Source organism: Zootoca vivipara, chromosome 3, assembly GCF_965207765.1.
Source record: "Zootoca vivipara chromosome 3, rZooViv2.hap1.1, whole genome shotgun sequence".
NCBI classification, from domain to species: domain Eukaryota; kingdom Metazoa; phylum Chordata; class Lepidosauria; order Squamata; family Lacertidae; genus Zootoca; species Zootoca vivipara.
The window spans coordinates 49,440,625-49,584,803 of NC_142586.1; the positions used below are offsets into that span (position 1 = coordinate 49,440,625).

At 41.5% G+C, this 144,179-nt stretch overlaps 3 protein-coding genes across 3 annotated transcripts; 1 reads left to right on the forward strand and 2 right to left on the reverse strand.

Annotated features, from left to right (window-relative positions):
* Positions 1 to 13,777: 13,777 nt before the first annotated feature.
* Positions 13,778 to 21,013, forward strand: CCN6 (cellular communication network factor 6). The gene is made up of 5 exons (XM_088667260.1): positions 13,778 to 13,849; positions 16,533 to 16,818; positions 17,435 to 17,674; positions 19,473 to 19,666; positions 20,633 to 21,013. The coding sequence occupies exons 1-5, from the start codon at positions 13,799 to 13,801 to the stop codon at positions 20,912 to 20,914; spliced, it is 1,053 nt and encodes a 350-aa protein (XP_088523386.1). The 5' UTR covers positions 13,778 to 13,798; the 3' UTR covers positions 20,915 to 21,013.
* Positions 21,014 to 22,401: 1,388 nt separating this feature from the next.
* On the reverse strand, positions 22,402 to 35,807 carry TUBE1 (tubulin epsilon 1). The gene is made up of 12 exons (XM_035109110.3): positions 35,602 to 35,807; positions 35,415 to 35,488; positions 33,177 to 33,229; positions 32,204 to 32,258; positions 30,699 to 30,814; positions 29,334 to 29,455; positions 28,106 to 28,293; positions 26,321 to 26,496; positions 25,646 to 25,786; positions 25,242 to 25,382; positions 23,382 to 23,556; positions 22,402 to 22,953 (listed from the first exon to the last, which is right to left on the reverse strand). The coding sequence occupies exons 1-12, from the start codon at positions 35,624 to 35,626 to the stop codon at positions 22,795 to 22,797; spliced, it is 1,425 nt and encodes a 474-aa protein (XP_034965001.1). The 5' UTR covers positions 35,627 to 35,807; the 3' UTR covers positions 22,402 to 22,794.
* A 2,279-nt stretch (positions 35,808 to 38,086) lies between these two features.
* On the reverse strand, positions 38,087 to 112,049 carry LAMA4 (laminin subunit alpha 4). Its single transcript, XM_035109109.3, has 38 exons — positions 110,992 to 112,049; positions 92,050 to 92,151; positions 90,071 to 90,195; positions 87,396 to 87,476; positions 85,756 to 85,970; positions 82,500 to 82,595; positions 81,464 to 81,615; positions 79,163 to 79,273; positions 73,179 to 73,290; positions 71,911 to 72,078; positions 70,829 to 71,022; positions 69,709 to 69,825; positions 68,925 to 69,073; positions 67,611 to 67,752; positions 66,375 to 66,471; positions 65,170 to 65,283; positions 64,185 to 64,370; positions 62,345 to 62,484; positions 60,265 to 60,438; positions 59,554 to 59,696; positions 58,181 to 58,343; positions 57,839 to 57,966; positions 56,336 to 56,507; positions 55,570 to 55,701; positions 54,722 to 54,864; positions 53,252 to 53,390; positions 51,424 to 51,561; positions 49,902 to 50,035; positions 48,775 to 48,936; positions 46,948 to 47,101; positions 45,683 to 45,876; positions 45,280 to 45,469; positions 44,860 to 45,015; positions 44,235 to 44,394; positions 43,031 to 43,161; positions 41,631 to 41,724; positions 40,023 to 40,142; positions 38,087 to 39,435 (listed from the first exon to the last, which is right to left on the reverse strand). The coding sequence occupies exons 1-38, from the start codon at positions 111,190 to 111,192 to the stop codon at positions 39,290 to 39,292; spliced, it is 5,475 nt and encodes a 1,824-aa protein (XP_034965000.2). The 5' UTR covers positions 111,193 to 112,049; the 3' UTR covers positions 38,087 to 39,289.
* Between the last annotated feature and the right edge of the window lie 32,130 nt (positions 112,050 to 144,179).

Here is a 144,179-nt window from a genome sequence, read left to right on the forward strand (position 1 = left end):
TTAGATGGAACTTTTACCTGCTTTGGCATGGATCTGTGCACATCTTTATTTTTAAATATTTCGGTAGCCTTGCAAAATACCATACCTTGCTCTTTAAGGTAAGGACAAAGATGTTGCAAATATATAGAAATATCCCTATTTTCATTTTGAAGGGTATGCATTAGTATTGCCATGAAATTTAAAAGGACTGCCAAATGACATGAATAAATTCCACAAAATAAGCTAGAATGTTTATTAAATAATGTTTAGAAAGACCTACATTAGTCACGACTGATTCTAGGCACTGTCAGACATAGGGTAATCCTTAACTTCTGGCAATAAGAAATAAAGCAGCAATCTTGCCCAGTTAGGGTGAATTTAATCGGAGTGTAAAGCAGCCTTTACACAAGATTTAAGCCCTAGTGGCTAAAAATACTAAGCTGCATCACTATATATAACAGAATTATGGAAATATTTCATCTGCATGCATATTTAAGACTGTGTGAATACAGTATTTTTTTTTTACCACAATACACTATAATGTCCTGTATTCATCATTTCTCATAAAACTGTATTTCAATTAGCCCGTGTGGGTGAAGGAACTTGCATTCATTTCTTACTGATTCTCCCTTTTAAACAATGTAAACAATGTAAAAAATGTAGCCTACTATAGGGCAGCTTGCTGGCTCCCATGGATATCGTCAGCGTTCATCAGGAACTGCAGTAACAGTGTATTTGTTCTGCACCGTGGCTACTCATTAAAATAAAAATAAAAATCTGTTTTTCATGTTTTCCATTTCAAATATTCAATATGTCACAACCAATTTAAAATAAAAAGCGAAGCTTCTGCAATCCTATGCTATAATATGCAATTTTTAAAGACTGAAAGAAACACTCCTTTAAATGTCTTTTTTAGTCTTTAAATGTCTTCTGAAAACTTTTCTATGTAACTTTCCAAGCTAATGCAGGCACTTAAGAAAATAGTTATATATAATATTTTGTTGTCTCTCATTCTGAATCCTCCTTTTCCTGCCATATCACCCTAGAGCACCCGTCGTGTTGGGAGTTCCCCCAGTCTGGCTCCATGCAATTTGCTACAGTGGGAGAGGGGCATTCTATGGTTAGTTCTCTTAGATTAGGGAGGCAGGACCTTACAGGATTCCAACTTCCATCATGGCCAACAGTCAGGGATGATGGGAACTGTAGCCCAACAACATCTGGAGGGCTGCAGGTTCCCCACCCCTATATTAGATGTTATGTCATGAAGACCGAACACTTGAGTCTTGCTCGACAAAGTCCTGATGGGTGCAATGTAGCCAACATGATGCTCCCCTGATGCTTTGGACTGCAACTCCCACCAGACCCAGCCAACATGGACAAGAGTCAGGAATTATGGGAGTGGTAGTCTAAAACCTCTGATGGACACCATATTAACTAACACCCCCCCCCCCCGGTTTAATTTATGGCCTAGCTGTTAGGGTGCTCAGAAGGATCAATAGAGTAAGTGATCTTTGGGAGAATGATCATTGTGAACAGTTGTTCACTTGAGAAAGCAACCTAGCTTTCTAATATGTATGCCCTTGTGTTAGCTATCTTCTGCAATCTGGGCACCTTTTCACTGATGCAGGGTCGTTTTGCAAGGCTTAGGCTGGCCGCGTCTAAAGGCTTAAAGTATTCGGTAAAAAGACCTTCCTTGTTTCTTAAGATGCCAGCTAACATCCCCTGTGAGCTTTAGCATGAAAGAATGTAATGTAATGTAAGAGAGCTCTGATTGTTCTATGAAATATTTTCACTCTGGAGGAATGCAGAGCAGAGGAATCATGTGGCCATCTTGTAGCCCACCCCCGGGTTAGCCCGTGTAGGGAAGCACTTTTTCCACCTGCAGTTTCACTCTGTCACTTAACATGGCAGAAGACCAAATTGAATGACAAAGCCTATTTCACAGAGCAGAATCAAGTGATGCCACATAACAATAATGCAAAAAAGCCGTTCTCTTTAGCTGGAGATAGAGCAAGGAGGCACAGCTGACAAAACACATTGTCAACACCGCGGATAAGGAATCCCTGAGCAGGATGTGCCACATGAAGATGTGCAAAAACATCAGGAACCACAAAGCTTTAGAGGAAACAAAACAGGAAGCATGTCCCGAATAATCAGAGAGCAGGCCCTAGACAGGTTACCCTGCTGAGTCAGGAAAGAAAGGAGCGATCTGTTCAGGGTGGAACGTTAAATGTGAACATTATCATTGTGACAAAATCCTGCCAAAGATGGACCATGGGAAATTCATGCTGACACTCTCGCCTTTCCATGCTTCATCACCAAATAAGTGAGAGAAGAGAAGGCTGTGGGAGCAGAGTGTAACTGACATAGACAGGGATTTTCATACACCCTGTGAATACACCATGGCTCTTTCTGTTGCAAAGAGGAATAATCTGGGCCTGGGATCCTTTGGCTCAAGAACATCAAAGCCTTCTATGCACAGCCTCAGAGCTACGCTTTGAAATCACTTGCCTTTTAAGACTCATATCCAGCAGGGCTGGGGAACCTCATTTCCAGGGGCCAAATGCAGCGCTCCATCTGGCCCTTGGGACTATCTGGCCCAAGGTCACACATCCTTCTGAATCATAGCCCTCTCCTCAGGCCACACCCCTCATCAGCCCTACTTCCTACCCTCCCTGAGTAGTTTTGCTTAGCTAGAAATTAGATAATGCCTATTGTTTGCCTGGGTGGAAGTGGGAGAGGAGCATGTGCAGCTTACCGTACACAGGTTTGAGCTCTATTTGTTGCTCTGCCCACCAGTGGTATGTGGTCCCTCTCAAGATATTGTCACCAAACTTGGCACAAGGGTTTCTGAGGTTGGGTGGTGCTCTTTGTTTGGATGCCAGCTGCCATTTTTAATCAAAATGGCTGAATGAAATGTGACTTTGTGTCAGGAGTATGGGCAAGAGTCAGGCTCTGGGGCCTGTAGTGCTTTGCAGGACTGGGGCCTGCCTCAGCTTGTGCTGGAGAAGCAAGGAGTGGCCACTCACGTGAGGCCACTTGATAACTCATTGCACCTGGTGGCAAGAGCTGGGAGGGATAAAAGCTCAGCATTTCCCTTCAGCTCTTTGCCACAGCAATGCGATCCCTGCCTTGTTGCATCTGGCCTCCTGTTCCTTGATCCTTCACCTTGCTCCTCGACCTTTGGACCTTCGCCTTGCCGACGCCTTGCTCCTCGATCCTTGGACCTTCGTCGTGCTGACACCTTGCTCCTTGACTCCCAGACCTTCGCCTCTGCCTCCGCCTTGCTCCTTGACCCTCGGGCCCTCGCCTCCGTGCTGCCCTGCTTCCCAACCTTCGGTTCCTTGACCCTGCGACTGCCTGCTGCTGGACCCTCAGCCCTGCACCATCCGGACCCCGTTCCTGCTTCCACACCATCATCTTGCCCCTGGTCCTGACGTCCTCAGGCGGGCCTGCTACCTCCCGCCGACCAGACCGTGACACTTTGGAATGATTGCACTGGGGTTTTGTTTTGTTTTTTGTTTTGCATAGGTTCGGCTACTTCCCAATATATTTTCAACAAACATGAAAATAGGGTTTCTGAGGTGTAGGTGGCAGACTTTGTCACTGTTGGGATGCCAGCTGCTTCTTGGAATCAAGTTGACAAACCAAAACATGACCTTGTCATGGCTTCACCTGGTTTTTTGCATAGGTTCAGTTGCCTCTTGATATATTGTCACCAAACTTGGCATGAAAGTTCCTGAGAGGTGAGTGGTGGTCTTTGTCACCATTTGGATGCTGGGAGCCATTTTGAATCAAGATGGCAGACCAAAATATGAAATTGGCATGATGTTGCCATTTATTTATTTTTTGCATAGGATTAGCTGTCTCTCAATATATTGTTGCTAAACTTGGTACAAGAGTTCCTGAGGTGGCAGCAAAAGTATTCCTTGATATTTGGATGCCAGGCACAATTTTAAATTGAGATGGTGGGCCAGAAGGTCACTTTGGATTTACTTCACTTAATTTTTGGTGTGACAGGTTCAAATTCACAAATTGTACTATCCATTTAAAAATCACAATGTCTTTTGGTTTTTAAAAATACCTGGGCAGTGTGAGGCACTCCCCCGCTAGAACTAACATAAATTAAAATGGGCAAGCCACCAGTTCCTTATGTTCTCCTACATAGACAACCTCAAAAAATTGTCACAGGAGTTATTGCTCAGGAATTCAATTTTGTGATATATGGAAGCATATATTTAAAGGAAACCATTTCAGCTTGGACTACTGGAATGCGCTCTACATAGGGCTACCTTTGAAGGTGACCCGGAAACTACAATTAATCCACCCCCATCGTTCTGCCCGGACACTGAGGTCCAGCTCCGAGGGCATTCTGGCAGTTCCTTCCCTGCGAGAAGTGAGGTTACAGGGAAGCAGGCAGAGGGCCTTCTTGGTAGTGGCACCCACCCTGTGGAACACCCTCACATCAGATGTCAATGAAATAAACAACTACCTGACTTTTAGGAGACATCTGAAGCCAGTCCTGTTTATGGAAGTTTTCAATGTTTGATGTTTTCTTGGACTTTTAAATATTCTGTTGGGAGCCGCCCAGAGTGGCTGGGGAAACCCAGCCAGGTGTGTGCGGTATAAATAATTTATTATTACTATATTATTATTATTATTATTATTATTATTATTATTATTATTATTATTATATTTTATTTTATTTTATTATAGGAAGTTGCCTTGTACCAAATCAGATCTTTGGTCTAGCTAGCTCAGTGCTATGTACACTGACTGGCAGTGGCTCTCCAGGATTGCAGAAGGCTTTCCCAACCCTTCCACCTTCAGACATCAGGGAATGAACCTGGGACCTTCTTCATGAAAGCATTTGTTCTGCCACTGAGCTAAGGTCCTTCTCCATGTTTATCAAGGTGCTTTTATACACATGCAGTTGAGACACATATAAGATGATACAGCTGATGCACAAAGAATTGTGTGTCACTTGGCACTTCTATGACTAAATCAATTTTCTGTAGGCCAACTGTTCGAGCAGTTCCCTAGTGTTTAGCATACCAGAATGCAATCCAAGTTGGCTTAATCCATGCTGAACCAGAGACACCTTTTGAAAATGCTAGAGAAGAAAGGCTATTTTCTTGGACTGTGTTTTTTTCTGTACAGTAAAAAGAAGCATTTGAAATTATAGATGCAATAACCCAATATGCCATGGCTAGATTTTATTAGGTGGCTGAATCAATTTTTTTAAATTTGTAATTAACTTTTGTTCAGGTGTTTCATTTTCTATTACCGTTTTGAGATGATGAATGGCTTCTAGCTTATTTTAACATCTAGATTTTTATTTTATCATAATAGTGACCTCTAGTGTATAGCTTGCAGTGTGTATGCTATGCCATTCTAAAATGATGGAGAATTTTGTTTCATGCAGAAGCTGAAGGTTCTGAGTGCAGCTTAACTGTGCATTCTTAGTTTTTACAGGGATAAAGAAAACAAATTAAACCCCAGGCAAAACCCAGAACAAAGAACACCTAGCAAATCTCCATCCCACCCCCACCCCCCAAATCTGGATTTTACACATTTAGCACAGCAGAAATGTTAATGTATTTTCAAATGCCAACAATGTCTTGCTAGAAAGCATCTAGTATTAATGCTGTAATTCCCCCCCTCAACACTAGATTAGCTTCATCATTATTATTCTGCATATTCAAAATGGATAGGCATCATTACCCAAATTATTTGTCTTAAAAAGGGTCTTTCACTGTAGGGCAAACTAGAAAAGAACATTTAAATGGAAAGCAATTTTCTCTCTTTGCTGTGTTCTGAATTCCCTTAAGTGGTGTTGAAGTAAAAGCCTTCCTTACGCTCTACACTAATTTTCTTTTTTTCTCCTTTAATCCAACTGTGAAATCATAAAACTTCATGTTTATGCCAATGATTTGTCACCATGGAGACATCATTATGTCATGCATTTATTCACAGGATATGGCCTTCCTTGCTGCAAAACTCGGGGGAATAGATATGCTAGGAATAAGGCCTTTTTGAACCAGAAATGTCTATTGAAACATTTTGCTGTTAGCCCTTTTGGTTCTCAATTAATAACAGGATCTCTGATATGAACTCCAAGACCAACCATGATGCCTTTTAAATTACCCTGAATGTGATTTTGCATGTCAGCTATCTTTCACTTGAAACTCTCTTTTATAGATTTCCCATCCCACTTAATAATATATTATTATGGTTTTGGCAGTCACACTGCCAGCCTTTTGCATAATTTTGTTCTGACATTATGATGCAAATTTTATCCCAGCCCCAAAACAGCAGTTTAGTTGTGGCCAGAAAAGCTTTCAAACTGCTATTCAGCCAATTTACACCAAGATGTCTTTCAGAAGCAAAAGTGTTGTATGGCTTCATTTAAGAAAAGCCACAACACTGCAAAACCTTATAAATCTTTAAAATAAATAAATAAAATAAAATGATTTTATTGAGCATTTTCTCTTGTGTTTTCTTTAATATACAAAAGAGCAACAATATTGAAATTTTAGAAACCCTGCAACTGAGAGCATTGTTAACAGTTCAAAAATTGATGCAGAGAGACAAAAGGTAAGACAAAAACAGCTAATGGACTGGATGAGGTTAATAAAGACTCAATCCAGACAAGACAGCTGTACTGTTGGTAGGTGATTCATTTACTTGGATGAGTGGTACTCAACCCATTCTGTAAGGAGTTGCACCCATCCCTAAAGAATAAATATTGCCATGTGGGTTGCTTATTGATCCGACATTGTCATTAGAAGCTCAAGCAGCCTCTGTGACTGAAAATGTCTTTTGATAACCCAACTGTGACAATACTTGTATAGAGATGGCTGGCCACAATTACATGTGCCCTGCTAACCTGTGTCCATTGCCATTGGTCCAAAGTAGGGCTACATTCTTGCATTCCCTTCCACCCCTTATTACACTGTTTTTTGCAGTCATTTTATCCTTTTACTTTTTGCTCTGTCCATGACAAATATATAGCTCTTTGCAGAGCTCCTGTGGAAATCTGCTGGCCCTATATTATATTGGAAGCTATTCTATAACTTAAGAGAAAATAGTTCTAGTTACAGGTAGGTAGCCGTGTTGGTCTGAGTCGAAGCAAAATAATTTTTTTTTGCCACTGAAGGAATTTTTTTATTAAGAGAAAATGTGTTTGATTGCAGACTTTCTGATTTTTCACTCTCTATGCTCAAACTTTTTCTTTTGTTTATCTGCATTGGATTATTGTGTTTCCAAAATAAATGCAGTGTTATTACTGAGCCCCCCCCCCAAACAGGGTAACACTAATGTAAAATGACTTTCTTGTATATTATTCCTTTTCACTGGCCAATTCTTGCCTTGTTTATGCTGGATTTTTTAAAAAAAACCCTCTAGAGTCATAGCTTCCCCGCAATTTATATTATCCTCCCTTGCCTATATTTGTTTTTATTTAATAATCTTATTCATGCTGTTTATCATGTTGAATCTGAATTTTGAGGGGGGAAAGTAGGAAAAGGTGTTAAGTTTTTCTATATTTAAAGCAAGGGTACTCCCTTTGTAGGCCAGAACAAGAGGCTGTATTTTTATGAACACATACCCATTTGCCAGCTGGAAAATCCCAAGACCAGCAGGCACAGTATTCCAAGGAGCTCAGCACATTTGGGCTGATTCAAGTACGAGCGGAGGAATACTTGGAGCACAACAAAACACAGGTAAGAATCGGACTTGCTCTCAAAATGATGGTGGCGAAGAAATTGTAATTGTATTGTAGGGTGCCTCCGGGTTCCAGCTTGTCCCATGTGGTGATAGAGTTGGCTCAGTCAGTAGAGCATGAGCCTCTTGATTTCAGCGTCGTGGGTTCGAGCCCCACGTTGGGCCAAACCTCGTCGTCCCTTCCAACTCTATGATTCTTTGATACGAGAGAAAGTAATTCAGATTTCTAAATTCCAGATACGAAAGTTTAAAGTTGCATGATATTCCTTCAGTTGTCCAGATGGGGCCTATGTAATGCATCAAATGCTGCCATTCCTTCTCCTGTGAAGCAGATGAAAAGTGGCCCCATTTTTATAACTAGTAAGTCATATGATATTCCACGCAATGGTTTTCAGGTTATGCGCAGGTAAGTGCTATACTGACCTTCTCCTGGTGGAGCATCTTCCCACTTGGAAGATGGATGCCGGAAAACCAAAGTGGAGGCTTTTGGCTATTAAAACATGCATAGCTGTCAACCCTCCCGTTTTTCGCGGGAAACCCCCTTATTTCAATCCGTTTCCCCGCTGCTATCCTGGATTGTAGATATCCCGTAAATTTCCCGGGTTTCAAAGCAGTTCCTCTCCCTCCCTGCTGGCCAGGGAGGCTCCACTTGGCACCCCCCCCACGAGCGAGCAGCCAGCCACCATCCGGTAAAATGCCTCACTTGGCGGCTGGCTGCTCGCTCACTTGCCAAGTGCTGCCGGAAATTGCCTCTGCGCATGCCCGGGCATGCACAGAACCGATTTCTGGTGCCACTCTGCCCATGTCTAGTCACCGGAAATTGCTTCTGCGCATGTCCAGACATGCCCAGAAGCGATTTCCGGTGCCCCGGACATGGGCAGAGCCGGCACCGGAAGTCGCTTCTGTGTATGTCTGGATATGCGCAGAAGCGATTTCCGGTGCCGCGCCGCTGAGTGAGGCTGCTAATCCCTTATTTTCCGATCCGTAAATTGACAGCTATGGAAACATGTTGGTCAGAAAGAAGATGCAAGATGAAATCCTTGTTGAAAATCCCAGAGGAAATGACTGGAGGGAGACGAAAGGCAGCAGCAGGACCTCCTTCATTGGCATGGTTGGGAGGGGTCAACTGCTGTTTGGCTCCTCCCTTCCATGGACCACAGAGAGAAGCAGCAGCAAGGCCTCCAACACCGTCATCAGAGGAAGAAGCAAGGCAGCAAGACCTCCGCTCTACTGACCTTTCTGGGACCAGCTTCCATTTGCATCCTCCTTTCCGTTGGTAGTAGGAGAAAGCACAGATCAAAATTTTATGTGACATTTGTTTTGTAAGCCGTCTTGAGGACTTTTAAAGTCTAAAGGCCAGGCAAAAATACCCCTTACATCCCCAAATGCTTCCATAATCTCATTAGCCAATTCGGCTTGGGCAAGAGTTGCGGCACATTTGGGATTTTATCTCATAACTTCAACAGCTTTCTACATCCAGGGAATTTTTCAAAGGATAACCCACAGGCAGCAACCCTATGTCCAATATGAATGCTTAAGTTCCTCCCCCCCCCCCAATTTCAGCAGATGAAACTAACTAAGGGAATGCTTTTATGCTCAGCTTCCAGCTAGCATTTCCATGGAAACAGAACTTGGTTATCCATTCGCTCAGATGAGTTAAAAAATGAATAGCATTCCTATCATAGTAGTAAACGGATGTACATCTTTGGAAAACTGAAGCAAAAAGAGATTCAAGCCTATTTCTTTTTTGGAGACTTTCATAGAGCACACACCTCATATAAATAAGAGCTGTATTCAAGTCCTTGGCAGCATTTTGGTAAAAAAACGAAGGATGTGGATATTTGAAAAAAGTGTCTTTCTCTGTGTGTACATCACAATATAGCAATTGATGAGGTGCTAAAGCTCTGAGAGCTAGAATCTCCACTGCTTTATGCCATCAGCAGGTAGAGTTTGTAACTAGGGACAGCAAATATTGTTTTTGATAATTACAAGTTGTCTGATGTAGTCCTGATGATACTGTCCAATACCAGGCTACTTGTTTCAGTTATTGGAATTTGCTGCTCTTGTTAAGTGTGATGGGCACAGGCTGTGTACTACTAAATGTAATGATGATGATGATGATGATAATGATATTATTATTATTAATTTATTATTTATACGCCACCCATCTGGCTGGGTTTCTCCTGTAACTATTCTCCTGTTAAGGTTTTGTATTTTCATTGCTTTCTCACAGGAGCAAAGACAAAACTCTTGACACCTTCTAAAGAAAATAGTTATATGGTTTTAATATCTTTTTGTTGTGGCTGTTATAGTAGAAAGAGTTAAATTTCAATGGCTTCAGATGTTGCGTGTAGAGGTCTCCCAAGACACCCCAAATAAATCACACTTCACACAGAAATGTAAGTTTAAGGTTTTTGGCATAATTTTCGCCACAACTTTATTTAAATACAAAAATGTGAGTGGTTGCTTAGGCATTGGTTCCATCCATCTGACATCCGCCCACCTGCGGAAGTCAGTGTGAGGAAAACATTTTGGGGAGAGAATGGAGACGGGGGTCTGACCCTTCGCCTCTCCCCAAATGCTCCCAGGGGCTCTTGCGTGGCCCTAGCCCCTTGTCGGGGGTACGGACGAAAGCATGGCGAGCCCCTGGATTCCTTTAATAGAATTCCCCGCCCAGCAGCAGCATTGGAGGGGTAGGCACAGCCAATCCCAACCCCTCCACCAGCCAATTTTTTAACCAATGCCTAACTGCAACCTTACAAGTTGTGACGATTTGCTACGCAGTAGGCAAAAACCAAGTGGCACCAGCCAATCAGCCAAATGGGAAAATTCCTACCGGGCCCCTGCCCCAAAGCAGACGACCCCATGACAGGCATAGTAATGTCAAACACAAAAGCCTAATTAAAGGGAGTGTTAGCGGGTGATCCAATGCACTCAGCGAAAGAGAAGGCCCAATGCTGAGAGCAAAGGATATATAGCCTCTGGGCTGTCCATCAAAATTGCAACATATAAAACTCCCCAACAACTCAAAAGGCACCAGTCACAATTGTGGCCATCTAGATGATCCCGCCCATCAGCAGAGGGCTGGACCCCACCACAACACGTGCTCTCCATGAAGGAGAACCCACTATGTCATCAAGAAGGGACAGCTTTGTTTGGAGGTAGGTTGGTTGCAGTAATGCTCTTGAACAAATTAGACCTGTCTCAGCTCTCCTATGTTGTATCCATGCACTGTGTACACATGTACATTTATGCCGCTCCATCTATACATGAGCACTTTTAGTTTTATGCCTCTGAAGTCTATCTCATTGCTTCCTGTTCAGATTAGTGGGTGCTTCTTGCACTGTGTGTTTTCCTCACTGCTCAGTTAGTACTTCCTGACCCTCTGTGAGTTCACATGACATCTGTTTATCTACCTGTGCGCGCACCTTTAATTTTAAAATTGTTTGTGGCCCTGCTTTGCTTTGGCAATTTGCAGATTTGAGTAACTGAAAATTGGTCACATCACTTTAAGCTAAATAATCATTGCAAGGAAGATATCTCCCTCCCTCCCATTCATGCATACTCTATGCCTATGTGGCTCTTAATGCAGCTGTTTTGTGCTATAACAATTCTGCAAAATAAATAAATCTGTTTATATTTTTTCACAGCATTGTTTCCATTGGACTGATGGAATAAAATGGGAGTATGGCGTGTGGTGATAGACAGCACCCCCAACATTTCATCACACTCACACAATATATTTAAGAGCATCCACACGTGGCTAATGTATCTAGGGGATTGGTTCATAATTGTATCTAGGGGATTGGTTTATAATTGTGTGTTCTGTTTGAGTTGGTTTATATTGATGTAAGAAAAACAATAAAAATTACTTTTAAAAAAACACGTGGCTAATGTAATTTACATTGCAAATACAGTCATACCTCGGTTTAAGTATGCTTCGGTTTGAGTACTTTCAGTTTAAGTACTCCGCGGACCCGTCTGGAACAGATTAATCCACTTTCCATTGCTTTCAATGGGAAAGTTCACTTCAGGTTAAGTATGCTTCAGGTTAAGTACAGACGTCCGGAACCAATTGTGTACTTAAACCGAAGTACCACTGTACTTCCTTACTGGATTATCCCTGGATCAGGAAAATCCAAATTTAATGGAGGGAAAGTGCAGGCTGACAGGTAGGTGAGGATGATACTATGTGGGTGACACAGAGAGGCATAAAAAGGTAAAGGTCCACTGACCATTAGGTGCAGTTGTGACCGACTCTGGGGTTGCGGTGCTCATCTCGCGTTATTGGCCAAGGGAGCTGGCGTCCAGCTTCCAGGTTATGTGGCCAGCATGACAAAGCCGCTTCTGGTGAACCAGAGCAGCACACGGAAACGCCGTTTACCTTCTCGCTGTAGCGGTACCTATTTATCTACTTGCACTTTGACGTGCTTTCAAACTGCTAGGGTGGCAGGAGCTGGGACCGAGCAACGGGAGCTCACCCCGTCGCGGGGATTTGAACCGCTGACCTTCTGATCGGCAAGCCCTAGGCTCTGCGGTTTAACACACAGCGCCACAGCTTCAAATCCACATTAAACTCCCCTGGGATGAGCCCTTAATAATATTGCAGTGATGAGAATTTTGTGCCCCTAAACAGTCAGCTACCACTCTGTTGTCAACTGGAACGCCTCTATCTTGAGGCAGCCAGCTCCAGCTCATTTAGGGCATCTTAAATGTAGCAACCAGCAGCTTGCTTCAGCTAGAGAGCAATGAGCCAATGTAGCTGCTGCAGAGAACACTGGAAGCAGAAGCCTGCAGGGCACTTTATGGTTCAGTTCAGCTTTAAGCTCTTGGGAAAGAGATTAGCCTGAGGAAACTCTCAGCTATGATTTGAAGAGCAGAAATGACTCTCTGGGGTTACACTGAAAGGAGACAGGAGGGAGGAATTTATGAAAGTGCTTTGTTTTTTTCTGACATTTGTTGACAAACATTTTGCTGCACTGACACCTTTAAATATGGGTGTCTGAATCATCTTTCACAAGCCTTCCTCAAGCAGCTGCTTTCCTGAAGTCTGTAATTCACAGAGCTAAAATTAGCAAAGGGAGCTGTTTTAGGCCTTGTTCAGTCCAGTCACAGGGTGTGCTATTAGGGGTTCTTGATCACAACATTCCACAACTTATCAGTGCAAAAAACTATGGTTTGAGCTCCTCTTCACTCTCCTTCCAACCTCTATCACCCTGCCCTCTAAATTAATAACTTCCCATACATCCCCACACTTCCCAAAAGTTCCTCTTTGGTATTTTCATATCAGTGACAGCCATTTCAACCAAATGTTCCAATTCCATCTTGTTTTCTCCTGCTCCAGTGGCTTCAAGTTACAAGAAATGAGATTCCAGTTAAACTTCAGGAAGAATCGTCAGACAGTAAGAGCTGTTCGACAGACTCCCACAAGAGCTGGTGGATTCTCTTTCCTTGGAGATTTTAAAGCAAAGGTCGAATGGCCATCTGCCATGTATGATCTAGTTGAGATTCCTGTATTGCGGGGAGTTGGACTAGACTAGACAATGCACGGGGTCCCTTCAGCTGTACAATTCGATTATTCTGTGGTTTGTAGACAACCCTCATCCTACCAGTCTACTTGTTCCCTAGCTTTAATCCTGATCTCAAAGCTGCCATACCCAGTATGGACACCCCCACATCTCTTACATATTCAGACAGACACAACCTTACCCCTGAACAGTGCCTCACGATTTGCTAGATTGAAATGGGGGGGGGAGAAGAAGCAAGGGAACAATTTCATGCTTTGCATTAAAAAATAATGCTCTGAAATAAGGAAAAATATTTTAAAATATATTCCTAAACGTAATGAGCAGGCACAACTAGCCTAACTTGGAGAATAAGCCTCAGGAAAAAGAGTTATTTGAAAGATTCAGGATGAAGCTGGTTTTTTTTTTTGTGTGAGGGATTCCAAACATGAATATGTGTGTCTTTGTGAGTGTGCTGAGGGGAGAAGGTTTGCAGAGGAGAGACAGAGGAGACTTTGTGCATGGTGTTGGCTCTGACATAGCTCAGCCTGTTCGCTCTCTCTGTTTTTCATTTCTGCCTTCACAGGAACATGCAGTGGCTCCTCATCCCCACCATCCTTATAATCACTTATGCTCAACAGGTAAGTTTTCTAGAAAAAAATCCTCGTCAGAACAAAGGCTGAAACTTAAGCAAGTGAAATTAACTTAAGGGAATAAATTGTTTGTGCATAATATTGAATTGTTCCTACTTGTGGGTGATTCTTTTTTCTTTTTACATAACTTGCAGTTCTAACACAAGTCACTTGATTAGGTTATTATGAAATTATGCTTTGATAAAATTCTAAGAGCCTTTCTTTGGGAGTCTCTAGAAATTTTTATAAATTATTTTCTGCTACTACCTGTATGTTTAAAGCAAACATATTTCCCCTTTTTAGGTCCATGTTGTCTTTCATGGTACAATCTGCTTGAGTTACAAATAAATTTGTTTTTAGAAAACTGCTTTAATTTTATTAACTAAATCTAGTCATTTTTCATTGACCAATACAAATGACCAAAATTACATGGAAATGGGATTTGTAGAGTACACAAGCAGTTTCTTCCCCGTCCCCATTTTTGTATCTAGTTATTTTCCATAGTTTTATCTTTCTTCCTAGCCATAAAGTCTTTTAGGACTGATTATCTCCTTTCCACTTAGTTAAAAAAATAACATTGCAAGGTTACTATTGATTCCTATCGCAAAAAAATTGTTCAATAGTACCAGGCTTTGCTGCAAGAGATTGCTACATACCCGTGTTTCTCCGAAAATAAGACACCGTCTTATATTTATTTTTCCTCCAAAAAACACACTATGGCTTATTTTCAGGGGATGTCTTATTTTTTCCTCCTCCTCCTGCCACGGCCGGCATTGCCGCTGTGCCTATCACTATGTCTTATTTTGGGGGTATGGCTTATATTCCTTGAATGCTTAAAAATCCTGCTACGTCTTATTTTATGGCTACGTCTTATTTTTTGGAGAAACAGGGTAATTTTCAGTTCTGCACTCCACTGTTTTTACTTGGTGGGAAATGGTTAATTGGTCCTAAAAGGCTTTATGGATAGAAAGAGAAAACTGTGGAAATCAACTTGATACCGAAAAATGGGATTATTTTTTTTAAATACTTGCCTTGTATTTTGATACACTCGTGTTTTATAATGTTGATTATCATTCTGATATTTTGTATTAATTGCTTTTATGTTTATGTTAGCTGCTTTGGGATTCTCTTTGGAAGGAAAGGCAATTTATAAGTAATCAGTGAAATGAGGATAGCAGAACTGTTCAATATTAGCTGTACACTTTTTCCAGGATGGTTTGTTGTTGTTATTTAGTCGTTTAGTCGTGTCCGACTCTTCGTGACCCCCATGGACCATAGCACGCCAGGCACTCCTGTCTTCCATCGTCTCCCGCAGTTTGGTTTCCAGGATGGTTACCAGATAGTTTTAGAGTAGAGCAGAACTAGTTTTTCTAAAGATTACAGAAATTTGCACTTGGTAGAGTAGAGTGGGGAAAAATAATATTCCTATGTATGGATCATGTTCCCATAAAGATTCCTGCAGCTTGTTTTGTAGGAGTGCCAATCTGCTGAATATGCATGTACGCATGTGCTGTTTTTGAAAGAAATCCTTTGCTGGCAGACCTTCATTTTCTTTCCTCTCGTTGGATATTATTGAGGCTCTTCCAGCTATGTGCCCACTGCCCAGTTTTCAAATATTTGACCTGTGTGCGGTATGCACTGCCATTGGACGCAAGAATTTACAGGTGCTCCCTTGCGCCTCCAGAATAGCATATCCCGAGTAAGTTGCGCAACCTTCTGAGTAACGTAAATAGTGTCATCGGTTAGTGGCATGGTGCTGCACCTATGAACGTTTGCACAGGAAAGGAAAGAAAGGTTCTGAACACCTTTTCCAGCCTCCTCTCCCCAATGCTAATAACAAGCTCAGGGCCCCTGGGCTGGATCAGGGCCACAGTGGGGACACACAAACAAAGGGTGAAAGCCCTCTACCCCCATGCCAGGGTCCCGATCCAAATCAGGGCCTTCCGATGCTTGTTGTTCACTTTTAAGATGTGATCTACAATTGCTAACTATGTGAACAGTTTCAGGTTTAGTTGATCCTAAATTGGCAATTGAAGAAGGAAGCTGGCTAAACATTGTTAGCCAAGCCCCACATCGAAAGCTGTTGTTGTAAGGATACCAGGATTGCACCATAGCCCTGAAGATATTTATAGTTGTATAGTTTCTGTGCCACTGTACCAACTGGGTTACAGTGCCATTTACTTGGCTCAATGGAGATGTGTGTGCATGGCGTGTCTGTAGATACCTCTGACACTTGCCTGGCTAGAATGTAGACTGCTGTACAAAGAGAGGCAGTCATACCTGACCAGACTGAATACATGCTCGACAAATGCATTGTACGTACCAGTGCTTTTTTTCTTATAAAATGTTTAGGGGTACGCTCATTTTGACTCAAGAAAATCACCATTTTATAGTTCAAATCGGGAAAACTAAATACAGTACAAAGATTCACAAAATGTTTAGGGGTACGCATCCCTTCATCCCCCCCAGAAAAAAGCACTGCATTATAAAATACCAATTAGGACAATGGTAAACAAGATTTACTTTACAAGGGAAAATATTTTGGTGTTGTATTGTACATAATTGTAGCTTGCCACGATCTCTTGCGCAAAGGGGAAATAAAAATAACAGCAGTGTGTTTGTGTGATACACACACACTTGCCATTTTTGTTGGAAGTTTTCCAGCTCTCAGGTAAGTCCACCTATATGAAAGCTTTATTGCAGGGTGCAAACCAACAGGCAGAAGCAAGGAAAGTCTAGAGAAAAATCTGCAGAGGTTCATCAACGCAGAGAGCTATGCCACTGGCCCTGCAGATGCCCAGTGGTACCAACCTGCAGTCCTGGGGTGAGCCTGGTGAAGGATGGCTGCGGATGCTGCAAGATGTGTGCCAAGCAGTCAGGGGAAGCATGTAATGAAGCTGAGGTCTGTGACCCCCACAAGGGGCTATACTGCGACTACTCTGCAGATAAGCCTAGGTATGAAAATGGAGTATGTGCATGTAAGTCCCTCATTTTTTTCTATTTTCTATCACTTGTATAGTATGGGAATAGGGAATAAAATGTAACACCATGACGTTTATTGCTTTCTTCAGTTTCACACCCATTTTCTTTCAAAGGAGATGCAACCCTAAATGATGATTAAAAAACGCATTTTCTTGATGTCAATGGGCCTTAAATTTTTAAGAAATCTATTCTTGCTGGTGTTTAACGATTTGGAAATTAAAGTATATTTCTAAATTGGACTCTGCTAACTGATAGGAACTCAGGCACCCAGCGAGCTTTGGAAAGGAATATTGTGGCATTGCCCTTTTATAGAAGTTTTTTGGAAAACAGCAAATAAGAGAATGGTTGTAGCAACTGTGATATTATATCCTGCTGTCATAGTCAATGGTTATACTACAGGAGGTGCAAAATCTTAAGCAGTCTGAATTGTGGATTTTTAAATAGTAAATTTATATATGCAAAATAAGGATATGTAATTATTTGAATACTCTAAAGGACCCATAAAAGCTAAACTCTACTGTTATTAACTAATGTTGCCTAGGACATTTGTCCATTTGTCCACTTACAGGGATCCACACAGGTTTACTTGGTTTTTTTCTTCACTATTCCCAGATATGATAGCAGTAGGTTGTGAGCTCAATGGGGTGCACTATATCAATGGCCACAACTTCCAGCCCACTCCTCTTTACAAATGTTTGTGTGTGAACGGTGCAATTGGATGTACACCTGTCTTCATCTCAAAGCCAGCACCTAATGAATGTGCAGCACTGCAGAGCAGAAAGAAATCTGGACAATCCAAATGTGTTTCAGGACAGCAGGAGCAGCAGTCAACCAGTTACAGATTAATGTCAGGTAGGCAAGGCTAGATAGATATCTCCTTCATGATAGATTTATTTTTTTAAAGAGGTGTTTCCTTATTATTTGAGGCAGATAAAGTTATTTGCATTTCCCTTTTTTAAATAGGTAACAGAATCCTATGGTACTTGTAGGGCAGCTTTATAATTGAATTTATAATTGTTAGATTGGGGTAGAGTAGGTGCTTGTCTCCTCTTGTAGGTCACTGTTGGGTTCTGGGACAGGATTGGGAAACCTTCTTTGTGTCAAGAGCCTCAGAGGTAATCTTTTGGGGGCTCTGTGTCAGAGCCAAGAGTTGTGGCTGGGCCACAACTTTAGTTCTGCCACTCCTTTTTCTCTCTTTATGCCCCTTCCCCCCTCCTGCTCCCCTCCACAAGCTGCCGGAAAGAATGGGAACAGCTTGCTTTGGAAGGACTGTCCCCCCCACCTCCTTCCCTGACTCCATATGTTTGAGCTTTCTCCATTCTTCCCTCTATCACCCCAACTGCATGAAGTTACACCGAGGGGCACATGCGGGACCCAGAATGCAAGTTCCCCACTCCTGCAATGAGGATGGGATTTCTCCCTTTATTTTAAATGCTTATAGGCCTTCCAGATTTTTCAGCTACATTATCAATATAGTCAGAAGTACACTAGGGGTCCAAAACAAAATGACTTGTGTAACATAGAAAACCTTTTCACAAGATAGCAACACTCACTGGACGTAGAACATGCCCTGTAATGTTGCTTGCAAGATATTAGGGCAATACTAGGCAGCAACTAGAGAAAAGTTGAAAAACGCAGATTAAACAAAACAAACAGTTGCAATCTTACTTCTATGAAAATGCTGAGAACCTCCAAAACAATCCAAGCAGCTTATGATTTATACACTATTAATGCATGGTCCGCATGCTCTCACAATTAATTTCGAAAACTAAGGGTTTTTTTCTTCTGTATCTTGCCGAACAAGCTTAATTTTAATATTTTACTATCTTTCCTTCTTTCTGCGTGCACTGCCCTAGTTAACAAATCCCTGTTGTAAAAGCAATGAAATTATTTTATGTACAACAAATATATATAAACCCACAGCTTTGTAACCTTGCTTTATTTATTTCAGATCTGTGCCAGGCTTTTAAATTTGCTTCCTGCGCTGTGATTTTTAAGCTGCTGCTGCTTATTTCCCAGGTACCCTCATATATCTGCTCTGTCCTCTTAAACTGTGCACATTTCAAATCTGGTCAGTCATCCTGTAGAACTCCCATCATCAGGATTTGCTATGTGGAGATTGTAAAAAGCAGGTTTAAGATTTATAGCTATTAATGCTCTAAATCTTTGGAATGTGGGGATAAAAGCCCTCAACCCCAATCCTCTTAAAGAAAACTAATTTGATACGGAACTTTCAGCATATGTATGTTGATAAAGCCTCGCCTAGGTGCTCCATATCCACTTTAACAGGTATTTCACATAGCCAGTCTATTTTGTAAGAGCTCTTTCAGGAAAATGTCTTACTTTCTAGGGCAGACTTGAGTCATGGCATTAAGAAACAAACAAACAGCACAAGCAAGATATAAAATCAAATCTTTGGAGATTGAGGTGTTAAATGCCTATACAGTATAAGTTAATTGAACTTGTGGCAGCTATTTCTTAAAATCTAAACCCAATTTCTATAATTTAAGCAAGTAAAATACAAAAGGTGATCCTGGCATGCTTAATTCTCATGTTCCATGCTATTTTTTGGGTTGCCTTAGTAGAACTGATCTGAATTAAATGGCATTTAAAAATTTAGCTCAAGATGTAATATAATTCTGCCTTTTAGCTTTCAGAAGTGTACCGCTTGTTTTAAAGAAGAAATGCCTGGTTCAAGCAACTCCTTGGACACCTTGTTCCCGAACCTGTGGCATGGGAATATCTGACAGAGTGACTAATGAAAACAGTAAATGTGAAATAAGGAAGGAAAAGAGATTGTGCTACATTCAACCATGCCAAGCAAAATTTCCAAACAGCATAAAGGTAAACCACATTTCAGAGCACAATTTCCTCTTTAGGCTGAAAGTATTAACTGCTAGATGTATGATTTTTTAAATAACCATGGGGTGGTGGGGAGGGGAAGAGAAGTTATGGTCTTGCTGTCCAATTGTGGATTTGAAAATTAGGGAGACAGGAATAACAGATCATCTCATAGAAACTTGTGGAATGTTTTCAACATTGCACATATGGCACATAACTAGCTATAGAGAATTATTGGGCCCTTCTTTGCACCACTGGTGTTCAAGGAAGATTCTTTCAGGTCCCATCTACCCTATTCATTTAAAGCAGTACTGTATTATACCACTTAAAATATTAATTGCTTTCCTCCAATGAATCCTGGGAACTGTAGTATATTCAGGGTACCGGGCGTGGTTAAGAGACTCCCTATTCCCCTCAGCACTACAATTCCAAGAGTGATTTAACAGTCAATCTCTTCCCAGCAAACACTGTGACTTGCGGCTACTTGAGGGGGACTAGAAGTCCCTAGGAACTCTTAGAACCCTGAATATACAGAACCCAGGATTCTTTGCGCGAAAGCCTTGGCTATTAAAAGTGGAATCATGCTGCTTTAAATATATAGTCCATGTCTGTTAGCACTGGTGCTTGCTGACTGCATCCCCCAGTTGTCACATGTTTATGTTAGCCCAAATCAGGGGTCCAGAAAGTCAGGTGGTAAAGTGCTGGGATGAATCTCACAGGTCACTGATTAAATTTCCCACTCATATAGTGTCACAGTGGTCTTGAAGGTGGCAGGATAGTGAACCTGCACTGTGTAGAACTAGGTTATCAGCACTGCACAAAAACCATGCAATGCTAAACCTATATTTTAAATTTGCATGCACTGTAAGAGTGGCTAAAAACATGGCTTCAACACTGTTATTTCAATATGCATGTAATAAACTTCACTTGAACATAATAACAAGATTTTACTTTTATTTATATTTCAAGATACCTAAAGGAAAAACATGCAAACCTACATTCCAGCTTGCCAAGGCAGAGAATCTAGTATTTTCTGGATGCACAAGTACACAAAGATATAGACCAACCTTTTGTGGAATCTGCCTGGACAAGAGGTGCTGCATACCCAACAAGTCTGTAATGATTACAGTGCAGTTTGACTGTCCAAAGGAAGGCTCCTTTAAGTGGAAGTTGATGTGGATTACATCTTGTGTTTGTCAGAAGACATGCAATGAACCAGGAAACTTATTTTCTGAACTCAAACTCTTGTAAGTGGCAACACAGGAAAGAAAATGGTCAAATATTCCCATGAAAAGTTGCTCATGCAACACCACTGACAGGTAGCTGTGTTTGAAATTAAGAGGTTTTAAATGAATTCACACAGCGATCCTTTCATCAAAGACAGAGATTGCCCCTAATGTGTTTTATATTGAAAAGCAGAATGTGTGACTATTTAAATCCAGTTAAATACTGTAGCTACAAAGTATTTTCTTAAATATTTTAAAAATGCAATACTTAGATAATTTATATGGAAGTATACCAATCCCATAGAAAAATGACAGGTTTCATGCATAAAAATCCAATCAAATTAGTTACCTATACACAACTGATTCATATGGATGTTTGCCCAAAGATGCATGTACAAGCCCCACCCCAACATCCAAGTGCTCAATCCCTGATCATCTCCACACTGAACAGGTCTGCAAGGGACCTCATAAAGCCTGCATGAGATGTTCAGCTGAACATGAGTGAAAGCTCCATGAAGACCTTCCCTGTTCAGTGCAGGTATGGTTAGAAATTCAATTAGGAATGTGCAATGCATGGACATTGTGTGTCACCCCTTCACTTTTCTATAAATTTGTGCAAAAGCAATACCAATATTTCAAAGTTGTAAAGTGAACAGTATCAGACTGCATGCAAAAGTATGAATTCAAAACCCATAAAATCATTCATCCAAATAGTTTGCATGCATGTGCTTAGTGTTAACTTGTGATTAAGAAGATCACTCACCGTTGAACTCAATGGAGTTTACATCTGAATAGAAACATATAGGATTGTACTGCACCTGTGTGAAAATGTGGTGGTGTGTTGTCACCCAAAACAGTGATGGGTACCTAAACTTCAACACATGCATCTCCTCAGATAGATCAGGGTGACCGAGGGAGTGAACACAAAACAAGGATTTGGGCATTTATGTATGAGATTTACAAAGCATGACTGTATGTATCAAATTGCATATTTCTTGATGATCGATAGTGTAGTGAAACACCTTTGTTTACTGGAACCAAATCCGTTTTCTAGACAGGCAATTTTATATGGAACAGTCTTTGATATTGATCTCCCAGGTTAATATTTTCTCTTCTCTTCAACAAAAAGAACAAAATAAAGCAGCCATGCAATTTAGCAGCATTTCTGTATGCCTCTTAAAAATATTGTATCAGAGCCTGCAAATCATTAAGAATGTAAATGCTCAACTTGTGAACTGGATGATAGAACCTTTTTGTATGCCGTTTCACAGATAACTGCATTATTTAAAGTTACCGAGCTTGCTTGGAAAATCTCTATAACATATTTTTCTCTACAACATAAGCTTCAGAAGTATGTACTGAGTTTACAGTAGTAGATATATCAGGTCTTGTATTGCTGTTTAGAGCTAGTAATGTTGTTAAACTGCAGTTGGTGCTCTAGACTAGTTGATAACCAGATGTATAACAGTTTGGGGCATGTAGTAGATAAGGATTCACAGGGACAAGGCCAAATTTTATGAAATTATACATTTTATTATGTAAATATCTTGTAAATAAAATTCATTTATGACAAAATCTGATATGGTCAAATTATATTAAAAGTGTTTGTTTTCATAATCTACATATAAAAGTATCTTCAAAATAGTGCTTAAGTTAAAATTACATCGAGAGGTAGACCATAAGAAGGTATTATAATTCCTTTTACTTTTTTTGAGATATGTAATCCAGCATCTGTGCAATATGAGAAATATGTGAAACTGTCATTTAAACTGAACAGTTCCACTATCTTTTGACAATGGAATTTACTAACCCCAGCCAAAGTAAGTTCATACCAGGTTATTTTTAACTGGATTGCGTGAGCATAATTTGCTGATCTAAACTTTAACACGCACCCCGTAACAAGTGCTACATTGCTATCTTCAGTCTTGGTGGATCTATAGCAGGTTGACAGTTAGCAGCATCTAGCTGATTATAGTCTTCTATTAAATCAGACAAAGATGAGAGCGCTTCAGAGAAAGAGCACTGCTCCATCCCATCAATATGTAGGTAATGGTGAAGGTGAGCCTGCAAGAGTAGATGTTACATTAGTCATATGCTTCCAATTCCACGTGCAAAACTGGTTATAACTTTAATGTAAGGATCTGTTGTGATAATTTTTGGATTAAGGGTTAACAATAATAATAATTATAAGAATATCACGCACAATCTATCCACCATGTGTGTATTGTGGTTCGGTATGTGAGGGATTTGGCACAGGGCAGAACAGACTTCCTACTTTCGCTCTCTTTTCCTCCGGTTCATGTCCATGTGCATTTGCACCACAGCCACCCAACCATTTCTTTAACTCCAAACTGTATTATAACCCCTTCTAAGTCCAAGTGAAGCATGTGGAGAGGCTACCATTAGTGCAGCATATTTCCACATACCGACTGTAATACAAGTATAACTGAACTACCTCTATTGACAATATTACTTCTCATTATGTGACATACCTTTTTCTTGTACAGCCTTGTGAATCTTTCCTTGAGCTCTACAAAAGTAGATTTCACACAAGTGTTATTTGCTAGTGCCAACAATGAGTGGGAATGACCCACAGGTGGTACTGAACAGAGGCCAGTTTTCCATCCTTCTTGATTCCAGGAGACGAACTGAAGTGAAGGTTTCAACCTGCAATATGAAAGTATAAGACTGACATGAAGGCAAGCAGTAAAATAAAGTACAGAAAACATGAATGCTAAATGCACAATTGACTCCGCCCCCCCTGGTGTTTTCATGTGCTTTCAGCTACAGCTGTGGAACCGATCTGGCTGAATCCCAAACGTAATCGGACCAATTTCTACCAAATCTAGATTGGCTAAAGGTAGCTACAAATCATTACAGAGTGGGTTGGGTTGATCTGAATCAATCTGAACTAAAAACAGCTTCTAAGAAAGCCAGTCTTGCAATTAAATACAGGTACCCCCCCATTTTTGCGGGGGTTACGTTCCGAGGTACCGCATGCGTCATTTAAATAGCATATATTTGAAACCACTGAAAAAGCCTGCAAACACCCTGTTCTGCCCATGCCTTGCCCCTTTTTGTGATGTTTTTGGATCATGATGTATACATGTGCAGTTGTGCACATATTGAACATGCGTAAATGGGTGTGAGGGAGCTAGACTTTGCTCGTTAAGACCTCCAGCTTCCAATCCAGGATTAGAATCTCATAAACAGGCTGTCATGGGTTTGTGTCAATAGGTCTTGTGAGACAAATGTATCATAGCAAAAGCTTTGAGCAGTCACCCTGCCCTGCTACTTCACAGAAATCAGTGCCAGACTGACTGAGCTGAATTACTATACTATACTGAAATGCAGCTGAACAGGCCAAAGAGCATGAGAATTGGCAGGACTGAGCACTCAACTGTCTGTACAGTCTTCCATACACAAACACGAACATCTCTCTATGTGTGAGTATGTTTAGAAAAAGCAAACTTTAAAAGGTTGCTAGCACAAAATCCCCCTCATCTACCTGTTCAACATTTAGCAAGGAGAGGCTGTTATGCCTCCAAATTTCATGCACCTGTGACAAAAAACAAAATGGTTGTGGTTTTCTAAATACAGTGGTACCTCGACTTACGAACGACTCGACAACCGAATTTTTCGACTTATGAATCCAACATCTGGAAAAAAAACCGCGGCGGTTTCAGATAGGATTTTTCGACTTACAAATTTTTAGATAGGGTTGCTTCGACTTACGAATTTTTCCGTTTCCAATGCATTCCTATGGGAAATCGTGTTTCCAATGGCGTTTTTCGACTCACAAATTTTTCGACTTACAAAGGTGCCTTCGGAACAGATTAAATTCGTAAGTCGAGGCACCACTGTACACATGAATGGGAGTACCAAATATTTGAATTTCCAGATCCAGTCAAAATGGGTCTAGACTGATTTCTGCCAGATCAGGGCAAGATTTGGATTACCATATCCAGCCCCACGTTCAGCAATAACAAACTCACTGCACTGTTACATACACATTTTTATTAATTAAATGCTCAGTTAAATAGTATGTGATAGTGTTAATACCTATTTTCAGGCAAATATGTTGTGCTACCTTAGCATTTAAAAGCATTTATTTGATAAATTATATACATATGTACATAAATATACCTATGTGACTAATTTTTCAAGTCTCTGTAGGTTACTGAGAATTTGGTCTTTCCCCTCTCCCTCTGGATGCAGCTGTGGCTGCAGGAGTGGATCAACATAACCTTAATAAGCTCACTAAAATTTGATCCTATAAATGAACACCAACTGGGAAGATTTGCTGTATGAGCAGTTAGCAGTTAATCTTCTAATGTATGATGTTTGCAAACCTTTCAATGTTTCTACGAAGGTCTGAAATCTGCACGTTTCCTCTTACTAACAGGGCACAGGCAAGGTACAAACTGTGCTTTGGGTCAGCTCGTAACAGTTGGTGATCTTTGCTAAAAGCATCTGAAAACATTTGGTCCAACCTAAGAGAAAAAGAGAGTATCTGAGAACATGTAGCTGAGAAAACTTAGCAAATGTTAACAAAATCATAATTTGTCAGCAGAGTAATTTTAGATATGCATCAAGTAAAAATAGAACACTATTTCAGTTGAAAAGTATGTTGAAGATTTAAAAATAACAAGAGAGTACAAGATTTCTGTCACTTTATCATTTGTTACTAAACACATTCCATTTTATCTTCATGTAGTGAGCAACTATCATTCACATGTCAAACAAGGTTACCCACCTTCGAGAGGGCACATTAACATCAGCCAAAGTATACAGAGGTGTCAAGCTGGAAACAAGATAATGAAGTCGAGGAAAGGGAACCAAATTCATGCTGATTTCATTAAGATCCATATTAAGAGATCCTTCAAACCTAGCAGAGCTGTATACAGATAATGCAAGAGTTATATATAAAAAAGTTTGGACACATATATTGTAGCATACAAAATCACCCTTTTGAATATTTGTAAGTTTACACTGTGAAATGTGTTGCAATCATTTTATTGTAAAATTTACACTTTTCCAGCTTCAAGTAGGGCAAAGTCCCTTAGCAATACAGAAAGAAACAACACCCTAGGGGCTACAAGAGTATTGCTTGCTGTGTTCAGCTGCTGCTACAAGAGGTTTTCCTCTTTGTACTAGGGAAGCAGGGCTATTCATCTCTACTGTGCTCCCCTCCCACATCATACCGTAACAGTTGCACTACAAGCTTCTATTCAATTATGGGGTGGAAAAGGAACGTCTCTTAGTATGCTACAATAATGGGTGCAGGTAGACTAAACGTGAGAGAAGCTGGGTCTACCAAACAGAAATGAAAGGGGAGCATAGACATTTTACGACACAAGCTAAAGGTGACATTCATTGATTTCAGTTTTAGCAACTACTTCTTACCTAATGAAAATTTTCAGAAGCTCACCTTGTCAAGTTCAACAGTAAGTTGGCCACAATATTGTTCATAGCATCAAATGGTTTCTCCCGAGAACACTTTATTCCACCTGCACTTGAAGTTACTAAACTGGCTGGCTTTATGGTTGATCCTAACTTTCCACAGTTGGCCATCTGATTAATTTTGCTAACAATGTCAAATAAAGACTGGAAAAAGCATAGGTGAAAAAGCTGGTAAAATTTTTTGAATGCAAAGCTATACAACTTACAACAGACACCTAGGCATGACTACTCAGAAAGCCTGCTGGATTCAATAGGGCTTACTTCAAGGTAAGTGTGTATAGGATTGCAGCTTTAATATTTTACTCAGTTGTTTCAGGTACCGGTAATTTTAAAATGAAGAATATGAAGAATAAACAAAGAAACATTGCACTTAAAACTGTAATCTAGAAAGACTTTGCACCAAAATAGATGTTTAGTGTAAGGCATAAAAGCATATTTTTTGCATGATATAATATGGTGTACATGTACAATGTATAATATTGCATAAGGCATAATTTTATTAATTACACAAAATGTAAGCATTTAGTACAATTTATACCTAAGTAATTAAGTATAATGTGAAGTTTTGATGCAACACATAATATGAGCGGTGTTTTATTGTTTAATGTTTATGTTTACTTGTTTAGTACACCGTTTGCTTAATTGTTCCATATAATTTGTTCATGTAAATTATGAACATGTTTTATCTTAAATAAATAAATATTGCAGAAAATAATAGTATGCAACTATTATTGCTCTACATAAAGTTTAAAATTTTTGTTTATTAGTTCACAATTTAACATACTGAGAATAAATGAGTCAAATTCCTATGTTTTCATCACTCGTAGTGAGGCAAAATATCAATTTGTAGGAGCAGGGTCTAAATATTAACCGAGTTGCCCAAATATGAAATTTGACTATGTTTATACCATACGCCTGATATAAGATCAAGGGAGGAAACATGTTCCAAAAAAAGTTTTTTATGACCCACCCTAGTGGATATAGCACAATACTGATCCCCAACCATGCTGTTATTTTATAATAGCAGGGAGCATTAACAGGGAAAAAAAATAAAAGGTGGCCACATCACACTCTTCTCTCTTGCACATACAGCATACACAGACACAGGTGATACATATGGGCAACTAACAATTTACGCGGGGGTTACATTCCAAGGCAGCACACGTTATAAGTGAAATCACATATTTTGAAATACCACTGAAAAAGCCTGCAAAGACCCCAGCCCACCCCTTTTTGTGATGTGTTTGGGTCACTTCTGGGTTTGGCAAGATGCCTATGTGTGTAGTCGCACATATATCACACACAGCTAAAATATTCTCTGCCTGTACATCCACCCTCTCACATGCTCTCATACCGTACTTCACATATACAAAGTCACACATACATTGCTCCTTTCTCTGCCCAACTACACCTCTCCTTCTCTCAGACCACACACATACTTCCCTCCCATCTCACAAAATCTCTCCCTCTCCTGGAGCACACCCCCTCCCACTTTCTCTCACATGGTCGACACACAGATCTATTTCTTTTGAGTCAAGACTTAAAATGTTTTTATGAAAAAAAGGACACAAACCTTTTTTCCTGCTCAATTTAAAAGCAGTAATTTAACTATTATTGACTACAAACGTCTATAATGAAGATGTCATATATGAGGTATTACTTAAAATTTACTTATTGTAAAGTTTATCATTATATGAAAAATAAATGCAAAACTGTACTTTTTGTATAACAATACGGTATTATAAATTCTTACTTCATTTTCAATTGGCAATACACAGTCTGCGTGGTCACTGAGTTCTTTCATAGCCAATACACTGTTATAAGGAGATGTAATGACATCATCCTCCTGGGAAGGATAAACTGAAGTAACAAATCTATATACTTCTGGAAATTCATCCTCAAGAAGCTTTAGTACAAATGTACCAAGACCAGATCCTGTCCCTAGAAGCAAGAATTCAAATAGTTACAACGACAAAGAGTACATGAAAAAGTCCTGTGTGGTATTCAACTTCCTTTGGATTTTCTTACGTGAGACAGGTTTTTATTTTTATTTTAAAGTTCACCAATTGAAAGTCCAGATTTGGAGATGCAAAGATTGTCTTCTACTGGAAAAATTATGAGCGCTTAAGGTAGCAGTTCACCAATATCATTCCTTTTGATAGTGAGATTGCAGTATGGACTGCAATCTCAAATGGTATCCAACATAACCCAGATTTGAAGGCAGTATTTCCTTGAGACTTTCTAATCATGACTAGCTTATTATTTTAAGCAAAAGCATTCAACATCATAAGAACTATCCAATTTACAGTATGTTACTGAGCAAATACATTATGTTGTTTTCTGTTTTTCTGATAGAAATATACTTCTTGCGGAAAGACACGTTTTTTGGTCAGATTCCAATGAAAACACATTATATTGCTCATTTAGAGACTACGAATGTATTCTGTACATTACAATGTTGTCCTCCAAAGAATCTTCTAGCATAGGGTACTATTATTCACAGATCATAGATTTCAAGGATAATCACTTGCCTATGGTCACCTAACGAGTTTATGACCCAAGTAAGATTTGCAACTGGGAGTCTGGCTGCGCAAGAACCATGCTCTTCTCATGTAAATTACAAAGATGCTGACAAAAGAGTTTTAGTGCATAACATGCCATTATGCAGCAGAGCTTTAAGATGTATTATATATTTTCTGATAAGGAGGTCCACAATTCAATCACCAGATTTCTATTGGTTATAGCTTTGATTCAGGAAACGTCTACTTGCCTGCCCCAAGCTCATTGCATAACACAGCAAACACAAGAGGTCAAAGGGAACTCTTGCTTGTGCTGGGTTGGAGACAGACAAACCCTCCTCCAAGTCTTCTAGGGAGAGGCGAGGGTCCCATCTTTGATCCTGTGCAGGGTTTTGGAGCACTAGAGGTGGTCCTTAAGGTCATGAACTCTTAAGCTTCCGTTTCACCTTTTATCATACTTACCCCCTCCCATGGAATGAATGACAAAAAAGCACTGCAGACAGTCACAATGTTCTGCAGTCTTTCTCAGCTTTTCAACAATATCTTCTCGGTATTGACACCCATAAACTTTGTGACCCACAGCCCTGTAAATAGGAAACATTTAATATGCTACTCTTCTAGTTCAACTCTTGACAATTCTAGCTTATTTAAAATGTTTTAAATTCTTCAAGTATTTTTATGCCTACACTGAGTTCCCCCCACTGAGTTTTTTAGACTTAACAGAGCAACAATGTAGAAAGTTTTACGACTTAAAAATGAAATGTAATGAAACTTAGGAGAATTTGAAAGCAGCTTCAATTATGCTGGAAATAGCAGGCTGAGCCCCATTAAAGTCAACCAGGGGAAAGGCCTTCTGGCATGTACAGGGCTGACTCAGCAGCTCTGTATCCATGGACACTCTTTGCCTCCCTAAACAAAAAGATAATGGATTCATGTTAAAAGAGCCAAGGGATGGGACGGGACAGGGGGAGAACAGTGAAACAGCATGAAACAAAATAATATACTACCAAAAGCTTTTTACCGAAAACAAAAAGATCAAGAAAATAAAGGCTATAAAGGTATAACCAAACCATACAGTGTTCAGTGTGACCAGGATAGAATTTTAAATAACTGCCTTGTCCTTTTTCTCTTGGCCTTCTGCCGCCTGGTTAAGACATTTTTATTCTAAGTGGAATTTGACCTGTCAAGCTGAGGTTTAGTGGACTGATCCTTTGTCTTAACTTGTTTTTAATCTGATGTCTATCTATTTTAGTATTTTTACTGTCAATGTATTATTATAGAATTAATTTACCTGTTCACACTTTTCCCCCTATTGACTGAATGACTTATTAGAAGTTTTTAGTACTTCTTTGTGGTCATCAAGTTTGATCTTCTGTTCAGAAACTCCCCTTTCATTATATAATCATTCAAAGGCATTTTTTAAATAAAGTTTAGATTTCTTTGACTTAAATTTCCATCTGTTTCCCTTCTTCTCTTTAGTCAGCTGTTCATATCTGTAATTAGATTACCATTTGACCTGAATGAACAACAGTAGGAGTAGAAGAATATCAACACAGTAACATGATACATCTGTTCATGGAAATTCACAAAATTGGTTTTTTAGAAAGGGTAGCTATGTAGATATAACATACTGGCAGAATAGTTACTAGTTGTGTTTTCAAGTTTTCCTAAAGGTAACAATAAAATAAAATATTAATGTGACCATTTATTCAAGAGATTGCAGGAAGTAAAAAGACAGAAATGTAGGAGTTCTGCTTTCAATTTCCATCTAATCTGTGTAAGAAATTTTTGTAGAAAGATTTGAGGGGGGGGGAATTCTATCCTCACCAGTTGTTCCCTGAGCCAGAAACATCTGTTATCAGCTGCTTGCTATCAAAGACATCTCTCAATGGTCCCTGCAGAATTTCATTCACTACACCCTCTTCCATGTCAATCAGGAGAGCCTTAGGGAGCAGAACAAAAAGAATTTGGACTTAGAATGTCTGTATTTAAAAACATTACGCAAAATAAATGAAAAGAAAAAGATAAAAAACGCTTTCTTTACTTTAATTTCAGCACACCCTTGAAATAAAAAAGCAGACTTCAGAAGAATATCTCTAATTTATTTGCCTCAGGATGAAATTTAATAAAGGATCATTTCGGCAACCCTGATTTAGTGCAACTCAAGAATTAAAATGCCCATATGCAACACATAAGGAAACATGCTCTTGCTAAAAATAAACAAATTGGAATGACTCCTATTATGTCTCAGCTAATTTCCTTTTCAGAATGGTACAAAACTTTTAATATTTTCTTATTATTTATTTCAATCTTTTCTCCCCTATATCAAATGCTCTTGTGGCATATTCCACAAAACAGGTAGCAGAATAAAACATCTTAAAATCACATCCAACAATAAAATTAACTACTAGATAGACCCCACTATAATTAGCACAACCAAAATGGCAACTTGAATACCCATGTTTTTAACTTGATGCTAAGCGGCAAGGGGATGACATTCTGTAACCTGAGAGCACTACAGCAGAAACCAATACACTATTGTATATGCTTTCTAACCCCTTTCTCTTAGTTGAATTACAGGCAGCGACCATTTTGCCCGGGGGTTCCGTTCCTGACTCCAGTGTGCATCCGCAGATCACGTAAGCCCGCCCTGCCCTGCCCGTTCTGCCTTCTTCAAAAGAACATATGCCAATTGGACACGTGCAAAATGGTCGTCACCGGTATTTCCAATTTAAACAATGACATTGAAGCCAACAGTACTTTATCACTAGTTAAATGTACTTAAAATAAAATGGCACTGCTAATGGTACTTTGATGTTAACACACCACAGAATGGCATTTACTTTCCTTTACCGTGTTTGGAGAAGCAGCAATTGTGCCATTAGCTATCTGATAAAGAGCAAATTATTAAATCTAGCTTACAAACTTGCTCATCTTCTGATGAGCTTTTACTTATTTTTCTAACTGGGCTCTTTAAGTGTGGAAATGCTGGTTGGATTGAAGGGGGAAAACTGTGCATACGCAGCTCAGAAGGTTTGTGAGGCATGATGTGTGTTTCACAGCTGGATCAGTGTCAGTCTCTAAGGAACCTGCAACATTCCTATATTCCTTGTGCTTGCAATTTGTTTATTTTACTTGGTTTCTCGTTTGTTAAAATATACGTTTCTGGAAGCCATTATCTTTAGTTTACCATTTACATTTGTTTTGAAACAAATAACAAAACATATACCCAAGTGCCCACACACATAGATATAATAAAACCTAAAAATTCAGACATTTCAGAGGCATACAAAGTATAAGAATTGACAGAACCAAATATGTTTCCCCCTTACGCGTGCTTTTAAGGAATAGATTTTTCCTCTGCAGTCAGTGCTATCATCATCTGTCCTAGAAAAAAGCAAAATTAATAAAAATCAAGGACTACACCTAAGCTATCAGAGTATTACAATTTTCCCCTTTCACTGAGATTTTCACATTAAATTGAAAAGCAGAATAACAAGAACTAATATAAAGACTGTACACTTTATGAACTTCATTGCTCTTGCTCATTTTATGGAAGCCTGCCATGCAGAAGTCAATTAGGCTTTTCCTAGCCTAGTGATGGAAAAAGCATCACCTGCTTAATTTCTGCAGTTGTGTAGACAAAGGAGAACTATTAAATAAAACCTGGAATGCCTACCAATTGTAAGCAGTTATATATTTTATATCTTGGTTAAAGCAAACTGCAAAAAATGAGGGGTTAACAGTTTCATGAAGGCAAAAAGCAGATTCAGATTAAGTATAAAGCACTTTTCCTATAGTGAAACATAACAAGCAATGGTATTAAAGAAGGGCACAACATTAGTAACTCAAACTGGAGACTGATGGGCTCAGGATGTGAGGACAACACTGATCACAATCGTATTGAGGCAAGTTGATACTGCAATATGTGAATTACTCTAAAACAATGAACACCAAGCACCAAAGCCCATTCAGTACAGGTCAGACATCAGTAACTGATTATATGCTGACATGACTGGACACAAGATCCTACCCACTGACACACATGGTATCTACAAACCCCAAAGGGAAGGAGAGAAATAAAACATTTTAAGTGGGGCATAAACTGAACAAGAAATCCACAAAGTAAATGCTGGATCACTGCAATTTTATTTTTGTGACGCAGCACAAGATGCTAACTAACTTGCCTGCAGTAGTGCAAGGTATGATGAAGCAACATTTCTCTACAGATCCCAAATATTGTGTTGTTATTTATTTTAAGGACATTTTTAATAATTTAAGATTGTTCATAAAAAGAAAACTTACCTGGTATTCACATTTCTAAAGAAACTGCTTAATGCTTCATCGTAAATTCCTTTCTAAAAAAGAATCATTCAGTAAGCAAAACTTAGTGTGGCACTTGTGCTAAGACTTAAAAGTATGCATTCTTAAAACTATTTAACTCTTTTGAGATTATACATGCTCCTAATATAAAGCCTCATGTATGCCATTAACGTGCAAGTAGAGCTCAAAAACATGGAATCCACAAATTATTTCATATCTATAGTGGAAGAGTATGATTCTATATAGAGAGAAGATCCTATTGAAAAGGAAAGTTGCATCATAGTATAGCAATAGTTTTGGGTTTTCTTCAGGACGAATTCATGCTTTAATGCACATCTGGACTTAAAGGCTCTCAATATTTATTAGTAAAATTTGGAGTGAGGTTGTCCAGCCTGCTCTGGTAACCCCTCAGGCATCTGATTGACCCCTGTGAAAACAGGATGCTGGATAAGATGGCCACTGGCCTGATCCAGTAGGCTCTTATATTCTGCAAGCAGAGCAAGTGACTGGGATCAACTCATCCTAGACCAGGGGTCCCCAGACTTACCGGCGTTTGGGCCGGTTCCCACCGCGCCGATTGCGTGGCGGGCCGGAGGACGGGGGAGCGTGCGCCTGTGCGGGCCGGCGGGCGGGGGAGTGCGCGCCCGTGCGCATGCGCACGGGTGCTTGCTGGCGCGGCGGCGCGCTTCCAGGGTGGAAAAAGCGCCGAAAATCCGTTGTGCGCATGCGTATGGGCCTCCCCCAACCCAGAAGTGCACCAGAAATGACCTCTTCCGGGTCGGGGGAGGCCCATACGCATGCGCACAAAGGATTTTCGGCGCTTTTTCCCCCCGGGCCATAGTTTGGGGACCCCTGTCCTAGACTCTTCTCCTCCTCTGCAAGAAAATGACAGCTTTTTCATCAGTAGTCTGGTGACCCAGGCAGGTGACCCATTTGAATGATCACGCTTGCCCTTCTTAGCTGACAAAGAGTTGACTAGTGGGGTCCAGGAAGTGGTTGCTGTTTCCTCGTTACAGTGGCCTTGAAACAGTGGCTATGCATCTCTAGAGCCTTTTGGATGAAACTGGTTTTAAACACCCATTTCAATTGGGTTTCAGGCCGTTTCGTAATGGAAATTGCCTTGATCATCCTAATGGATGATTAGTTCTTGGAGAGGGCATGTCCCTGTGATTCCCATTGGACCTATTGGCTCCTATTTAATGTTCCAACTAGTTAGCCATCCCTTCTTCCAGGATACTGCATTCCACGATGCATTCTCAGTCCTCACTGAGGCTTTTTGTTGTTGTTCCCTTCAGCTTTTTAAATAAGTGTTCTCTGTCCTTCTACACTACATGTAGTGTCCTGCCACTACCAAGAAGGCCTTCTGGCGGTTCCCTCATTGCAAGAAGTGAGGTTACAGGAAACCAGACAAAGGGCCTTCTTGGTAGTGGCACCCGCCCTGTGGAACGCCCTTCCAACAGATGTCAAGGAAATAAGCAGCTATTGCTATCCTATTTTTAAAAGACATCTGAAGGCAGCCCTGTTTAGAGAAGTTTTTAATATTTCATGCTGTATTGTTTTAATACTCGAGTGGGAGCCACCCAGAGTGGCTGGGGAGACTTCAGCCAGATGGGCGGGGTACAAATAATAAATTAATATTATTATTACAAACCTTGAGGTTCTCTTGTGCATATTCCTGTTCTATATTAATGGTGCCACTTTGGCCACACAAGTGTTAAAAGAATGGTGCTCCTGTGTGGAGATCTTGTGTTCCACATTCCAGCCATTCCCTTCGTCCTTCCAATGCCCATTCATCTTCCCACATTTCCCCCAACAGCATTCCCTGGCCACTGGGTATATTTAGTCCCTCGCCTAAAGCAGGTGAACGAAGACACGGGAATGCCAAGAACAAAGGAAATGGCAGCTATTTCTAAAAATGACTTGAGTAAGAATATGGTTTGCTTTTTTAAACAAGCAGCCATTTTAACTCGTCCACTGCGGAGTTCAGGGACAAGTAGCAGAAGAGCGCGTTAAAAAGCGCGCCAAGGGCACGCCCACAAATTCCAAACCGCGGCGGTTTAACGGACACACCTTTCAGCAGCTCCCTCAGAGGGGCGGGGCAGAGGGAGCAGTCAAGCCGGCATGCGCGTAAAACGTTCCTAACCGTTTGCATTTTACAGAGCATGCGCGAGCTGACTGGCGTTTTAATTCTCCTCCCAGTCATCAGGCGGGGCTTGTTACCTTGTTGACGGCGGCGTGTTCCCGCAGTGCCAGATCCCAGAAACGGCATCCTATCTGGTTGCCACACTGACCCACTGTGAGGTGAAAAAAACGAACAGACAGAGATCAAGCTTCCGAACAGAACAGTGTGAAAAGGGGCCATAGATGTGGAAGGGAGAAGGGGGGGGGAGAGCACGCGCGCGCTCACCCTGAACCACCACGGACTGCGTCATGTCTTCCGTCGGCGTGGATCTAGTTTGAAAGGCCGGCGAGAAGTGTAGCCCCGCCCACTAGGGACGTGCGTGTGGTGACAGTTCCCCGTGTTGTGTGTCGCAGGGAGGACTTCTGGCCGCACGTTTCGCTGCCGAGACGCGCCGCGAACGCTCTTGTTCTTGCTTTGCGCGCATGCGCCGCGCCGCAAACGGTTCCTTCACTAATAGCAGTTGTCCGTTTGCCACGCCTACTTTGGCTCGCTTTGTTCCGACCTCACGGTCGTACTTGATGCAAAGGAGGGCGAGGCTCATGTCAGAGCGGGGATTTCGGCGGGTCGGTCCCGCTAGCCTTTGTCGCCCCCTGCAGGACAACTTATTTTCATGCGGCTGCTAAAAGGTCCGGGAGTCCCCATCGCTCTCCTTTCTTATCTGCCACCATCTGGAAATGACCGTCTGGAAGCGAGTAGAAAACGCGAAGGGAAAGGATCTTGCCGTTAAGCACGTCGCGTATGAATGCAAAAGAGTAACTTTTTTTAAAAAAAGTTGGAATCAAAACGCATTTTTTGATCCTGTGTATGCATTGCAAAGTAATCTGTCCCAAATGCATGGTTCTGTTTGAACAGCGCATCCCTGCCCCTTCCATTTCATAATATTAAAACCAAATTAATAAACGCTGAAAAGGCAGACATTAGGTGACCCTCCTCCTACCATATGCTCCCACCTGGACCATGCGCTGTACAGTACTTGGTGGGCTGGTCTTTGGTATGTTGTAAAAGAGACAAGTTTGGGAACTAAATAGGAACTGCAGCAAAGTGCATCATTATTTGACCCAATTGTGCAAAGGCACACAAATTCTCAATCACAAGGGTCTGGTAGGTTATCACACTTCTTTGACGAGTGCATTGTGCTTTAAAGATCACAGTTTTGCACTGAGAAGTGAGCTGTAATACAGTCACAAGAACCTAGAGCAAGAAACATTTTAGCAAAAAGTATCCAAAATAGTCAATAGAGTTTCATAATGCCTGTGAAAATAATAAAAGCTAGTCTTTTAATTCAAAATGGAATATGAAGTTTACAAACGATCATGCTTCATGATTTTGTAGGTATATTACCTTCAAGTACTAGAACAATTACCTGTTCCATTTTTTCTTCCTACTTGTTTTCAGACCTGAGGATAGGAAGTATATTGCTGACCTTCACCCTTACCCCAGTGCAGAGGGTGAAATGAAGCAGAACCAAAGCTTGATTGCATACACAAGTTGATTGGAAGAGACAGCCTTGACCTTTCATGGTATTCCCCTAAATAATCAACCCCGAAGAAATGCATTAACTCTGTTTTACCTGTATACAGGCTCTGTATCTTGTACAGAAGTAGGATTGCCAGACTCAAATAGAGGACAGGACTTCTGTGCCTTTAAAGGCACAGAAGTCCTGTCCTCTATTGAGTCTGGCGACCCTACACAGAAGCATGAGAATGGATGTTGCTGTGTTTTCCCCCATAACAGTCAAGTGTGTTTCAAATAAAAATGTGAAGCTTCTTTGCTCTGCATGACCGGTCCATCAGTTCAGACTAGAGATTGTTTTGGAGAAGATTCCATTAGGTGTACTCCTACCTAACCCTTGGGAAGCTCATTCTTAGTTCAGATTACCTGTTGGTGGACCAAACAGGATAAATAATATGTTGCACTAGGGAAGATGGTTGGTAAATTAATAAAGTAGGGCAAATGGTTGCACTGTCCCGAGGTACCAGTCATCTTTATAAGGTACTAGTTTCTAGAGATTTAATAACTTAGAAAAAAATCTCCATATTTGATGCAAAATGTATTGCTGCTAATGCTTTATAAGGAAATAATGTATATATAGCAGATATATAATTTAAAGCTTCATTTCTTTATTCTTTCTCATTTTCCTCCTGTTTATATTTCCATAGAGATTATTCTGCTAAGGTCAATCAACTGCCATTGTTTTGGCTTTCATTATAGAGGCTTTCATTATAAAGGCACAAGCATTTGAGGCATGCAATTCTTTTATTTGAAACAAGAATTACACTTGGAATTTAAAACATTTGAAATAGTTTTTAAATGAACACTCATTCAGTGTGCTGAGTACAGCTTGTTTTAAGGTAGACTAGGCTGGAAAATTAGAATTTTTCAAGTGGAAAATGATTGTTCAGGTTTTTTTTCTAGTTTCAGGGATAAGTGCATAACTCTGCCTCAAACTTAGAATGTCATTTTTTCCTTAACTGAAAATCTGATTTCCTAATAAGAGTGCCAAGAGTAAAATCATGTAGCTGAAATATATCTATAAAACTAATATGAGCAAAAAAAATTTAATTAATTAATTACATTTGTCAGTTATGGAAATGAATTACTGTATAGTAAGTTCAACACATTCAAAGGAAAATTGAATTAAATATCAGTTTTCCTGTGATAATTGTTTTCCCCAGTCTAATTGAATGAATAATAAAGAGACCAAACAAAATGATTCAAAAAACAATTGCTTGTGAAGCATGTCCATGACATAGTTTATTTTGTAAGGTACATGTAGCAGATTTATTCAGTACAAACTACAAGCACAGATCCACTCACAGCACAGGCAGAGCACCTGTGCATGAAGGATCCCAATACAGCTTAGAAGAGATCTGTTTTCCCCTCTTTCTCCACCAATGGGTGCATCTAATTATATGCACATGTGGCAACATTCCTCTTGTAGTGTGCCTTGCAAGTTATTGAGGCTTCATGAGGACTCCACTGGGAAGAGCGATAGGACGGGATGAGGATTCTCCATGCATTTGTAGATCCACAGTGAATACAGTTGACTCAGGAGTTATGTTCCAGGGATAGTGTGCAAAGCCAAAATCTTGTATAGTCAAAATTCACGTGCCCTGCATCTCCAAACTCTCTCCCAAGGCAAGTGCAATGGCAAGTGGGATTGCCAGTGTTTTTTTTTCCTGCTGGGAGCTCGCACTCTTAAAAAAAAAATCCTGGCAAAGCACATAAAGCTGAATTCACACAAGTTAATGTGCATAAGTTGCGAGTTGACTGTAGTGACCAAAGGTTGTTTTAGCAAATCTGCAGCATGTGAACTGAAATAAAATCCTATGGTTCTGTTAAACCTTTTAAAAGATTTTAATTTTCTTGTTCGTAGCCAATGAACATTTCAGTGCTCTTAATACACCTAGAAAGGCTTGCTATCCAGATTGACAAAATGCTTTTAAGTTTGGGGGGGGGTCAGAAATCCATATTTGAAGTGCAGTTTCTGGGCAATGATGAGCAAGGCATTTGCAGTGTCACAATAGAAGAAATGAAGTTATCTGTCTGGAGCCTCTTGATACAGATGGGTAGGTTTCTGCTTAGACTCCTTGCTGATTCACACAACAGCTATAACTTTGTGCAGAATTGGACATGCCTAAATCCGTTATTTCAGTGGGCTTGGTGAACCCATATCTGCTTAGAATTAGACTCATAATACTCATTCCCCAGCTGCCCTTATGTCCCTCAGTAATTTGGCACATTGCAACATACAATTTTTTTTGGAAGCAAATTCCCAATGAAAAAAAGAATAATGCTTTATCGTGTACATATAGTGAGTGATATATTTTCATTTCCTTGGTACTAAGAATTGAAGGTAGCACAGTTGTTTTTCTCCCTTGGGGCGGTACAGACCCCTGCAGTTAGCAGTTCATCAAGTGGCAGGACATAGGTTGATGCTCACAGCACCACTGACCAAAGCTGCCTTACTGAAACTTACTGGTCTTTCATCAATCATAAAGTTACGGATGCATCCAGTAAAGGAACTCTGGGTGGTAAGGCTGAATGTCAGGAGAGACTCTGTAGAGAGGTGGGGGGGGGAAATACATAAGTCGATCAATAACTCCAGTATCAATATAAAATCATGCTAGGACTGGTTTAACTAAAAGAGACAGCTGTGTAAAACTTGGAATGTGGTTTGTTTGAATGGTATTGCCTTTGTTACTGCTATTTACTTTGATTTATTTCAGTTACACACACGTACACACAACATGTGTGTGTGTGTGTGTGTGTATATACACACACACTGTAATTTATAAATAGTTGTCAAATAAAGGTTTTCAATAAGCTAAACTATTTTGGTCTTATATTTGTATTCTGTTATATTGTCAATCACTTGAAATTATTCCTTCTAAAATGTGCACAAAGATGTATGGATTGCTACTCCATCCCACCTCCAACAACAAATATTTATTACAGTCATAGACCAGCATAAGGAGAGAAGGGTACAATCATTTAAAATCTAAAGCCCCCCTTCAAATTACAGGTCTTTGCTAATGAACAGCACAAGGTATGTGACCATTACTTTAAAGAATACCGGTACTTGTTTTTTAAACACACACATGATTAATCTTTGAAAATAATATTAAAATGAGAATAAATCTTACCTGGCACTCCCCCAACAAACACAGGCTCCCTGTGGTCAATTGCTCTTGGATTTAATGGTCCTACTACATGATTCACTTCTGAATCTACATCCAGCTGTACCACATTAGCATCTCTAATAACTGTCATATGAAGCAAGAAAGAATAATATGGATCACCACTCTTCTTTCTGATTTTTCTTGCATACAAACATACTCATAAACATCTGGAAATCCTGAAGAACTGGACTATTTTCCCATGACCTGGATATGCTCTCATATCTGAATAGCTCAGTAGGTCCCAATGTGGATTTTATAACTCCAAAGCCATGGGCAGAACTCACCTAACAAATCCAGTAAGTAGAAGCTGTGCAAGGGCTTCAGATTGCACCATGGGGCTTTCCCCCTTCTGCCTCTGAAATTAGCTGGGAGGGCCAGCATGACTAAGCTGCTTCTGGCAAACCAGAGCAGCAGGGCTGTCTTAAGTATATTTGGTGCCCTGGCGCCGTGGTGTGACGGATCCCTCCAGCGCCTCCGCCCCGCCCCATTTCCCAGCGCGGCGGGCGGGTGCCCCCCTGGCGGCACAGTGCCCTGGCGCCCTGTGCCACCCAGCCTGGCCGTAGGACCGGCTCTGCAGAGCAGCACATGGAAATGCTGTTTACCTTCCTGCTGTAGCGGTACCTATTTATCTACTTGCACTTTGACGTGTTTTCGAACTGCTAGGTTGGCAGGAGCTGGGATCAAGCAACGGGAGCTCACCCCATTGCGGGGATTCAAACTGCCGACCTTCTGATCGGCAAGCCCTAGGCTCTGTGGTTTAACCCACAGCACCACCCACGTCCCATCCTCCCATGCTTAGGACAAATTAAAAGGTAAAGGACCCCTGACTGTTTAGTCCAGGCGCGGACGGCTGGGGTTGCGGTGCTCATTTTGCTTTACTGGCCGAGGGAGCCGGCGTTTATCTGCAGACAGCTTCTGGGTCATTGGCCAGCATGACCAAGCCACTTCTGGCGAACCAAAGCAGCACATGGAAACGCCGTTTACCTTCCTGCCGGAGCGGTACCTACAGTATTTATCTACTGTACTTGCACTTTGACATGCTTTCAAACTGCTAGGTTGGCAGGAGCTGGGACCGAACAACGGGAGCTCACCCTGTTGTGGGGATTCGAACCACCGACCTGATCTGCAAGCCTTAGGCTCTGTGGTTTAGACCACAGCGCCACCCGTGTCCCTAGGACAAATTACATACATCCTAATATAACATGGCATTGTTCCCCACAACCTGTTATGCAAGTAGCAAATGATGTGCCCAGAAGCACGGAAATAGATAATGTGACATTAATACATTGCCCCAGATATTGAAAAAGATAGGAGATTTATTGGATGTTTGCCATTTTCAGTAGCAGCCAAACTCAACCACAGAATTTTGGATACATTGCCACCCTTTTGCAGACCAAGCACTACCTGATTTCCACACATGCATGGCCTTATACAGTAATTCTAAGTCATTTACATACGGTACATGACATGTTTCAGAGCCCTAGCCAGTATGGATAATGTTCAGGGATGCTGGGAGTTGTGCACCAACAGCATCTGGAGGGAGCATCCGATCAACCATCCCTATTCACTCACCTGCAATTCTGTGCCATCGGCCATCACAGAGATTCTGTTTTGGTGTAACTGAGGTTGAGAAGTCTTTGATGCCATTGTTCAGCTTCACAATGACCTGGGAGAACAATGGCGTAATTTGAACCAGGACATAAATTTCAGGATTTTCACCATACCAGCACTACCATAGCCTTCAGATGAAATATTTCCAGCATTTAAAACATAAAGGAGGCTACAATTTGTTTAATAATTAACATAAAATAATTGGCTCTCAGAACCACTTAGCACTGCTACATTACATAATTCACAGGAAAAATGTGGTCTTTCCTAAGCTTGTGCCCAACATAAAATATAGTGACTAACAAAACAGAAATATTAAATTATAGCAAAATGTTTTAGCTTTTACCAAGATCAGTTGCTGTAATAAAAACGATTCAGTTTCTATGGTGGCAGTTATAGAACTTTGAGGATGGACTGCTCAGAAGGACTTCATTTGCTGAAGCTAAGCGATGCTGGTACTATCCTGTAGGCTGAGGCTTTGCCATCCAGAATAAACTTGTCTCAAGGGCCGTATAATGCTTTAATAGCTATCTAGTTCTTGAGATCTTTGACTTTTTTTGTCACTCCCCCTTTATTATTCAAGAACACTCAAACACATTCACAGGAAATGGCTTTTGTGATGCATGCTATAAAGAAATCATCACTTGATCCAAAACTAAAGAAAAATTACCTAGCTAGCTTAGTGGTGCCACCAGGGCCATTCAGCAGACAACACAGCAGGGCTGGTTTATCAAACTACCATCTAAAAAGGGCTTTTCATAAGACCATTAACCTCAAAGTCTAAAATAACCAGGGCTGCAGTCCCAACCACGCCTACTCAGAAGTGAGTCCCACTGAATTCAGTGGGGCTTACACCCAGATAAGGGGGGTTAGGATTGCAGCTTAACTCCACAACTCCTAACCTGCAATCTCTTAGCAGTTACTGGAGACCACAGAAGGGCAGAGTGCTTGTGTGATTGGATCTTAATTGAGGGTTTCTCACAGGCATTTGCTTGGCCACCATGAGAACAGGATGCTGGACTAGATAGGCCCTTGGTCTGATCCTATGTTCTTAGGTAGCAGCTGTAAATTTTGAATTTTTAAGGCAGCAACACAAAAATGTCAATTCCCCCCCTTCATCTTGACAGTGTTTTTAAAAATCGATGTTACAACTGAAGTTTTTTTTAATTGTGTGAACTCTTTATGCACCTGAAACAGAAGAACTACAACTAGTGTAAATTGTGTCTTTTTATGGGTAAATGGGACCCCCTTTTGAGAAATTAGAACCTGTTGCTATTAAGAGCAAATTTTGGTTTGTACACAATGAGCATTTGGAAAGGCATGCATATAAGAATGTAAAGGGAAATGTTAGTCCCCCTTCATACCTGCCCTTGTTTCATGTGCACATTCAGGAATTCTCCATTTATACTGTGTGCATGCATCAGGATTCCTGAACTGCTTCGAGGGCGGATTTCAAAAATAACTTCAAATTTCAGCCCCAAACTGAAGGATTCATCTGTAGGAGAAAAGCATGACAAATCATAGAATGATTTTGTGTGTTGTTGTTTTTTGGCACCAGAGTTAACTGGAAAAAGTCACCTGCTGCAGGACATAAAGTTTAGCTCCCAATTGTGTATATTTCTTAAATAGTTTTCATCTTTGGAATATGAGTCCCCCGCACTTTGATAGCCTCAAGGAATGATGATTAAGAGTCATACTCTTCAATTCTTGCTTTGAATATTTTGCTTTAATTTGTAATTGATGGTATCCAGCTAGCTTAAGAAAGTATCATGGCTTTCCATTTATTTCAATGGGTATCAATGGGTATACAGTGGAACCTCGGTTTATGAACACCTCAGTTTATGAACGCTTCAGTTTAAGTACTCCACGGACCGTCTGGAACGGATTAATCCACTTTCCATTACTTTCAACGGGAAAGTTCGCTTCAATTTATGAACGCTTCAGTTTATAAACAGACTTCCGGAACCAATTGTGTTCATAAACCGAGGTACCACTGTACTGTCCATTGCCACTTGAGCAATGTGCTGGTTTTGTGAGAGGGCTTATCCATTTTTAGGCGAGCAACCACTAGGCACTATTTCTGAATTTATAATTTGTGGCACTGATGGTGACACCCGCAGTTCCTATGCTACAATAAAGCCAAAGACTAATGGCTAATGGCTGGACTTGATCTGTGTCCACTAGCACTCAGGGCTGGCTCTATGGGTAGGCAGGATGGTGTGGAAGCCGTGCTGCGCGCTGCGCCCGCCCACCAGGGAAGGAGCGCCGGAGCGATCTCCGCACCACGGCGCCAGGGCACCCGACATGCTTGAGACGGCCCTGCTAGCACTGCCACCGAAATGACTGGAATCTTTTCCTCCAATGAGGCAGGGTATCTGGAGCAAGGCAGGAAGTGTGTGGAGCAAATGATTCTACTGTATGCTAATAAGGCTACATGGCACCCAGCATAATTTTCAAATAACTGATTCATTTCAATCTAATTATCTCTCTCCCTGCCCCTTCACTAGGCAACTGGTATCAATTCAGGCATCAGTCTGATGGAATAGTCAATGGTTAGTGATACATTACCAAGTATAATGTATCCTCCTTCTGATGAAAAATATGTTCCTTCTTCTGATAGGCCTTCAAAACAAGGAGTTACGCTAAAAGTTTGTGAAGGAGAAGTGACTGGTCTTCCATTGAGCTGTAAACTGCCGAGACAACCACTAAAACTGTAGACAGAGTTGATCTGATAAAACAAAACAGATTAAGAAAAATAGTAAAATAAGGAAAAGAGAAAGCCTTTGGCCTTTCCATTTGCTTAGGTGTACAATTGTTTATGGATACTTTTTCAAAAAAGCAATTTAAGGCCAAAAAATAGTGGGAGTAATAATGAAATGGCCTATGATTCTCACAGTCTGTTTGGTTCTTTTTGTTAGTGTCAAAGAAGCCTAAGTTATTTTCTAATCATATAACTGGAGGTTCTAGTCTAATCTTATTTGATGTAGGAAATTTGGAATGATATCATTGCCAACAGATCCAGAATGTACTAGTGTTAACAGATTCAAATGCAGGATATATTCTGATTCATTGCAAATAGTATCCAATAGATGCAGAGCTTTAAAGCATTTCTGCCCAGTTAATTCCCATGTAGGTAGCCATGTTGGTTTGGATCTTAATATATGCAGGCTTTGTTGTAGAAAAATACTTTTACCTGGATATTTTTGGCAGCTTTTCCTGGTGCTACACCCCCTACGTAAAAGGGTCTAGCAACTTGCCATGCTTTATCAAAAGAAGGAACACTGTCTTCGAGTACCCGGAGACCATCAATTGTCAAGCGGCCAATATTTTTCTCCCGAACAAACATGACCTAAATAAAGGCAGAGGCAAAGTCAACATTAGCATACAGAGACTAGTATATAATATAGCATTGTATAGCATCATATGTATTTTAGAGGAGACTGTTTGATTTATTCCACTACTCTAGAAACTCTTCATCTACTTCACAAGAGGGAGCCTGGTAGTTTATTGCAATAAATCCCAAATGAACCCCCAATTTTGACAGACAGATTTTATGCTTTTTTGGAATAGCACTTATCTAAAGCACATCATGATCTTTTCTCTTCCCGCTTACATTGTGCCATTGGTCATCATTGTACTTCTCCTGGCTTCTAATTCTTAATTTCCGGTAGCCACTGTTGAACATAAAAACCAGACGGCCGTGGGCAATAAAAAGGGTCATGAAATTTTCCTCCTCTTGATCAGAGACATAGAAGATCATTCCATGGGATGAGTGAGTCTTCAGGCTAATGGAAAACTGAGATCTGTCAAACAAAAATGGCACTTTAATACGTGAATGGAAATTGGTGAACAACCTGCCTTGCAGAACTTGATGGGAATATGCATACAGGGAAAAATAGTTGTGAAATGTCAAAAATTACTTTAGTTAGCTTAGTTTTTATTCCTTCAGTTTCGTAAAAATGCTTATCGGCATTTATTTGTAATAATATTACAAGTGTATGCTTAGCTGACTATACCTTTCATTGAAATCCTTTGGTAGGAAATCAAATTCTTGCCGGCTATTTGCTGTTCCTCCAAACAGATATGTATGCTCAGTTGCTTTGGGGCTGCTGGAGAAGTGACAATGTGGGTCCCCTTGAGCAATCTCCTCTTGACCATTTCTTTTAATGTTTGCTGAAAAGTGCGAGGCTGCTATGTTGTCTTTTCCAACCTTCATACAAATATAATTAATAATAATAATAATAATAATAATAATAATAATAATAATAATAATTGCTACAGAGTTGGCACAATCTTCTGTCTACTTCTAGATGTTACTTCAGATGGTCAGATCTAATCTTCACTGTGGTGCTAATATAAATCAGCTATAATCAAAACTGCACAGGCTCATGGTAAAAACAGCTACCTATTTATTTAAAGCCCTTGGAGAGAGAGACTACGGGATGTGGAAAGACTCCAGCTGCCCTCACTCATATTTTCCCTTTGCTATTAAAATTATATCCCAGTCCTTCTTTATATATGATTGCAGCAGACAAAACAGATCTGCAGTCCATCACATTTGATGGGTTCCTCAATTTCTTTTCCTTAAAGGGAAGCAGTCAAGGTCACATATACCTCATTCCAGATTTGGCACTGAGAACAGAAATACACAGGCTCATCCCTGGAAAACCGAGCAACCTTTAAACTTATCCACTGCACCAGTAGTTCCCAAACTTTTTTCTCTTTGGGCCATTGGAAAATTGCTGATGATTTTTCTGCCTGTTGTAGCAATTGCAATGTGTTGTACTAGATGCTACCGATTTTTAATTGCATTTTAATGCTTCTTTTATTTCTTACAAATTGTATAACAATTTGAATTCCGTAGAACCCTTTCAAGTTGCTGCCTTTTTCTTCTTGCTGCTCTGTCTTTTGTGCTGCTAATCCTCTCCCCCCCTTTCAAGTGCCTCTTCCCCTTCTCACTTCTGCTTTGTCCTGGTCACCTTCAGGATAGACCGGATAGACGGGTCCACAGCTGCTGTGCCTGCCTTTCTTCACAGACACGCTGTGGACCAGCTGAATGAAGCATGCAGACCTCTGGTGGTCCGCAGGCCACAGTTTGGGGACACCAATACTTTCCCCTAAATGAACTAGTATTTTGCAAGTCCAACATTCAATGGTGTTCAAAGTCTTTGTTCCTTCCAAGACATCATTGAGAGCCGGTGTTGAAGGGAACTTGGGTCCTGCCCTCCCTCTTCCCTGGTCTGAAAGTCCCATTAGCAGTTGTAAGTCTGGAGCAGCTCACCCTTTTCTTTTGGCTTCCTTTGGGTTTGGAGGAATTTTTTATTTTCTTATGGAAAAGGGCAGCAGGAGGAGATTCAACAGGACATCCATATAAGGATGCTTGGATTTTCTCAGGATACCGCTGGAAGTCTTCCACCTCAACGTCTTGATCCAACCTATGTGGTTTTTTTAAAAAAAGATAAAGTTGTTATTCCCAACAGTCCACTATGATTGTGCATGTAGGGATTTTCTTCCTTCCCTCAAAAACAAACAACAGCAAGAAATTTTTTAAAAAATCCATGTCTACATGCTCATGGAATAGATTCGTGGAAACTCCGCCCTTTGCCACATGCAGAGAGAACTTTTGCTGCACTTACAGCCAAGCTTTGCTGCATCATTCGTATAATTTTTGTATTATACTTCAAACTGAATGGCTGTATGTTTGTTTGTTTGTGTGTAAATGACTGCAAATGGAACTATAAATGGGGTATATGATCTAGATTGCCTTTCATCCCCAAGGGAAAAGCAGAAACAGAAGAATGTATGTTTGTAGATCAGAGACTTTGCTAACCTTTTAAAACTGCAGGCAACCGACAATTGACTTTATTGAAGTATTCCAGCAGCTTATCTCAGTAGCATATTTTTAATGCATTCATTACATTTTTCAATCCTGTCCCATCCTAGAGGGCTCTTGGTGGGTACCAAACAATTTAAATACAGCATTAGGTAAAATGCCCAATATTAAGAAGATAACTGCTCAATCCTTTGAGTCTGGGTTCAGCAATGACATTAACATTTAAAACATTGCCATTTAGGTCTGCAGGCCCCAAAGACCTAAGCAGAAAATACACTTTTCATGACACACACAAAAATGGCAACTTGAAGAATAACCTATCAGGATGAGTTTGGGACCCAGATACTTGAAGGAACATCTCTATACCAGCTTGCCCGGACTGCTATCTGTAGGGGTGCCCCTTTTCATCATCCCACCAATGAGCTTACCTCACTGTGATGCAAGACAGGGAGGTTTTTTTGTAGTGGCACTCTCTTTTATGCATCTCTCTAGCCTTGGAGGTACACAGAGTTTACATTATGTACTTGGAGGTACATTAATGGGGTTTCAGTGTCAAAATAGGCCTGATATAATCATCCAGGCCTAGACAGCATCTCTTAAAAAGCAGAGACATTACCTTGCTGACAAAGGTCTGTATAGTTAAAGCTATGGTTTTCCCAGTAGTGATGTGTGGAAGTGAGAGCCGGACCATAAAGAAGGCTGATCGCCGAATAATTGATGCTTTTGAATTATGGTGCTGGAGGAGACTCTTGAGAGTCCCATGGACTGCAAGAAGATCAAACCTATCCATTCTTAAGGAAAGCAGCCCTGAGTGCTCACTGGAAGGACAGATCATGAAGCTGAGGCTCCAATACTCTGGCTACCTCATGAGAAGACCCTGGAAAAGACCCTGATGGTGGGAAAGATTGAGGGCACTAGGAGAAGGGGACAACAGAGGATGAGATGATTGGACAGTGTTCTCGACGCTACCAACATGAGTTTGTCCAAACTGCGGGAGGCAGTGGAAGACAGGAGTGCCTGGCGTGCTCTGGTCCATGGGGTCACAAAAAGTTGGACATGACTAAACAACAACAAGGCTATGAGATGAGACCAGCTGTAATTGACATACTCAAATGCCAGAGAAATACAGGTGGTTCATGGTATGGAGTTTTAATTTGTTGTTGTTATTATTGTGCTATAATTGCTTTTATTTTTGTTTTAAACTGCCCTAGGATGGATTAACGGTGGTATAGAAATGCATCAAGTAGCTAAATATACAAGTTGAAATGCACTTACCTTGTGAAATAAGCATTGCTTATACACCCAGTGAAGTTGGCAAACTCAGTAGTGATGGGAGATCCACCAAAGTAGAATTTCTTGGTGCTCACTGGCTTTTCTTCACTTTCATATGCTGAATTATCTACACTTTTCTTTTCTTCATCTACCAAAAGCTCAAGTCTGCAGAACAAAATAATGCATCTTACACAGAGTCTTTTAAATTCAGCATGCGATACCCAAGCAACGTAGCCATTTCGGTGATGTTGAACTTGATGAATGAGTCGCTAGGTGGCACCATCAAACCATGAGTGTGCTCAGAAATGAGAAGCAGCTCAGTAAAACCCCTGGAAATACTGAAGTCACACACATCTTAACTGCAATACCTGGGAGCAAGCCTCGCTGAATTTAATTGGACTTACTTCTGAGTAGAGACAGGTGGGATTGCACTGTAAATCACTGTCACAATCCTAACTATAACAATATGCTTACAGCAGCATTGCAGACAAAGGAAATGCAGAAACTGAAAACCCATTGAGTTTTTATAATATTTCATGTGGCAAGGATGTGAGTGGCATTGTTTTGATATGGAGATGCCATGTCCCCACTCATTCCTTTCGTACTGATATTTCAATCTTTGTGTGTGACCACTGGGCTGCTGTTGTGGAAGGGAGACCTATTTACCATGGCAGGACTGCCACACAGCACCTTGCCAGTTTCAATGTCGCAAAGATATACCAGGCATTTAAAACCTATGCTGCATATTCAGAATATTGACCTATTTCAGGTGCTCTTGGGCTTCCACATATTGCTGAACTACAAGTCCCATCAGCCTTGGCAAACATGGGCATATGTCCAGGGATCATGGGAGTTATAGTTCAGCAACATCTGGAGGGCCAACGGTACCCTGGACTTGAGCATTTTATTAATTGTGTTAAATAAATATATTGTAACACGCTTCTGCTGAGCTAGGGTGTTCCTACTAGTTTTGGGATATATATGCTGACCTTCTTAAAGAAGATATTAGTGTGGAATGGAGTATTGCATTTTGTATTCTAATAAATATATCCAAGTGGAGTAATGAACTGTGAGTGTAATAAGATGTGCAGCGAAACAAAAATAGTTTGTTTGTTTTTTAACAGTTTTACCTTTCTGGTGAGGCAGATGTAATGACAAAATGGGCTTTGCCATCATTATAAGATCTTTCTTCTGCCTGAACTTTGACTCCTTTAGCATTTAAAACAACAGCTCCCTTCTCCAAGGAAATAGAGAACACATCTGACTGAAACACAGAGAAAAACATTGGACCCACAAGTCAAAGAACAGTTAGTAATAATTCTTGTAATGTAGTTGAGCAAAGTAAGCGTACTGAGAGAGAACCAAAATGGATGGGATGTGATCTGTGTGAATGCATTGAGGGGTTAAAAAACCCCATGTTGTAAACACACCTGTTTTGTCTCTAAGTGTTTAAGCATTTTCCCTATCATAGCATTTTAAAAAAAGATGGCGGGGGTGGGGTGGGGAGAGAAATGAGGTCATTTTCTTGGCTGGGATCCAAAATGACATAAAAGCTCTGCATATGTGCTCACACTCCCCCCACCCCAACAGTCTTTCAGAGATTCACAGCTGCTGTTCAAATGCACCATGTTGGGAATTAGGCAAAAGAGAAAGGGTCCTTTGGTAGGAGAAGGGCCCCCTCTGCAACAAGGAGTGGCTCCTTTAATGCAATTGTCCCAGGGCTCTGGATTGACATCTCAGAGGGGGTTTGAAATTGCACTTTCGACTCTGCTTCTTCATAAATGATGCAATACCTATTTATTCCAGAATGCCTTTTTTCAGCTGATTTGTCACCCACTGCTGTAAATTCATTGATGCATTTATATATTTTTATTATGGCTTGATATGTCTTGTTTAACCTGCTCATTGCGTTTTATGTAAGTTGCCTTGGAAAGGCAGCTGGATGTAAATGTTTCAAATAAACAAATAGGGCATAAAGCATTCATCTGGACTGGTGCCATTTCCCCTTTGAACAACTATTATGTCAAATCTTCTAACCGAATCTGAATGTGCAAGGTAGTTTCCAGGAAGTTGTGAAAAGTTCCTCAAAGAAAACAATGAAATTCACACAGAGAACTGGGCTGATTTTTTTTTAGCATCAGTTGCCCAGCTGATTTTTTTTTAGCATCAGTTGCCCAGACCTATGCACACTTTGATTATTTATTTTTTAACACCACCATTTAAAAGTCTGAAAGTGGTGATATTTACTGACCACAAATAAATCCCATCCAAAGTTAAACTACAGTTGTAAAAGTACTATCTCAGATTTTATGTACAGGACATATGTACAGGACATTCACATTTGCACTCACTTTATGTACAGGACATTCACATTTGCACTCACTGTCAGGTCTCAGGGAGAATTAAATACTTTGGCCCCAATTTAGCAAAAGCTGGTTGCACTGAGGTCCACTGAAGTAAGAATAATGTTCCACTAATCTCAATGGGACTTTATTTTGACCATGTTTCTCTGGGTCATCGTCACTGCCATTCAGCCCATGGGCTGCCCTGAAATATATCTACTGATAAAGCTATTTAGAAACAACATTTTCTTTAAAAACAACACAGGTTTTTATTATATTTAATTATATTTAATGGGGAAACTCTACTTACTCCTTCACTACAATAGAAGAGAAGTCCATTAGGCTGTAAAGTTCGGAAATTAAAGCCACCTTCAAATCCGTTAAAGGGGGAGATTTTCTGGCTGGATGCAATGTAGCTTTCTCCATTGAAATATGCTTTGCGGGACATCTGCTCACCAAACAAACAGAACAGAGGTAGTTGTAGATCTTTTTTTTGGTGAAAAAAATAACAATAGAAAAAACAGAATATGCAGGCCACAGGTGGGTAAGTTTTCATGTTCATAAAAGTCCAGCAACCCCCGTGCTTCACGTGTCATTGCTGCAGGATATTGCAAACGCTTATTACATGGGAACAGAGATGCTCCTGGCTCACTTTTAAGTGCTGTTGAACAGTACTACATGAATTGTGCCTCAAGTGGAAGAAAGGGACTGTTTGGATGATACTCCCCACCCCTTGGAACCTCTGTGTTATGGCCTGGAATCAGATTCCCCATTGTTAGGGATGAAAGCAAGGGCTCTGAAGCACAACTGGAAGGCCCCACAGCGCCAGCGCAAGAAGCACTCTCTAACCTGCCATTGCAGGACACCCCACCCCCACCCCCAGGATGTGGCACTGCTGCTTTCTGACTGCAGAAATTGCCCAAGGCTCCCTCGCTCTGTCACAGTAGGAGACTACTGGAGAAGGCTGGGACCTTAAAGTGCTACTGTGCTAGTTCTTGCACAGGGCACTTGCTGATGGGACTCATTAGTTGAATCCTGCTAATAGGGCTGTTAGGCATTGGAAGACAGGCGTGCCTGGCGTGCTCTGGTCCATGGGGTCACGAAGAGTCGGATACGACTAAAAAACAACAATAGGGTTGTTGCTGGTGTCCATCCACCTCAAGAGACAATGGAGTGTGCCTCTGGGGATGAAGTCAAAATGCTGTGTTAGCAGCACCAGTATGACCTCCCTGTGTAGGGAGGTCCTGGTCTGCCCAGACGAGAAGCCCCCCCCCCCCGCCTTGCTGTTGTGCACCAAATGAAAGCAGAATATATTTGGCACCAGCTAGGCTGCAGGAGTTGCTGGAAGGAGGCATACAAGGCTCCATCCAACCACCTTAGAGACTCCACTCTGGATTTGTGTAAGGTTTACTTCTTGGCCTTAGACCTATTGAAATTAATGAACCGTAGTTAGTCATGTCCATTCATTTCAGTGGGTCTACCCTGCGTGGGACTAATATTAGATACAACTCATAATTCTATAAGTCAGTTGTTTGGGACTGAAATTTTACTTGATGGAGAGAAATTGCCCTCATATTTATGCTCAGTTTTGTATTTTGCCTTATGGTTTGTGTGTCTCCCCTTTCTGAGGCTTTGAGGCCACAGAACATTTTTATGTCAGATGCTCCTCTGGTTTCTTCAAAATTCTGCAGCTGAAATTCTACTGTTTGGCATCATACATTTTTGTACTTTATGCCAATTATGCAAATCTGAAGATAAAGAGCTAATTTAAAATATGTATTCTGAAGTAAGCCTAGAAAGATTTATTAAGCTTTCAGATTTCTTAGCGGGTGCATAGTGTTGGAGACCTACCACACTGGGTTTTTTTAAAATCCAGATTTACTTTCTACATTCAATAGCATAAGGAGCACTACATTTCCATTTATGTACTCTAAATGAATGTAATTTATTTTGTGTGTGTGTTTTGCTTTGAGAACATTATCTGTTCCTACCCCGCTAAGTATCACAAGCAGATGGGGAGAAAAATAATAATGCTTTGCACTTTAAAAACCGAGGGAAAACTCAGTAGAGATAGAGGAAAACATCAGAATATATAAATGTTGAAAAACACAAACAGAAGATCTATGTACCATACTTACAAGTGATTCTTCTGGGCATCCATAGCCAATTCCTAGAGTTCCTGGTTCCTCTAACAAGTTGAAGTCCTTCTTTTGGAACTGGAAGCCTTTCATGCATCCTCTGAAGCCTGTGGTGGTGGCTAGGTGTGAGCTCACACTACTGTGAAGACACAATGTTTGTTCAGAGGGAACCAGCTAACCACTCACACAGAGCCACAGCATGCACAGTCATAGGTACAGAAATATTGTGTGATGGATGTCCATTCTACTAGGTTTTGTCTGAAATGTAGCAGCGGTTTGATGCAGGGAGTAGTCCATTGCCACTTGCAGGATGGTCAAAAGGGGAGAGCACTTTTATTACTCCCCACCCCCCTCCAATCATCTTTCCATTCTCATCTCAATTCCTGCCAGAGAACAACTTGCTGGTTAGATACACCACATTGGAATGTTGTAGAAGATTAATCGTCTTAGGGAGGTCTATGAAGGCTGAAATGCAGTAAGATCAGGGGCGTTGCAATGGGGGGGCGATACGCCCCGGGTTCCACTCTGGGACTCCCAAGCCGAGCCTCCAGCTTCCCGGTAAAAAGTCCGCGCCAAGCAGCACTGAGCGGGCTTTTTACCTAGCTGGAGGCGCGCGGCTTTGGAGGTGTGGATACCCCGCCACGTATGCGTTGTTACGTAGTGATGCCCCCCCCCAGTACATGGCAATTTGCCGCCCCGGGTGTCGCAGCGCCTCGCCACATCCCTGAGTAAGATAATCACTAGTCCTACTCTTTCAACATGCCTTAAATGCTGCAGTGATGTATCTGGAAATACCAATTGTTCCTATTATGATGGTGCCAGCAAGAACTTGCCTGGCCCCTCACTAAGGGTGAGCAGGTTGGTAAGTAGCAGTGGCCAGGCATTTTCCATGGGCGGTCCCATACCTGCAGAATTCGTTTCCCTGAAAACTTCAGAGCCCTGCCTCTTGTGGCCTTTTAACAGACCCCAAATACTGTTTCTTAATTTATTTATTTTTACTAAGCTGTCTTTTAGTCTTATTGCTGGCCCATTTTATATGCTTTTAATCAGGGCTTTTTCAGCTGGAACTCAGTTACAGCATCTCTCAGGTGGGTTCTGGCACCTTTCAGGTGGGTACCATTGCCCTTCTAAAAGAATAAGGTGAGTTCCGGCACCTCTTTTTCTAGAAAAATGGCACTGCTTTTAATCTTACATTTATTCTTTCTTGCTTTCCCCCCAAATTGTAAACCACTTTGTGAGGGCTTGCTCCAAAAGGCAGGGTATAAATATTTTAAATAAATAATGAAATATACAATGCTTGCAAAACAACATGCCTACAGATATAATTTGTCATATTGGATTAAAAAAACCTTTCCCCCACTGGGTTACATGTTTTAATTTAGCAATGTGGGTGCAGCAAATTCATAGCAACATATAAAATGAAAAATTACTTAAGCATTAATAGTGATTGAATGTGGATTATAAACCAACCTAGATTTTAAAATTTCAGGAGGAGCCCCTCCTATATAGATATCAGTAAAGGGCATGCTTTGCTTCTCGTTCTCCACACTTCTGATATGTCTCCTATCTACCAACAAGATCATTTTCTTGGAGTTGTGGTATATAACAGATATCTGAAATTGGAAAAAAGGGAGTTAAAAACCACAGTTAATATAGTACATAACTACATCTTAGAAAGATTCATTAAAAGTTTGTAAAATAAGAGGGCTTTTAAAATGGAGAAATACACTTTTTTGTCTGTTTACTGTTCATTTGTAATTGTTTTGCAGATATATTTAGTAACTTTGGTGGACTGGAGGGGGCCCATTGGGGCAGTGGTTAAACTAAAAGCATATGTTTTGTGTTCAGAAGATCCTATTTCTAATCTCTCTAAAGAAACAAGCCTCAGAGTTCTTCCTCGGTTCTTACCTGGCAACTGTAGTTAGGAAGACATACTGTACAGTACTCAGTTTGCAGTTTCATTGTGACCATCTCTTTCAGACAGTTTGTTGCTGTCTGTTCTTGGAAACTGTGTTATTTCCCACTCAATAAGGGTTTTTGGTACTTAGTATAATATGTTGCATTCTTTTGCTCAATATCTGTTCTTGGAAACTGTGTTATTTCCCACTCAATAAGGGTTTTTGGTACTTAGTATAATATGTTGCATTCTTTTGCTCAATAATCTATAGTTATTAACTTATTTCTTATTATTACACCTTGTCTTTCTGTGTAAAGCACCTAAGGCAGATAACTATAGTGATAATAATACCAAGACAACACATTAACTGTAAAATAAAAAGGCAATAAAACCAAATTTCAGAAAGGCAGCAACAAAATACCTCGTGGAATTTTGCATCATTAATCAGAGCTTTCTTCAAAGGATCGTCGAGAATCATAGGGCCACTGGGGAAGCCAAAGTCGTACTGTAGATACAGGTACCCATTCTGCATCTCTAGGCTGAAGAACATACTCTGCACAACAGACACACAAAACCAGTAAGATTTATCTGAGAGGATTTGTGTGTCAGAAATTTATATTTATAAAGATATTTATAAGGTTTCACAAATTGTCAGTATATGACACTACTGGCTATTACTTAAAATTTATAGCTGTAAGTGAGACTTGAGTGTAATAAATAATAATAATAATAATAATAATAATAATAATAATAATATATTATTTATACCCTGCCCATCTGGCTGGGTTTCCCCAGTTACTCTGGGCGGCTTCCAACAAAATATTAAAAATACAATATAAAAATATTTAAAATAGTTCCCTTTATGCAACAACACCTCCTCCTGTCTACTTCATCCACCTTTTGGAACAGCACGGTGTGCTTTTCTACTTACAACAACCATATATGTTCTTAAACAAACTTCTCAGCTTGTCTTTGCTTAGATGACATCATCTCAGCCAGAGCAACTAATGGTTGTAGACATGTTAGTATCTTCAACCTTTAGTTTTTCTAATGAGTCTACCAGACAAATGCCAAGACCAAGGATGACCCTACTATTATTTTTATTGGAAACTAGGAATTATTAGGCATCAGTAAAAGGAAAAAAACAAGACTTTTCTGGATTTTTCTTTTCTTTTCATTCCACTTACTCCGTTAACCATCAGGAGGAGAAGTCCATTATCTGTTGGTGTCCGAACTTCCACATCAAAACGCGTCACCAAGCCAAACCTCCCTCTTCTCTCAATATTCCTCACCAAAGCATAGCCAGAGCCATCAAAGAAATAATTCACAGCCCGGCTCTGTGTAAAGGCCAACTTATTCCTAGGGTGGACAGGAAAAGAGGTGAAGAAAAATCAGAACACTGGAGTCTGAAAGCCCTACATTCTCCAACCTAAAAAGATCATTATGGAAGCAATACTGAAAGGGCAACTCAGGAAATGAGGTCGTTGGCCTAAACAAAATATAGTCAATGCCCAGGCATTATTATTCAGTAAAATTGTTTACTTAAAGTGCTAGCTTATGTAAAATTTACTGGGAGTGTTTGTATTATTTTTGCTTGCACGTTCTGTTGTACTAATCTGCAAACGTGTGAAGTGGGCAAGGGAGTTAAGAAATCAGTACCATCTACTGAGGGGGCTGTATATGATTTTGTGTGTGTGTGTGTGTGTGTGTAAAATAAGGCTAATGTAGTACAGTTATCATCTGGGGAAAGGCTGTAGCTCAGTGGTAAAGTATCCGGTTTGCTTTTTTTTTTTAAAATACATTTTATTCCATTTTCCAAATTCAACAAATTAACAAAACCAATCTTTTATACAAAATCTTATATTCATATCTTTTACCTTGCTCCGCCAAGCTATGACTCCCCCCCTCCCTTCATGCGGGTTTCTTATTAATTCCCTTTTTTGCAGTTCCTTTTTTGTCATATTGGTCAATTCGTAAGGTTTATTTTAATCCTGCGAGAGTTTTTAACGATCTACAGTTTTTCTCCATATAGTCCACATATTTACTCCAGTCCTTTTGAAACCTTGTCTCCCCCTGGTCACGAATCTTACATGTCAATCTAGCAAGTTCAGCATAGTCCATCATTTTTGTCTGCCACTCCACAATTGTAGGTAATTCCTGTAATTTCCATTTTTGGGCTAACAAAGTCCTAGCCGCGGTTGTTGCATACATAAACAGTGTTTGATCTTCTTTTCTAATCTCTCCTCCCATTATTCCTAACAAAAATGCTTCTGTTTTTTTGGAAAAGTATATCTAAACATCTTTTTCAATTCGTTATATAAACTTTCCAGGTAGAGCATCCGGTTTGCAAGCAGAAGGTCCCAAGTTCTATCCTAGGCATCTCCAGGCAGGGGTGGGAATGTTCCCTGGCTGAAACCCTGGAGATCCTCTGCTAGTGAGTTACTGAGCAAGATGGACCAATGGTTTGACTCAGTATGAGTCCTATTTATATAGACAGGGGTCTCAGAAATGCTGGGCAGGAAGTGATGTCGACTGAACTAATGGCTGAAGAGAGGTATACATTAATGCCTGCTAACTTGCAATGTGTAATCAAGCAAAGTAGATACACGTATGAGCAGGCCACTAGGCCAAATGCAATATAGCTAAATCCATCCCATCATGAGAAGTACAATGAATACAGTTCACCCTACCTGGCACAGGGTATGGATTTGGTGACGTTATAGATATTTTTGAAATTGTACAAACTGATGACATCATCATTCAGTGTTGCAAGCTCCAAACAGCCAGTGAATCCAGGCAGAGCCAAGCTTGGAGGGAGCTGCAGAGAGAAGGAAGCAAAATAGATTATGTTCAAGTCAATGCCAAATGAGTTAGCGAGCCAAGCTGCATCTGTAAAAAGGCTTTTTGTAGGGCAGATTTGGGTGACAACATAGAAAACTTATTTGTTTAATACAATACAAACAAGCTGTCTATAAAGGTATTTCCAAGATAAAAGTGCCAGCTTAATAATTATTCCTTCCTATTCTGCTTACCTTAAAATCTGGAGGCACTCCGCCAACATAGAAAACTGTATTTTTAGGTTCCAGATTCAACAGCGCATCATCACCAGGGACTTCTCCTTTTTTGATAAACTTTTCCTCAGCTGTGCTGCTTAGACTTGGTACAGTTAGAAACACTTTGCCATGCTTCCCAATCCTATTGAAGAAGAGTAGGGTGAGAAATTGGACCCAAGGTCATATTTGCTAGCTGAATTACAAAAGACTTGTGAAACAATCAAAAACAAATAGTAAAGTTTAAGTTAATATTTTTGAAGTCAGCAGCAAAAGCAACAGTTGTCTGAAATTCTAGACTTCGAAAGGAAGAGCTACCGGGTAAACCACAGATTCTAGACCAGGCATCCCCAAACTTCGGCCCTCCAGATGTTTTGGACTACAATTCCCATCTTCCCTGACCACTGGTCCTGTTAGCTAGGGATCATGGGAGTTGTAGGCCAAAACATCTGGAGGGCCGCAGTTTGGGGATGCCTGTTCTAGACCATGCTCTTGTTCAGTTTTGTTTCTTTGGAAATGAAGAGCTGTAGTTCTATAGGTAGAAAAATCATTTCAGAATATTCAGAAGTGGTCTTCCTCTCAGATATTATGAGTAAGCCTAACACTTGAAAACTGAATTCAACTGCCAAGCTGCTTATGAGACAAAAAAAGAAAGAAGTGACCTACAGCGAGATTAGTGGTTTTAACTATTGCCATTTGTTTACTTCCATAGATAATGAAATAAAATAGTAGTTTGATCATTATCTCTGTGCACCATTGCATAAAGGAACACAAGTAATCTCTCGGTGGTGCAAGGTGGTGAGCACCCTCACCTTCGATGTACATATAGACAAGGGGTATAATCTTGGGACAGTGGGTTGTGGATGTAGCAAACTGAGGTAACAAACATGAGTTAAGAAAGTCTGAATCTGGTTTGTGTAAACAAGACTTCAATCTCCTTGAAACAGATATTAAGATCAGGCTAGGCTAGGACTGGTAATGCTGATGCATTGAAAAGTATTGGGTGAATGAATTAATTAAAGGGAAGCTGCTTATACAAGCCACAAGCAAATCAGGATGACCCCCTCCGCCCCACTTTTAAGCATATGTGGTGATCAGAAAAAGGAATGGAAACTTTTTCAAACTTACATTCTTTCTCCTCCCTTGTGGACCTGTTGTACTGAAGTACTGATGATAATTAAGGAGATATTGCCATCTCATCACTTTGTTCAAAAGGTACAATTAACATCTTTAAGCTCATTACTCCACAATGTAAGTTTTTTTATTATTATAAAAAACCATGTTTTCCATTTCATCTCGATTCTATTCAACCCATCCAACCACGTTAAAAATGTAGCAGATCAAGATCATATTACCTCTCTATTTTAACAAGGCTGAAGTAGGCAGGCCAGGAGCTGACTGGCTTGGAGTCTAGCGGTATCTCCACATAACCGCTACCCAAATTATAAATGTATACTAAGTTGTCATTCTTAATTGCAAGACCCAGGTAATTTTTTGTCTAGAGAAGGAATGAAAAATAGACAGTTTCAAGATATGCTACAGACAACACATTTGGTTCAGCATAGTATTCAGAGCTGTCCATTATGAATTTGTAATGCAGTCTTTAGGACATGTTTTGCTACTGATTGTGACTACAAGATTTCTGGGGGCACAAGGGAGGCCATGATTGTTTACTAGGAAAACCACAAACTCTTTATCTTTGAACTGGACCACTTGATGTATATACTGCAAGCAATCTACTGCTCATTAAATGTGAACCTTAAAAGCTAAAGTAGAGTCATTTCCTCAATATATTCAATGTCTGTGGAGAGTTGATTGTAAATGTGGAAGCTCAGTATCACACCATAGTTGGTGATGTAACCTTCTATTTGAAGAGACTGAAGAGTACAATGATGAATATGGAAAGAGAATCTGTTCACAGGATGTTTGAAAAATCACTAATTCTGTTCATGCTGGTATTGAAATCTCATTAAAAAAATAGAACCATACTGTGCTTATGAAAAATCCTAAATTACACAGTTCATAAAACATTGCATTTTCTATGAGAACAATTAAATGATGCTTACATTTTTATTTCCTAGATACAGAATGAACTGATCCTGAGGTGTTGTCCGCTCTGCATTGTCCTTTTGAAGCATCATATACAAACTCAAAGATGTGAAAGCCTTTAAGTCTTCCATGTTTGTTTGGGGATTGACTTCAACACCAGACTGACCTTCAAATGACATTGAGACCTGAACCTAGAAGATAAAATGTGTCAGATTTTATGCCTACCTTAGAGACATAGATTATGGACAGTTTGCAAAAAACACAGGCTACTGTTACACCTCATAACAGCATGATACATTGTTAATGAACTGCATGTGGTTTGGTGGCTCACGTGTTTTGAGGGTGTGGGGAGAGATTAACAACTAAAATAAACTAGAAATGAAAACAATTCCAATTTAATGCACTATTCCACAGTCAGAGTTGTAAAAAAGTATTTAAGAAGATTAATAAACTATGGGATGGATCCAGACATAGTCTTCCATGAATGGAAGGTCTCCTGTTTATAGATAGGACTGCAATCCAGTAGACCGCCTGCAGATGGAAGGGGGTGGGGGAGAGAAAGCAATTTTCACTGATTCCCTGTTCTCCCTGCAGCCCTCAGCACCACCTCCCTTTTGTTCTAGAGGGTCCCCCAACCCTCTGGATTAGCTTTCCTGGGGGGGGGGTGTGTGTGCAGAAGGAAGAAAGGGAAATCAAGGAAAATCCTCTCCGTCCTCCAGTGTGGGTATTTGTTAGCAAAACTTCGCTTGTTAGAAGTCTGGGTATCCAGCCCTGCGAATTTTTCTAAAATGAAAACATATATATCCAATGGCATTTATATCATTAAAAGCAATTGGAATGTTTGCTTTGAATATAAGAGGGCTGCATTTTGGTCTCACACTCAAGTACTTCAGGTGTAGAACATATGCAGTGGAGCTGCATTAATGTAAGACTGTAATGAATGCGAGGACACCCACCCCAAAGTATTTATTCATTTATTCATCAGAATTCATTTTCATGTACAGTATACCATGCAGATTTTTTTTGTCTTGTTAGCTGCACATATAAATCCTTAATATAAAATCCTTAATTTATATGTGGGACATAAATCCTTAAACAAATACAAGTGGATGGAAAACACTGTGATGGGTTTCAATCTGCAGATTTAAATGTCTTTTTGAAAACTCCCCCCCTCCCCCATTGCCACTCTTTCCTCTCTGATAAAGGTGTAACAGAAGAGCTTTAGACCCATTTGGCAAACTCATACTCAGAGTAGACCCATTGAAATTAATAGTCAGTTAATTTCAGTGGGTCTAACTTCGAGTATGACTTAGTCAAATATGACCCTACACCTACACCTACACACACTCTTTCTCATGAGGTTGGAATGCAAGAAAGGCCCCACTAAACCAGATCAAAGGTCTATGGGGTCCAATATCCTGTTTTTCCAAAGTGGTCAACTAGATGCCTTGGGAAACCAATAAGAATCACATGAGGGCAATAGTCGTCTGCTGCTGCCCTCCAGCTCTGGGCATCCTGGAGGTCTCCTAGAGTCCAGGAATTCTGTGGCAGTAAACATTAGCATAGTACCAACACAATTCTACCATTCAGGAGGGATGTGGGTGGCGCTGTGGTCTAAACCACTGAGCCTCTTGGGCTTGCTGATCAGAAGGTTAGCGGTTCAAATCCCCGCGATGGTGTGAGCTCCTGTTGCTCTGTCCCAGCTCCTGCCAACCTAGCAGTTCAAACATATCAGTGCCAGTAGATAAATAGGCACTGCAGTGGCGGGAAGTAAATGGTGTTTCCATGTGCTCTGGCTTCCGTCACGGTGTTCTGTTGCACCAGAAGTGGTTTAGTCATGCTGCCACATGACCCAGAAAGCTGTCTGTGGACAAACGCTGGTTCCCTCGGCCTGAAAGTGAGATGAGAGCTCAACCCCATAGTTGCCTTTGACTTAACCGTCCAGGGGTCTTTTCAGACTGTTAACAGTTGCTATATTGCCAAGGGTCATCCAGCTCAGATGATATAACTGAACACCAAGTTTAAATTTAGGAGATGCTTGAAATAAATAGCCTAATATATTATTTGAACAAGTAAAGTTTCCAGCAGCATCTTTACCTTGTTGGCTACACTCCTTGTCTGTGCAATGAGCTCCCTGACCCTTTGAATGCTGGCAGAGACATTGTTTGCGGGCCACTTCTGTTCCACTGTCCTCAGCTTATCTAGCAGCTGGGGGACAACTTCTGTGAGACTCTTCACTGTCATGGAAAAGGAAAGAAGAGGGTGGGGGAAAAGAAAGTAATGATTCCATTCTGTGAAAAATTAAAAGGTTCTTCTGTGTACATTTTTCTAACCTTGAACTCACAAACACAAGAAAATCTTACTTGTAGCAAAGAGTGAAGTAGCACTGCTCTATCTATCTATCTAGGAATAATACTATTATATAGCAATGGCTCTTTACTCTTTGCTACAAGAAAGATTTGACAACTATAACAATTTATACATTATTTTTGTAGCTGCCGTTTTATCCCTAAGGAGCATGAAAATGGTTCATGCTGTCAGACCGTAACAATATTTAAAGTAATTCTAAAATCCAATAAAACTACAGCAGTTTGGATCCAAAATGAAATATGCCACAGCCCCATATACATGACTGAATAACAATGATGTACTTGTATTTCTGTGGGAAATACATAAAGGGGGAAAGTGAGATATAAATGTAAGAAAACAACTAAACATGTTTTCTAAAGGACATTTTTACTATAGTGCTTCTTCTGCTAGTGCTATAATAAACTGCCCATGTTTTGACACATAGTGTGGCTCAGAAAAGTGGGTGGAAATGGAGCCACTTCCAATCTCCTTTCACACATGCAGTGAAGATGCTGATCTGGATAATCTATGCCAGATCAAGGTGGCTAAATTTTCTTGATCTGAGTCTACATTCACTCTTGGCTGAGCCTTCAAGCCACTCTACAACCTCTCATTGTGCACACATAGAGGCAGATATGAAATCTCATGATCAGAGAGGGGGTGATTTGCGTCCCATCAGGGTGCTGGGCATTTCCCACTCCAGGGTTCAATTATTTTATAATAATAAAATAATAATAATAATAATAATAATAATAATAATAATAATAATAATATATTCTTTATACCCCAGCCACTCTGGGCGGCTTACAACAGAAAAATGAAATAAAATAATTAAACATTAAAAGCCTCCCTAAACAGGGCTGCCTTCAGATGTCTTCTAAAAATCTGGTAGCTGTTTTTCTCTTTGACATCTGATGGGAGGGCGTTCCACAGGGCAGGCGCCACCACCGAGAAGGCCCTCTGCCTGGTTCCCTGCAACTTGGCTTCTCGCAACGAGGGAACCGTCAGAAGGCCCTCGGTACTGGACCTCAGTGTCCGGGCAGAACGATGGGGGTGGAGACACTCCTTCAGGTATACTGGACCGAGGCCATTTAGGGCTTTAAAGGTCAGCACCAACACTTTGAACTGTGCTCGGAAACGTACTGGGAGCCAATGTAGATCTTTCAAGATAATGATAATAATAATTTAACTTATACACCACCCTATACCCAGAGGTCTCACAACAAGACCACAACATATAAAATCAAGCCAAAAGCAGTAACCCAACAGCCCCCCCCCTCCAAGCCACATTCTAAAAGGGTGTTGGATATCAATAAGATCAACCAAAGACCTGGTTAAAAAGGAACGTTTTTGCCTGGCGCCTAAAGGTGTATAACGAAGGAGCCAGGCAAAATGCTCTTCCCTGGGGAGAGCATTCCACAGATGGGGAACCGCTGCAGAGAAGGCCTGTTCTCGTGTTGCCACGCTTTGAACCTCTCTTCTCTTTTCTCTTTGCCCAAAAACCTGGTGGGGTTGGGAGGGTACAGCCTCCTGAGATCCCACCAATTTTGGTACCAATTTTGCATACTAGTGTTTCCCATCACCGTACCTGTATCCCTTGTTGTGACTGTGGCACGTTCATAAGCTGCTCTTTCAGGCTTAAAGTTCTTCAGGTCTTGAGACCATTTGCTCACATTCTCAGCCATTGGACTAGTAGTCTGTGTTACTGCTGCTGCAGTATCTAGAGCTTGATCTGTAATGACTTTCAACTGGTTCAGACGTTGTCTTGCATTATCTGTTAAAAGAACAAAAGCAAAAAATGACTCTTAATAGCCAGTAGATAGGACATATACACTGTAATGACAGAGGGGGGGGGGAATTCTCTGTAGTAAGAAATCACTAAAAATTTGAACCTGAGAACTAGGGTGGAGGCTGGAGTGGGGAAAGCAAGAACAGAACAAGATATGGTAGAGAGGGATGCAGTAGCGAGGAGAGAAATGGCAAAAATTGGCTTGCCTCAATTCACCCAAAGGAAAATATTTTAGTGGTATTAGATGTTCTGATCTGCATGCAAGAAGTCCCCCATGTTTCTCCAGGAAGGGCTGGGATTGACCCCCTGCCTGAAATCCTACAAAGCTGCTGTCAGCCAATACTGTACTGACAACAAGTTCAAATTCAGTTCAAGGCAGCTTCCTATTTTTCTGTTTTCTATTATGGCAAAGCTACCATAGGATACAACTCTGTCTTATGCCAACTATTTGCTATGTAGGCATTCAGAGGTATTTCTGCATGGGCACTAAAATGTATTTTAGTATCTAAGTAACTTGGCAGCCTTGCACCATGCTTAACCCTTTTGAACATTACAGAGATTGCCAAAATTAATTGTAAATAGAACTACCAATTACCTTTATGGAGAAGATCCAACAAACACAACAAATCTGAAGGCAATTTTGCGATTCAACTATTAAAAAGAATCAGCAAAAGTAGGATTTGATTTGAATCCTTCCTGACATAATCGCTAAGGGGATTTCTAGTATAAATTTCTTCTTCAATCAGTTTCACAAGATTAAATTTTTCAGTATTTATCTCCTGACCTTGTTCTGACATCTGTATTTTTGAAATGACTTTCAGCAAATAGCTTTTCCAATTATTCTTCCTGGCAACAGTTCCATTAACACGGCGACCTGCGTCAGCAACAGCTAAATAATCTGTAAAGGAGAAATAAAATGTAAGGAACAGTTTTACCACTATGGAGGACTCAAAAAAGACCCAGTTCACACATGTGCTAAATCATGTTATCAGGATGAACCGCAATAAGCCTCATTTGGTTTCCTTCCTCCCCTCTTCCAGTGCAGCTTTGACAATGAGATCAATCGCTTCTGCTTTTGTTTTAGATCAACCACAGTTTTACTGCTGTATCCAATCCCTGTGGCTAATTTTAACTATGGTTAGTGAAAACAAATGAGGTTCATAACCCATGGTTTGAAGTCAGCTTTTTCCAGTTAACCACAGTTCATGACTAACCACAGTTTGCCTAAATTTGGATGTCACCACAAGCTGTGGTTAGTCTTAAAAGGCAGCAAAGTTTCTAAACTCTTTCTTGTGGCAATTCCAGAATAGGATGCGGAAGCATGCAAGCTCAATGCTAACTGTGGCTTATCATTGTAAACACTCTACATCTAGTCTTGGTATTAATTTTATCAAAAAGGCACTCCACCGCATGTATAACTGGTGCTAATCATGACACTATTTAACTAGGAAATATTTAATGGCACACATTAAATTGGCTTTCTCAATAGTCTCCTTGTCAATGCCCAGCAACAATTCCTGATGGAATACTGAATTGTCTTCAGGGACCTCTTAAAAAGAATTTGGCAGATGGTATTCTCTTGAGCTAGGTGACAGTACATTAACATTAGAAAAATAATGCACCACAAATGTGAAAAGCATTTGCTTCTGACAGATTAAAAGCAGTAATTTCCATAGTTTTAAGTTTCAGAAAAAGAAGTACTGGCATCCTGTAAATCTTCTATATGGCCTGGTAATCGTACAGACATTTGTTGCAGTGCAGGTCCCAGAGAACAAGAGATACCAAATGGATAAAGTAATGAGTGTTTATTAGACCAGCGTCTGTTCTACTGAAAATAGACAAGCTTTTAAATTACAGAATTCTCAGTGGGATATAATGATTAATTCTCTCCTGTCAACATTTTTCATTCTTCATGATGCTCCTATTCCATATGCAGAGCTATTTTAGTTCCAGAGAAGTGTCCAAATCAAGAGACAGGATTATATTTACTAGTATGTGCCGTCTGTTCCTGATCACTGGCTTGATGGAGAACTTTTTTGCTTTCTTCTTTATGGTAAGTGATCTGGGTGCCAATTCCAACAACAGCCTACAAATTCATTTTAGAAAGAGAGTCAGAATAAAACCTCATTTATTTCTTTTCATGTTAAGGATTTCTATGCCACCTTTTCAGAGCAACCCCTCCCCCAAAGGCAGCTTATGTCAAAACTATGACCCAACCCAAACATTTAAAAATGACATTAAAAAGGAGCAGTTAAAATAAAACTCAATTTGAAATAAAAAAGGGGTTTCTTTCAGTAGCGCGATATTACTCGTATCTCCCTAGGGAGAGAATTCCACAGGCATAGAGCAACAACCAAAAAGCCTCCTCCCCTCATTTTCTCTCTCTCGTAATTTCTGCAACAGATAGTGGAAGGTTATGAAGCACAAATTGCTATTAAGCCCATAACCTTGGTGGAATCTACACACATATAAAAAATGTTATGAAAATGTTTTTTTTTAAAAAAATAAAAATAAAAGTTTTGAAAAATACATTGAAATTAGCATAGCTCTCTGTGGCCGTCTAGTGTCACTTTTGTATATTGCACTTTACGACACATTAATTTTTTTTATTTTCAGTTGTATACATTGCAGTCCCATGTCTAATAGCAGTTTAAGGTAAGTGACCTGAAATCAGAGGAGGTGCGTAAGACTCAGGCCGCCCCTTCCCCTTTGACACAGCCCTATCCAAATCAGGTGGCCCATACAGCTGATTTTACTATAAAAAAAATTACATTGGGAACTTGAATGCGACATGTGGTTTCTCTCTTTACTTTTAAAGAGGCTGGATGGGAAAGTGGCAAAAAGTCTCTAACTCCACTTTGCCCAGCAAAGGCACCCTGCAACCCAGGTTCCACTCATGGGTGCTCCGAATCTAGCCTATTGTAACTTTTGCAAGTATGCAGAAATTATGGAATTGTTGCAGTAAAAATTAGAAAATGGCTCCAAAATGATTTTTACCAGAGACTGCAACTGAAATGTATTTCCTCTCATTTGGTGAGCTGGGCAATAGTTATGGAAAATAACATTCACATGATTTCTGATGTGTTTTGTATGCAGCCTAATAATTAGACATTACATGTGAAAAATTCTAGAAAAGAGTTTTCAGCAGGCGCTGGAAATATTGCTTCATCCCAATGATACAAGGATCATGGAGTATATATCAGGGTTTATAATGCTGCTACTTACATCACTGACCCGCTCTGTAGTATTTAATGCCAAGGTAGAGATTTGTTCAGCTTCATTAATATAGTTAATGATATTTTCATGAACATTGGAAGCATTTAATGCTTTTTGAACTAATCCGTTTGTATCAACACCATGCAAGGTCCTACAGCAAAGGAGAAAATAACAACAATAAGAATCTGAATTACTTACAGGTGAAAACAGGTGAGTATTTGCCAGAGCTGAATCAGGTAATTGAGAGACAGTGATTTTGCGCACTTATTTTGTGCTCAGTAATGGTACATGCTAAAAGGTGAGTACAGATCTCACCAGCAGCTCAGCTGTCACCATTGCACAAGTCAGCGGCAGTATCAATTGTAGAGCTGTTGCTGAACCTGTCCATGAACAGGGACTGGAGATAGGCTAATTTTTTTGAAACCCTTTATTTGCAATAAAAATAATAAGTCTGCCTCCAGACTGTCATGATTTTGCAGAAGGGATTCTGGAACTTGATGTCTGCACAGTTAAAGGACTCTGTTATAGCGCAGCAAACTCACTTTAGAAAAGAATTGGAGTTTTTATGGTATGGAAAGTGAAATGGATATTCACTGAAAACTATGTGATGACTATTTCTAAACAGCTGCTTTGAAGGAAAGAAAAATACAATGGCAGATTGGATCATCTAGTTGGACCCTATGTTGAGAGTTGGTATACATACGGTAGCACAGTGGTGAAAAGACTATAATGCAAAGTACAATTATTGCTATATGTATTCTACTTTTCTCCCAACCAGCCAATCCTTTTATGGACATTGGACACAATCCAGCCAAAGCAAAGTACTTTTAAGTTCCATTATTTTCAATGGGAGAGTAAACCACACATTTAATTCTATTCCATAAGGCTGAAATGCACTTCACGTTGTCCTGTTTCACACATCACAGTCAGGCAAACCATGGCTTAGTGTGAACAAACAAGTTTTGGGAGAAGAGACAATAGCAGCTTCTCCCCAGTCATTTTGCTGCTGCACCACGCTGAGCTAAGCCATGATTTGGCTTAGCATGTTGTTAGAACCTGGACTCATGGACAAACCACAAGCTGTTAAAACCCAGGACAAGTCTTGGAGACATCACACCAGGAGCAAAATGACCAAGGAGGAGCAAAATGGCAGCAAATTCCTCTCTGGGAGCCTACATACCTGTGGAGTCACATGAAGCCATGGTTTGGCTTAATGTGATGTGCAAACCAGGCTACTGGCTAAATTGTGCCCATTTGTTTGATTTATAGCGCACAGTTAATATGGTATATTAATATATGATATATTAACTGATGGCAGTTTACCTGTCTAGCTGATCTGCAAGAACACCAAGCTCTTGTGCATATTCCATGGCCCTTTGCACCAAATCACCATCAAACCTTGAGAGGTTGGCCAGTTTGTCCTGCAGCTGTATTTTAGCTCCATCTATTTCTGCATAGAGCCCTGATGCATTCTGTTCAAATGAGAGTACAGAGTGGGGAAAAAGTAATTCAAGGTTAATATTTCTAGAAATAGATAATATTTTCCCAGCAGGTGTGTTGTTAATACTTACCAGGAGGGAAAGAGGTATGGGGGCAGGGAGGTTGGCATGGTACAAATGTACTAGAAGGAGCATTGGATGGGCTTTTGCCAGTTCATTTGCACAGCACCAACATCCCCATTGCCCCTCCTCTCCCACCCTTTAAGCAACAGCATCCCACTAACTAGGAAGGTAGTGCAGTGATTCTGCCCCACCTGGTGAGCTGCTTCTGGGCATTGCTGTTGACCATGATTAATGCTATCGGGGAAGTTACTCTTAGTCAATATTTGAAGCTGGTTAGCAAACGCTGGAAAAGAAAAACTGGGTAGTGTTAACCAGTACTTTTTTCTGGGGGTATGCAGGGGTATGCATACCCCTAAACATTTTGTGGATCTACATTTGGCCTTGTTGAGGGGCAGTATTTAAATATGAGAAGGAAAATGAGAGTACCCCTAAACATTTTTAGAAGAAAAAAACACTGGTGTTAAGCATGGGAAATGCTGGTGCTGATGCAACGACTTAACTCTGATTGAGGTCAGTGAGGAATGTGTCATTCACAAGGAAGTTACCTTGATTGCCTCACTCAGTTCCAAGTTGAGTTGCTGAGGTACATCTAAAATATCTCTTGCCTGCAGCAGGGTACTGTTGACACTGTTAATCTGTGCCTCCACTGCTTCTTGTTGCTTCTGTGAGAAAATAGATGAGTGAATGAGTGAATGAGTGAATGAGTGAATGAATGAATAAGCTCCCAGAAATGTTGGATACATTTATTATGTTCTTTTGGGTTAGTTGCCTTGATCTATCCTAAAAATGCACTGCTGAACTTCTGTCATCCAATTAAGATTTGGAAGCTGAAGTTATTAGGAGGTTCTGAATTAAGAAAAATAGAATTTTAAAAGAGAGCAGATAATAGCTAGTTTAATTGACCCCTATTGTGGCAGGTCTCATTTGCACAGTCTGTTTTTAGTCATTCAGCAACGCTGCCAACTTTCTGAAACGCGACTTTCTGAAACGCGACTTGAAACAGTTAATATATCTTAGGCAATTTCTGAGAAAAGATCTGAAATATAGAAAAAGCAGATTGAAAAAGCAGTGGATTGGGAAGAGTTGATACTGGCCTCATTGTAGTACAGTAGTTGCAATAGTAGTTTTACTTACCCACCCTTAACCAGAAAGTCCCAGGGCAGGTTACATCATGTGAGAACACAATAAACACAATTAAAAATGATACCTTACAACACCTTACAGGAAGGACACCAAAATCTGTTCTTCAATTTTCAAAGACCAGGACAAAGAAGTGCATAAAGCTGCACATTTATAGCCAGGGCTTTGTACTGGGCTAATCACATTTCATATCAAGAGAAACCCATTTTGTATACGATCTTTTCTGCAGCCAAACATGGCAGCAACAAAACGCATAGGGCAGTATCCAGCTAAACAGTTCCACCAATGCAAGGACCTCTAGCTGTACTTCCCCTCCCTCCCCTCTGTCCACATGCCCCCTGCGTGACCCTTAAATCTGCTCTGTGTTCCTCCAACCTCTGGAGCAGATTTTGGAATCATGCTGGGAAAGGAAGCAGTTCCTGAAATCAGAGTTTTAGGTAATGCTCAACCATCCTGTCTTTCCACTGTCCTAATCAGGGCAGGAGGAGGGGAATGTTCTTCACAGTACAATATACTGCATGGTACCTCCTGCCTTCGGAACGTGGCGGTGCTTTCTTTATTTCTAGCTTCTGCTTTCTTAATGTCATCAACAGCCTGGTCCAGGGCCTCCTGCAAATCTGCAAGCTTGGTGTTGTAATCCTCAAGCTGGTCCAAAACGACAGGTATCAGAGATCTGGTTTCATTGTATGTCTGTCTCCACTTTTCCACTTCTTTTAGCACTAAGAGAAGATAAAGCTGGTTAACCATTGTGAATGGCCTTGGTTTCTGCAGGAAGTCTAGTCACACATGGTTAGGGATTGACAAACAGTTGCCAATTTCTTTCATTTTCTCATTTCAGTTCAGTTCTTCACATTTCCATATCTGTTTGGAATTACTATTTTTTTTTAGCATTTCAGGGCAAATTTATCCTTAAAAACTGTATTTTGGATGCAATTTTGCCTAATGTACACATTTCTGCAGAACATTCCCCCCAATAGAATGCATTTTTTATATATTATTTCGATGAATATATGCTTTGATACGCACTTTACATTATTGTACACATTACACGGCTGAAGAATTGCATTGCAAAATTCAGAAAAGTGTGAATTTTGAAGCTCCTGCAGCCAATCAGAAGCTGCGGAAGCTCCATTGGACCTTCAGGTTCCAAAAGAATGTTTGCAAATCAGAACAATCACTTCCGGGTTTGTGGCGTTTGGGACCCAGCCAGTGTGGTGTAGTGGTTAAGAGCAGTAGACTCGTAATCTGGGGAACAGGGCTCGCGTCTCCGCTCCTCCACATGCAGCTGCTGGTTGACCTTGGGCTAGTCACACTTCTCTGAAGTCTCTCAGCCTCACTCACCTCACAGAGTGTTGTGGGAGAGGAAGGGAAAGGAGAATGTTAGCCGCTTTGAGACTCCTTCGGGTAGTGATAAAGCCGGATATCAAATCCAAACTCTTCTCTTCATCCAAGGTACGACTGTACTCTTTTATATGAATTGCACGTGATTTTGAATTAATTGGTGCCATCATAGCTGACACTCATAAAGATTTTGGGTATGTATTTCAATATGCAACTGCACTTTTCCAATGCCACAATTACACTGTCTTGACAGAAGGAAAACTCACACTCTTGTGCTGCATCAGATTCTTCATATGCAAGTGGTATCTGAATAGTGAATGGCTTGCGAAGTTGGATGTCCTTCACCATCTCTTCTGCTGCCTTGAGCTTCTGAATGATATCCTCAGGCCTCAGGTCATGTTCAATGCCATAGTATTCCACCTTGCTGCTGACTTCTGTGAACAAACCCCAGGCAGATATAGCAATAATGAATTGTGATTGAACAACTACACAAGTTCCCTTGAATCACGGGTGTCTGACAAGACCCTGAATGTTTCATATCTTTATTGATATGTTTAAAGTCCCTTCCCCCTGAGGCCCTTCAGGGTACCAAACTCATGTGGCCCATGTGGTTCTCTTTCTCTGTATTGTAGAAACAGCCTTTTGGCCAGTTGCAAAAATCATTTGTTGGTAACAACTCATTTTCTAGAATTGCAGACCTGCATTTATAAGAACATTAGATTAGCAGAATTTGTAGTTAGTAGCAAACATCTCATGATACACCAGTGGCATGGAACTTGTGCCTCTTCTGTACTAAGTTGCAATGATTTCAGGGGGCTACTTTTATGCTGCCTCTCTTGATCAATAAGCTAGTATGAATAAATAGCAGTTTTATAAGTCCCGGGGCAGCAGGAAGATTTAATAATTCAACATCTATTGTATTTGGTTACAAATGGAAAGAAGCTCTAAATTCGTTTTTGCAGGTGGTTTCTTTTTCAGTTCAAAATGACTGCACCATTCTTTTGGAAAGCTCAGAGCTAGTTCTCCTTTTTGTATTCTGATAAAGTAATAATAAAAGTTTGGGGTGGGGGTGGGAAAACCAACAACTGGTATTTTGATGGCTTCATAGACATAATGATCTCAAAGATCTCAGTCAAAATATGTCTAGACAGGACTTGGGCATTTCCCCCCATGTTTGAAAGTAACAAACCACAACATTCTGGTGGACTGCTGATTGGCATCAGCACAGGGAGCCTTTTTCACTTCCTGCTACACCCTCACTGTAGCCACATTATCACTGCTCTTACACAGGAAATTGAATGTATTGTTTCAATACACACAGGAAACTTCATCCGACACTCATCCACATGGCTGACCAATGTGTAGCTTGCACAGCTGTTTTCCTTCTCTCAGCGCAAAAATGTATTGGGGTGGTACAAGAAAGCCTGATTACTTCTCCCGCACTTGTAATGCTCCTGTGATGACTTTTGCCCATTGGCAGTCTCGCCATTTTGTTCTCGCCATTTAGATGAACCAAGACAAAACACAGATTTACCTTGGATATTATCTATCATATTTCCAAGTGCCTCCACAAGAACAGCAGCACGGTCAATGCTCTTCATGGTTTCCTTCTGTATCAATTGGCCTTTGCTGGATTCTTGATTTCCCTATGAATAAACCATGCAATTGCGATATTAGATTTTCTTTTCAATCTCCAGGCAAGTGTAGCTCTAATTAGTGTAAGCAAAATCTGTCTGATGAGTGCAGGAAGGTCTATTGAGTGTGTAAATGATATCTGGAAATGTTGGAAGAAAGGAGCTGCATCTCATTAGGTGCTTGGTATTTACAATGCAGGCTTTGGAAACCTGCTCCACATTTCAGTGTCATTTGCTGCACTCAAACTAGTTACAGGTAAGTAGCCGTGTTGGTCTGACGTAGTCGAAACAAAAAATAAAAAAAATGCCTTCCAGTAGCACCTTAGAGACCAAGTAAGTTTGTCATAGGTATGAGTTTCATGTGCATGCACACTTCTTCAGATACACTGAAACAGAAGTCACCAGACCCTTATATATAGTCAGAGGATGGGGAGTGGTATTACTCAGAAGGGTGGTGGGAATGGGTGATTGGCTGATAGGAGTGGTAAACCTGTTGACGACTGTTAACTACTGTTAACGACTGCAATTGGTCTTACAGGAAAAAAGCAAGGGGTGATATGGCTAAAGAAAGCTTTATCATGTATAAAGAGATAAGAATCCAATGTCTTTATTCAGACCAGGTCTCTCCATGGTTTTAAGCTTGGTAATGAGTTGCAATTCAGCAACTTCTCTTGCCAGTCTGTTTCTGAAATTTTTCTGTAATAAGACAGCTACTTTGAGATCTTGTATAGAATGTCCTGGGAGATTGAAGTGTTCTCCTACTGCTTTCTCTGTCTTGTGATTCCTGATGTCAGATTTATGTCCATTTATCCTTTGGTGTAGGGTTTTTTCCTGTTTGTTCAATATAGAGAGCGGAAGGGCACTATTATACATGATAAAGCTTTCTTTAGCCATCTCACCCCTTGCTTTTTGCTGCAAGACCAATTGCAGTCGTTAACAGTCATCAACAGGTTTACCACTCCTATCAGCCAATCACCCATTCCCACCACCCTTCTGAGTAATACCCCTCCCCACCCTCTGACTATACATAAAGGTCTGGTGACTTCTGTTTCAGTGTATCTGAAGAAGTGTGCATGCACACGAAAGCTCATACCTATGACAAACTTAGTTGGTCTCTAAGGTGCTACTGGAACGAATTTTTTTATTTTTTGTTTGCACTCAAACTATCACTTATCTGCTCCAACTCTGAAGCTGAAGTTCATCCTTATGCAAACTTCCCTAGGAAGCAGTTCAATTGAATATAGTGATATTTATATCTGAGCAAATCTTCTGCACAAAATATTTGGCAACCACATATGCAAGATTATCTTGATATTTTTAATAAGCAGGTTCTGAAGGAGGCAGTTTGGAAAAGGAGGAGATGTATGTGTGTGTGGAAAAGTAGATTAGAAAAATGGTGAACAGAAAAAATTGTTCCCTGTTCCCCTTCTCATGTTAATTTTGATTTTCTTTTAAGTCATTAGGCTTCAAACAACAACAACAAACAAACAAAACAAAAAACAAAAAACAAACAAACACACACACACACACACAAAAACAAAACCATACACATGTCTGCATGGCATGTAGTGTCTAGTTTTGTCATATAACATGACTCAGTGTGTCACCTTCTTTGGCAAATCAGTGCTTTGCTTGCTGAAGCACCAGGTGGCGCTTTCAGCCAGTTGGAAAAAAAAGAGAGAGTCTAAGATCACATAGCCGCTTCCTCAAATCATGTGAACAAATCTTCTCCCTTGGGTCCTCTCCTGATACAGTACTGAAATGTACATTTGTGTTTTAGGATCGAAGACCTGAATTTCTTCCTGTTAGTACTGTGCTTATGGGAACCTGCTCTTAGAGGGCTTTTTATGTTAAGGGCTGCATTCCCTCATAAGTGGTCTGTCAGAGGCGGAATACTGGCAGTGGACATGTTCAGAGTCAGAGGGAGTGGGGCAGCCCCCCTTTCTTGCTCTTTCTGCAATTCCCTTCTCTCTCTCTCTCTCTCTCTTTCTGCAATCCCATTTCCCTTTGCTTTCCCCCTCCTTGCCACTCTGATGAAATCAGACTATTTGCCTTATGAAATTATGTGGGGGGGGCATAGATTGCCCAGGCTTATTTTAGACCTTGGAATTTCCAGCCATACTCTACTTAGAAGAGCCTTTTTAATTTTTTTTTAAAAAAAACCATTATTTTGATAGAATTATCAAAATGGGTATCCTGTTTCTGGACCTGTTCCCAAAAAGAAATTTACAGGAACAGTATAGCTGGGAAAAATAAATAAATATATATTACACCAAACAACAGCACTATACACTAAAGTATTTGCTATAATAAGAAATACAGAATATAGGAAAGAAAAGCTTCTTTGCCAGTGTGTTAGGCACAGTCAGTACAGCAAAATAATAATAAAGGTATATGTGTGTGATCACATGTAACATGTATTGGTTTTATTTCAACAGCTACCCCATAGTCTAGGGATGGGGCGTTTCCAGACCACAGGCCAAAAGTTACCCACTAAGGTGTCTCTTTCTAACTGTGCTGCATGCATTTATAACTGAATTTGTGGCATATGTGGTGTGTATGAGAATGTGATGTGAGTGAAGGGGGTTAGTGGTGTGTGTGTGTGTGTGTGTGTGTGTGTGTGTGTGTGTGTGTGTGTGTGAACTGTGTTTGTACAGCCTTTGACCAAGAGTATGCAGACCTTGAGGGGGTGGTTCTTCAGCTCCACCACAGAGATTATATGATTGAGAACTTCTGATGTGATCTAACAAGTACAACAGGATTGGAGAACTTGTGACCCTTCATATGTTACTAGACTACAAATCAAAATATTCCTGATGCTGGCTAATGGGAGTCCAAGACTATCTGGAGGGCAGCAGGTTCTCCAGGTAGGAGTTGTACTGTTGTGTCTTTTGCACCACAAATATAATTCCACTCATACTGACCCTTCATGATCCACAAAAGATGCCTGATTAGCTCATCCCTACCAGAAAACTATGATCCTTATTTAAGCGCCTGCTACTTACTTTTTTTAAAAAAAAATATTTTTATTAATTTTCCAATTAAAACCAATTATATCACATTCAATATTTCAAATTATACACATATATATATCAATCAAACCGAATATTATGCCAAATCATCTAAAGAATTTTTTATTTGGGTTCCCATGCTTCAAGAAATTGGGAATTCCTCGCAACTGTCCACTGCCGTCTTTTTTCTAAAGTTCAAATCGTCCTCCAAGTTCATAATAATCCAGATCTTCCCCTTACAGTCACGTAGATGTTTTCCACTTTCATCCGATTGTTTCCCAGCCGCTGAGATAAATATCAAACAGAGTTTCACAGATGTTCTTTCTCCTGTGTGAGTTAATCAGTCCAGCCTCCCCATAAATCTTCTTAATGGAGCTCCTTGTTGCGTCGAAGCAGCCCGAAGCAGCGCCATGTCAAAAAGCTCAGATCACTTTCGCTTTCTCTCACAGCCATGAAGATTCACGATCATTATAGAATTTACAGCTTTTTCAGGCAGGAGACCCAAACATCAAACCATAAACTCTTGGTAAATTAATGGATCTCCTTGCCCTATAGCTGAACTTAGCTTCAGGTCGCTGCTCCAATTTAAAGTGCGTCACAACTCATAAATCCTCCGAGCGCGTCCAGAACTCCTTCCGCCCAACTAGGGGGAGGCTTTTCTCATCGGCAACTCCACATCTTTAAAAAAAAATATGCTCAGTAACAACAGTTATAAAATTCAACTCACACAGTCTTTTGCTTCTCTTTCACTCCAAACAAGCCAGGACATCGCGTCCGGGAAGGTACGAGGCAACAATATGAAGGAAAATAAAAAATAAAAACTTCCCTTATCGCTCCGTCCCCATCAATCCTTCTTCCAGATGCAGTACAGTCTTTGACTCCTCTCCTTTCAGCAGCATAAATTTCTCAGCAGTAAACAGCGCTTCTTCCCCTCCTTCTGAAGTATGTCCATAGATTTAAGCCTAATTATCTTCTTTAACCATGGAAATCCCCGCCATGCAGATTAGCGTCCGGGAGTCCTGGCCCTCGTAAGTGCTCAGCCCAAGCTCCCCCCACTCCAAAAACAGTCGGAGTGGGTCTGGGGGCATCGCGGGCCAGCGGCCCCTCTCCGTAACCCCCGGAGAGGGTAGGGGGTTGCCATTTACTCCCCTAGCAACCGCCAAATTCCTTACGAAGGTCAGAGAGATGGAAAACAGGTCCGCCATTCCTGCAGGCGGAAACCGGAACCTAAGCGCCTGCTACTTACTGTGTAAACGATTGCTGCTGATAATTGACAAGCTCGGGGAAGACTTTGAAGTATATTATTGTGCTAATGAAAATGCTATGAAAACTTCCATGCACAGCACCCATAGTTTGAAATATCCAAAAGAGAAAGAAAAGCAACTGAATGTCATTTATCTTGATTACTGTAATCAGTTTAAATTAGAATTTGAAGTAGGCACGCCATATTTCCATTAGGGAAAAAAAGTAGCACCAAGTAAATTACAGACAAGCAGGATGTGTAGGAAGCTGCCTTATGTCAGATTCACCTTATGCTACTTGCCTTATGCTACTTGTTCACCTAGCTCTATCGTAGCCTGACGGGCAGCAAATTTCCAGGGTTCAAACAGGAGTCCATCAAAACCTTTTAACAGATCATGTCAGGGGTTGAAACGGGGACCTTATGCATGTAATGCAAGAGAAGAAAAGCTGTGGCCTTTCAGGTGATCATTGGCCATGCTGGTTGGGGCTGATGGGACTTGGAGTGCAACAACTTCAGGAGAACCACCACATCTGATGTAAAGTATATGTTCTGCAACTGAAGCATGGCCTCTCATAAATGGAGCCCCACATTAAGATATATTTTATGTAGGTTTTGGGGACAAACTCATACTATTATGCCAAGCTTTCTTCTTCATGTGAACGTTCCCCCCCTCCCTCATCGCCTCCCCATGCACACACATTTTTTTGAAAAAATAAAAAAATGTGTTTTGTGTTATGCAAAATTAAATAATTCTTTAGTAATTCATTGCGCTCCTAGGACTCATTAGGGTAGATTGCACAAGTGTGGGAATCATTAAATACTCTTTGGTGGCCCGGCAGCAAGGCAATAAGAAATGTCCTACCCATTCCCAAAATGCTCCTTTGACAGCTTTCAATCAGAAATGCTTCATCCCCATTTACACAAGAAAAAGGGGGAATGGTCAGAGATCTCCAGTGGAAATAACTAACTCTGTATCTGCATCTGATGCGACCTATTTGATCATAAATGTGAAAAAAACCACAATGGCCACAGACTGCCTTTTCTGCATCAGTTGACACATAACCACAACCTGAATAGTTCCCCCCTTTACATTCATGTGTAAATACCTGATTACTTGTCTGTTCCTGTAACCAAGGAATATGCTTTTGATGTGCTGATGACATGAAGCTCTCTGGGGAAGGGGTGAGGGAGGGTCATTGGATAATGGGGCAGGGACTCATGTTTTTGAGTTCTGAATACAGTGTGGTTTTATAGTGTATATTTTTTGTGTCGGAAACTAAAAATATATATGTTAAAAATACCTGATTACTGAGGATCACACTCAATGCATCTGATGTAAATGGGTTCCATGAAAGCTTATGCCATAATAAAATTTGTGGGACCTTAAGATGCCACAGGATTCTGCCTTTTTTGCTGTAAGAGATGAATATGGCTGCCCCTGTGGAATTTGTTAACCTTGTCACTCAGGAATTTGTGGAATTTGTTAACCTTGCCACTCAGGTCTATCCATACATGTAGCATTAATCCACCTTACTACCCAATGAAGTTCACAATGACTTCCATAGAATTAACAAGCTTTATAATAGGTCTTTTCATCAAAGGAAATGAAACCACAAAATGGCAAGCAAACCTTTTCATCAAGTGCCTCAATTGCCTTCAGCAGCTCTGTCATTTCATTCGTAGCATTATCAATCTGGCTCTTCATCAGTACAGAATGGTTATCCTTTTCTGACAATTCTTCCTAACAAAACAAAACAAAACAAAACACAAGGGTTGGTTGAGTTGTTTTTAAAGAAGCATCTTCATTCAGTACAGGTGGAAGCCAATTTCCTTAAATTTTTTTTAGTGAGCATCATCAAAATAACACACTGATGAAGTACTTAGTGAATGTCATAGAATCACAGTGCTGGAAGAACCTCATGGGGCAGCTAGGCTTTAATCAATTTTGGAATTTTTGCAAGAGTTTTTGCTAATGTCAAGATTCGCCCCTTTTTACCTAACTGCTTGCTCAAAAAGAAAGCAGTTAAACCCGAGGGCCTACCAATTACCACGACTCCAACTCCCCTGGTTGCAGACCTAATCAGCTGGATCGATGCCCCCCCTTCTGTCACTGACGAAGGCTACTCATTTGGAGAACTCCATAGAGCATGATTTACTTCTATCCTCTGCCCACCTGCCAAAATCTGAACGAACAGAGATAACAGACAAATTGGATGAGTTGTTGCTCTGCCTCCGTAATTCAGAAGACCATGCCCATATAAATAAGATGACCCCCCACAATTTTAGACCAATCTACTCAAGCCCAAGTGGAGCCTGCTTTAATAATCCCCAATCTTCAATCTTTTTTTAATGAGCATCATCAAAATAACATGCTGATGAAGTACTTAGTGAATGTCATAGAATCACAGTGAATGGCAGCTAGGCTGACCTACTGCAGTGAGGCTGGAGTTACTAGCTCTAAATCGTCACCGACAGATGTTTGTTTAGTGCTTTATTAAAAATGTCCACTGAGGACAATTGCACAGATTCCCAGGGAATTTGTCCTATTGTCTAAGGGAGGATTCACATTCCTGGTCTGGACTTGTTTGTTCTTTTCATACCATACATGCCACTCTGCATACCATCCCAGTGCAAAGTGGCCAGGGGGCCTGACGCTTTTTGTTGTTATGGGGTATAGGAGCACGGGTACAGAGTTACTAAAGTTCAACGCGCTGCTACCTTTTGCGTGTGCACTGCTCTTCTCTGCTGTGGGGAGCAACACACAAACAGAACACAACCCCCAAATTTAAGCATGAATTTGAACTTGCTGTTCTTACCACTGGGTTACAGGATTTTTAAAAAATTGATCACTAAATGGTATAGTTTGTTATACTTTAGGTCCACTGCCCCTTTTTCTGTTCTTAGATGTGAGGGAAAACAACGGTCTTCCTGCTGTGATGGAAAATGGCTCTGGAAAGTACCAAAAGGCAATAGGGCATTGGTCAAGGCCCACAGATATGCATGGTTTGGCTGTCAATTAAGGGAACACTGAGTGCTAGAGTGAGAAGGATGTGGCGAGACCCAACCTCCACACGCACCTACCATTTTGCTTATGAACCTCTTTTATATATCTAAGGGAGGTAATTCCCCTCTCTCATTTACAGCCCCGCCACTTGTTCTACTTTTTTCCTCATAGGTACTGCAGCAGGTAATGCTTCCAAATACCAGTCACTGAAAAACACAGGTGGGGAAACTGCTGTTGTGCTCAGGGGCTGCTTGCATGTCTCCCACAGGCAACTGTTTGGCCACTGTGAGAAAAGCAAGCTGGACGAGATGGGCCGTTGGCCTGATCCTGTTGGCTCCTATGTTCTTAGTTCCAATTCATTAACTCCTTGTCTTCTTTCTTTTTGCACAGAGTACTACAGCATCCTATGCTGCTCTATATTGACATTTTATCCCACATTTCCCCCAAGAGGGCACTCCAAGCGGGCATACGTTGTATTTCCCTTACTTTTACCCTCATTATATAAACATAATAAAACATTAAAAAACTTCCCCACACAAGGCTGCCTTCAGATGGCTCAGGGGTCCCATGTCCATACCCTCCAACATTTTTCTGATGGAAATAGGGACATCCTAAGGAAAAGCAGGACATTCTGGGGTCAAATAAGAAACTGGGACACCTGAAAATCTGGACTGTCCCTGGAGCATAGGTACACTTGGAGGGTCTGTCCCTGCACCCCTGTCCCTAGACAGAGCAGCCATAGCTTCAGGGAATGGCAATTTAAAATAGGAACATGCCAGCAAGTGGAAGGATTAACTTCCTTCCTCAGTCTTGATTTGAGGCGTCCCTCTATCGCTGTTTTTAATTGCACCACATCTACTTTGACTCTGACCTTTCTGCAGCATATTAATGCCGAAGGAAAAGCAGAGACACAACCAAATAATGTACCTTCAGCACATAAGTAGTGGAGTTGAGATCATTCAAGTGTCTGTGAACAGCAACCCCAGTGGAGATGCTCTGCAGGGTTGCTTTGCTTTCATCAATGGACCGAACCGCCAAGCTGATATCATCAGTCAAATCCCAAATGCATTTGTCACAGCCTGGCAATGAAATGAAATGAAATATGGGCAGTTGAATGGGGAATACATTCCTGCTCTGGAATCTTGAAATCCACTGATTTCTCTTGGAAAAAGGAAGTTTCTATTAGCTTTCCCAGTTATGAAGATAAAATTGAAATTAAAAAGACAGTGCCAAGAGGATGAGAGAAAAGCTACAAATAAGGATAACTAATTCATTATGTTGTCAAGATCTCCTAACTTGTAATCCCATATAGCAATATTGTTTTGCATTTAGAAAGGCAGTACCCATTGTAATCTGACACGTTCTCACAACTCTATCCAAATAAATATAAAGATATAGCATAATATAAAGACTGTCCACTATACCAGGAAAGAAGAGAAAAATATTAGGGGTGGGCATTATTAAAAAGTGAACTACACACACACAAATGCAAACTCTGCTTCATTACTGCACACATGTGTTCCAAGGCTGAACCCTGGCACTGAAATAATGATAGGTTCTGGGTTAGAGCTCAAATTAAACCCTGTGCCTATTTTTTTATTTGGCTTCGGTGATGCTTAGATAGACTATTCCCTGCTGTAGCCTAAGCAATAGTATTTTGCTCTGACATCACTGGCCTCATAGATATTAAGGTGTAGCCTTGTTGATATGACCAAACAGAAGATACCAAACATGGCGAAGGGGTACAGTGGGGTTGGGGCAGCTGCTGCTGCCTCTGATCCATGGAATTCAGTGCAGGGACTGCTGCATCCAAATCTGTGCCTCCCTCCAGGAGCTTGGTATCTCCTGTCCAACAGGACATGTGGAGAACATGTATGTCCTACGAGATAAAGATGCTTTGGAAAGGGGGAAACCAGAGGACATTGACAGTGCTGCCAATGTTTCATATAATTGCTATTCTTACTGATTACTGGGCAATCTGTGACTGGAGGAGACATTGGAGGTTCTGCTAGGCATTGCCCTGTTCGACGGTCACAAGGTCCTCCTCTGCAATTGCATGCTAGGAAAGGAGAGAGAGAAAATTTTTTATAGTAATTGTTTAAAACTGGAAACCTACAACCAAATGCTTAACTTCTCTTCTTAGCCCCATCTGGTTCCCCACCTCTTCTGATCCTTTCCTTGAATTTACATTGCCTTCATCTACCATTCACATGGAGTCCCCTTTCTCAGTCTTTTCATAGGTCTACACCAATGGTTCCCAACCTTTTTTTGGCCATGCCCCACCTAAGCATCTCCAAAATCCTGATGCCCACCCCCTGTGAGATATAATTATTATTACTGTATTCAAAAAGTGAACTCCTATTCACATGGAGGAAGCCTGAAAGACCACTAACTTAGTCTAACTCATTCTCGAATTGCCCCACTTAAAAATCAAATTGCCCTCCTGTGGGGTGTGTGTCCCACGTTGGGAACCACGGCTCTACACAGTTCCTTCAGCCACCTTGTCTCTGAAACTCCTGCCTCTTAGCCTCTCTGTCAGGGGTGTCTTAGCTATAGAGGTTACTGGCGCAAGGCGCCAAGTTCTGGGGGCACTTTGGAGGGCGCCTCTGCCATGCCGTGCTGTGCCCGGAGCCTCCTCCCTGCTGGAGGAGCAGCACTCAAGCGCCGCCGGCAGCGCCACCCTCGCCCGCCTCTTCTTGGGCTGCAGGCACCGTTGCAGGGAAGCTGGCCGTGAGCCTCCTGTTGGTGCTGCAGCCAGGGTTGCCCGGACGGCAGTGCCACACAGCCGCTTTGGCCGAGGAGGCGGATCACAGCTGGCAGCGTCCCCTGCCCGTCAGGCTGCCCCCTCCGGTGGCCTGTTGTGCCTGGCCCTGGCTGGCGGAGTGCGAGTCCGGCATCACCGTTGCCGGTTCTGCTCGCGGCGGGCGAAAAGCAGAAGCCACGGCATGGTGGTGTTGGGGGGGGGAGCGGCGCCTTGGAGGTTTTCTGGCTGGGAAAGGGGGGGTGGGGCGCCGGAGGGATCTCTGAACCATGGCGCCGGATAGGCTTAAGACGGCCCTGCTCTCTGTCTTCTTTCCTGGGAGCTCTTTCCGGTTCTTAGCCTCTCACCCAAAGCTACTGCCCCCATGTGATATTTTGATCTCTGCCAAACTGACGTGCTTTCGTTTGCTCATAAAAAACTTAAATGTTAAAAAAATCAAACTGCTACAGGCAGTAGCTGAATAATTTCTATTCAAAGTAACTAAGTAACATTAAATACATCACTTATGAGGAATAAAATTAAAGCCAGAATTCCAAAGGTGTTTTGCAGTGTAATAACAATATAACAATATATAACATATAGCATTTCTTTATCACATTTGAGTGATAAAATGATAAAGCACAGTCCTATTGAACTAAGACAGAGAAGGTGGAGGCAGATCTCTGTATGTTTTCTGTTACAATTCCACATATTACTGCTATACATGACTGAAGTAAAATAATAGTCCTTCTAAATCTCTCACTGGTTGAATTGTTATTTATTACTGCAGAGATTAAGAACCACAGTATATCACCTACCACTTAGAAATTCTGTGCTCTTCTAAAGTTTGCATTTTCAGAGTACGTTAAAACCTTCTGGCCATTTCATCTTATTATGGCTTCTAAAATTAGCTTTGTTCCCAGGGGTAGTTTGTTTTAAAGACATGTAATGTATACATTGCATGGCTAATGAAACACTGAAAAGCAGACAGGAGCCTTTTATGGTTAGCAATGTGAGCATATTAGTCTGCCTTAGTTGCAATGACACAAAAAGTGGGACAGCTAATGTGGCAAAAAGGGAAAAGAAGCCTCTACCTGAAACTGGCTCCAAAGCAGTGATTGGTATTTCACTGGTTATTAGCCACAACACCAAAATGAAACATCCAGGGCTACAGGTCTCTATGTATTAAATATGGGAGTAAATAACATGGGAAGATGTTTCCTCTGTGCCATTCTTTTCAGTTTTCCAAAGGCATTGTTAGGGCCAGCCTAGATGGGTCATTAGACCTAGTAAGTCATTAGACCTAGTAAGTGCTTTTTTATTATTAAAAAACAACAACACCAAAACCCTGCAAACAGCTTGGGCTGGGAGGGCTAAATCACTAGACTGCTGCCCCAGTCTATCTTGCCCCCTCTTTAACCATAGGCAAGTTTTGCTTGGATCTTAAAAAGGCATAAATAATGACATTGTTATTACTAGTAGTACAGTTGTACCTTGGTTGTTGAACACCTTGGTACTCGTACGTTTCGGCTCCCGGATGATCAAAACCCGGAAGTGAGTGTCCTGGTTTTCGGAAACTTTTTTGGAAGCCAAACGTCTGACGGGGCTTCCGTGGCTTACAATTGGCTGCAGGAGCTTCCTGCAGCCAATCAGAAGCCGCACTTTGGTTTCCGAACATTTTGGAAGTTGAACGGACTTCCGGAATGGATTTTGTTCAGCTTCCAAGGTACGACTGTAGTAATAGCAGTAGTATTAATTAAACATATCCATTAAAAAATTCTCAAAGTGACATACAAGATAAATACACAATTAAATGGACAAAAGCAATAAAGCCATACTAAAATGTACATGGACCAAGAATCAATAACAATATCCTTTCTCATCCAGCTAAAAGGTGAACACTAAGAACAGGCCTAAAATTAAACCAATGTTGGAGCCAGGCAAGCCTCCTTGGGGAGAGCATTCCCAGGCAATGAGCAGCCATGCGAGCCATCTTCAGAGGCAGCCCCACATATACTGCATTACAGCAATCTAACCTATAAGTTACCAATGTGTAACTGCAGCAAGGCTATCCTCATCCAGATAAGAGTCACGACTCGGCTACCATCCACAAGTGACAGAAGGCACTCTGCAACAGAGAGGCGCCTCCAAGGGCAGTAAGGGATCCAGAACCACTCGCCAGCTGTGCACCTGCTTCTTCGGGGAATGCCATGGTGCAAATCCATCCAGAACAGGTTGCACTCCATCCATTCAGTCTGAGGAACCCTCTGTTAACAGAACCTCAGACAGCCATTCTGGAAGGATACCATAGCTGACAGTATTGAAAGCTGCCAAGAGATTGAGGAGAATAATTTTCCATTCAGTCACAGCAGCGTTAGCCAACTTCCTTTCTATAAACCCGCAAAAAGCAGACTGGCAACAATAGAAAGATCTCTGGCCCCAAACCAATGAATGGGCTTAATATGAACATAGCAAATACCTGTGCATATTTTAGCATTCCTGGCATCCCCATAATAACCAGGAGCACATAGTTCACAGTTGAACCCCGTAGTGTTGCGCATGCAGTTGCGACACTGGCCTGTCACTTCATCACAATCCTCAAATATAAGGTTAGGATCTGAATTGCCACTGCAGTCACATTTTTTACAGGAACTGCCAATCACCAAGGGATTTCCATAGTAACCTGGAGCACACCTGGAAGGAAACACAAATTCAGCAATGATTAATGCAATGTCTTGTTAACCCTTTTGCTTGGGGGCATTCTTTGTGGCCAAGTCAACAAAAACATTGTAAGGTGAGGGGTAGTCTGAAGATAAGGAAGTGCTGTGCACCCAATTGTCATGGTCTTATCACGATCTGGTAAACTTTGGATTGGTGGCCATTCTGCCCTGCAGGGATTCTGGACCTGTCCAGATGGTCCACCCTTGGAGACTGATGGGACCTGATAGGTTCCTGAATGTTCAGGTTTTTTCCAGTAGAAAAAGCAGACCATCTTACTGTGGAATGGCAAGATGAGATGGACAGTAGACACAATTGCCTCTTTGCCATTGTCGAGCCCAATGGGCTCGTTGGTAATCTGGGGAGCTATGGACTATGAAGCAAGACGGATTAACAAAGATTAGAGTGCAAGTGGCACAAATCTCACTCTGAAGCATAGCTGCCAAGTCTCCCGTATTCCCCGGGAAACCCCCGTTTTTCAGCCGTTTCCCACTGGCAGCCCAGATTAACCCCCCCCCCGGTAAGTCCCCCGGATTCTTACCGGCCCGGGGAGGCTCCTTCTGCACATGTCTGGAGTCTCTGGACATGCGCAGAAGCGATTTCTGGCGCTGTGGCCATTTTGGAAATGGGCAGAGCATGTGTAGAAGCGACTTCTGGTGCTGCTCTGCCCAGTTCCAAAATGGCCGCAGCGCGACTTCTGGTACCGATCCCGGATTTTTCAATCTGGGAGTTGGCACCTATGCTCTGAAGTTGAATAAACACTGGTTAGTGCACATGATTGTGCCTACCATGTGGCTGTGCAGGCAGTGAAGAGGGGATAGATACTGACCCAATATAATGCCTTGCGCTGAGCTGGTGTGTCTTGAACCTGTCAACATGGGGACCCTTGAGCCAAAGGACTACAAACTGGGACCTCTAGAGAGGGTGAGTCTGTACGCCTTAAGGTACTGGGCCCTTCCACAACAGGAATTCTGCATAACCCAATGCTGGGTCATGATACAGTATTTTGATGTGTTCTTTGATTCAAAATTTAAACCAAAGAAGAATTTTAAACCCTGGAGGAAAGAGAATTCCCAAGATCCTAGTTTGTACTCCCATATTCATTCATATTTCTGGATAATTTGGGTAGCTGCATGAGTTGTGGGGAGTTTCTTGCTAAATGAAGCACTGTTTTTCCAGAACTGACAAGTTCTCAGAATAACCTTCAGATGACAGCAAGCTTTCATCATTCCCAATCCAAGCAGGTCTGTCACTGTCACTGACAGCAGAAAGACCTTCTTTGCCCATTTAAAGCAAGGAGGGAATATAAAATCTGTATCTGTAAAAACCAAATGTATATTGTCAAGATAAATGACACAAAGGTTCACACTCCTTAACATTTGCACCTGAAAACGTACTTACCTTTCACAGTTTGGCCCTGCATAATTTTCTTTGCAAATACAGCGTACCACTCCATTTTTTCTGTAACAGGAAACTGCAAAGCTAAGCATACATAAAAAACATCACCAGAGATTATAGTTTATGCCACCATCTACTAAAATATTTTGGGGTGGTTTTTCTATTTATTTATAAAGAACTGTTGTGATCAGTCAATCGTCAGAGGGCAAGGAAAGAATGTGGTCTGTGTATTGTTTCCCTTACAAAAGAAAAAAAGTATCACGGATTCTGGCTTACATTCAGTTTTTTCATCTGCTTTTCTACGAAATTATTCTCCAGGGTTAAAATGAGTGCATTTATTTGCCTTGTTTGGAGACATTTATAGCGTCAGCGAGATTTGAGGTTTTCAGTTTGCAATTTTTGTGAAAAACAATACTCATACACTGCCTTCTGTAACATTTCAATGACACCATCTCAACACAGCTTTAGATATTTTCCCCGTGTATGGGTTAATTTCTTAAGAAACTACTCTTTGGGACACGGTAACAGGCCAAAAGTATTCCTGAGCCTTTAAAAGGAGGTTTCATTACAAAAAGCAATAATAATAATAATAATAATAATAATAATAATAATAATAATAAATGGTCTTACAATTCCAAGCGAATAAAAAACCTAAGCGCATTTGCAAGGGTTTGGAGCAGCTGGTATCCAGTTGTTCCAAACAAATGATAGCTGTTTTTAATGAGAACTCTTCCACAAGTTCCCAGGATATCAGATATGGATGGAAATCATTTGGCCAGACAAAAATATTGAAATAAAATCCACACAGATGAATCCCAAGAACAACTGTGTATATAATGAATCTGCCATCTTAGAGCTTTTGATACAGTATTTGTCAGACTTCGTAAACCCATTGGCATGTTATTCATGGGGCTCGTTCCTTTGTTGCAAGCAGAACAGCGAGCCCTATCTCCTCTCAAATTTTCAAGGTATGAAATCTGATTCTGCTTCCATTTCCCTCGCCATATAAAATGAAGGGATGAAGAAAGGGAAATAAATAATAATAATTTAACCCTTTACAAACCCAGTTAACTGACCGGAGAACTAGGCTCTCTCTCTTTTTTAATTACAAGTTCAAGATAATTCTTCTTAATAAGTCTGAAATCCTAGCCCTTGTAATGGCAGACAGCAATGGGTGTTTTGCTAAACTTCTTACTATCTGAGAAAGTTCTTGTTTTGAAGAGAAGCCATTAAGCTATGATGAAACAGAACATGTGGAGTAGCCAGGGCCGGCTCTACGTAGACCGCCGGTGGCGCAGGGCACCATGGCGCCGGCCCGCCAGGAGGGCGCCATGAGCTCCGCCCACCCGCTGGCCGGCTGGTCCGCTGCACAGCTGTGCGCGGCGCCCACCTGCCCACTGCGCTGGGAAACGGGGCGGGAGGGCGCCGGAGAGATCCGGCGCACCATGGCGGCAGGGGCGCTTAAGACGGCGCTGGGAGTAGCTGTAGCTCAGCATACAGATCCCTTCTAAAAAACGGAAAACCCACCGTTTTCTGGGAAGGGATAACAGGGGGACATAAAACAAGCCTACTGGCCAGTGGTCCATTTTGTTTAGCATCCTTGTTTTCACCAGGAAGCCTGAAAAAGGACCTGAGCACAACACCACCACTCTCAACACTCCCAGCAGCTGGCATTCAGAGGCAAGGCTCCATAGCTGCCAAGTTCTCCCTTTTTTTAAGGGAAATTCCCAATGGGTGGTACACACAATGTAGTGAATGTGTGAAGGTAAGGGACAGGCCTTCCCATTGCATAGAAAGGCTAATTTTATAGAGTATCTGCATAACCAGCCATATTGCACATTAATATGAAACCGTGATAAGTGGATATGGATATATTAAAGCAATAGAATTGCCAAGAATCACCAGCAGATGTGCATATTAACCATTCAGAGACTACATAGATTCTGTCATTCATGTAGTACACAGCTTTATGTTTCTTCCACCTCTTTTGGTGAATGCATACATTATGCTATGCCCATGCTCTAATTACGGAGATTTGCTGCAAGTAACATACTGTATACCTATGATAAGAAGGGGTGCTTTATTTTAGGTCACTAGAACATCTGGTACAGAATTGTCTACTCTGATAGGTAGCAGTAGTCCAATGACTTATGCAGGGATCTTTCTCATCCCTTCTACACAAGCTCTTTCATTGGAGAGGGTGAGGACTGAATCTACTAAATTCTACTAAAGAGGTAAATGGGGAACCAGCTGATGTCATATCTCAATGGGGCTCAAAATGGCGCCCACCAGTTGTGTTTGAACAGCAGTCCAAATTGGAGGGATTAGACATGTCAAAGCTGTGCATCTGATCCCCTGTCTATCAGCAATGCCAATGTACAAGCCATCACATAGTTCAAAGTTTAAAAAGAAAATGGGATTTGGAGATAATCAAATGCATTGTACTTCTTTGTGTGCTAGCTGGAATTGCCGGTGTGACTGGAGAAGTAATAATAATAATAAAAAGGAAAAGCTATTGCATTTTCCCAAGCTGACAGTAAAAGCAAATAGGTCAAAATTACTTGTTCTTTTGTCATTTCTCACTTCCCTTAGAAAGTCTCATGGAATCTGGCCATAAAATGACTTAGCAGCACGGGGAACAGCTGCTGGAACCAATAACATAAAGCAATTGAGCATACTTGGCAACCAGTGGCAAGGGACAAGGGCAAGGTTGGCAGAAGCTGGGTGCTCCTCTGGTGACATCTCCCAGGTAGCCATCTGGACATTGTTCACAGTGGTCTCCAGTTGTGTTTCTTTGACAATCCTGCAGTTAAATAGAAAGACGGAGGAGGATGTGAACACCAAAAGAAGGAACATCAAATTCATGCCTAGCAGAAAGCATTAAAATAAACGTCCTTGGCAAGCAGAATGAGAAGACCTTCTGCCCTTTACCAAAACCTTCCAGGAATCGACTGAGTAAACTGAAAGGGCTTGGAATTGGCAGCGCAGTGCCAATGGAAATCTTTTGAACAGTAATGCTAAACTGCCAGAGAATTTTTTGACAAAGCAGCCTACAAGAGCAAGGCTATCTCTGGAGGCATATTTCTAGAGGCAATTCTGGCTCACTCTGTACAACTTTTGTATCTCCTACAGTAAAAGAAGTTGTTAGTATTCAGAATTGTCCGTGGCTGGATATACTCGAAATAAATGATCCTTTTAATTGATACCTCCTCAGTCAAGACTGGTCACTGATGTATATTCTGGTGAACCTACAATTATTATTACATTTAAAAGAGGATGCATACTGGTATGAGAAGTCTGGTCCTTCTTTGTAAAAGAATGATTGAAAGGGAGTCTCAGTGAAAACTGCAGGTTAGCAGTGATTGAAAGGTTGGTGTTAGTCACTTTATTAAGAATTTGCATATTGATTATTCTTAACAGAGTGGTGCATAACATTGTTGCAGCCTTCAGAAAATGAAAGAGAAGAAAATGATCTTTAAAAAACTGTCTAATTTCAACAAAGCAACATGGTTTAGTGATAAGGGAATGTGGGTGACGCTGTGGTCTAAACAACTGAGTCTCTTGGGCTTGTGGATTGGAAGGTATGCAGTTTGAATCTGTGTCATGGGGTGAGCTCCTGTTGCTCTGTCCCAGCTTCTGCCAACCTAGCAGTTTGAAAGCATCCCAGTGCAAGTAGATAATTAGGTACTGCTGCAGTGGGACGGTAAATGGCGTTTCCATGAGCTCTGGCACTTCTCTTGATCCTCTGTGCACCAGTAGCAGTTTAGTCATGCTGGCCACATGACCTAGAAAGCTGTCTGTGGACCAATGCTGGCTCCCTTGGCCTGAAAAGCAAGATGAGCGCCACATCCCATAGTCACCTTTGACTGAGCTTAACCATCCAGGAGTCCTTTACCTTTACCTTTAGTGAAAGCTTTTAGTATTTTTGTTTTTTTTTGTTTTGAAAAAAGAACTTATTTGCTGTTTGTAGAGACTTTATACATCACTTTGCATTTTAGTCATTTGAAAGCGCAGGGCAGAATTTTATGTGTTTGCTACTGTAATACATGTCCATGCCACAAATGTTCCCTGAGTGTCATGTTCAAGCCTTCCAACTACGGTAATAGCTGTGTGACACCTGTACCTATTGCTGCTAAAGTCAGTACAGTGACAAAACTCCTGCGGCAAAGCTCAATTGTCTGCGAGAATCAGGGTCAACCCAACATTAAGGAGAGCAAAGCAACTGCCTCAGGCACCAGATACCGGAGAGTGGGCAGAGGTGACAATGTGTTGGAGAATGCCGGCCTGATATCCCCTAAGCTAGCTAGCCTGCTTCCTTCAGGTGCAATCAGTAGCAGCCACTGAGGTAGCGTTCTATTGCTCTCTTGGCATTCCAACACAGTGGGTTGCTGCATTGGAGAGGGGGAGGGACGAGGCCAGAGTCCCACCTGTGTCACTTCACCAGCTCTATTTGTTCAGCCTCAGGCAGAGAGCAAGAACAAGGTTTTATCAAGAACTGTTAATGATCTGCCTTTTCAGTCCAGATACCATTCATTATTACTTTTGACGAAATATGCATCCACTTACCGGGGAATAAGCCTCACTGCTTTCAGTAGGTCTTAATTCTAAGTAGACATGGTTAGGATTGTGCTGCAAGTAACCAGAAAGGGCTACTTACCAGACAAACACCAGATCCATCAAGGCACTTGTATGCATTGTTGTTGCACTCACACGGGCTGCAGTCTCCTGAGTAAGTTCGGTAAAACCCTTCCTGGCATCTCTGCAACACAAATACAAGAAAAACATTCAGTACGCATACATGATTGAGGTTTTACACAGGTTGTTAAGGGTTTTGGAATTGTGTGTGTGTGTGTGTGTGTTGTTTTTGTTGCAAAACCACCTTGCATTTTTGTAACCCTTTGGTTATAGGAACTACAAGGCAGGCCAACAATATAAAAACACAGGAAGCTGTTTTATATTGAATGAGACCATTGGTCCATCTAGCTTAGTATTGTCTACACTGTCTGACAGTGGCACTCCAAGGTTCCAGGGAGCAGATACTTGGAGATGCTCTGGATTGACTTGGGACCTTCTAAACACAAAGCAGATGCTCTTACCACTGAGCTGCAGAGATGGGGGATGGAGGAACAGATGGTTGAGCTGGTGCTGAGGGAAGGGCAGAGAAGAAGAGACTTGCGAGGAGGTTTACAAGTGAAAGAAATGAGGTAGGGTGTGCACTGGATTTTACCTGTCAGGCCTCTAGTAGACCTTTATTACTGGACATTTCAGATAACAAAGCTTCAGGTAATAGACATTTTTGTACTTCCGTGACCACTTAGTGAGAAGATTAACAGGCTTTCAGGTTCAGTATCATGTAAATAGGGATACAATGGGAGAAGATATGGAAAGTGACAAGCCAGGGGTGCAGAGCTAATATGAATGTAGGCTATTTGTATCCATTAATAATAGCTTTCAGGTGACGTTTACAGTTTAGCAGGCTGTGAAGGAAAATACCAGGGGAAGAACTGACTTCAGGGATTGGGCGGTGACATTATGTGATAACCAATAAAACCCATGAATACAGGCATAGAGCTGTTTAGGATAATACAAATTATCACCTCTCTTCCTCTCTCTCTATATATCAGGAATGAGGAGCATGTGGTCTTCCAGATGTTATTGTAGACTTAGGCTGTGTACACACTCCTGTTTACTCTGCATCCAGTGCGCTCCCATTGCTGGTTTGGGAAGCAGTATACACACAACATGAACCACAATCCATATCTATCCTAAACAAAATAAAAAAATTCCTTCCAGTAGCACCTTAGAGACCAACTAAGTTTGTCATTGGTATGAGCTTTTGTGTGCATGCACACTTCTTCAGATACACTGAAAGGGTAGGGAGGGGTATTACTGTACTGAGAAGGGTGGTGGGAATGGGTGATTGGCTGATGTAAACCTGTTGTGGTAAACCTGTTGACAACTGTTGACTGCAATTGGTCTTACAGGAAAAAGCAAGGGGTGAGATGGCTAAAAATAGCTTTATAATGAGATAAGAATCCAATGTCTCTATTCAGACCAGGTCTCTGATGGTTTTAAGTTTGGTAATAAGTTGCAATTCGGCAACTTATTTCTGAAATTCTTTTGTAATATGACAGCTACATTGAGATCTTGTATAGAATGTCCTGGGAGATTGAAGTGTTCTCCTACTGGTTCCTCTGTCTTGATTCCTGATGTCAGATTTATGTCCATTTATCCTTTGGTGTAGGGTTTGACCTGTTTGTCCAATATAGAGAGCTGAAGGGCACTGTTGGCATTTGATGGCATACACAATGTTAGAAGATGAGCAATTATATAGTCTATTCCCCAGACCTGCTCTTGATGTTGTTGTGTTGTCTACTGATCACAAGGGAGCATGGCTCTTTCCTTGCAATGGATGAAAGCAGAAGAGTTCTGTTGAAGCTTACTAAGTTATGAATATCAGGTCTAGAATGCTATCTTTCTCTGAGGCTGCATCAGAGCATCTGGCTGGCTGAATGATTTGTGTTACTTAATGTTCCTTGGTGCATAAAAGAACTGATTGGTATGTGTATGCAGGTCTGGAAAGGAATCAGTCTGGCAAACTGCCCTTGGCTTTCTTCATTACATGGACAACAATTAACCCACCTCTCCATTCCCTGGCCTGTATCTGAACTTTGGAAACAGTTGGTGGGCTGAAATATCAAGCCTATATTTCAATTGTTTCTTTAGGATTAAAACACTTATTGGCTCTGGAGGTCGGTTCAAGCCCAGGGGGGGAATTCTTTTTCCAGTCTACAAATGAGAAAGCATGTTTATTCAACAGTTGTTTTACTAATCCCAGAAACATATTTTAAGTTGTTTTGACACCTGCATTTATTTATTTTTTGAAGACAGAGTACACCTGCAGTCCCATAATGCCAAAGCAATGGTTGTTGTCTTCCTTTAGGCATTTTGCTATGCCTAAATCAGACAATAAGTGATATTACTTCCTCTTCCCTTTTAGCTTCTTTATCCTGCATTAGCCAGTATTAATGGCATAGAATAAAGCTGTCAGCGTTGAGATAACAAAACATGATATAAAAAGAAAAGGAAGTGTCATGGTGAAAGCAAAAACAAAGCAAACTTCAGCATAAAACAGGATGTGCGTGAACTGGAAAGTTTTTGGTTTTTTTAAAAGAAAGGCTAAGTGTGACAAAGGACTAAAGTGCCTTATGGCCTAACAGAGGGGTAGCCAATGTAATGCCCATCACCCTGATCATTGGCTATGCTGGCTGGGGCTAATGGGAGTTGAAGTTCAACATCATCTAGACATCACCACACTGACTATCCCTGTCCTATCAGATTCCCCATTACAAGTGGCAGTAGCATAGGTTCTTTCTTTCTTCCATATGGTTTTTTTTGCCTTTATTTAATTTTTTAATTTTTTTGCTGCTGCTGCAGCAAGTGATTTGGCATCACTCTGGGGCACTGTGGGGAAAAAAGTAGTTCAGATCTACTTAAGCATCATGAGCACAGTCCCAAAGAATTACTAGATATGCAAATTATATATACTCCCAGAAAGGTAAGTTTGCCTTTAAATGTGAAGTGAATTGAACTTCTACCCCAGGCACCCCCAAACTTTGACCCTCCGGATGTTTTGGACTACAATTCCCACCATTCCCACCACTGGTCCTGTTAGCTAGGGATCATGGGAGTTGTAGGCCAAAACATCTGGAGGGCCGCAGTTTGGGGATGCCTGTTCTACCCCAACCATACTATCTTACAACATCAACTGATTGCAGTAGTGCTGTTTTTGTTTACCCTTCGCTTGTTGCACCCAAAATGAAAAGTGGGTCTAACTTATAGAAGTTCCAACACACATCCAGAGGAAGGGCTGAGAGCTCTGGCAGTACTGTGTTTTATCCTGGGCTTGAATGGTTCCATTCAGTTCAGTGGCATTACTTCTGAGTTGATATGCACAATAAAATCACATAGTGCTCAGAACTAGCCATTAAAATAGATGATATTCTCGAGCTGACAATAAAAAGCACATTTTGTTCAACGGTGAGATACTGAGCCATTATATATGTCTGCAAACATTATATGTGTCACTTCAAGTCAAATAAACCTGTCGTCAGATCCCTGTCTCAGCCTCTTGATCTAAAGTGAAGAGTCCCGAAAGATGCTGCTTAAAAGCAGTGTTGTTCAAGCTGCAAAATTTGTCGTTGGCCATGGAAGCTATAGCAGAAAGCTGTGGGACGGGCTGGCATGGGACATAGCCTTGCCATCACTTGCTCTAACATGTTCGCCTCCAGTCTAATCCTACTAGGGCCGCCCTGGAAGAGCAGCATCCATAGGACTTCTGTTATGCAAGGTGTGACTTTGCATTAACTTTATATAAACTATATTTTCTGTTTGGGCTACAGTCTCTAGCAAAATATATGAAATAATGTATGAAACACATATGAAATCAATTGCATCTCCTTCCTATAAATTCTGCCAGCATGCTCCTCCTCTTCAGGACAGATCACACAGCAGAAAGTTTAAACAGATTCCTTGGTCCTTCTAAAGGGTAAGCAGATCACCACCATGAGCACATGGTTTGGTAGTATTTTTTCCTGTGGGATGAATACATCTGAGCCAGGGGTCTTGAAATGGCACATCATGTTATATTACAGAGATGCCTGCTGGTGGCTGACTGTGGTTACCCCAATAGAACCTTCTGTAATTCTAGTAATTTAATTTCCATTGAATACCAGCTTCTGGGAACTGCCACTACAGTACAACAGCTCCTGCTTCCTATGAACATCTGGTTGGCCACTGTGAGAACAGGATACTGGACTTGATGGGACTTTTGCCTGATCCAACAGGGCTTTCCTTATGTTCTTATGCTATTAAATTGATGTTAGAAATTGCTTTTAAAAATTAGAATGCATCTCATCCAGTTCTACTGTTGAAACTAATGAAATCTGGCTTGGGAAGCTGCCCAAGGAGCTTATGAAAGCTACTCTGAGCTCTTTGTAAGCATTTAACCCATGTAATAAATAGCTTAGTAAAATGAAAAACAGGCTCGGGGTATATGCTTCAGTTACCTTTTGGTAAAACGATGGGAGGGAACAAAATATCATTTTCAGATAAGTCATTTGTGCAGCGGTAGTCAATGTCCAGATCTTGTTCAACTCCAAATCCCACCAGGCCCAGTCAGCATGACCAATAGCCAGGGATGACAGGAGTCGTAGTTTAACAGCACCTGGACAGCACCAGATTGGTGAAGAATGAACATGACCACCATAGAGCCAATGGCATGCAATACTTATCCACATGCACACAAACATCTCGCAGTTGGTGGGGTGAGATCAAGCACTTCACAGAGGGAACCTTTGCTATAATTGGAAGACCCCATATGAATGCACCACAAAGTTTCTATATTCTAATTCTGCCCCAGAAGAAATTCTCTCCATTTTGAGTCAAAAGCTCAGAACTCTAAATGACTAAATGGATTCAAAGGAATAAGACATAGCAGCTGCTTTCTATTTTGTTGGGAAAGGAAGACTCTGTGTAATGGAAAGAAAAGCTTTCCCCTCTGCGTATCTACTTTTATGGTAACATGACTAGCTTATTAAGATACTTTTTCTTTTGGTTCTTTCAAACAAATCATAAGCCAAGCACATTTCCTTCCCAAAGGCAAAGGGGAAAAAAATTCCTCCAATCCCCTTTTGTTCTGTGAAAAAGATTTTGAACATCGGCTCTCTTACATTGCATTGTATAATAAGTGATAAAATGCTCACTTCATCGTAAGGTCAGTGCAGGCAGTTCTAAATTCAATTCTCAGCTCAGGCTTTCCCCACCCATTATGTTCACTTCATGTTAAAGCAGCAGAGGAGCACCCTTGTGGAGCTCCCAGTGCCAGCAACAATTTATTGATACATCATATTTAAAATGATAATAATACAGCAGCAAATGTAAGAAGGTTGCACCTTCAGTACATTTTTGTTGGCATCCATCTGTCTTGAGAGACAGTGGAGTGCGCAGTACAAGGGATGTACTAATTATATCCAGATTTGGAGGCTGGAATAAATCCCATTCTGTGAACAATACTGGAATTAACAATCTTAAATTACACCCACACCCCCTAGCCCAATTCCAGCAGCAATTAAATGGTAACCAGATAACATAACAACTTAAAGCCTCTTCAGTTGTTGCAGTTAGTAGTCAGTGGGGATGAGCATGCTTGCTCTGCATCCCCTCTGCTCAATTTGTGTTACCTTTCAACATGTGGAAGCAGGGAGCTTTTTGTATTCATGGAAAATCAGGGTTCTAAAATGTGGGGAGCAAAGCATTTCCTGATACATTGTCTACCTTCTTCCTCAAGATGCTTCTGGTGTTCTGTTTCTCGATTTCCTCCCCCACAACAACCACTCTGTGAGGTGAGTTGGGCTGAGAGACTTCAAAGAAGTGTGGCTACTAGACCAAGGTCACCGAGCAGCTGCATGTGGAGAAGCGGAGATGCGAACCTGGTTCACTAGATCACGAGTCTACCACTCTTAACCACACCACCACACTGGCTCTCAATGTGCCAAATTAACTGAAAGTTCCAGAGTTATCTTGGTGTCGCATTGACCCAAAATAAAAAAATTCCTTCAGTAGCACCTTAAAGACCAACTAAGTTTATATTTTGGTATGAGCTTTCGTGTGCATGCACACTTCTTCAGATACACTAGAAACAGAAGTGTCAGACCCTATATATATACAGAGGGTGGTGGGGGGTGGGTGGGAATGGGTGGTGGGCTGATGGGAGTGGTAAACCTGGAGATTGGCATTGACCCAATACTATTGCTTAGAAAGGACTAACTAACCACAAAGTTCATGCTCTGGACAGCATCAAACGCTATTTGTAAAAAAGAAAATAATGGAGACTTCTTAGCATCTCTTATAGGATATGAATTGTTTGTGTTGTGTGCCTTTCTTGTTATTCTCATGGATGCTGCACCATTTCAAAATACCATCACATCTTGACCAAAGCAGCAGCTGTCTCAAATTCCAACCAGTACACTGAGTCCAGAAGTGCAGTTTTGCAAACACAAACACAAAGACTCAGTTCTTCAGGAGATTGATGGGAAACAGTTTGCAAAACAACAAGAGCTATAATAACTACTCCCAACTGTTCTGATATTTCTTCATCTTGTGGCTTAAATTTCAAGACCTCGGTTACTCCTCTATTCTTTCTTTCTTTTTAACCACACATTCATGCATCCTACACATATTAATTTATAAAAAATATTTATAGACTGCACTTTCAAAACAATATAGTCAGGCAGTATACTGCTTAAAAAATTACAAGAGGAGAAATAAAAATATTAGCAAAAAGATTAGTAAACAATTTGTACTGGTTGGTATTCACATTGCAAAGGCCCATCTGAGTAACACAGTTTTTAGGAGATGTCTAAAAGAAGGGAGGAATGATTTCTGCCAAACCTTAACTGGCAGTTAAGTTCTACAGGGCAGGGACTGCCAAACTGAAGGCACAGTCTCAGCCTGATCTTAACTTCTTTTAACTACTTATTTTCTGCATGCTGTTGCTTATTTGTTTTTGAAAGTGGTCGTTCCTCATTGATATTATGTACAGCAACCCATTCTTTATCATAAATACATGGAACCTAAGGGGGGGTGATCCATCTGTATCAAATACATTCTTCCCCAGGACACAGAGCTCTCCTCAAAACATCTGGATGAACATCTGCCAGCACTTCTATATTTTGTTCATCAGTCTTCAAAGCATTCCTTCATTTTTTCACAATAGCATCTCCAACCATTACACTTTACATTTCATAATGATGTTTCTATCAAGTTTTTCCTTTTATGTACAACTAGATTTTATTCTGTATACCCATTATATGCTGGTTTCACATTCCTGATCTAACTCTAACATTGTCTTGATATATATGTTGCTCAATGGCGGACAGGACATGGTCATGACAGCTACCTATGTTTTACCAGTCACAGGTGGGGAGAGTGCTATTTTGCTCAGGTTCTGCCTCTGGGCTTCCCATAAGCATCCGGTTGGCCACTGTGAGACCAGGATGCAGGACTAGATGGGCCATTGGCCTGATCCACCAAGGCCCTTATGCTCTTATGAATGGGGGTTTGCCTTATTTGGTGCTCACTGTACAGTTCCTGTGTAGTTTGCCTTGGGCACTACAAGACAAGCTACATTATCTCACTGCCATAGCCCAATTAACCAAAGAAAATAAGAAAAGATAATCAAGAACAAAAGTCCTATATAATACTGAAAGTTGTGGAATAAAAATAATCTCGAGCCATGCCTACTTTAGTCATACACAAGTCCATTCAAGAAAGGAGAACTGATGATTATTCCTGCTTATATGGTATTCTTCTAGCATAATTTTCTTCGTATGTGCACAAGACACTCATGCCTTTTAAATAATAACCGGTTTACTTCTGCTGTGGCTATGGAAATTTGTTAAATGCTTTTTCTCCCAAGATACTTTACACAACCACTGAAGTAAATGAATAAGTTCTGCAATGAGGAATCATGCTCGCATTGACTTTAAAGAGCACAAAAAGAAAGGTGGTTATGGGGAAATTACTGCAGAGGAACAGGCCCCCAAAACTGACCCATAAAGCAACGCCTTGTAACCAAACCATCCATGGCAGTGATGAAGCTTGTTTGTTGTTATGGTCTGTTAGTTGGAGGAAGGCCCCACAGCTCAGGGTGGTGAGGCATTAAACTCCAGTCTTCACTTTCTCACCATTCTATTTCAGGCAATTCACAGTTGTTATTTATAGGTTACCTTTCAGCCCTGTCTAAATTGAATGTTTTCCTTGTTGATGAAAAGAGCTTGGATGTCATTTCACATTTCTAACCTCATTGCTTCTGACGCAATGACATTGTTTGTACTACTTGGCTCATCATCAGAGAGGCCCTAAGTTTTCCTTCGGAAAGTGTTTTATTATTATTATGAACAGCCGGTGCCTAATATCTTTTGTCTAGAGACCCTTCCCCCTTTTTCTCACTAGCCAGTTTACTGCATTGGATTCAGTTCTGAAAATTCAAATGTAAATAAGCCGGTACTTTCTGAATAAACACAATCCCACAATATGTATATTGATGGTGGTGAAAATCACTACCGTTTCACAGCTGCAGTGTGCAGTGCACTATTTGGAATGATTAAACACACCCAGTGGTTCTTGCAAGTAATTTTAGAATTAATGGTCTAACAGGAGCGAACTTGTTCGATGATAATGCACATAATTTATGCTGCTATGGAATACTGATATAATAAACATACATACATACTTTTATTTGTATGTCACCTTTCCATAGCTAAAACCATGCTCAAATATAACCATAATAGTCAAAAACAATAAATAAAACACCATATAGTATCATATAGTTTAGTACATATCATAATTATTATATTCATTAGTAACATGAATACTGAATCACTGGATAGGCAAACTCTTAGCCTGTCCAGTGAAATGGCATTCATGGTTATTAACCTATTAATCTACTTTATCAGACCTATTTTACTGGAATACAAAAGGCATTTCTTACAACTTCAGGACATTCCAAATAATCATAGGGTGGAAATCAACACCACACTTTATTGAACGTTTCATCTGTGCAAGCTTATCAGCTTCTGAGACTGAACAAAAGCCCTCACCCTGTGTGCTGTTCTGGGGGTACTCACAATCCCCCAAGGGGTGTGAAGGTGCTCAGGAAGAAGAGAGGAGGGAAGCCTTGTTGTGCAAGCGGTAGCATTTGGGGTTGGGTGAATGCTGCCCATATGATCTACTCTATATGAACTTCATCACAATTATGATGAAGAACGGAAATAACCAAACACTCACATAAGTCAAACAAATCTCCATTATTAAAATTAATAATGAATCATCTAATACCTAAACAGGTAGCTCTTTGGGTTTTCTGTACATATCCTATACATAAATTGTATGAACACATTTGCATAATCTTGGAACCAGGAAAACCTGGATTCTCAATGGTGCATAGAGCTTTTATGTTCATAGGCTCTGTTGAGAAGAACTAGTGAACATGTTAAGGACAGGAGCAAGGTCTGCCACCACAATCGTGCTCAGGGCTGTCTTAAGCATATCTGGCGCCCTGGCACCGTGGTGCGAAGATCCCTCCGGCACCCCCCCACCCCGTTTCTTAGCGCGGCTGTCTGGCGGGCACCGCAGCGCGGCACCCCCCTGGCGGCCTGGCGCCCTGCGCCACCCAGCCTTGCCGTAGGGCCGGCCCTGACTGTGCTCCTTCCCTGACATGTTCAGTCTATCCACATAAGCAGAGCTGATGCCCAACTTAAGGCACAATGCTGCCAATGGGCCCATCACACTCCGACATCCACACATGTACAGACCCTCCAATTGTCCCTATTTTCCAGTTACATCTCTGATTTAGAGAAGCCATCCTGGTTTCTAATTTGATCCTGGAATGTCCCACTTTTCTATCAGATGTCCTTATTTTTATTGGATAAATGTTGGAGGGTATGGAGTTATCTGACCCCCGAGCCGTCTGAAGGCAATCCTTTATAGGGAATAGTGTTTTGTTTTTTGTTTTTTTGTTTAAAAAGTTTAATGTTTTATTATGTTTTTATGTATGTTGGAAGCTGTCAAGAGTGGCTGGGGCAACCCAGTAAGATGTGTGGGGTGTAAATACTAAAATTATCATTATGGAATGGGACGTCCCTATTTTCATCGGAGAAATGTTGGAGGGTATGCATGTGGCCATACTACTTTCTTTGCTGCTGCCAAAGCAGTAACAATGCCACCGCTCACCGCCCTCCCTGCTGCCGCACCCCAGATGGCATTTTAGCACAGTGGGCAGTAAAGCTTTTGAATGTGAGCCAAATTGGCTCCCATCAGTGGTGGCTACCTACCATCTTAATTTATCCAAAATGCAGTGTCCAACATTTTAGTTATATTAAGGGGGCAGGCAGCAACCACAGAGGAAAACAGGTTTTGCTCCCATTCAAAAGCAGCACACCAATGACAAAAGAGCCATGCTGTGGCTCAGTGAGAAGGATGGTGAGAGTCAACATTCCTTGGTCAGGTTGGTGAGGAGCCCTTCTGATCCCCCGGGGCCTTCAACCTATGCCCAACTTGGCTGACTATGGGTGCCAGGCCTGGTCATGACAACAAGGATTCTATAAAAGCTGCAGTGGAAATTTTCCTGCTTGGGAATGGGCAAAAGGTTGCCTTTGTTCAAATCAATTAAGCATGAGCTTATCATTTGTACAACGAGCAAAGTCTGTTTCCTGATCATGAAGTGTGTCACAGCACTTGAATGCAGCTGAACAGCAGCTGAGGAAAAAGCACAAGTCTCTCTCTGTGTGTATATATAGGGTGGGGGTAGCTTTTAAATCAGATCATCTATTGCTATGGTAAAATCTAGTTTTCTTCTGTTGCTGAAGCTTCCACATGGCTGCTCCTCTCCTAGTTCAAATGCAAAACAAAATACCATTCAGCAACAGAGAGTGATTTAGAGATGGGGTTGATTCCAGTATAAACACTTCACAGTTAGGCATTCTCTATAAAAGTGCACACTCATATTTTCCATATACAGTGAGATAGACAAAGCCTTAACTTAAAATGCATTCTTTCCTACGAAGGGGGGGGGCATGCTTGCTCTTTGCAAGATTTCTAGGGTATAAATGATTTCTGGCCTCATAATTTGTTTAATTCCAAAGCTTGCTATCATAAAAAAGGCCATCCATAGCAATGCGCCCTACAAGGTTTGACAGGGTTGATAACCTGTCTTTCTGTTATATGCATTGGGGTGGGGCTTTTCCTTGCTAAAAAATAATATGAGGTGTAAATATATGTCCTTTTCTCTCATGGCTTCAGATGTTGTGCACTGCAGGTTATTTTTCCTCATATCAATTCACGGGCACACTAGATAGAAAATGACAGTTGGGTGGTTTGCATTTAATTAAAAATGCGATTTTCTTAGATGTTGAGCAGCTTTGATGTGAAATAAGAGGAGGAAAATGTAAAAAGGCAGGTAGGCACATTCAATAAATGGCATATTTAATATAATTAAATACCTGTAACTAGGTTTCAAATCAATCTGTGGACTTTAAGCTACCTGCCTCCCACCTTGCTCTCCATCCCTGACTACTTTGGTCTCAGTTGGAGGAATTCAGCGCTCTGCTCTTCTGATCGGCGCAAGCATCCCTGCTTGCTACATGGAACAACCTCCTCTCTCTCCCCCCAAGCAACATTCTGGGCATTCTTCTGACCCCTTTGAGTAAATCTGGGGCAGGCATGGGGGCGTGTGTGTAGGGGAGACTGGGGAAAACCCCATCAGGCAGGTGGAAGCCCTTGCACTGGCTTAGCTGAATCTGAGCCAGCTAAGGACATAAGAAGAGCCTATTGGATCAGGCCAATGACCCATCTAGCCCAGCACCACTGAGTTGTATAATAGCATTTTGATATTGGCCGTTGTATCTTCAATTCATTTTCTAACTATCCCTAAAATGCTATTCACTGTTGCTGCACACTGGGTTGACATCTTTATCGAGCTGTTTACTACTTAATGCTCTCTGTGACAGACAGAGCAATACCACCTTTGTGATGTCCTTCGCTGGCCTTCCTATAGAGCTTATTTCCAGAGACAACCATGTCCTACTGGTTCTCTCCATTTCACCAGGTTACTGTTATACCCAAAATACCAATACCATCCTCCAAGACCAAGCTTCCGTTCCAGTTCACCCATCTGGGCTCGGAAGCTTCTAGCATTAGCATATAAATGCTTGCTTGCAGTCTTTTTCTTCAAGTGTCTTTGGTACCTGCATTTTGTTCTGAAGTGCTTTGGCCCCCTGAATTGCTGTCCTGTGCCCCTACATTCACAACACCTAGTCGCCTGCCACTTCCATTTAAATTTTCATCCACTTTAGCATCTTCATCCCAGGTGGGGAGATTCATTCTGAACTGGAGCCTTCTCAGCTCCTGCCAGCTCCTTTCCCCCTTCAAATGGTTTAAAATATGCTCTGCCACGTTTATGAGTTTACTTGCCAACAGTCTGGCTCCATCTTGGTTAAAATGGTGCCTGTTCCTTTTATACAAGCCCAGCTTGCCCCAGAATGTTTCTCAGTGTCTAACAAATGCAAACCCCTCCTCCCAATACCTCATCCACACATTGAGACTACAAACCTGAGCCCATCTAGCATTTTAGAGAAAGCTACATTGGAGGTCTCAGCTCTCAGTCTCCCACCTAGCAAACTAAATTTGGCTTCCAGCATCTCAACAACTACATTTCCCCATGCACTGGTGACAAACCACTGACTCGTCCTCAGATAACTCTTCATGTTATATAAGCAAAGGGCAACACCAGGCAGGCAACTCACCCTGCCATCCGTATGCCCACCGCACACCCACTATTTATGTTCCTAGTGGTTGAATCACCCAATCTCCAAGCCTCCAGAGAAGTTTCCTCAGCACAAGAGGAGTCCCTCAAGGAATGGGCCCCTTCTAAGGGAATGCTTCATTCTTCCTCAAGGTGACACTCTCTTTCCCTGAGACCTTCAAGCTCCCAGACAGTTGGGGAGCTATGTTTGTGGGAGTGAGACACAGCTTAAATGTCCTTGAAGGCCTCATCCACCACACTCTGCCTCTCTTGCATTTCCCCCCATTATTTACCTTTACCTAATAACGATCACATTGGGAAAAAAGAAATAGATGTACATTATTGGTTGTTCTCCTTAATCTTTCTCTTCTCTGCAGCTTTTCTTGTCTCAAACAGGCTCACATTATATTTTCACCAGAATTAAAGAACAAACTTTTCTAGCTAAGAAAGGTGCATATTTTGTTTAGAATTCCACACTAGATATTTCAAATGAAACATGTTTTCAGCATGGACAGTCTATGCCCAAATCATTTGTAGGAAACTTTTTGTGTGGCATTCATCTGACATGCCATAATTGCCTATGTAAGTATTCAATATGCTTTTCTTCACTATATAGTGCTATATTTTCCTAGTGGTTTTTCAGAAACTGTAGTCCACCTCGGAACATTCTATGAATTGCTTATGTGGTTCTCATGAAACCACCCTTTATAAAAACTGGCACTGCTGAGCATGACTAACAGACTATGTCTGTTTAGGAGAGAGAGGCTGACACAAGCCAATATTTGGACTAAGAAATAAATCAAGAAGGATTTCTGAGTATATATATATATATCTCATAAAATGACTTCTTTCATATACTTTCACATACAGAGCAATCCTGAGCCTGAATGACTTGGTTGAGTACAGCTAGTCATTTTTGTGCAGGGGTGTGCAAAGGAAAAATAGTTTTTAAAGCTGCACTTCTTTCAGTTTAGATGTCTTTGTTTTGTTCTACTTTTATTTTATTTACACTCATTTTTACCTCTTCTATTCTAGTAATTTGGGTATTTCCCATGAATGTTTCATGTAACTTGCATGGATGCTTCCTCAAGGCATCATGCCTGACAAATATGGACAAAAAGTCCATAGTTCAGTGGTAGAACATCTTTTTGCATGCAGAAGGTCCAGGGTTCAATCTCCAGCATCTCAGGTAAGGTTGGGGGTGTCATGTCTGAAACCCTGCAGAGATGCTGTCAACACAGGAAGCATCGACCAGGAAGAGTCCAGAGCAGGAGCAAGAAGCAAGCCAGAAGTTATGCCTAGAGAACAATCAAAGGATACAATATCACACCAAAGCTCATTAAATCTGGGTTGCCCAGGAAAGCTCAGCTGTGACCAGGAAGTCCTCATACCCCTTTCTGTCCATAGGAGTCTAGTTGTTGGTTGGATGAGCAAAGGCTGCCCATGGCCTAGACCAGGCTCCCCCAAACATCGGCCCTCCAGATGTTTTGGACTACAATTCCCATCATCCCTGGCCACTGGTCCTGTTAGCTAGGGATCATGGGAGTTGTAGGCCAAAACATCTGGAGGGCTGAAGTTTGGGGATGCCTGGCCTAGACAGATGTTGCAACCCATGGCTTGGTGTCTCACCATATGAACAGAGACCCCAAACTATCAATTGATGTCATGGCAACTCTTGACACAAAGGAAGGGAGGTTTTCTGTGGTCTACATTAACAGGCCTCCCCAGACAATTTGTGACCCATGCAAAGCTGCAAAAGCATGCAGTGCTCTATTCAAGATGGTGCAATGCACGAGGTGGGACAATAATGAAGTCTGCTGCATTACAACAGCTGCACTACTCAGATTGGTCCTTCCCATTACATGGTTAATTGCCACTGAGCTATAATGGCTGGCAGGTATTTTGCCTGCTGCTTGGTAGCAGTTTGCCTACATTCCATGGGGCCACCTACATGTGGTACACAACTGGTCAGCATAAGGAGATCTTTCCTAAGCTGCACTGAAAAAAAATACTCTGTTTCCTCACTGAAATGCCAATCTAGTTAAAGTACAGAAGATGTGTCCGCATGGTTCTAACCATGTCCCTTAAAGGAAAAAATAAATGTGTTTTGTAAAACCTAGCCGAGTATAAAATGTGGAGCTAGAAATCTCAGATTGCATTCAGCCATCATTTATTTTGTGTGGGCTGAGGAGGGTGATCTCATGCTCTTTCCACTCCTTCCTCAATCCACTGATTATGGGAAAGGTTAAAGCACATGTTTAGTTCCCCCCCCCCTTGAATTTTGGTTAGGTTGTGACCACTCTCTGCTCCAAGCTAGCATTTATGTCCCACCCAGGTTACAAAGTACATTTTGATCTTAAATCAAATACTTTATTCACCAAGCAGCAGGTGGTGATCCTATTTCTTAACTATTAATTTCAACAAGCTTCTAAACAGACAATTCCCCTACTGCATTATGGACTGTATTCATGCTCTCTCTTAGGGAATCTCAGACAATTCCATCAGAAACTGAAATGTGAACAGAAATTGCTACAGTTTGCATGTCTGGTCAGGAACAGAGATCATGCAAGCGAATATGAGCAGGTTTCGGTTTTTTAGAACACTAACATTATGTAAATAATTACATCATTTTTTGCAGGTTTTTTTTTTTATAAAAATGTTTTCCTTCCTTTGAAATGCACTTAAATTACTTACATAATTAATTATGCTAGTTTTGGCTATAGCGGCCAGTGAGATGAATTACATATGTTTTAGTGGAAGCCAAACTGCAGAGGAAAAGAAACAGTGCTGATTGCAACAAACACAAGGTGGGATGGAAATCGCTCTCTCCTTACATCCCTAACTCCTCCTCTCCAAGTTACAAATGACCAAGGCTAGCCTTATCAACTCTAGCCTGATCCTGAAGTCAGTGCCCACATGATTCAAATTGCATGGAGAGCCATACCAGTGTCATAGGTGCTAACTCTGCCCTTGGCATTGCACCCTATGCTGGCCCCTACCTGAGGTTGTCTAAGTACTGGCAGAAGGTCTGAAGAGAGGGAAGCCTGCCAAAGGCACACAGGCTGTTGCCATGAGCTGGATTTCTGAGGGAACACCAGAACATGAACAGGGCTACTTTCTAGTTAACCATATTTTACCACCCACCCCAAAATGGTAAGCTTTGAATGATTTTGCTGGACAGGCATATTTACTGAGAACAACATATCAGAACACACCGGAAGGAAATCCTGATGGAATAATAGAATGACAGTTTTGTTTTTGACAAATCCACCCTTAGCTGAATCTTGATTCATCAATATGTGCCAGTGTGGCATTGTGGTCAGAGTGCTGGACTAGGAGCAGGGAGAGCCACATTCAAATTCCCACTTAGGGATGATGCTCATTGGGTGACCTTGGGCCAGTCACCATCTCACAGCCTAACCTACCTCAGAGGCCGGCTGTGAGGATAAACAGAGAAGAATCATGCATGCCGAAGCTCATTGGATGAAAGGCAAAAAGAAAAAAGAAAAAAAAAGGCTATGGTATATATGAATGGCGTGCTATAGTCCATGGGGTCACAAAGAGTCGGACACGACTAAACGACTAAACAACAACAACAACAACATATATGAATTAAATACCAAAAATGCTGAGCTTCAACCAAGACTGCTGTTCATTTATCAGTAGTGTTATGTGTAGTAGTGCTAGTAAATGGAACATGTCATTACTGTGATATTCACATTGCTGTGCTAATCTCTGCTCATTTTCAAGATCTGGTGCCAAGATAGACACTCCTTCCTTTCCCGTGACCTTCTGTGCCTTAATTTGCCTGCTACGTTGAGTCACCTCCACAGGAGGTACTTACTCCCATTCCCATTCCATAACCTCATGTTATGCTGCTCTCTAGTTTGTACTTTTTGTTTTTTCAACATAGTTCCACTCAGCTGCTACCAACCGAGGAATTCCAACTATCTAAGATCTCAAGAAAACAAATGTTGTATTTATTACATAGGGCAGGCACCCCCAAACTTCAGCCCTCCCGATGTTTTGGACTACAGTTCCCATCTTCCCCGACCACTGGTCCTGTTAGCTAGGGATCATGGGAGTTGTAGGCCAAAACATCTGGTGGGCCGCAGTTTGGGGATGCCTGATATAGGGCATTATATGGTGTTTCTAGATGGGATACAGCTGCCATCACCCTTGACCATGCTGGTGGGAGTTGGAGTCCAAAAGAATCTAGATAGCACCCCTTTGGGGAGCTGATATAGGTGGCTTCCAACAGCAGCTGTGTAGATCTCCTGTTCTTCTCCCCACCACTGCAGACCTCTACCAAACGTCTGCTCTGGAAGGTCCCTGTACCCTCCAGAGTATATTTTTTTGGGGGGGGGATGCATGGGGGAGCAGGCAGGAATCCATTATGCCAAGAATATCGTGTTGTGGATGGATTTGCTAGCTACCTTGTATAATACGTACTTTCCCATACAAAAACCTGAAAAAACTAGTTTAAAACAGATACAATATTAAAACAAATAAAAAACAGTAAAATCGTAGCAATCTTAACAATTTCATTCTATTCCATTCCATTCCGTTCCTGCACAAAGATTAAAGATAGGGCTACTAAGAAACAAATAGCAACCTAATCTGCACTGCCAATTAAAAGCAATCTGAAAAAGAAACACAAATGTCCCATTTCCTGAGGGAAGGAGTTCTGTAAGTGCCATCACCGACAAGGCCCTGTTTCCAATGTTTGCCAGCCTAATATCTCTTCCTGGTGCCCATGCACAGCACTTCTCTAACCACATCGATGCTCTGGAAGGTCCACATGGACACATTAGATAGTCCTTTAAGTGTGTATGTGTGTACACCAACACACACATGAGAGTGGGAACACCTTCAGCATTTCCCGTTTTTTGTTTTTAAATATCACTAAAGTGTTGCCATTATTTTTGGTAAAGTCAAAAGTGTTTTAGGCTTCTCTTTTCATCTCATTTCTGCAGGTGTTTCCTAAGCTGCTTGTTTTCCATTGCTAACTTAGAAGGAAACCCCATGGAATTCTGTGGTAGCTACTTACAAGTCTACAAACAGTTCTAGCTGCACATATTATTTCATATAGATTTCATGCAGGAACTATAGGCTCCTGTATGGCACCCTAACAGAGGCATGCACATCCCACTGAAACCAACAGGATTTGTGGCCATTTCCCTCATTAAGCTTTCAGAGTCATAGGGATGCTCCTACAAGTCACATGTTTATTTAAAATCATAGAGACCCCAATACAAATATTGGTCTGTGCATACAGCAGGGCTCCTAATTCACACCGAGTATATGCAACAGTGAACATGTATCACTTTGTGCATATATACAGTGTACACTTTTACTCGTAGAAGTAAAAGTGTGCATAACCAGAGCTCCTATGTCCCCAAGAGATCGCTGGATGTGGTGATCACCTAATCATAGAATCGAAAGGGGTTCAAAAGGTTATTTAGTCCAACCCCTGGCCAAACTATAAAATCCACTGCCACAACATTTCTGATAGGTTGGCAACCAGCTTCCTATCATGCAAGGACTTCTTAAAAAGTACTGATAAAAGGAGTGAGCTAAGAATCCATAGAAACACATCCAGTGTATATACCTTTCCTACACTACACGATTAAGCATGAGAGGGAATTTTAGGATAGGTGGGCCCTGACAGACATCGATCAATGATTTCACACTAAAATGAATGGGATTGACACATGCCCACCAGCAAAGTCAAAAGCACTAAAATACACCCCATACTTTGTACACACTCTGTTTGAGAGTGCCCCCCTCCTGCCACATGCTGCCCACCCCCATAAAAGCTCCTCCTTTCTGGATACCCAAAGGCATTAAAATCTCAAAAAAAGTAGCAGGTTTTTAAAATGTGCATTGATAAATCTATCCACCTGAAACTCCACTTTGGGGGGACAGACTCGTTCTACTGCTCTTGCATGAAATCCAAGCAAGTGAACATGACTTTATAATACAACAGCCTATTCAAAGAAGGCAGCGTGACATGTACATTTTGGAAGGGGGGGGGGAAGGGAGGCAAGTTTTAGAGTTTCGTTGAAATGCCTTAAAACCCTGAAAACTCCACAGTCCCACTTCAAAACACCCAGTGGATTACATTCGCTTTAGCCAAATGGAGACACTATGAAAACACAAAGGGGTTAGGGGAGGGGGAGTGTTGGAAACAGTACAAAGAAGGAGAAAGGTCAACAGACAGAAGAGTTACTCTACCTCAGCAAAATGCGGCCAACTTCCAAAAGATACAGATTGTTGCTCCCCTCTGATAAGGGTGTCTTCTTGGCTGCCGACCGCTGAGCTGCCTTCAATGTCAGCATGAAAAATGTTGCCCTCCGTTGAGGCAGAGCTGAGGGAGACATATCCCAGGCAGAAGAATAGAGGAGAAACCAGGGGCCAGGCCAAGATCAAAGCCATCTCCTCCCCTCACATCCAGCAGTGATCCTGCAGCTTCCGAGCACTGATTTCTGCTCCTGCTTTAATCGCACCCCCTTTGGTTTAGTGGCGCCTCAGTTGTTTTAACTTCCAGCTTCCAGAGGTGGCACTTCTAAGGCAGCTGTTCAGCAGATCCTTATTAAAAGGAGTGCCTTTGCTTTCGCTCGCTGCCTTTCCGTGCCTGTAGCTCCTCTGCCTCCCTAGAGGCTCCGGCTGAATAACATGCAGATGGGCAGTGCTTAAACAGAGTGTGTCAAAATGCGGATTGTATTCCAGGAAAGCACCATGAGCTGTGCTGCCACCTTATCTTCACTCTGTCAGGATACAGACTGAGGCTGCATTCAAAGCTCTGGCTTCCTTCAAGTTGTTATTATCATCACTCCTTTTCCACCTTCCTCGCCACCCACTCAAACTTTGCCATTCTCTCTCTCTCTCTCTCTCTCTCTCTCTCTCTCTCTCTCTCTCTCTCTCTCTCTCTCTCTCTCTCTCTCCACACACACACACACACACACACACACACACACACGGGTCAGACTGCTTCCTCTCTTCGAAGCCCCACAATCAGGATTTGATTAATAAGAAGCTTCCCGAGTCAGATGGACTCTCGTAATGTTTTAAAGCACTTTTAGTCACAGAAAACGTGAATTAAAAAATAATATGTTTGCAGTCTCAACAGGCAGAAGAGATTCTTGGCATTCTAAATGCCGGGAGGAGTTGAAGCGCCTTTTCTTTTGACCAAAGGATCAGGTTCACGAGAATCGCAAGACCATATTTTGCGGGGAAATGTGCAGCTGAACACAGTTAAATAGCCTCCTCAGCCCCACTCCGCCTCATCATGTCTGCTCGCAAAAAGAAAAAGAAAAAGAGTATCATTCAGCACTGTTTTGGAAAGGGACTTCATTACGCAAATGCATGAACTTTTATTTACAAAGACCAACTTGTTTTCCTCTTCAAGAGATGCTTTGTGAGGTCCCTGAAACAAGGCTCTTAGTGTATAGACGCCTGCCAACTATACTGGTTGGAATGGACCCTGTAAATTCTCTTGACATCAGCATGTGGACTAATGTTTCCAAGGCTCTTAAGCAGGGTTGTCACCTTTTCCTTTAAGCATTCCAGTTCCTACCTGGATCTTTTCCTCCCTTCTAATTCTCCCCAAAGCATTTCTCCCCTCCCCTAATCAGTTTAGTGCTGTAGATCAGGTGTCCTCTCCCACTCTCTGACCAAGCAGCACTGTAAAAATACTGCTATCATGCAAATATGCAATGCTATCATGCAAAGATGTTTCAGGGAGAGATAGGATTTTGTCCAGACATCCTTCCAGCAACCCTGTAAGTGACAATTGTCACCCATGCCTCAAGTAACAGCCATGCTTGACTACTGCAGCGTGCTGCACATGGGGCTGCCCTTGATAATTTATCAGTAATTTCAGGCAATTCAAAATGCAGCAGCTATATATCTTGTCAGTTCTGTAACATGTTAAGTGGTGCCCTGTTTCCAGGTTCAGTGACAAGTACTGATGTTGACCTAGAAAACAGCCAGGAATAAGGGTAACTGAAGAATCACCTATTCCCATATGAAACTGCCCAAGGTCCTTGTTGGGTACCCCCATCGGCAAATGGGGAATGTGGATTGGACCTTCTCTATGCCAGTTGTGAAAAGCCATCTCCAGGTGAAAATGATTTAATCCACCTTTTAATTTGGCTAGTGCATTATTGCCTTACCTGTCTACTTGTCCCGAACCCCTGGCCTACCTGGTGGCAAGTCAATATGTCAAGTCCCCAGTCTGGGGTTAATCCACATGTCTAAACTGAAGCACAGCCCCACACAGACCCTGGAGCATCCAAGCTGATGTCCATCAACATGAGCAGCTGAGCAGACACAGCTCCTTAGCTCTGCTGCCCTTTTATACTCCATGCTGATTGCAGCATCTGCGCTTGATGAGTCATATGACTCTCAAATGTTCCAAGCCTTCTGCAGCTGAGGAATCACAAGCTCTTCCCAGAGATGGCCAGCTCCACATGGCCAACTAGGGTTTGGACTGTGGGTCCTTGCCTGCTTCAGCCTCCTAGAGCTCCCCTCTCACTGCTCCCTATGCCCTGTGTTCATGGGGCAGGGGGCCCTCCGGCTCTGGTGATGGGTCCTGCTGCTCTGGTTCCTGAGCATTAACCCCCATCCTCTCATCATCTTCCACCCCCACCCCCATAAATACTTCATACACCAACCTCTCCTTCCCCATCCCCAGCTTGCCCCAGTGTGTCCCAGTCCCAGCTACACTTCTCGTTGGAATCCTCTTCTTCCTCTTCCCCCTTGTCCTGCCAGTTCATGACACTACTGCTTTACATGCTCTTTAAAAACTTAATATTTAATTTCAACAAAAATAAAGTTAGATGCTACCTTGAATTTTGACATTAATGCTTTGAATTTTTTAAAATATTGGTTTATAGAGCAATTCTAACCCTTCCAAGCTTGAAGGCTGGTTGGGGGGGGGGGGGTTGTAAGGATCTCCAGGAAGGGCTACCTGAAACCTCGAAGGGCTGCTATCAGCCAGTGCTGACAATAGTGAGCTAGATAGACCAATGACTTGACTCCGTATAAGGCAGGGAGAGGGAATGCCTGGACTCTGGGTGGTCTTTTTCTCCGCTGCTGTCACACCACTAATTTGTAAGGCAAAGAGGGAAAGGGAAATGCCTACACTGACCAGGTTTCACCACCCTGTGCTGAGAACTACCCTAGACAATGGAAAAACTGACAGGCTGGCAAAACACTAGTCAGGTGGCCACTCTTAACACAGTCTGGACTGTGATTTGAATTAGAAGGAAGAGAGTTTTCATTCTAATTTTCAGTTTCTGAATGTTTGTGTGGATATCCACTTTCAAAAGAAACTGGTTTTGATAAGTTCAGGGCCACCTGCCACCCATGATGTGAGGTGAGGTGGTCACCTCAGGTGGCATATCCTCTGCCGCCTGCTGCTCTGCCCTTGCCGCTGCCATTGCTGCTATGGGCGCACCCCCACCATCACCATGGTACAGGAGGCAAAATGTCCTGGCCTGGCCCACTCTACCTCAGAATGAGGTACTTGCCTCTGGTGGCAGATGCTGGTTGGTGGTGAGCAAGTTGGAGGTTAGAGCTGTGACTACCACATAGCCTGCCCTGTGTCCCTGACACTAACCTGCTGCCCTTGAGTATAATATGTTACCTCTTTGCCACAGCTGAACAAAAATTCAATCACTAGTCCAGTTGGCTTCCACAGGTGGGATGTGAAAGGCGTTGAGCTCTGCTTCAGGCTGTAAAATGTCTTGGACATGAAGTGTGTGTGTGTTCCCTTCCAGATTGGTGTTTTATTGTGGGTGCCTTCTGCAACATGTTCTCGACTCATTTTTCAATCAATGCACACACATTGTCATCTTCATATTGTTGGTATGTCATTCTTTTGATGCTTTGAAAGCTGTTATAAGCTGCCTTGTGTTTTGTGATGCATTCTGAAGCCCTTCTTGCCTTGTGTGGAAACTGAGAGCACCTTCCCTGGAACCTCCTATTGGGGAGGGTCTTATAGCCTTGTTTGGTTGCACTTGTGTAGCCAGTGATAGAACACCTGATTGGCATGCAGAAGGTCCCCGGTTCAAGCCTTAGCATATCTAGGCAGGACAGGGAATCTCACACATGCCTTTTTCCATTCTCCACATCTCCTCCAAACCTCTCCCACAATTTCATCCCATCTCTTCTTCCCTTCCAGGACCTGGGACACCAGGAGTCAAATCCCTGCTGAGCCACAAAGCTTGTGGGTTGACCTTGGGCCACTCACTGTCTCTCAGCCTAACATACCTCACAGGGTTGTTGTGTGGATAAAAGGGAGAGTGGGAGAACCATGTATGCCATCTCGAGCTCTTGGAGGAAAGGTTGGATATAAATGTAATAATAATAATAATAATAATAATAATAATAATAATAATAATAATAATAGGAAACTGGCCATCCGCTGCTCCTTGAATTCCCTTTCAATTTGCCAGCAATTTGCAGAGCCATTCTACATGTGGATCCCGCAAACTGTGGCATGAGACACCCATTTTCTTCTTGGTTTCCTTGATCACAGCATGTGTCTGGGGAAAAAGATAACAAGGGTTGAAAGGCAAGCCTCTATTGCAACCATCAAGCACATGCACACTAAGAGCTTCATTTAATACTGCTTTTAAGAAGCAAGATCTATTTCAAGAGGGCAAAACATAAAAGCTATTAGAGCACTATCTTTAGAAAAAGAAAAGTGCTTAGAAAAATATTGGAACAAGAAAAAAACTTAGGGAAAGTGGAGCAAAGATTGCATTTGATAGTCCCTTAACTGGCCAACCATATATTTGGTGCCTTATAAAATCTTAAAACACGGAAGGTCATGTTACAAAGTGAGAAGAATGAAAGGGGAAACAATAATAAAAATGTTCGCTGTAAGATGCCTATCAGTAGGCTGGCCCTATATGAGGAAGAGAGCGGAAGTTTGACAAGACAAGGGCTGTTTCTGAGTGCTAGGAAAGAGGTTGCTGAGAACTGGCAGCGAAGCAGCAATCAGGCATCTTCCAGACTTCTATTGCCAGATTGGGTGGGTGGATGATTTTTGTCGGTTTCCAGTTCACATGAACCACAGTAAGAGTAATTAATACCTCTGGGAAGCATTGCGAGGAAAAGGAGACTGCAGAGTCCAGTCACACAGAGAATGGCGAGTTTGTGTATGATTGTATGATGTTGTTCTCTGTTTTAAGCTCTTCTTAGCTTCCTAAGCAAAGAGCTTTGCCAGTTGTTACCTTGGACTTTATCTACTAGTTTTATTGTATGTCAAATCATGCCCTAGCAAATTCAGTGGCTACTGTTTATTGATTTATTGTTGTTGTTTTTTTACTACCACTTTCCTCCTACATCCAAAAGGATCTCTGGGCAGCTTAAAAGTGGCACATCCTAAATTCTTCTTCCATTGTTAGTTACCTTATACAGGGCAGTTTCTAGGTCACTTATAACCAAGATAAAAACATAGAATTTGAAACTTTGATTGGAATCTAACATAGTGGCAATGGGGTATGTATGTGCACTGGGAATGTGTTCAGCTCAGGCAAGGGACTTCCCCCTCCAGGAGGTGTAGCGTGGTCGGGGCTCAGGGGGCCTTCAACCTGGTCCCAGTTTTTTGGGGGGGCACATTCCTCACAATGCCCTGCCAGTCCTCGAGGTTGGCAGGGTATTGTGAGCTGTAATGCATCTTTCTGAAGCTGCCCTCCGAGTGGGGACGACGCAACAGACATGCACCCTGCCAGCCCTTCACCGCTTTTGTGAGTATTGCAAAGCAGAACTGGGCTCACAGGATGATATGAGTGTGCCTCTCAAAGCAGGGCCACATCGGCCGTGTTGGCTGGTAGGGTTCCCCGGGCCCAGCCCTGTTTAGCTCTAGTGGGTGGGGATCACTCCAGTGGTGTTCTCCACCCCACACACCCCGCCCCCAGTGCATTTGTATTTGGACACATTTCAGATAGACAAGACAAGACTACAAACAGCTTCCTGGATACGTCATATCATAGTTTATCTAGCCCAACTTTTTTTTGTTTTGCTGGTACTAACCAGATGCATTTGGAAGGTCACAAGCAGGCATAGAGGGGATGGCCACCCTCTCTTCATTCCAGGCAACTGGTATTCAGAAATATAGTGCTTCCGAACCAGGAGGACTTATTTAGATATTATGGCTAAGAAAGTATTGTTGTTAGGGTGTTGTTAGGGTGATTCCTGTAACATGCAGTTTGGCATCTTACATATACATAGTAGAACTATATCGGAATGTCTGGTGTTTCCTCATAGCTTAGATTGTCCATGAAATGGGTACCAAATAATTAGATAACAGCTACAGCAAAGTAATGCTTGGGCCCTTTATATAGCACCAAGGGGAAATATTTCAGGAAGGTAGGAAAGAAGAAGCCTCAGACATTACTGCAAAGGTCCATTTTCCAGACAAGAGCATTCTTGCTCAGGGGCTTGGAATATGCTGCAACTTTTTGGAGCACTTGGGATGTCCTCGAGTTAACTAGGGGTGGAATGTGTCCAACAGCTTAGGCCAACACTCTTGGGAAATAACATTTTCTCTTCTTACTTCCTTCTTCTGCTATCCTTGTTCTTTCATACAAGATTGTATTACTTTCGCCATTTGGTCCGGCTGCTGTGGGAGATGCTGGGATTAATGATGTAGAATGATCCAGCTGGATGAAATAAATACTGCCCCCCCCCGCAATATTTGGAGTTCTCAAGAAGCAAGCAAATAAACAAACAAACATGAGCACATGTTCTACTTTTTTCTTTCTTTCTGATCTTCTTTTGGATGCTTTGTTTGATTGCCCTTTCCCATATGACAGTGTTTTCGCTTTGACATCTCTAATCCTTTGCACTGTGAACTTTTGGCATTTTGCCAGTCTGGTTTATGCTACGTACCAAGCTAGTTTTTCTCTTTCTTCCACCCCTAAGACAAATTCTCTCCCTACAATGCCCTGAAAACATGGCTTGTTTTTGTTTATCTTGAGTATGATGAACATCCCCAGGATGACGACAACAACGATTGAATCTCCATATGGGACAGCTGCATATTCCTGCATTACATAGGGGATTGAACTAGATGATCCTCAGGGCTCCCTTCCAACTCGATGAGTTATTTTTCACTGTGTGTGGGGGAGACACATCTGCACATTGGCAAGAGTTCTCAAAGTTATGATCGTGAGACGGTAAGGAAAAAGGAAGTGTGGACAGTGATGTAGTGCATCTGTTGTGTTACAAAAACTGAAAGATGGGTGGGAAATCATTTATAAGATGCAGATCTCTATGGTTAGCTGCCTCTGATTAGTTATACTGTAGCTGCCTCTGATTAGTTATCATTTAACTCTTTGGGGGAAATAATTAGTATCACACGTCATGTGCATGGAAGTTGCCGAACTTATTTCCATAACAAGTCCCTGAGTCTGAATAGGGACACCAGGGATCTAGAAGGTGCAGGGCTTGTCAGTCCAACCCCTGCACAGTCTCATCAGGGCTGGCCAAATTGGGCCTGTGAGCCACTCCAAAGGCTGCCCCCCCATGCACCAGGACAATCTAGATTGATTTTATTTGTATCTATAAGACTTTGCAGACTTTAGCTGTGAACTGGGGCCCTACCCCCCCCCAAAATCAAGCTGTGCCCCACTGCTTCAAATTGGGCCCCACTGGCTAACCCCAAGTCTCATAGTTGCTGGGCCTGAGTTGCTCTGCCCTTGCATGAAGTCTTGGGTTTGCAATTTTGGGAGAGGGGAGACTGCGGAACTGGGGAATGGGCAGGCTGGTGAGGCCCCCTAGATTTAGAGGCCTGAGTTGTCCTGCCCTCACATGAAGTACAGTGGACCCTCCGGATAAGAACGTAATTCATCCCGGAGATCTGTACTTACCCCAAAAAGTCCATATAAGGAGGTGCCGCTTCTGCGCACACGCATGGCACGATAGAGCGCTTCTGTGCATGCACGAAGTGTGCAGAGCACTTCTGCGCATGCACAAAGCGGCGGTGAAACCCAGAAGCAACTTGGAAGCACCCAACACAATGGTGGCAAGCAAGAAGTGCCTAATTTTCTCCTTGGACTTGGAGAGTATATTTCATTATGTTTTAAACAATTTATTTTTGTGTTTCTTTCTTCTTGAGCGATCGCTCTATCATAACTATGGTTCCAACAAAAGAAAATTTGTTCACTTTAACTATTTGCAAGTTTTATTCTCCCTAAGCCCACGAAGATTCATACAGGCAGAGGTTTTATATACACCCTGTATAAATGTTTATGCTTGTATAGTCCAGGGGTTTAGAAGGTCAAGTGAATGTTAAAGAAATACTGCCACATATTTTATGTTTGAACATACACTGTGTTTCCCCCCCCCCATGTAGCAAACTGGCTTTGAGGAATTGGGGAGACATAAATAGAACAAAATCATTGTACAATTATGCTCTCCATCTCTATAGTTCCACTGCAAATATCTTCACTCGTTCTGAGATCATTCGACCACATCCTCCTCTGACAGTGCATTCATAATTTCCTAATCCTCATGTGCAGCTAACTGTGCCAGGCTGAGGCTAAAATAATTCCCCCATTGAAATGTTGCATGCCTTCATGGCTGAGCAACTGCCAAAGGCCCACACCCCAAGACAAGAGCATTTGGACCTGGTGCTCTGAGAGCTGAAGAAACTGCCAATTTTTAGTTTCTCATGGTTTCTCATTTTTTTTCAGTCTTCAGTAGTCCACATTTCCCAATCGGTTTGATTTTTTAAAATGAAAATTCTTACCTTATGCAAATTCACTAGCATTTTAGAGCAAATTTCTCCAAATCAATACATGTTTATATGAAATTTGTCAAATACAGTGCTCCGCAAGCTATCTGATGTGGTGGACTGACAGTTCTGCCCCCCTTCCCAGTGTGCCAGGACTGCATTTGTTCCCTGAAGCATCCCACCCTACGTAGGCTGTGGTGGAGTTCCTGGGAATTAGCAGCTGATGGCTCACTGACTGGTACTGGCCTGTGGACCACTACTTTGAGTAGCACTGGTATAATACACAGTTTCTGCTAATATAATACATATTTACATACTATTTGGCTACATCTTAGGGCAGACCTAAGTCATCGAGCCTGAGCTTTCCCAGCCACTGTCTGCCATTGCCAGGATTGGCAGCAACAGAAGCAGATATATTCTATGCTCATAATATTTTATTCTCTTGTTAATTATGCTGTTTTAAATCTGTGCATTTTATATCTGACTTCCTTTAGTAATGTTTTCTTTTGGAATGTTTAAGATATTTATTTATTTTGTTAACTTTGCTGTGTTAAATGAGCATTCTGTAGTTGACCTTGCTTGTAATGTTTTATTTTGAAATCTTTAAGGTAGTATTTTAGTTTCCTGTTTATTATGCTGCTTTGAATGTATTACAATTGAATTTCTTCAGTAATGTTTTGTTCTGTATTGCTCTATTTGATGTTTCAGTGTGTTGTAGACCACATTGAAATTATTTCCCCATAAAAATATAAAGTGGTATTGTGGTTTCAATTCAACCCTGGATGTGCACTCCATTGTTTCTCAAGACAGATGGATGCCAGGAATAGAGATTAAATGAATAATAATAACAACACTAATTTGAACTAATATATGTATATTTCTGCCCCAGTAGGTGCATCTTTGTACACATTACTTGGCTGGAGAACTTCATTGCAAAATTCAAAGAAGCGCTGTATTTTTTGGGCACAGTTCCCACTGAGCTCTGCTGTGGCTGTCAGCACAGGACTACAACATCTTGCGATAAAATATGAGATGTCCCAGTTTTTCCGGGACACTTGCGAAGTATGCATTGCTCTGTGTACCTCAGTATTGTGAATGCTGTTTGGCTGTGGTTCTCCAGGGTTTTATTCTTTCACAACACCAGGGGTGGAACTTAGGGTCTTTTGCAGATGGACCATGCCACTGAGCAGTGTTTGTTCCCACATAAATGGCTTTGACATGTCTTTCCGTGGCTGTGGGATTCCCAGCATCCTCAGTGTTTCAGAATGGGAACCTCCAGTTCTTTCCATATAACCTCCACTGATAAAAAAAGGAAGTGCACCAGCATCAGACATAGATGTATTTGCCTGAGAGTTCATAAGTCCTGCTCAGCACTGTTTTCACAGCCAAAGAACAAGTGTTTTATGAGGGTGGGGAGGCATGTCTGAGGGATAAACCCCTCTAAAAGCAAGTATGTGTGTGTTGAGGGGGTCATGCAAATATCTTCCAGGCTCTAGCAGATATTTAAATCCACTGGATTTTACAATTGCAGGGAGTGGACCTGCAAGAAGCACCCTTCATACAGCTGCACTAGCTGTTCGTTCTGCAAAGCCGCTGGAGAACAGCAGAAGGGACAGCGATTGTGATTGCTCAAGCATCGCTTCTTGCAGGTGCTGGATGTATCTATTTTTCAAACCAGTTTCTTGAACATTGTGCTCATAATCCCTAAACTCCGACAGAAAACTGAGCAACAAAATGTGACAGAAGGTTGAGGCTGATTTGCTTTTCTGTTAGCAGCCAAGCTGGCTGGGCAGCTGGCTCCCATTCCATTGGTGGGAAATGCTGACAACAACAGCTACACAATTCAGCTGCTAACCTGCTTTGCAGTACATCTTGCGGCCTAATGAAGTGCGTAAACACAACCCAGCCCAGCTTGAAATGAGAAGAAAAGAACAATCCCTCTGGGACTGCTGCTAGGGATATAGATATTTGCACTGTGGAAAGTTTTACTACACTTCTTATCTGATAGTCATTTTGAGGCTGGGAAGGAATTTCCCCCATCTGGTTGGTGAGCCTGGATTTATATTTGCCTTTCCCTATAGCATGGGATTTTTTTCTTTTTACACACATTTATTCCATGGTTGCTATTTTTGGGTGTTATTATGCTGCACCTTGATAGCTTCTTTTCTCTGCTCCTTCGGTCCTGGCATATTATAATGAACTGTATGTGTTGTCACCAAAAAGAAATTAAATCAGCACCAGTAACCAAAATTCTGTGCAAAGAAAAGCTGAACTATGTGATAATTTGCATAATAATAATAATAATAATAATAATAATAATAATAATTTATTATTTATACCCCACCCATCTGGCTGGGTTTCCCCAGCCACTCTGGATGGCTTCCAACCAAATATTGTGTCACATAACGAACTTGTGACGCGCTTGCTTACATCAGAAAATAATGTTGCTTCTGTGAGTCAGGCGTAAGAGATTAGGGCACTGGTGTTCCATTTACTTCGCTCATTTCTAGCTTATGAGTTTTCTTGAGGCATGGGTGAACTGGCCTGTTTTCAGTCTACTGAATGCAGAATACAGAATATGGGTCAGAAACTTGCTTTTATGAGGATGATTACTTCAGTGTCAGACAATATTTTGAGCTTGAATCTCAGTGAAGTAATCAATAGCTCAGCTGGTCAGAGCATGGTGCTCCTAACACCAAGATTATAGATTTGATCCCTTTATGGGACAGCTGCATATTCCTGCATTGCAGGGGGTTGAACTGGATGATGCTCAAGGTCCCTTTCAACTCTAGAAAGGAAGCAACCAAATAAAGGGTAGTCTCTCTACTAGAAGCAAATTGTGGAGACATCAGCATATTTGCCTTTAGGTTCACAGTGGCTCAAATCATTATCCATCTGGCATGTGATAGAATCATAGAACTGCAGAGTTGGAAGGGACCATGCAGACGTTCTAGTCCAAACCCTGCAGTGCAGGAATCTTTTGTCCAATCTCAGGGTCAAACTCATGACCCTGAGATTTAGACTCACATGCTTTACCAAGTGAGCTGTCCCTGACGTGGAAATAGGTTTCATATTAGGATTCCGATTTCAGAAATATTTGTTCTGATCATTCACAATTTATAATCAATTTATTTCAGCAATCCCTTTTAGTTAATATATACTGGAACTGCTACTGGTGAACATGTCTATTCTGTCAATCTCTTCAATGTAAAGTGAGCCAACACACATCTTTCTGTAGTCATGTTCTTAAACTAGTATAGCAAAGTATTGAGTGACTGAACAGCCCTCTTAGTCTATGATGGCAAGCACTGCCTGGAAGTTTCTATTGCATGTATCCTGGGAACACTTCATAAAACCATAGGTGCACGTTAGCAATCCCATTGATTCCAGGATCAATAGGGAGGGGGGAAAAGATTATATTTGACAGCCTTGGTTTAGTGGATCTTTGCACATTGGCTTAAGAAACCTAACAGATCTTTACTTGCCCCCAAGTTATAACTGAAAATAGAGAGAAAAGAAATCCTTTTATTTCTACATAAATGTCAGCCATTTTTTTTTAAGGAACAAGAAATGTGAAAACTCATTTTCTTGGTAGCCACCACTAGCCCAGTAAATTGCCTTCTAGCTGCCAGGAAGTTTTTCACACTTCATCATTAAGAATTATTCTCCAAATGCTTTCCGCATGCTCTTATTTTCTACATTCCTTTTTTACTCACTTGACAAGCACAAAATTAGTTGGGGGTGGATTTATATCCTGTCCTGCTGTGATAATCTTCTGCCTGCTCAGCTCCAGAGCTTGTTAGGGGCAAATGGAATGCTTGGGCTGGACTTCACAGTTTTCTTTCTTTCGAAGCCTAGAGACTGAGAAACATATGAGTGTTTAGGGCAGCTGCAGTGGCTTTATGTTTCTGGTAACCATAGCAGCCAACACTACATTGCAGGGGGAAAATAAAAATCCCGTGTCATATTTAACGTTAAATTGGCCCATGAGGATTTGAATTAATGATCTAGTCTATTGTGCATCATGTACAGTGAAATTGTCTACTTCAGATCATTGTTGAGTTCTTATTCTTCCAAGGGTTTGCTTATGTTGTCTGACTTCTGTTTCCACATTTCTTTATGGCCATTTAGAAAGAAACAAGACTCTGGCCCTAACCCTTTTCCATCACCTCATGGGAAATTTTAACATTCATTTCTTCAGAGAATTTTGCAAGGGGGAAACTCTGAGTGATTTGTAATGTCAACTCAGCAATAGTTTTGCCCAAAATGAAAAACCAAAACTGAAAACAAACTCTTTTTCAGGAAAAAGGGTTTCAAATGACAGAAAGAAAGTTTGACATGGCTAGGGAAAAAGTTTGGATTATTGTAGGTTTTACTCAGGGATATAAATGCCTAATCCCCTATTCGATACATCCGTTCCCAAACAGGACACTGCATTTTATGAGTTTTTTGAAATGTTTAGCAGCTGTTTTTCATATGCAGTATATTATATGTACAGTAAAATTATGCAGTTGTATCTTTCCCTCTCCACCCAGATGAGCTCATTTCCCTCCGTCAATATTAACTCCATTCTCTTGAAGTGGGAGGAGGTGGGGAAAACACAGTCAGCATATGAAACGCACACATTAAACATGTGTTGTGACCTTGGTTTTCTACGTATAACAATCACTGAAAGAAATTTAGGCTGGAATCCAATACACCTGGAAGTATGGTCCACTGAGTTATTTCTGAGTAGAAGCACAAGGGTAGGATTACACTGCTAGGAGTCTTACAGGCCAACCCCAGCATTTAAATTAGGGATGGGGAACCTGTTGCCCTGCAGACTGGGTCTGATGCTAGGAGGAGTCCAACAAAATTTGGAGGACTTCAGGTTCCCCATCCTTGATTTCAATGCTGATCTACTGAAATATGTAGTATATGCAATATCCTTGACTTCCTAGGCCAGGCATCCCCAAACTGCGGCCCTCCAGATGTTTTGGCCTACAACTCCCATGATCCCTAGCTAAAAGGACCAGTGGTCAGGGAAGATGGGAATTGTAGTCCAAAACATATGGAGGGCCGAAGTTTGGGGATGCCTGTCCTAGGCCTTCAGACCTCCTGGAGCTCAGGAGCTTCATCTGTGTAATAAAAGACAGAGATGGTTCTAAAACCCTCCATTGACATTGTTAGTAGGTGGCAGGCAGCCAATCCCTGCTGAGATAGGACCAGTATTGTGATTTGCTAATTGCAGCATTAAGGCGACCTATCACAGGCGGTGTGTGTGCTTTGCCTGGGCCGGCTTAAGGGATATATAGGCCTACTGGGCCAAGTACCCCTGTTTGTCATTCTTGTTCTTGTTCCTGATGCTCCAGTAAATTCTTTTTGAGCTGAATCTCGGTCTCAGGTCATGCCTCAACCCACCTACACTTCAATATTATCTCACCAAACTGAAATGTTGAACTTCAAAGGCAGTGAAAGTCAAATATGCGAGTGTGTTGTATCCCTTGGTGGTTAGGAAATAGGCCTAGCTATGGGAATTTTTTTTTAAAAAAAGGGAAGCTCTGTTAAAGGTTTTTTGGTATCATCACTATAATGTATATTATTTCAGGAAACACAAACACTTGGCAGGAAGGCACTGTTTGCACCAAGCAGAGGGTCACTTTTCACCCAAGAACAAGGCAGATGAGTGACATGCCTGGTAGCGTATGGAGATTAGCAAGCCCTGAATCCCATCCAGCTGAAGCTGCAGGAGTTCTGCAGCTTAATTCTTCATGGTTACACACCCTGAATGCAGCCTTGAACAGTTGTAGAGATAGAAACAGGGGCTACCAAGAGTCTCTCCCTAGCCAAAGATATGGGAAGGCAAAGATTTAAAAAGAATATTGTGAATTCCTGTTGTTTGTAATTATTGTAGCCTATGCTAGAACAGCATAGAACAGCTGAATGTACAAACAAGTTATTTCCAACACAAGCAGCTCCTATCTTCACATACTATTAGGCTAGCACCAAACAGTCTACAGTTTAAGACCTGTTCCTTCATTATTTTCTACAGATTCTCCTCCAGGTCTAGCTTGTACCTGACAAATGAAATATTTTACCCTCTTTAAAAAATGCTTCTTTCTTTTTAAATGAAGAAAAAATATATCTCAGTAAAATTTACAAGTAAAAGGCTCTAGACAGAGAGCAAACCATGAATGAAGTAAACCATGAACGACACAAACCATGAATGAAGTAGGAAACCCTACTGTTACAAATATGTTTCTCTCACACACACACACACAGGTCCCAGATAGCATATACCCCTGCCTTAGAAGACAGCTCAAAGAGATGACAATACTGCAACTGCAACCTAGGGGCATGCATATTCTTTATTTTTTTTTCTGATTTCTCATTAAGCACAGTCTCTTAACACATTATAAACTATTGTTTCATATGTATCCCAGTGCTAAGTGATACATGCAAAACAAAGCAGCACAGGCTAATGAGAAGACCCCGAAACACAATTTTACTATGTGATTTTGAAATGTTTCAAAGTTTGGTTTCCAGCCAAGATATCTAAGCAGAAAGTAGGACGGAAAATGCATAATGAATACTGAAGCTGAAAAACCTCTTATTTTCATTTTCTCTTTTCATTTTATTATTCTCTTGCTTGTTTAAGCAGTTAGGAACATGAGAGGAGATGATGTTGATGTTTCTGCAATTTTTAATTTCTGGGGGAGGAGAGAATCCAAGAAAATGTGTCAGCTAATGTTAGAAATTATTCATGCCTGCCTGCCGACACAAGACATCCCTTCCTCTTTCAGCAAAAGGTCAACAGCACAGCAGACAAAAACTGCTATAGTCTGGAAGCTGTAGTTAAGGAAGGCACCCAGCTTACAAAACGAGCTGCTGTTAGCACTGAGGGTTGTTATGGGCTTGAACCAGGGTTGCTTTGACCATGAGGCAGAGTATCCAGACGCCATTACAAAACACAAAATGGCCTGATATTTATTTACTATAAACAGTGATGATTTGCTTTCACCACAGTCACCCAAATGGCTTGGGATGACTGCCATGAACCATCTGTTCATGCAAAGGGAGTTTGGTTTGCTAATCTTACATGTATCTCAGGTCCCTTTGTGGGCAGTCTTTCATTAGAACACAAGAATGGCCTGCTGGATCAGGCCAAAGACCCATCTAGTCCAGCATCCTGTTCTCACAGGGGTTGACCAGATGCCTATGGGAAGCCCCAAAGCACGACCCAAGTGTGTTAGCACTCCCCCCCCTGTGGTTTCCAGCAACTAGTATTGAGAAACATTTTGCCTCCAACAGCAGAAGTAGAACATAGCCATCAGGGTTCCCAGCCATTGATAGTCTTCATTAATTTGTCTAATTATTTTAAAGCTATCCAAGTTGGTGGCCATTACTGCCTCTTGTGGGTGTGGATTCCATAGTTAAACAATGTGCTGTGTGAAGTACTTTCTGTTGGCAATTCAGGTTCATTGGCTGCCCATGAGTTTTAGTGTTATGAGAGAGCAGGTTGCCCCCAAAATTGAGGGAATTGAGGGCCCCCAGCGTGTCTGAGCGTCACGTGACATCACGGGCATGTCACATGATATAACACATGTCTCCTGACACTGCGCAGGCCGGGGCAGCATTCCGGTAGGCTGCGCGCTGGGCTGCCTCAACATTGAGGTGGCCGGATCCTCTTGAAACAAATATTGAGGGGGCCAAATACACCGTGGCCCCCTAGAGTTGGCACACCTGTGAGAGAGGGAGAAAAACTGTTTTCTCCCCACTTTCTCCATGGCATGCATAATTTTAGGCACTTCTTTCATGTTGCCTCTTCCTTGCCTTTTCTCTAACTAAAAAGCCTCAAATGCCTTTCCTCAAAGGGGAGCTGCTCGATCATCTTGGTCATTTGGGTTGCACGTTCCATAGGAATTGTGGGTTGGGGAAAGGAAGGGAAAAGAAGGAGCTTATGCTCTGCTCTCACACCTGCATCTGGGCGCTTTGCAACATAAGCACAGTAATGTGAGAACTGCCTTGGTGGCTGAGAGCAAAGTGCATCTATCCAGTCTAGTCTTCTGTTTCAACAACAACAACCAGCCACATGTATTTGGTGAGGTCATGAGCAGAGCGTGAAAGTGATGGCCTCCTCCTGCTGTTTGTTCCCAGCATTTTGACACTCAGAGGTATAGCATGAAAGCTTTCCATCTTAAAAAAAGTGAAAGAAAACGAGATAAGAAATTGCACAATAGATAAAGACACTGCAATAAATCAAGGCAGATAAAAACCATTCTGATGTTGCTGCGTGTATCTTGGCTTCTGGGCCAAACAAAGTGGGAAAGAAAAAGCCATTCCCTCTCCCTTCTGCAATTCTCAAGCTCCTTCTGGAAAGTGCAGACTTGTTTATGAGCTAACTGGCTTGTGTTTTCTGTGGTAACCTGCTGCAGAGATGAAGTGAGGAGAGACCACACAGGAACAGCCAATGGCCACTTGACCATAATGTTTACTGATAACAAAAGGATGAGGAAACAGCAAGAGGCAATTTGTTAGTTTTTGAATGCGAGAGCCCTGAGGTCCATTAGAGGTTTCTCAGATTGCTTCAGGAAGCACTATCTGCTGCACTGGGTGTCTGTAGATATAGGATTTATCCTTAAGGCTTTGCAGGTTGCTGCAAGGTCACAACATTAGCCAAAGATCTCACTTTGTATAGTGCTGAATGATGTCTTTGTTTTGAGGGCCAGTTCCTTAAGCTCTTCATTAGTTTTAGTGGTGCTTTGAGGCTCACTGTGTACAGAAAATGCAGAGTCCATCTCAACAATTTGGCACTCTGGATTATCTGTTTATTTATTAGACTCTTATCCTACCCTTCTTCCAAGGAGCACAGGGCAGCAAACATGTGTCCCATCTCCCATTTTATCATCTAAACAACCTTGTGAGATAGATTAGGCCATAGCTGCCAAGTTTTCCCTTTTCTCGCGAGGAAGCCTATTCAGCATAAGGGAAAATCCCTTAAAATAAGGGATAACTTGGCAGCTATGGATTAGGCTGAGATGTAAAGATAAGCTGATAATGCCAAGGTTGCAGGTTCGATCCCTCTATGGGACAGCTGCATGTTCCTGCATTGTAGGGGGTTGGACTAGATGATCCTCAGCGTCCCTTCCAACTCTACAATTCTATGGTCACTTAGTGAGCTTCATGGATGAACAGGCATTTCATTTGTCTTCCTGTTCCTAGGCCAGCCACCACAAACCTAGTGCTCTCCAGATGTTTTGGACTAAAACGCTCATCAGTTCCAGCCCACAAAACTCCAAGTAGAGCTTCTGAAGTAAACAAACTTAGCCATGCCCACTGATTTCAGTGGATCCACTTTGAGTAGTATTTAGTTGGATACCATCCATGGAAAGCAACAAGTGGATATGCACTTATCTGTAGGTTAAAATGAGAAGAATCCAAATTAGCATAGCCTATATTAATCAGATGTGGCTACCCCAAATATCCTAATACAATGCTGGTTTCCTTTAGTGCTGTTTGGGAATCTTTCAATAGATCTGTAGAATTTCAAAATGGTGCCAAAAATTTGTTAACAAGAATTTAGCAAAATGAGCATGAGGCCATAATTGGAATGGGACTACTTCTTTCTAAGGAATAAAATAATTAAACGGCTAATAAAGAGATTTAAAGGCTTTCAATTATAAGGGTGCCTCCTGATGTCCTGTGTATTGTGCATTCAGCCTGACTTCTTCGCAGTGAAGTTAAATGATGTTTCATCAAAGCATTATCCTACATTTTCTGTTGTATTTTCCTGTCACTTCCCTTATTACAAAAAGCCCACTATTTTGAGGAAGCAGGATTTGTTTCGCAAGAGCTTGCAACCCACTGAAACTGTGCAACCTGAATTAGCTGGTATGTGATTAAATCCCATCTGAAAATAGTGACAGTCTGTAAGTGCCCTTTGACCAGCCGTAGATGTGCCCAAAGGGCTGTTTCTTTGTATGTGGATATGCCCAAAGGGCTGTTTCTTTGTATGTTAATATCTTATTAGAGGAAGGACTCACCACAGAATGCGTGGCCTGCTACTATTGAAAATTAATGTGTTTGATAGAAGGTGAGGTGTTGGGAAAGCTCTCCCTCTGGTGTTGGATCTGTGATGGCAGTTTCACACATGTAGATATCTCTACACACTGCTGCTATCAAAGCATCCTTCTGAGAACTGCTATAGAAATTTAAGGATATACTTAAGCACAGTATTGGTGTGAAAGTCAGTGCTGTTAACTTCTTAAGGAAAGGCATATGAAATTAGTTTTGTATAGATGCTGAGAATGTGATTATTATTATTATTATTATTGGTATGGAAAACAAATCATTGGCCAACAGGAAGAACTGACTCAATGGAAACTACCAGGAAATGGCTTTCATATTTATTAATAGTCTTGCCTGCCCAATGTTACAGGGAAAGGAAGAGCAAAGGATGAGAACCATTGCAGACATTTTGAACCCCCTATTGAGCTGGATTCATTTCAAAATAAGGCCCTCAGAATTTTTCTACTTGGGCCAATTGCATTCATCCTCAAGTTTTGACCTTTTTCTTAACTGTATAAGAGTGGAAGTGATTAAAGGATTGGCTGGCTGCTTACCAGTGAGCTATCTCAAGAAGAATAGCTCATTTAATGGGTTTTGTATGGACAGGAAACACTGCTCTCTTTGCCTGTAATCTGTGTTCAGAGCTGAAAATATCTAAGTTAGAACACAGGGAAGGCTATCTTTTTATTAGTCTGAAGTGATGATGAAAAGGACGTGCAGAGCTTTTATCTATCTGTAAGAACTTCTGGCTCAAAACAAAGACCAACATCCTGTTCCCATAGCGACAAATCTACAAGCAGGACATGAGCACAATGGCACTCTGCATTATAGTTATACTCTTGACCTTGCCTTTCTTCTTGAATATTCAGATATACTCATGTGCAGCTTTTCTTCCTCTCATGCAGATGTTTTGGACTCCAACGCCCACCTGACCCAGCCAACATGGCCAACAGTTAGGCAGGATGGGAGTTGTAGTCCAAAACTTCTGACAGACACGAAGCTGGGGAAGCATGTGTTTGTGAATCACCGTCAGAATTCGCATGACAACATTCACCAGTTTTTTGAGATTTCACTGTACCATCCTATAAACCAAATTTAATTCTTAGTAGGGAATGATAGGGGACTTTACAGCTATATATGGAATGATCAGTTATCTTTGTATCTTTAGGTAGACTCCTCTTTCTGCAGTGAATTTTGGCCTTGTCACAGTATCATCTTAGAAATTCCGTTTCTAGTTTATTCCCCTTTAGGCTGGTGCTTTGCTTTTTATGGTGCAGGCTGAGGCCTCACTGCTATAGCACAAGTGGCTTTCATATACTAGGCATATATAATTGCGTCACATCCAAACAACTTTGTACCACTTAATTTTGGAAACATCCAACACCAGCAGATGTGCATACGATTATAGAATATGGATGAACAAATCCGTCAATTTTGGTTTATCTCAGTTTCTCGTTTTTCTTTACAGCATCATAAGTTCAGAGAAGTCATAAATATTGTTAGCATTTTAGAGTGCATTTCTCCTAATAGACACATTTTTGCAGGTAATTTCTCCTAATGTATTGAATTACTGCATGCTCTTTTAAACAAATATATTATTTTTTATGCACACTTTTCCCTATATGCATTTTTTGTATGCAAGTTTTGGTTGGAGAACTGCAACACAAAATTCAGAAAAATGTGAATGTCAAAAGACAGCTCCATTTCAGTGCTAATGGGGTTTGCATTAAAATGCAAATTGAATGGAATTCCCCCCCCCACTAGTTCAGACTATTAGTATGATATTTTAGGGATATAAAAGCATTGTACAGGAAGCACTTTTTTTACAATGTGGTTACCTAATCAAAAATGATGAGTATGAAATCATTTCTTGGATTGGAAATGGTTTAAAGATAATCTCCACATTCCTCCTACTAGCCATTTTGACAATTTGCGATTCTGCTGGGTTTTGTTCCACTTTTATAAAAAACAAACAAGTGCTTATTTATTGTACCTGGCTATTGCCCAGAGTTAGCTTTGAACATCAAAGGAAAAGCATAGGAATTGCATCCCTCAAACTCAGCTTTTCTGCCTGTATTGTTAAAAACGTCAGTCTTTTATTTTTTTCTCTCACCCACAGGAAGGAGTTAAAAAAGAAAAAGCCCAAAGGCCCAAAATAGTTTGAGGCTTGTTTAATAACAATAGCAGATTCTTGGGAAAGAGGAGTGCCTAGGGTTATTTCTATTGTGGGAATGAAATGAACATAAGGCTGTTTATTTCCAAGCTTAGCAAGAGGAACACCTGGTATCCCACCCCCCACCCATGATTATAGATTGTGGACTGTGCTGGAAGGCTGTATGATTCCATCCTCTTGGACCATGGCTTGAGCATGACACAAGTATGTTTTTTTTACAAGAATGGGAGCCCCAGGGTATAACAATTTCTTTTCTTGGGGCCTTTCCAGACAGTCCTTTTTTGCATGATAAATGGAAAATATTGCAGTATTTTGTGGCAGGGGTATAGTATATGTTCCAGATACATCACTTCGCTAGAGCAAGCGTACAACATGTCCCTGTAACACCACCATCAAATACAGTGGTACCTCGGTTTACAAACACAATTGGTTCCGGAAATCTGTACTTAACCTGAAGCGTACTTAACCTGAAGTGAACTTTCCCATTGAAAGTAATGGAAAGTGGATTAATCTGTTCCAGACGGTCCGTGGAGTACTTAAACTGAAGCGTACTTAACCTGAAGCGAACTTTCCCATTGAAAGTAATGGAAAGTGGATTAATCTGTTCCAGACGGGTCCGCGGAGTACTCATCCTGAAGTGTACTTAACCCAAGGTATGAGTGTCATTGGTTCCGGATGTCCGTACTAAACCTGAAGCGAACTTTCCCATTGAAAGTAATGGAAAGTGGATTAATCTGTTCCAGACGGGTCCGCGGAGTACTCAACCTGAAACGTACTCAACCCGAAGTATGAGTGTAATTGGTTCTAGAAGTCCATACTTAACCTGAAGCGTACTTAACCTGAAGCGAACTTTCCCATTGAAAGAAATGGAAAGTGGATTAATCCATTCCAGACGGGTCCGCGGAGTACTCAACCTGAAGCGTACTTAACCCGAGGTATGAGTGTAATTGGTTCCGGAAGTCCCTACTTAACCTGAAGCGTACTTAACCTGAAGCGAACTTTCCCGTTGAAAGTAATGGAAAGTGGATTATTCCGTTCCAGACTGGTCCGTGGAGTAATTAAACTGAAAATACTCAAACCGAGGCGTACTTAAACCGAGGTATCACTGTAGCAATACTTGTTTGCTGAGGAAAATGTGCTTATTCATTCAACTGGTATATTCACGGATGTGTAATACACAAGTGTAACAATGGACAGAGATGTTCTTCTAGATGTGTCTATTTCTCCAAACCCAGTGGCTTAAATTCCAGCTGTGACTTTGGCATGTGGAAATAGTTTCTCTCGTATAGCAAAATGGTTAGCTGTGCTCAGGTGAAGAGCAAAAGGAAGTAGAGGCATGGTGACAGGTCAGAGAAGATTGTGGCCCTTTAACAATATATTTTTACCTACTAGATTTTCCATGTTTAGAAGAAATCTGGATCATATGTAAAGGATAAAAAAGAGGGGAGAGATGCTGATATTGATGCTGATGACATCTAGTGGATGCTGTGAAAAAAGTGGGCATGAGCAGCACGGACTCAGCAATAAACTCCTCTGTGGAATAACTGAATTCAAGTTAAGAGCCAGTCTACAACTTTTTTCGGCCACATGAGCTCTCTGAACTGCACCAGGGTGGCAGCAACAGCTGCAAAATTCAGAGCCATCCATATCATGGCAGTGAAGGCTGCAGAAGGGGAAGCAATTGGAAACACTTTGAAATGAATGGAAGATCATTGTTCCAACCTAAAACATGAAAGACTTAATAGCAGTGAAACACTGTGGATCACAGCCTTCATTCTAAAGTTAATACGGTTTTGTGTCATTTCTTAAAATGTCACTTAAAATGTTCCTAATTTGTGATCATGAAAATGGAAGATAATGACTAACTTAATCTAGAATTGTAAGCTACATGAGCCCTCTAACTAAATTGTCTCTTTATCTTTCCATGTTTCTTTCAGGTCTTGTCCTTCGGAGTTTGAGTGACAGAAAAGTGACTTTGAATACATCCAGAAAACAAACAGGGAAAAGAATAACATGAGAATTTCTGAAGTCCCTAACCTCTACTTTTAGGCATTAAAAATAAAAAAGCCATTAAAACAATTGCAAACCTATGTACGTCTGTGTACATAATACATTCTCCTAAGCATGTCGAAGCCATTGGCTTATTTTTGGATGTCTTCTGGGAGAAGAGATGCATTTATGGAAGTAGCTGCAGTGACTGTTCATCCCATGTGATGTTCCCTGAGCAGTGCAGGAAAGCAGCCACACTGCAGTGGCTCTCATGCTATGGAGGTGATATTGAATGAGAGCCCAAAGACCTCCGAAACAGGAATCTCTGCAAGTGCAGGTTTCTTTTTCTCACAATACTGAAACAGCAGTGGGGGAAAAAAATAAAATAAAAAATGCAATTCAGCCTTCAAGCTTCTATGCAGGTTATTAAGTGTGCATGGGTCCAGCCTAGCACAGAACATAACAACACTGACTTGAATCAGATAAATTGCTCTTCTGACCTCACATCAAGGTTACACTTATCTCCCTTCCCCAGAGTGCATACTTCTTGTTTCTCCTCAAGGGATTTATGGCACTCAACGCAGCTGCCACCAGCAGCCACACATTCTTCCCTAGGGAGGTCTAATCACTGCACCTGTCCTGTGTGCAAAAAGATATCACAAACCATGCCATTATCCTTGACTGGTTGGAGTTTAATCAAAAAGTGTTTTCATGTGCTTCTGAATAGACCAGAAATGAAGTCAGGTGTTTTTCTCTCTCTTAGAATTCGGGGTTTTTTTTGGGGGGGGGGGCAGGGGCGGGCGGGCTGTTAGATAAACATAAGGAAACTGCAATTGAATTTCGGTGGCTGTTGCTGATTGTCTCTGAGTAACCCAGGTACAGTGGAGGCTGAAGCTCTAGGTCTTTATTCATGATGAGAAAGAGGAAATTTAGGCAGAGGCTGCTTGTCAGGCAGGGATGAAATTCTGCTGCTGAAGTGCCTTTGCTTCTATTATGACTTACAACGGTTCAGGAGCCCTGACCTCACTGACATCTAGAAGAATTCAAAGGTAAAGGGACCCCTGACCATTAGGTCCAGTCGTGACCGACTCTGGGGTTGCGGTGCTCATCTCGCGTTATTGGCCGAGGGAGCCGGCGTACAGCTTCCAGGTCATGTGGCCAGCATGCCTAAGCCGCTTCTGGCGAACCAGAGCAGCACACGGAAACGCCGTTTACCTTCCCGCTGTAGCGGTACCTATTTATCTACTTGCACTTTGATGTGCTTTCGAACTGCTAGGTTGGCATGAGCTGGGACCGAGCAACGGGAGCTCACCCCACCACAGGGATTCGAACCGCCGACCTTCTGATCAGCAAGCCCTAGGCTCTGTGGTTTAACCCACAGCGCCACCCACATCCCTAGAAGAATTCAAACGTAGGTGCATATTGGAGGTTGGCTTACCAGCCCAATGCATTTCAAGTCTATTGACTCTTCCTCTGGGCAAAGTGATTTGGCTTTTTCAAAATATGCTTGAGACAGTGTGGTTTGGGTTGCAATCCTAACCCTGGGACTGATTCCTCTTGAATTCAGCAGGACTTACTTCAGAGTAAACATGATTAGATTTGCAGTCTTGATCATGTTCTGAAAGAGTTAAATCAGTTAACCCTGAAGAACAGACAATAGATTTAAAAGACAAATTGGGCTGGGCCAGGAAGCCCTTCATTCTGTGCCTTTGCAGTTTATATAAAATAAAATATAACGATATAAAATATCGTTTATGAAATATGTTGATGGCACCCCCCCCAACACTTTAATGGGATGTGCACTTTGAATATGCCATTTGAGACTACAGCAAATGATATATGCTATGGAAAGGCACTTCCAGACAACTTGCATCATTAATAAAAGTCCCACAGCAACCCCTCAGCTACGAGAAAAGGCATTTCAAAATGATAGGCTGAAGGTTGTCGTTGGTCTCAGTGAAGGAATGAGCAATAGGATACTGAGGGAAGAGAGAGAAAACAGAATGAAATTCAACCTAGACATCTCTTTATACCCACCCTCTTTATCCTTGCTTCAAGGTTGCATTTCCCCCTCTTTTCCAAGGATCTGTGAACTGCTGCACGTCTCCTTGTGTATATGTTTATAGGAGCTTAAATTCATAACCTCTCCACTATATTGCTTGAAACATTAGCATATTACCAAACACCATGATCCTATGCACATTTATGCAGATTCACTGAATTAAATGAGGCTTACGTCTAAAGAAGTAGGCACAGGATTTCAGCCTTAACAGTCATTGGTAGAACACATGCTTTGCATGCAAAAGATTCCAGGTTAAATCTCGGCATCTCCAATTTATAAGGATCATGGCCCAGGAAGAGGGTTTTAGCACCTTTGCAAGATCTAGCGTGGAAGCAGCTTCTGTCTGGAGAAGCTGCAGTGGGCACACCAGCCAAGCTGATGAATGGCAGCGCTTTACCACTGAACATCAACAGGTAAATCAAGCTAGCCAAAGCACTTTCTTCTCAGGAATGAGTTCAATTGATTGGCCTTCATCCAGCCGGTTTCTGATATGAGGTATCAGTTTAGCACTTCATCTGTGTCACCTGAATCTGATGAGAGAGAATACTCAAAGTTTTCAGCAAACTGACATCACCTCACTTCAAATCCTCTGTCCCAGTGGTTTTATGTAAAGGTTACAAAAAGCATGGAGGATAAGATCGAGACCCTGAAGATGTCCATACCACAAAAACCCTGGAGCTGAGCAGTAGCACCTTCTTTAAGTGTTTATTACCACCCTGAGTGGCTAGGGAAACCCAGCCAGATGAGTGGGGGTATAATAATAATAATAATAATAATAATAATAATAATAATAATAATAATAATAAATAAATAAATAAATAATTACAGTCACCAATGCAGTGTCCTACAGATGTTGGACTTCAATTCCTATCATCCCCAGCTGGTCAGGGCTGTGGATGACATGGCACTGGCAACCCCTGGTTTATTAATAAGACACACTCCTGTTTTCTCACTACCGGGTTAAGGACTTAATTAGTTCCGGAGGTCCGTCCTTAACCTGAAACCTGAGGTACCACTTTAGCTAATGGGGCCTCCCGCTGCCGCCATGCCGCCGCCGTGCGATTTCTGTTCTCATCCTGAAGCAAAGTTCTTAACCCGAGGTACTATTTCTGGGTCAGCGGAGTCTGTAACCTGAAGCATCTGTAACCTGAAGCGTCTGTAACCCGAGGTACCACTGTATTGCGCTTTCAAGAATGCAAAGCACTGGGTTTCTTTTCTGCCTGTACACTGATGTCATCGCATCACTATGTTAGGGACGACACATGCAATCTTGCTGTCTGTCTAGAGACTGAGGTGCTAGACCTTTTGCAAACTAACAGAAATCAGCAATGAAACTCCTGGAAGAATAGGAACAACAGCATTGTACCCAGCCTTCTCCCACCCCATGTACACACAGTCAAAATGTAAGCAAGTCCCATGTGTCCCATCAGCCAATTAGCCAAGCCAGCAATAAATATTAATGCACCTAATTAAAGATCTGTAAAAAAGAGACCCCAAACCTAGGAAGCTGCTGCTAATGATAATGTAAGCCAGTGATCTCATAAAAAAAAAATCTTAATGAGCCTTGCATTTTTATTTATTAAGCACATTTTCAAGACGCAAGGAAACACTGGTTCGTAATTGTTGTAATGGTTGAAGGATTTACAATGAGTTTTTATTAACTTGTTCACATTAAGAATATTCTACAAATTAGGCCACTGTTGGGGTTTTCATAGCTGCCATTTTATTATCTTTGTGCTGCATCTGGTATGGAGCTCATAAACATATTCTCACCAACACACACACACACACACACACACACAAGCACATGCACTCACATATTGTTTTCTTATGTCAGAAAGAAAGCTACTGTGAGGACAGGATATTGGACTAGATGGTTCTTTGATCTGATCTAGTGGGTCTCTTTTCATGTCCTACTGGAATTATAGATCTACAAAATACATAGACCCCTCTATAGATTTTATAGACCTGTGTTCCTACTGGGATTATTTGTCTACCCATTTTATAAATCTATAGACAAGAGCAGTGCATTTTGGATAATAGCTGGTCTGGTGACCACCACAGATGGGAACCAAGCTTGGATCCCATTCAAAGCAGCAGCAGCAGCAGCAGCAGCACCCGCCCAGCTCTGGGGGCCTAGTGGGGAGGGTGGTAGATTGGGACTTGTGGCATTGCCTTTTCCATGCATGTTTGTCAGCAGGACAGGTGTCCTATCCTTGTTGGTGCCCTGGAGAGAAGGGGCTTTGCTGCCCCCATGCATGATGATAAACAGACAACCTTCCCTGGTTGGCACCCTGCCAGCCTGCCAGCCCACCCTGCCTAAGTGCAACAATTCTGTCTCCATTTGTGATTCCCAGCAACTGACATTCTGATGCACACTTCCTCTGGAACTGGTGGTATAGTGTAGCCATCATGGCTGGTAGCCACTGAGCACCTTGTTCTCCATGAATTCGTCCAATCCTCTTTTGTTTGAAGAGCTACGCTGTCAAATATGCTGGAGGTCCCAAATGCTCATCCGACTATCGTTTTGATTCTGTGGTTTTGGTACAGCAGGCACAATGAAACTTATCTCTTTGAACTTCTTCTGAACCCATCCTAAATTGCCACGGGTGAGCTTCAACGTCCAAAGAATTTGGAAAAGCAAAGCACTGTTGGCTGCCTAAGCAATTATGATGCTCAAAACTATCAGGCTGACATGTACTCACTTGTTCAAGGGTGGTTGCAAAAATTCTGGAACCACCAGTAAAGAGTCCGCAATGAGAATCAGGCCTTTTTCCAAGCAAGCCTGATACTCCAGTGCTTGAGGCTGAGCAAAGGCTGCTTCTTTTCTTCCAACCAGCCCTTGAAACTTGATCAGTATCTGCTCAGAGAGCTGGGCATAGGTGCACTGACTGCAAAGAAATGGGTCACAACTGCACACTGAGGAGGGCCAGAATGAAAGCTTGCTATGGATGGGCAATAGCAATAGCTATGTGATGTAAGGAAATGTGGAAGTTTTCCCTGCTCTGGGCTTTGAGCCAGTGAACTGGTGCTGGAAGAATTCATTCACACACCCACATGTACACCCACATGCACAAAACCCTTTTTGTTTCCCACACTGCGGCATAAAAAAGAATCGGAAATGTTTGCAGCAGATACTAGTAAATCCTTCATTTCCTACACCCAAACTCTGCTAATCACAAATGCACAAATGGTTGATTTCCCTTGAGAACCAATGCAGATAGTTTAAAAGGGTAATTAGGGTTCAACATCATAAAGAATTGTGAGGGGAAAACTCCAACCTTATTGGTTTTGGCTCTTTATGGGAAGAATCCCTGGGAATTGTGAAAGCTTCATTCTGAAAATATGGCAGAAAAGAATTCTCTTTCTGACTGTCACTCAGTCGATTCAAAGATTCACAAATGCACGTAGCCCAGCAGAGGCCCCGGGTTGCCCCCTAGATTGAGGGGGCTGAAGAAACCTCTGCCACCTAGAGTTGGTGTGCCTGTACCATACCAACAGACATTTAATAAGCAGTTGGTGTGTGAGAGAGTCCCATTGATTTCAATGGGTCAGCTCTAAGCAGGATTATGTCTGGATCCGTCCTATTCTTCTGCCCTTTAGGGAATATAGACATTAACGAACACAGCACTCCTAGAATTTGAATTTGAATGCACTATATGTCAGAAAACTGAGGATAACAATAAAACTGAGGATAAAGTATGATTAAGTGGAATCTGGTTGATGAAAGCCTGTTGTTGTTGTTTAGTCGTTTAGTCGTGTCCGACTCTTTGTGACCCCATGGACCATAGCACGCCAGGCACTCCTGTCTTGCACTGCCTCCCGCAGTTTGGTCAAACTCATGTTCGTAGCTTCGAGAACACTGTCCAACCACCTTGTCCTCTGACGTCCCCTTCTCCTAGTGCCCTCAATCTTTCCCAACATCAGGGTCTTTTCCAAGGATTCTTCTCTTCTCATGAGGTGGCCAAAGTATTGGAGCCTCAGCTTCACGATCTGTCCTTCCAGGGAGCACTCAGGGCTGATTTCCTTAAGAATGGATAGGTTTGATCTTCTTGCAGTCCATGGGACTCTCAAGAGTCTCCTCCAGCACCATAATTCAAAAGCATCAATTCTTCGGCGATCAGCCTTCTTTATGGTCCAGCTCTCACTTCCATACATCACTACTGGGAAAACCATAGCTTTAACTATACGGACCTTTGTCGGCAAGGTGATGTCTCTGCTTTTTAAGATGCTGTCTAGGTTTGTCATGATGAAAGCCTATGCTGTAATAAAATTTATTGGTCGTTAAGAAGCTACTATCCTTCTTGTCGTATAACAACGTTTAACCCAAATTTAATTGTGAATTTAGTCAGATTGACCAGCTTTTGCTTTCTTGATGCCTGTTTGTTTTGGACTTCCTCAGTTGGCAGAGACGATTTCTGAGAGGAATCATCAGGGCCACCATGAGACATCCTGCAAGATGAGGCAGAGTCCCTCCTGCCCCATATGCCACCCTTCCCCAGTGCACTGACCTTGTCTCTCCTTATCTTGTCTTAGCCACCAGCACCAGCAACATGGGATGTGTTAAGGCAGTGCCCTTCTCTGACCAATAATAATAATAATAATAATAATTTATTATTTATACCCCGCCCATCTGGCCGGGTTCCCCCAGCCACTCTGGGCGGCTTCCAAAAAAACAGAAATTCTAAAATACAGAAATCCATCAAACATTAAAAGCTTCCCTAAACAGGGCTGCCTTGAGATGCCTTCTAAAGGTCTGGTAATTGTTCTCTTTGACCTCTAGTGGGAGGGCATTCCACAGGGTGGGTGCCACTACCGAGAAGGCCCTCTGCCTGGTTCCCTGTAACTTGGCTTCTCGTAATGAGGGAACCGCCAGAAGGCCCTCGGAGCTGGACCTCAGTGTCCGGGCAGAACGATGGGGGTGGAGACGCTCCTTCAGGTATACCGGACCGAGGCCGTTTAGGGCTTTAAAGGTCAACACCAACACTTTGAATTGTGCTCGGAAACGTACTGGGAGCCAATGTAGGTCTTTTAGGACCGGTGTTATGTGATCTCGGCGGCCGCTCCCAGTCACCAGTCTAGCTGCCGCATTCTGGATTAGTTGTAGTTTCCGGGTCACCTTCAAAGGTAGCCCCACGTAGAGCGCATTGCAGTAGTCCAAGCGAGAGATAACTAGAGCATGCACCACTCTGGAGAGACAGTCAGTGGGCAGGTAGGGACTCAATACAGGTCCTGTCATTTTTGGTTCCTTTCTCTTGCTCTTTTTTTTATTTTCATTTCCATTCTCCATATTTCCACAGCAATTTTTGGGAAACCCATTTTTGTTTGCAGCTTTAATTAATGCAAACATTTTTTTTGCAAGCAATTTTCTCTAATATCTGCATGTTGTTTCCACCAATATACACCCATTTATGCACACTTTCTTCTAACAGACACATTTTTGTACGTATTGATTGGTTGGAGAACCTCACTGCAAAATTCAGAGGAGTGCGAATGTTGATTTCGGTATCATGTATTGGTTCAAAAAGTTCATATTGGGTAGTTTCTCATTAAAATGCAAGCAAAATAGGAATTCTCCCCATCCCTTCTTAACCCTAATCTTTCCTCAGAAGGAGGTGTGGGTGACCTGACCCCATTGGAGAGCACTGTAAGAGTGCTACTGACCACTTTGCTGGTGCTGTTTCAAGAGTGCTAAAAGATGGCTGGCTAGAAAAGGGCATACACACCCACTGTCCCTTCTCAAGCTGCCACCTGAGGCAAAGGTCTCCATGTGACTAATGGATGGGCTGGCCCTGGATATCATGCTTAGCTTGAGTTCCCTCCAGTATCAGCAAATGGAATGGTGGGGTAGTTGTCTTTCTAAAAGAGCTATGAATTTTGAAGTCTCAAATTTCATAGATCTTTGTTTGGAGATAGAAATATTTTAATTGTAGCTTTAGAGCATGTCTGTTTAAGCTAAAGGCACCAGCATAATGATGTAGCAGTTCACCAAAGGTTTGCCAAGTCTTTTGCTTTTTCTGCATGCCTGGCCCTGCAGCAAGACATGGCTAGCATTTATTCAAGACTGGACGAGCTGTAATACCTGGCTTGGTGCAATTTTTATATGTCTGCTCTCCAGGACATATTTCCTCCTGTGCGTTTGGCTCCAAGTTATGCTCCCATGTCTTTTAAAGGTGCTGTGAGAAAGAACAAAACGGATTTCTATTTTTAAAGGGAGATGAATGCTGTTATTCTCCCTTTTTTTGCAGATATCAGTAAATGGATGTTGCAACAGACCAATTATGGACAAAATATGCCACAAATCTTAAGAGACAATATGTGAAGTAATAGAATTTCCCCAGAGGTTTGAGTAGTCTCAGAAGGCCTATTTCGTTGTGCTATGGGGAGATGATTTAAGAACCACACTACTATTTTTACAAGGTCTTTTCCATACTGATTAAAATGACTGCATCTATAAACCCATTGTTTTACAAGATTGTGTTCATATAAGAAAAATGCAGATGACCTGTTTAGTGTCATTGGGTGGGAATAATGAAATTTAATTGTGTGTATCTGCATCATTTTATTTGGCTATTTGCACGGGCCTATTCCCAGTAGGATGTTAACCCTTTGCCAAACAGAATGAGAGTAATCCTCGCTGGTAATTGTATTGCAATTAAATTTAAAATACGGGACTACAGACATCTTATGGCCTGAATTCCAGGCTGCAATTTGGCAGGAGACACAGCAGATGGCAGTATATAACATCAATTAGTTTATCAATCTTATTCCTAAAGGTAACTTGCTGATGGAAACCAGCAAGATGATATCAGTAGGTCCACTTAACCGTTTCCCTTGCCTGAGTGAAACAACTAAGGGGAAGTCTTGCATGAAACAAAGTGAATTCAAATATAGGTCGCATTTAGGGAACAGGAATGTCAAATCAGCAAAATGAATTGTCTCTGATTTTACTGGTTTCAGAATATGACTAACGTGGAACATTATGATGCATGTTTTGGGCGGTGGGTGCTGCTGGGCTTTTAAAACTGGTATATATATTTTTTTTTAAAAAAAGAAAAGAAATGAAATTTCCACTGCTCTACTTTTTGCCCACTACTGAGAATTAATTATACCGTAATTTTATAATAATTATTATGGTGAATGATGAATTTAAAGCATTCAGAACACGTTATGGACTTCAGGTCACTAAACACACTGTATGGCTTTGTCCTTAAAAGCGTATAAATTTTTTGCTTCCAGATAGTAGAAGGGGTGTGGGTTGGGGCTGAGAGGAAGTGGCTTGCTTGAAGCCACCTAGTGAATTCATGGCAGGTGCAAGTTTTGAACCAGGGTCTTCTCTTTCATTACACTACACCAGGGTTTCCCAAACTCGGGTCTCCAGCTGTTGTTGGACTACAACTCCCATCATCTCTAGCTAGAAGGAACAGTGGTCAGGGATGATGGGGATTGTAGTCTAAAAACAGCTGGAAACCCAAGTCTGGGAAACTTGATTGGTAGAAGTTTTAAAAAGAAGGCAACTTGGAAGGATGATGCTAATATGTCCAGGCTGGCTCAAGAGAGATTCACACAGCTAGTATTTCACAGGTTAAAGATGCACAAAGATGGATACCATTTCATAGGCCAAAGATGCACAACATGATCCACGACAGCGATATGTAAACAACATTTTAAACAGCAAGTGAATGAGATGAGATGAGTATTCCTGACAAAAAGTCTCTGGCTGCCATGATGTCTAGGAGGCAAACTTCATGATTTGAGAACCTTGGGTGGGATGGCATTCCATCCACAGCTTTTCCATGAAAAACACAGGGATTCCAGCCCAACACCGACCAAAATTGTGTTGAATCACTTACCAATCTCTCCCTACAGCCCTTGTACCCCCTGGAAACCTACTTGATAGAGCTGGGGAGCCCTGAAAAGTGGGGGTTGTGTCATTTAGGCCACAGTGGGAGGGAGGAATGAAGGGCCAGAGGAAACTTTAATCAGTGTGTGTGGGGGAAGAAATATCAGTGGTGCAATCATTTGGAGTGCCATATTTTTCTGTGTATAAGACTAGGTCCCCCCCCCCAAAATAATGTCCAAAATTTGGGGGCGTCTTATACACGGATAGATCCACCCATTTACTTAAATCGGAGTCGCCAAAAATAGGGAGCATCTTATACATGGGGACATCTTATACATTGAAAAATACGGTAATTTCTGAATCCACATAGCACAATCTAGTAGTCACCTGTAGCAGTCTGCCATTAGTCCCTTTCATTGTGCATAGTTTTGCTCTCCAGAGAGCCCATAATACGTAAATTGATATTTTTTAGTGCAATCCATTTTGTAGCAATGCATGGACAGCAGGTCATGGAGGACGATATAGTCTTAGACAGAAGACAGTATATGTATCCTTTCCA

What these genes read in the sequence shown, in the direction of transcription:
- LAMA4 (XM_035109109.3), bottom strand. Translation starts at nt 111,192, where the DNA reads ATGGCTTTGATCTTGGCCTGGCCCCTGGTTTCTCCTCTATTCTTCTGC. An exon ending in TATGATAGATAATATCCAAG is followed by an intron (nt 72,079 to 73,178) that starts GTAAATCTGTGT and finishes GTTTGTTCACAG; the next exon opens with AAGTCAGCAGCAAGGTGGAA. An exon ending in TCTTCTATTGTAGTGAAGGA is followed by an intron (nt 50,036 to 51,423) that starts GTAAGTAGAGTT and finishes TCTGTGTTTCAG; the next exon opens with TCAGATGTGTTCTCTATTTC.
- TUBE1 (XM_035109110.3), bottom strand. Translation starts at nt 35,626, where the DNA reads ATGACGCAGTCCGTGGTGGTTCAGG. An exon ending in TATTGCCAATTGAAAATGAA is followed by an intron (nt 26,497 to 28,105) that starts GTAAGAATTTAT and finishes TGCTTTTTCCAG; the next exon opens with TCTTTATTTGACATTGTTAG. An exon ending in CTTCGTAGAAACATTGAAAG is followed by an intron (nt 23,557 to 25,241) that starts GTTTGCAAACAT and finishes TTCATATTGCAG; the next exon opens with GTTGAAACCTTCACTTCAGT.
- CCN6 (XM_088667260.1), top strand. Translation starts at nt 13,799, where the DNA reads ATGCAGTGGCTCCTCATCCCCACCATCCTTATAATCACTTATGCTCAA. An exon ending in TAATCACTTATGCTCAACAG is followed by an intron (nt 13,850 to 16,532) that starts GTAAGTTTTCTA and finishes CCTATATGAAAG; the next exon opens with CTTTATTGCAGGGTGCAAAC. An exon ending in TGAAAATGGAGTATGTGCAT is followed by an intron (nt 16,819 to 17,434) that starts GTAAGTCCCTCA and finishes CACTATTCCCAG; the next exon opens with ATATGATAGCAGTAGGTTGT.